The following is a 143,159-nucleotide window of genomic DNA, read 5'->3' as shown; positions in this document are numbered from 1 at the left end:
CTGAATACTCCTTGCTTTCCATCAAAAGAGATGCAAGCCTGGCCTCCACTCGCTGTCGAAGGAAAGTTCGCTTATCGACGGGTCCACTGCACCATTTCTTTGCAAAGGGAAATTGAAGATCAGATGTGCCTGATCCTCTGCTCGATTTTCTTGGCTAAGAAGATCCATCAGATTTGTGATAGCCTGTTCCTTTATCCGTAGAGCTTTAGAAGAAGAAGATGGGTTTTCAAGAATGCGATAAAGAATAGAAATGGTTTCAGATGGCCTCTAAAGCCTGAGCAATCGAATCAGTAGTTGCTGGGAGATATGATGAAGACATTGTCAATGCTTTGAACTATCCAAGTCCTGCAGAAAGAGAACAGACCAAACTATTAAAATTGAAACAACGACTGTTTTTTGTTTTGCCGTCATCTTTTTTGGTCGTCTTTTTTGTCGTCGTAGTATATTAAAGTAAGATGGCGGTAGGTTTATAATTACCGACGTAGATTATTTTTGTTAAGTGTCGTTAGTGTCATTAAGTGTAATATAATCGACGTGAATTTTATTTTTTAATTATAAATAGAGTTTTTTTCCCAAGTTCTTTCCGTTTTAGTTTTCAATTACAGTGCGTTATAAATAGAGTTTTTTTCCCAAGGAAATTTAAAATGACGGAAATTAATGTTCTAGAATTTGTAAAGTTTCTTGTTTGGGTGACTGATTTAAATCAAATATGAATATAAAAACAACGATGGTTTTTTGTTCTACCGTCGTCCTTTTTCACTAAGACAACGCAATATATTTGTTTCACGACGTGGATTCGTTTTGTTAAACGTCGTTAGGTGTAATATAACCGACGTTGATTTTATTTTTTAATTATAAATAGAGTTTTTTTTCACGAGTTCTTTCAGTTTTAGTTTTCAATTAGGGTTTCAACTTCTTCTTGCCCTTTTCTTTGTCTCACCTCACCTCTTAGGAGGCAATTGTTTGGATGTTGTGTGTGTGTGTATGTTTTGTGTATCTAATTCACAAACATACACACATCACCAATTTTCAAAAAATTGTCTATCTGATTGCAAATTTGTGGCTGCCGTTGTGAAATTTTAGGAGGCAATTGTTTGGATGTTAATGTGCGTGTCCACAAACGCACACACATCATCAACTTCCAAAAACTAATTGCAAATCTGAGGCTGCCGTCGTCAAATTAAGAGGCAATTTTTTGGATGTTAATGTGTATGTGCGTTTGTGTTTCTCAAAGACACAAATACACATACATCATTAACCTCTAAAATATTGTCTTTCTGGTAAGATTATGATGAGGAACAGAGTTCCATCTAGTAAGATTTCGCAACCCTTGGGATCTCAGAAAAATCTGATTATGTCGGCGGTTTTCTATATAAACTGTCGTGGTTATTTCAATTCTTATCATTTTGTTGATCTACCGACGTAGGATAACAAAATCCAAGAAATAAATTGTTAAAAAAAATTCTTATTAAGACAACGGTTTAAATATAAGGTATGACGTATAAAGTGAATAAATACGACGTTAAATTTTATAATACGTCGTTAAATGAAAAACCCCAACGTGGTGAGAGTTAAAGATACCGTCGTAGAACTATATGAGAAAGACGTCGATATATTTATCTTTACCGTAGTTGTACATTAATTTAATACGGCGGTATTTTGTATTATACAGCTGTGGATTTATTTGTAATTATATGGCGCCTTATACGAAAACTTGGTTGTGTTAATTTTGAGTAAAAACGGCGGCTTTTTTTGACATCGTCGTCTTTACTTTCTACGTCGGTCTATTCATAACTTTTGCCGTTCTTTGTTGGCTTAGATTTTACTCTGCGGAAATCCTATTTCAATAAGACGTCGGTTTTTTAATTAGGTGCGTCGTTTTTTAGGAACAACCATTGGAATCTCCATTTTTTAGGTGTCTAAGGTGTTATTACACGGCGGTTTTATAGAATCGTTGTTTTTAAAAAAAACAACGACGGTTTTCCCTTAGACCGTCGTTTTTTTCTGGTCTTCTTTGTCACTTTTTGTAGTAGTGAATGCTAACAATAAATTGAGGTTCAATTGCTATACCGGCCACACTTATGCAATTACCCACACTTATAGTGTGGTTCCATCCATATACTCAAGTTGTTTTTTTTTTTCATAGAAGTTCAAGATTCAAAGTTCATTAATGAATTTCTGTGTAACAATTATTGACATATAAACAAAGTATTTAATCTTTACATCCACCTATTCACGCAACCAAATTTGTCAAATGAAAACAATGAATAATGCTTTTTCTCATTTTCTGTAAAATACAAAATAGCTATTATTCAAATATATCAAGTCAGAGTGACATTGTTTTCATATAGTTGATGTGCTAGAAGATTCTCTCTCGCTCACGAGGAGAGACTGCATGTTCTCTAGGGTTAGGGTTAGGGTTAGGGTTTTGCTACCCTCGCTCTCCGCTTGTTGAAGCCCCAGTCGCATCTCCTTTCTTTAGGCATTAGTTGGCGACGTCCAGTTTAAAGGCCGCTTCTGTTGGTGTCAACTAGTCTTGGGTGGTTCTCCTATTGCTTGCTCATGTTCCTCTATGTCCGCCACTGGTGGTTGGGTTCTCTTCAGTGTTTACTGTTGGTTCTTCTTGGATCTTTGTTTGGCTAGTTGGTTTTTAGGGGTTCGTGTGCAGGGCTTTTTTGACAGGTTTTGATGCTTGGGGTTTTGGTCTTTTCTTTCTTCTTTGAAGGCAGCTCCGACTTTGTTTCCTTCGTCTTCTTGGCTTCTGTATCTTTTGGTTCCTTTGTCTCGGTTTTGCTTTGTGGGTTGGTTTTCTTGGCGGTAGTAGGAATCAAAGGCTAGGGTTTTGCTTTGCGGTTGTCGTCTTTTTCAATTGGTTACTGTTTGTGGTGCCCATATCCGCTATTCTATTATTGCTGCCATGTCCCTTCTGGTTAATGATCGGGATGTTGTTGTTGATAAGATTGAGTGCTCTTTCAGGAGTCGCTTGGTCCTCACCCTACGTGAACAGGTTGGTGTAGTTATTAGCCCCTCCCTCATTTTTGATAGTTTTATTGGATTTATCTATAGATTCTGGGTGCGTTTTGTTAGTGATCGAGATAAGAAACATGTTCTTGGCATGGAACCATGGGTGTATTGATGTTCCTTGGTCTTGTTGGTTGATCTCCAACATAATGGTAATATGCATTCGATGTCTCTGAAGCATAGTTCCCTTTTGGGTCTAGTTACATGGTGTCTTCATTTTCTATATGATAGTTGCAATTGCTCGGGTTATTGGTGCTATATTGTGGGAGGTTATTTGAGTGGATAATCGTGATGGTTCTAATTGTGTGGGTCACTTCATCTGTCTATGTATGCGTTTTGATGTCACTTTGCCTCTCATTTGTCAAACACTGGTCACTTTTCTGGAAGTTGGGGAAAATATGTTGGAGATCAAATATGAGTATCTCCTTGAGTACTCATGTGTGTATCAAGAAATATGAAGCTACGCATGGCCCTCTCACTCCATGTTTGTCTGCATATCAAACCTCTATTTTTGTGGACTTGGAATGCACTACCAATTTATGGGATAAACCTATTGGCTCTCTGGCTCGCTGGTCCTCGGCTATTTCCTTTTCTTCTTAGGGATATGGTACTTCTTCCTAGGCTGGCTCAACTAACCAGGGTAGTCATACTGATCGGCTATGGCGTTCTCATTCCCGTGATAGTGATGAGTTCGTGGGATTCTGTCTCACCTCTTACTTTATCATGTTGTCATAAGGTTTGGAGGCCATTGATTCTCTCCATTGACAGGCTAGTCTCAATAAGGATGACACTCGTTTCTTGGCACTACCTCCACCGATTCTCTATGGGTTGATGATGGGATCCCTTCCCATGGATATCCCCCTAGGTCGATTCTCTCCATGGATATCCCCCCTAGATTGGTCCCTTCTCCTATACATTCTACCCTTTTGTAAGATGTGCCTATTTTACAGGATCTTGATGTTCCGCCTGACTTAGTTGTCTCACCTGATTCGGGGCCTACCTATCGGGATTGTGTGAATTCAGATCTCTCTGACCCTTTTGCTATCATGCTTTATCATCTAGTTCTCTACTGTTTTATCAAGAAGAAAAGTCGGTTCGACCCAAAAAAGGTGAAGAGGGTCCTTAGAGTGTCTCTGGTAAAACTAGAGTCAAACATAAGCAACCTAAGGAGGAGGTTATTGGTGGTGCTCTCTTGCTGCATGTTGCGGGTTGTGCTAGTCCCAAATGTTTGTGCAGTACTAGTGTTGTTCAATCTAATAAGGCCCAAGAGAATGCTATGGTGGGGTCTCCTGGGAAAGCCCTTAGTCTGCCGCTGGAGTGTTCGTGAGCTTGGCAACCGACAAATGCTCTTTGCCCTAAATTCTTTATTCATGTTAAGTTGCTCGTGTGGGGTCCTAATTGTTTTATTGTTTGCAGTGGAGTTTTGTAGTCATTCTGTCTTTCCCTGGTTCTGTTGATCCCTTGCAACCATTCTTTGCTATACGCCAACCGAAGAACTATGTTTGACCATAAGAGGCTTTCTTTGTTGAGTTTCTGAGTTGAAGTGGGTTGCCTCTCAGGGGTTCTTCCTTATTGTCTTATGTGTTCTCCCTTTGTGCCCTCTCCTAGTTTCTATTGTTGGTTGTCTTGCCGTTTATGCGGGTGTTGAAGGACTAAGAGCTTCACTTCATAGAAGGCTTCTTTTGATAGGTTGAGATGTTTTGTGGCCCTCTCTTGTGGGCTGTTTTGCTGGTCTCTGTTCAGTGTTTTGTTTGTAACGGTCTTTATTGTTTTGTGTCAGACTCTCTTGTTAGTTCACAACATGTGTGACACTCTTTCCTATGTTAGAGTTTGTCCCATGTGATTTTCTTATGATGGTTTTAATGAGGCTACTAGTAGCATGTTGGTCTTTGTATGCCTTTTTTGGTTTATGAATGAAATCTTTTTCTTTAAAAAAATAGAAAAAAGTTCATTAATGAATATTACTTTACCAATCCTCATCCTTAACGAGGGCCGGCCTTACTTTGAATAGTCCTGGACTAGAAATTAAAGTGAGACCCTTAATTTCCTTATAATTTAATCATAGTCTAAAAAAATTAAATTATGCATATGTATTTTCTTTTTGGCTTAATCATACTTAATTTCCCCATCATATCGTTGACAACAAAAAAGCCATCAAACTAGAAGAACTACCTTATGTGGCAAATGAGATGGACAACAACATTAATTAAAATTATTTGATATTTTATTTTCTTTTATGATTTATTAACAATTTAAAAAACTGTTAATTAAACTTTCTTTATTAAAATACACTTTATTGATTTAATTGATGTGGCATATGATATAGGCATGACACATCATGTGGTATAAAAATATAGGATAAACGTGTGGTAAGTGTAGAATTACTCTGATTGTAATTGTTGCGTGTTGAATTTCATTGTGCTCTCAAACTTTCCCTTTGTTTTTTCTTCCCTTTTCCAATCCAAAAAGACATCAGAATTCCTTCTCGTTATTTTGACAGATAAGTTCTTGATGGAAAGGATTCTTTGATCTAATCTCAAGTTCAAGCTTTCATGATCCTTTGGTTTTGACTTGGGTGTTGAATTTTCATTATTTATATCGATAGCGATGTTAAATGCAGAGACTCCAAATTCATTGTGGAACTTCTTGCTGTCATGATCAAACAGTTAATTAGGAGAGCAAAAAATATGGGATACAATAAAGCAATCATGCACAAAAAAAAAACTATTAAAAAGCTTGTATCTCATTATCACCAATAGAAGTCCGTTTATTTTTGCCCACTATCCTGTTTCAATCGATACACTTACCAGTGCCTCTTCTTCTTCTTTGGACCTACACACCATGTATGCCTGTGACTTTCAGTTTCCTTGAAAGTTGCTTTTGATTCAAGTGTTACTTTCAATTTTTTTTTGTTCGTACAACAGGAGTTTTTATTTTATCGAAATAAGGATATCCTATCTGCACCCAGTGGTCCAATAACTTTCATTAATGTCCTTCTCTCCAACCCCTCTCGGTTCACTCCCTTCCCTCTTTCCTCACTCATATACACGATCATGCTTCCTGTCATTGCCAGATATTTTCTCATGACGATCATGCATGTGGTTGGTCTTAAAAATCTTTTGAAAAATAAAAAGGGTTGCCAAGATTAAAATACCTTTCCATAAAACCAATTACGTGCACGGGACAAAAATGGGAAAGAGAAGAAATTTAGACTATTGCTTTGAGAAGAAAATCCCATCTAATACTGCTTTAAAGAACTCTGGTGGGCTTGATTGAGCTTATGTCCTATGTGCATTTTTCTTACCAGCTAAGTGGCTGCAACAAAGTTCGATTTTTATATAATAATAAAAAGTACAACAATGGTGGCCTAAACCAACTTTAATTCTTTTCAATTTGATCCGCCTTTTTCAGGTAAATGTTCAAATTGAGCTTTACTTCCATCCAATCGTTTATCACTCACCACATACAAATATCTTGATCATATATAATCTGTCTATTTCAACCAATTACCCTTAATTATAATTACTCTTGGTATGTGATTATAGTCGTCGCGGTACGTAGGATAGACAGAGATATATTTTCAATCTACACGACGGTTTAAAAAAAAAAATCAGTGGTTTATGACCTTTTTGTAGTAGTGATGATTCATAACACTTCTAACTTTTTCATGGTAATCAAACTCATCTTAGCACCAGGCATGCCCTCAAATCAGTGTTATAATCAAAGTCCTCCTTGTACTCCAAAATGGACTCATCCAAGATCAAGCATATATAATCACTCCATGATTACAACAAAGTATTATAATTAAAACCATAAACGACATTCCACTGGCCAATCATTCATTTTCTTTCTATAGATTTATGGATTAAGTGGAGGGCTTTCCATCTCATTGTACTAGCTAGAGTAAAGCTTTCCAATCCAACAGACCCAATTTCTACATTTTTTAAATTGATGCACAAATTTCTTATTTTTTATTTCAGGACCTTTCCTATTAAGAGAGACGATAATATACTAAACTTGCGCACACTACACAGATGCTAGGACTCGAACCCAGAACATTACCTGGGAAGCAATTACTCCAAACCATTACACTAGTTGGTCCTTTTCAATGCACAAATTTTGTTGCCTACAATAGAAGCAAATTTACTGACGGTCCACCTACTCTTCCACCAAGTGATCATTTACTCAAAATTTAGAGAATAAATATATACCATATGGTGTCTTAGGTGACAAACTTTTAAGGCTTTAAGCAAAGGACAAACATTTTGTGTTGGCTCTTTTTGCAACTTTCATCACACCTATAGAAAAAGTTGCATAATTTCTTTGACCAAAAAGCCTTGTATTATTGAATCTATTGGATCATCATCATCGATTTGAAAAGTTTCTGGTCAAAAATTTCATATCTTTAATCACACATTTGACGAATATCTTTACATGAAACCAATTACGTGCATTGCTTTACAGCTTTCTCTGTTTTGGCTTATCGAACTGCTTGCAATCTTTTTGCACAAATGGCGTAGTAATCGAAAACGCACGCACCAAGGGAAAGAAAAGAGAAGCACTTAAGTTTAAAGCATTTGCCTTTTTTCGTTAAAGCTATTTCCTTGCTAGCCATTAGTAAATCATTGTTGATCCCATGCATATATAGTCCAGCAAGAAGAGGAGATCAAAATGGTCAGAAAGAGACCAATCAAATTTCATAAATTTAAAGGATAATTAATCAATTTATATGGTTGAAATTGAATTGCATGGTTTGTTTGTTTGTTTTTTTATAAAAATTCCATTTACTTTCAATAAAATCAAACAGATTGAACCGATTCATGTGAAGAAATGTCCCGCATTGAAAAGTTAAACCCTAGACCTAACAGGGCTTAAGATCTCATCGATCTTCCCCTCCACGACCCCAGATATAGTCAGCTATCACCAGCATCGAAGCTCATCTCGACAAACGGCAACAATGAACCAAGATCGGCTGTTTTTCTCCATATCCGAACAGGCATGGTGGTGAAGGTTGAGGCCCGAAGGTGGGCCAAAATGTCTGTCAATTGCTGCAATTGCTTTTGTGAAGTTGTAGTTGATGGAGTGTATCATTATTTTTTAAAGTTTTCGATGGCGACATTTTTGGTTCTCTACTGGCTAATTGACTGAAATATTTGCGATGAACTTCATAGCTTTTTTCTTGCTCTAAATCATTTAGAACTCTTCCTGACTATATTATTGCTTCTGAAGTTGTCTTTCCTAGTGCCACCCTGTGCTTTCTGATGATCGACAAATCAACTCAATCATCATCTCTATAATGAAGTAGATTTGAGTCTTCCATTGCTTTATAAAAGAAATTCCATAATAATAAAATATATATATATAATATATTAAAAAAAACCCTCATTCATATCGCAAAACTCTCTTTGCACCGTCCAAGTGAACTTTTTTTCATCACCAGCAATTTTAGCAAGGCATTAGTTAATCATTGTTGACTAGCCAGTTAAAGCAGCTATTTTCATCACCATCCTCTTCCTATTTTAGTTACAGCTTTGCTTTGCTAGCCATTTGTTAATCATGGTTCAACCCATGCATATATATTCCAGCACGAAGAAGGAGATCACACTTGTCAGCAAGAGACTGACCAACCAAATGTCATAAGAAAGGGTTATGAATATAGATGCACAGACATTTTTTTTATATAATTGAATTGCATGGTTTAAATGGAATTTTGAAAATAGTTGATAAAATTCTATGAAGTTGGAGCTTAAATTAGATAACGACTGTTTTGAGTTTACTCCCACAAATGAGGAGAAAGCTTTTGCAACTCAAAATGCGGCTCATATGTACAGTATTGTTATGTGAATATATTTTATATTCAGTGGCGGACCCAGACTTTCGCTCATCTGGGAGCTTAAAAAAAATCCAACCAATATATAGCCAAACAAAAAATATTTGAGCTTAAAGTGAACTTAGTGACCGAGTTTTCCACAAAATTATAGAATGAGTGAACTTGGTGGGATCTCTATTCTTCTTTCATAACATAGGATTTGTCTTTTTTAATATAAGCTTTGGGCTTAAAGTGTATGTATTGGATGGCCATGTGGGGGCTCCACCTAAGAAGGGCCCTGAAAAAAAAGAAAAAAAAAAGAGTTTGGGTGGGATTATGTGGCTGCAACTTTTTGTAAGCGTAGGCACTCACAGTAGTCCTTCATTGGGTCCGCCAATACTTATATTAGTTAAATTGGGAAAAAAGCAAAAGCCTTGTCACATCTCTCTCTCAGTTTCGAAGGAAAAACCCAATAGAGAGGGATGAGGGAAAAGCGTCACCACCCCTCCTCCCTTTTCTTATATCAAAGCTAATCTTCGCTCAAAAACTTTTCATCTTCTCTAAATTTATTTCTACCTCGCATTTTAAGGAGTCTATTGCAATCTACCCAATTGTTTTTGCCATGATTGTTCGATTGGCATATATGTTCAATGTTATGTGCAGTTTAGATGGAAATCATGTTTTCTCAAATATGTCACATGTTTTGTAATTTACTTAAAGATTAGGTGTGGTTGGTTTAACGGGGCTTTTTCAGTTGTTGGCGATAGTTATTTAAGGTTATGGATTGTTTTAGGATTTTGGATATTTCAAATCCCTAAGTATCCCTCTCAATTGATATGTGTGTGTATATACATATATATGTTTTCAGAACTTCTCCTTGGAGCCCCAATTATTACATCTCCTTGGAAGACAAAGCTTCTTCTATCACCTTTTTGAAGACAACTAGCAGTGCCTACCACCCTTAATTGTTACTCTCTCTCTCTCTCCTTCCCCCTCTTCTCTTGTAAGTCCCAATACGATCTACATAAAACATAAGATACTAAATTATGGAGCAGTAACCGTCCTGAATAACCTGATACTACACCAGTAAAGTCTTCCTTGCAATTTAATATTCGCACGGCTACAATGGGGAGCATAAAACGGTAAGGCTGCTAATGAAGGAACCTTACTTATATACCAACGTACGGATAATTAGGTTTTCTCACCCATCAAGGAAAGCCCTTACTTCAGACACAAGTAGAAACTATGTCACGCTCAATAATTAAGCATCCACTATATAATAGATATTGGGTCTACCTTTATGAAGTTACTAGCCCAATATTATCATTCTCATTAATTATCACGGGTTTATCTAATGGGTAGCACACAACAAAGCCGTATGCTAATGATCGAGCCCGAAAACTCTTGCATCTCTCTCTGGCAATTAAAACATGTCACTAGTGCGAGGCACAAAAAATGGACACGTGATCAAATTAGGCCCAACCTACTTTTTTGGTTTGGTTTGGTTTTCTTTTTTTCGTTCTTCTTTTTATTTGAGTAAATCGGACTGAATCGGCTTGAACCATTTCAGCTGCGGTTTCAAGTATGCTAGGACCAACATAACAGAACCAAACTGGACATCTCTCATTGCATATAGAACTATATTACTTTTTGTACACAAACCCTAACAGTCACACCCTACTCTTGTTGTAGATGGGAAGCAGTGAATCAATGTCATAACCTGGGAAACAATCACACCCTACTCTTGTTGTTGTTGTCTCGCCGTTTCGGATAGAAGTTTGGAAGCAATGAAAGAATGCCATAACTTGGGTACTGATTGATCGCTAGTTGTGGTGATCGAGTATCCTATTATATATGTACGATCCACTTCAATTAAGGTGATCGAGATGGTGATCAAGATGGTGATGAACTATAGACTAGCTACCATTCATATGTATATATCTACAATATATATATATATAGGTACGATTCCCTTCAATTAAGAGATCTCTCAAATATTTTATTTGAATAACACCTTATTGTGGGGTCCACTACGAATTTTATTTGAACAAACTGAATCGTTCGCTTTTCAAGTTATCATTCATAGATCATCTTTGCAACAAATTAGACAAATTGAAAACCATCAAGATATCTAGTTGTGACTAACAAACAGACGAATACGGTGCTTCAAGAAAACACTAAAATTCCAACCATTAATTGAGTGGCAAAATGGTTTCAGTTTTAAATTCTTCTTCTTCTTCTTCTTCTTCCTTTTTTTTTTTTTTTTTTTTGTGTGAGGATGAGTTTTGAATGAATACTTAGAAAATAGACGGCTTATATCACTGAAATACAATGCAAAGTTAGCTCCCATAAGTATCCCTAAAATAAACTAGTTTGAGAGATCTCTCAACTGAACTGAAGTTCTATACATAAATGGCATTATATAGGCTTGTTTGAGTTTTTACATCTCTCCTGGTAGCTTTTTCGTTGAGAACTCGTTGACCATGGAGGTTTCACACTGTTCTTGTTGAGATGTTGATAGAGACCTTATCTCCAAGAATTTGATTAGCAGTCTTCCCCACATAAAAATGGTGAAGACATGGAGGGATAAAGTATTTAATTATGTGCATTTGATTGTTACATTGATTTTAGTTTTACACGTTGCAATTGAATAAGTGAAGAGAGCATTTTTTTGTTATGACTATTGTGTAAGGTCCACTTGTGACAGAATGGAAGGTAATGAAATGATAATACGATATTTTCCAAAATATGAAAACTAGTTGTGAACAATTGTAGCTTGTATTTTTTTTTTCCTATGAATCATGAATAATAGTATCGTTTAATTTTTATGGATAATTTTTTTTATTTTTTATTTTTTTTGGTTAAAACACAAAAATTGAGAACATTTGCACATCAACCCCCCTGGAGAAATATTCCTCAATTCACGACTGCCAGACATGTTCTTGTTCTTGAACTCTCTCTAAATGATGTGCAATTTATGGTTGAATGAGTCCAGACAACCGCTGGGCCTGCACCAGAATTTTATGAATGAAGCTTTCTCATATCTGAGCATGAAGGTTTTCATTGGTGGTACTATACATATATAGCAAGGAAAGATCAGATAACATATATAAATGGGATTAGCTATTGGGCCCGCAACCATAATTTTATGGCCTTTCTTGATGGTAAAATGTGAGGTGGAGTTTTAATGGTAAAATTTGACATCATATAATCCTCCATCGGAAGAGTTAATGCTGACTAGTATTTGAAGGCTGTCATCTCAATGTTATCTTTGTATTTAATTGAATATATTTACTCTTTTCACGTTGATGTGTATGTGTGGGTCCAATTACAATAAAATAATGAATAGAATTGACATATTGGGTCTGATGTCAAATGCCACATCAACCGTCAAAATCAAATTTAACCTTTTGAATTTAACATCTTCAAAACATATGCCTAATAGACTAAGAATTGTAACCCAAAACAAACGCAATAATAGACCATCCAATTGAGCAAAACAAAATTCTCAAAAAAACAAAAAATTAGGGCAAAAACGAAAACTATAATTAGTGTACCTAAATTATTTTGGCAATTTCACTATTATGTTTAATATAGGAGTCCAAATTTTATTTTTATTTTATAAAAAAAAATCTTATATAAAATGAACTTTGGAAACAAACTCAAAGTTTACTTATAATATAACAACGGGACTTTGAACTTCTTATAATTTACAAAATTACCATCGATTTTCTTAAAAAATTGGACAGTTGGCCAGAGGTTTTTTTTGGGTTTGCTTATAGAAGTTAAATGGTATAGTGTTTATTTATAACATTAGTGCTAAAATGGGTATATAACTAAATATCTCAATTATTTTCAGGTAACTTGTCACAATCATTGTTCATTAAAGGCAAGGGATATTATGTGATCAGGAGTCCTCTCTCCAATCGCAAGTTACTTGTAGCCTCTACGTGCACGCTAATAGATTTTATGATTGTAGTTAGTGTTGGCGTGATTTGTGGATATTGACTTACTTTCCTTACACACCAAGGATTCCTATTATAATTGTAATTGATTTACTTTAATTCCTGATTTCCTACTGTAAATAGATTTAGGAATCTATTATTTACTTGCCCATTCAGGTTTTGTTGTATTATAAATATGACCTCCTACAAGGAGAAGAATACACAGAAAATTCCCACAAATAAATATTCTATCATAGTTCTCATATTTTATCATGGTATCAGAGCGGCGATCTTGGGATTGCTGACTCTAGTTTCTAAACCCTAGCCGCTACCATGGGGGAGGATGATTCTTCTAATCCTCATGGCGGTAGCACCACTGCTTCCTCCTTTCCTTCTCAACCAACCATAGCCGAGTTGAGTGCCCAGGTGGCTCAACTAATGCAGATGCAAACTCAGACCTCGAACTTGATCCTAACTCAGATCCTACCAAGACGACCCGACCTCGACTCGACCCTCGAATCGACGGCGATCTTCAACCCGAATCGACAACGATTCCGACGACGATTACCTATGAAGCTTCCGCTGCACAGATTGGCATAAAGTTGGATGGCACCAACTATGCCCTATGGTCCCAAGTTGTAGAGTTGTATATCTCCGGCAAAGACAAATTGGGATATATTAATGGTGATCTTCCACAACCTCCTTTGACCGCTCCAACGTTTCCTTGGCGCAGAGAACTCTATTATAAAGGGATGGCTCATCAATTCTCTAGAGCAGAGCTTGATTGGCAATTTCATTCGTTTTCCGACGGCAAAAGCAGTGTGGGATGCAATTGCCACAACTTACTATGATGGGACACCTCTCGGTTTATGATCAAAACGAGTCTCCCGTATGCGATCAAGCGGCTCTATTGAAACCTATTACAATACTCTTCAAAGCTTATGGAGAGAAATTGATTTCCGTCGTCCAAATATGATGGAGTATGAAATGATATCAAGCGGTATAATGATATTCTACAGAAGATCGAGTTTACATATTTTGGATGGCCTTGATGATCGCCTTGATAAGGCCCGGTGATGTTCTTCACATGACTCCATTCCCACTGTGGACCAAGCTTATGCCTATGTTCGCCGTGAAGATGTTCGACAAGCAGTGATGATGGGTTCATCGCACCCCCGCTGGCTTAGCGGCAAAGAGTGCGCCCGCTCAGTCCCCTACTCGTGCGGACAGCCCCATAATTCCTCTACCCCAGCCCACCTTCAGATCCAATCATATGCTACTGCTGGTGCGCCACCTCCTAAAACTATCCCACCTTCCCGCCCCAAGGCTCCGATCGATGGAAGTGGTTGCACGACTGGCAATCCCAAACATACTCGTGACACTGTTTTAAGCTGAATGGTTATCTTGATTGGTGGGAGGACCTCCGCCCTTCAAGCTCGTGAGAAACCTGCTAATAATTCGGCCGTGCTGCTCTTGTCTCTACCGAACCCCAATTAGCCTTGTTCCGCGAGTAGACCCTATGATAGTCCTGCGCTTCCGGATGTCTCGTAATGCGGGTTATGCATTTCATACTGATATACGAGATACTACTGGTTGGATAATTGATTCTGGAGCCACTGATCATATGACCTTTGATCCGAATGATTTTTTGCACACCACTACACCCACCGCACAAGTATTGCCAATGCAAATGGAGTTACCTATCCTGTAACAGGGGCTGCACACGCTCTTTCACCTTCTCTGTCCCTTTCTAATACTCTCCTCGTTCCATCTTTGTCCAATAAATTACTGTCTGTGAGCAGGCAACTGAACAACTCAATTGTTGTGCACTAATTTATCCAAATTTTTGTTTGCTACAGGATATTCTCACCAAGGAGATCATTGGGCGTGGTACTAAAAGAGGGGGGTTGTACTATGTGGAGGACTTCAGTATGGGACGTGCCAATAGTGTAAAGCATCCGTCTGATGACAAGCACCGCAGATTTGGCTCGCATCGACGTTTGGGGCATCCATCTTTTGGTTATATGAGACACTTATTGCCCGAGTTGTTTTCTGTATTTAAAGACTCAGATTTTAAATGTGACACTTGCATTTTAGCCAAGAGTCAGAGCATCCTATCCTTTAAGTATGAATAAAAGTAATATTCCTTTGCTTTAATTCATTCTGATGTTTGGGGACCCTCACCTATTTCTACTCATTCCGGTATTCGTTGGTTTGTCACATTCGTAGATGATTGTACACGGATGACATGACTTTATTTGATGAAAATAAGAATGAAGTGTTTTCCCTGTTTCAACTTTTCATAAACAGATGGAAACACTCAATGCTCGAATACAGATTCTTCGCTCGACAACGGTGGAGAATTTGTCAATCATGATTTTCAGACTTATTTCGACACATGGCATTATTCATGAGACAACTTGTCCCCGACACCACAACAAAATGGTGTTGTCGAACGGAAGAATCGTCATCTCCTTGAAACCGCCCGTGCTCTTCTCATTGGTGGCCATGTTCTCGTCATCACCGGGATGATGTCATCATCGCTATCCACCTTATCAACCGCATGCCATCTGGGGTCTTGAACTTCAAAACTCCATTACAAGTGCTGGCGCAACATGGCCTCTACCTCTGCTTTGGTGCTTACCCTCGATTTTTGGCTGTGTGGCCTTCGCTCATCTCCACAAAAATCAACGAAGCAAACTTGATCCATGTGCGCTTGGGGAGATACCGAGTGAAGAGCTCAATTGGAGCACTTGGAAAATGAAGATATTCATCTATGCACAAAGATTGCTCTCGGCCAAGAAACAATAACAATCGATTGTCCCGAAGTCGCACGTGCAATGCCCTCTGCCAAACAACGATCAATCGCCTACCCTTGCAAAGCTGTTTTTGATTCGAGTCATACTCCTACAGCATAACCTGAACAACAAGATGAAGACCCCCCTCTCACTCAACAGTACTAACGGACCAATCTCCGAGAATATCTTTGAGGTAAATACTCCTACTAGACTTGTGCATTTAGAGGATAAAACTATTAGATATCAATTACCTTTCAGGCAAAATCGTAGAAGCCACCAAACCGTTATTCACCGATATTGACAAGGCATCCAAGTATCCAATTGCAAATCATGTATCTATGAGAAGCTATCTGAACCACTCAAGGCTTTTGTGCATCGGTTGTCGCTATCCAGATTCCAACCAAGGTCTCCGAAGCATTGAAAGATCCTAAGTGGGTCCAAGCTATAAAAGAGGAGATGAAAGCTCTTGAGAAAAATCAGACTTGGACATTGCACTATACCACGAGGAAAAAGACTATCGGATGTAGGTGGGTGTTTACTATAAAACACAATGCAGATGGATCTATCGAGCGATACAAGGCAAAACTTGTGGCAAAAGGGTACACACAGACCTATGGTATAGACTATGAAGAAACCTTTGCACCAGCTTGCAAAGTTAAATACGTCGAGTCTTATTGTCCCTTGCAGCTAATTTGATTAGCCACTACACCGCTTGATGTAAAGAATGCTTTTCTACATGGCTTAACTACGCGGAGGAGGTGTACATGGACATTCCTCCGGATATAATACTACTCTGACTGGAACATTTTGCAAGTTACTAAAAAGCATTGTATGGATTGAAACAGTACCACGCGCATGGTTTGGACGGTTCACCATGGCAATGAAGAATAATGGTTTCAAATGCAATTCAGATCATACTGTTCTTGAAACATCTAAAGGGAAGGTAATATTAATAATCTATGTTGATGATATGATTATTACCGGAATGATAAACAGAAATATCACGGCTACAAGACTATTTAGCTACGAGTTTGAGATGAAGGATCTAGGTGGACTCAAGTATTTCTTGGGAATTGAGGTTGCTCGATCGCAGCAAGGCATATTTCTATCTCAAAGGAAATATGTCTTGGACTTGTTGATGCATTACAGAATGCTAGATTGCAAACTGCGGACACTTCTATTATTCAAAATCATCATCTTGAGAATATCCGGATCAAGTTCCAACTAACAAAGAAAGATACCAAAGGTTAGTGGGAAGATTGATCTATTTGTCACATACTCGACCGGACATTGCTTATGCGGTGAGCGCTGTCATCAATTTATGCACTCTCCAAGTGAAGACCACATGAATGCGATTCTTGGATACTTAGATATTTGAAGTCTGCACTGAAAAGGACTTATGTTCTCAAAGCATGGTCATCTAAATATTGATGGTTATTGATGCAGTTAAAGGTAATGTAAAGATAGAAAATCCACATCGGGTTATTTCACATTCGTGGAGGTAATTTGGTGACATGGAGAAGCAAGAAAAGAATGTAGTAGCTTTATCCAAAGCCGAGTTCAGAGGTATGACTAAAGGGATTTGTGAACTTCTTTGGTTAAGAAAGTTGCTTCAACTTGGGTATAAACCTACATCCACAATTAATCTCTTTTGTGACAACAAGGTTGCTATAGCCATTGCACGTAATCCGAGATGATCGTATTTAAACATGTTGAGGTGGATCGACACTTCATCAAACGAAGCTTGAGGCTAAAGTGTTTCGCTTTCCTTTGTGAAATCGAGGATCAATTGGCGGATATTTTGACAAAGCGATTTCAAGAAAGCATTCCACACCATTCGGATCGCTGGGCATTGGCGACATCTATGCACCAACGTGAGGGAGTGTTGGCGTGATTTGTGGATATTGACTTACTTTCCTTACACACCAAGGATTCCTATTATAATTGTAATTGATTTACTTTAATTCCTGATTTCCTACTGTAAATAGATTTAGGAATCTATTATTTACTTGCCCATTCAGGTTTTGTTGTATTATAAATATGACCTCCTACAAGGAGAAGAATACACAGAAAATTCCCACAAACAAATATTCTATCATAGTTGCTCATATTTTATGATTGTCAGTTAGCACCTTCGTTATAGAAGATATTTGTTTTGCAGTGACCTCATGATCGAGATCGTTTATTTTTTCTATCTTCTTTCAAGGATTGGCACTCAAAATCAAATTAAAAGTTATTCGATAATCTAGTTATCATCAAGTAAATAGATGGATACAACATTTTAGATATAACATTGAAAGAATAGGGTAGGGTTGATTTTCGGATGGATCATATCAGAATCAGGGGATTACAATTCCAATCCAAAAAAATTCAGAATGAAAATTCTATTCCAATTCCGTTCCAAAAAAATTTGGAAATTCAATATCCATTCCAATTCAGAAAACTCAAAATTTTTGGAACATTTTAGAACTTATATATTTCAAATTTTTTTTGAAAAATTTCATAAACTAGTTTGAAAATTTTATCATGAATCATTTGAATGATTAAAATTGTCTCAAAATTTAAAACTCATATTGAACGCTTGGAAAACCATTATATTCTATTATTTAGATGTTGTTATCATGTATGGAATAACTCGTCTAATTATTCTTAGTTGACTTAACTCTATTTTTGTCAATTTCATTTTTGGCCTAATAAAAGTTTTAACCGCTTGGACCCTCTAATTACTATTTGATTGTATTTGCTTGAATTGTGCTTTTCCTACCAAAATTCTTGCCACTACTAGAAAAAATTACCATAATTTCTAAAAAAAGAAAAGAAAAAAAATTACCATAAAAACATCACCAAACACAAGTAAAAATACATTAGAATTTAATTTATTCCTAAATCAATATTATAAACAAGTAAAAACAAAACTCGGAGCCAAGGAGGGAAGAAATTAACAAAGAAAGAACAAGAATATTTTTTTGACAATATCTTAATAAAGATTTCTTTTTTTTTTCCCCTAACTTATTTTTTACACGTTGGATTATAGTGCACCGCTCGGGTCCCGAACTGACTCAGTAGACGTGACGTGACTTGCCCACTATTACATACTAAATAGTGATCTGATGACATGCACCATCTCGTCGTCTTCTGTAGTGGGCAAGTGTAAGAAAAAAATATCCAAATCCCAAAACTTGATTGCGAAAGCTCGTTGTGGATTACTTGATTTTGAGTAGCAAGTACTGCGAAAGTTGAGTCCCAATTCGCCTTAGCTTCCACACAAAGCAATGGAAGTTCACATGTGAGCCTGTGGTTCCCACGGCTGCTTTCAACTCATGTGATTTGATCATCTAGTCAAACCTTATTTCACTTTTCTTTGAGTTTACTGGTAAATTCTCTGAAAGTATGTTACACTGGTCAAAATCTCTCTGATTAAAAATATATTTATTCTTCTTCTGTTTTTCCATTCATTCCTGGTGATGAAAGTGGTAAAAGTGTGGTTCCAAATTCAACCACCATGGTTTTATTTGTGTCTGCTTGTCTCTCTACTAAATTTTAGATGGGAGCATCCAAGATGTTTCTCATTGTCTTCTCAGAAAAATTTAAATGGAGAGACTTTGTGGTCCTAGGAGAAGAAAACTCAAATTAGGACTTTAAATGGAGACACATTGTCTTCTAAATATTGTTGCAAGACAATCTATTCACTCTCTGTCAATTTGTTTTGGTGGAATGAAAATGTGAGGGTCACATTTTACATGTTTTCATCCCCACTGCCTTGGAAAATAGAGGCGGCGTGCTAAAGTGAAACTAGCCCAATTTAAATAAGAGGACAGAAATCATCGTTTTCCAGAGGAAAAAAACAAAATCTAGTCCTATTTTCAAAGTTGTACACAAACTATTGATAATTTAAAAATGCATACGTAAATCCGAATACAAATTTGTCACTTTGTCAGTCAAATTGTTAGTAAATCTGTTAAATACCTACGTGAAAAATTGCCAGTATTATAAAGGCAACAGGCTCACACATATTTGAACTTTGACACACACACACGAAAGGAAACAACAATATGCCTAAACCTTTCGGTAGTAAAATGCTAAAAGACACCGACAATTTGTAAAACACGTTCTTTTGTCTCTGGTTCTTCTTCTCCTTTCCATTTCATCTTCTATAAAGAAAGCACAACCTCAATCTCTTTTTGTGGTGCTTCTCTTGGCCTTTGTGGCTTTACTACTGTTCATTTTGTTTTTGTTTTCCTTTCTTTTTTAGCTGTTTTTCTATGTTAAAGTTTGTGTTATTTATGATAAATTTTTGTTATTTAATTTTTTTGGTTAGATAACATTAAAAATAGCGTCATATTTTATTTTCGTAATGTCCTTAAAATCTCAGAGTCGGCCTCATTTAACTGTTTATGATTTCAAAAGTCGGCTATAATTATCTGTTCACACGGATGCAATATGGTCGGTCCACAACGAATAGAAGCAGCAGCCCACTATGCTGTTGAATGTCATGGCCCTCGACATCAGAAGACTCTCAACGCAACTCGTGGCTACCTACACCAACCCTTCAACTCACTGAAACTCTGGAAAGTCTAATAATATTATTTGATTAATGTTGACCAATGACCAGTATATTCCTAAACTTTTTTGGTGATTACTCTGTGGTTGGTGTTGCCCGGCCTACAAAAGTCGACATTATTGTACGTTCTCTCTCTCCAGCAAGTAACACATGAGTTGAAACTCTTGCTCACTAAGCCTACAATTACATTGATGAACTTATTACCTGGGACACTGCCTGGCCCTAATGAGCATTTTTTCGTTAACTAAAAGAAAAAAAAAGAGGAAGAATTTATTCTATATGTTATGGTTGGTTACTTAATAAAGTAGGTTGTCAATGAGGTTGGTTCAGTTGGTAAGATTTATGCACTATTTGCAGTCTCATCAGTGTTCGAATCCTGCTGTCAGCAATCCTCGTTGGTATGCTGATTTGTAATTTTCTACATATATCTATATCGGTGGCAGCTGTCAATTGGACGCCACATATAAGTCTTTTCGGCTATAGGTTGTGCTCTGTCGCTGGTTGTGAGAGTAGCCAATCTCCCTGCTAAACTTTTTTCATAAAAAAAACATAATAAAGTAGGTAGAAGATATCTCAAAGTCGAATTCAACCTCCCACTAAAAAAAAATTTAAAACAAAATATGGTTAGCCTTTTTCTTTTTTCATTTTTGGTCAGTTAAACCAATTAATTTAGTCTCTTTAGACTCAGACTCCTCCTATATAAGTGGATGGCTTAGCACAAACGCTCTTACATCCCAACCTCTTTGTGAAGTAAATTAAACCAGAAAAACCTAGCCCATATTACCACCACCATGGTCCGTGAAAATAAGAAGCTAGTGGAAGAGGTGTCAGGTTGGCTAAGAGTCTTCGACGACGGCTCAGTCGACCGGACATGGACTGGACCTCCTGAGGTCAAGTTTATGGTGGAGCCAGTGGCACCGCACAATGAATTCATCGACGGAGTTGCCACTAAAGATGTGATCGTTGATGAACCCTCTGGCCTTCGCGTACGGATATATCTACCTGAGCAAAAGCCGGAGGGTCACGAAGACACCAAGCTTCCCATAATCCTCCACTTCCATGGGGGTGGCTTTTGCATAAGCCAAGCTGACTGGTACATGTACTACCACATATACACCAAGCTTGCTCGCGCCACAAACGCCATTGTTGTCTCTGTCTATCAAAGGCTAGCACCTGAGCACCGACTCCCTGCCGCCATCGACGACGGCTACACCGCTCTCCTCTGGCTCCGGAAGTTGGCTCGGGGTGAGCAAAACGAGCCGTGGCTTCTGAGCTACGCAGACTTCAGCAGTGTGTTTCTTATTGGAGATAGCTCAGGAGGGAACATAGTGCACCACGTCGCTGCTCGAGCGGGCACGGTGGATTTGAGTCCCTTGAGGCTTGCCGGAGGGATCCCGATCCACCCGGGTTTCGTTCGAGCCGAGAGGAGCAAGTCTGAATTGGAGCAGCCTGAGTCACCGTTTCTTACACTGGACATGGTGGACAAGTTTTTGGGGTTGGCTATTCCAGTGGGGTCCACCAAAGACCACCCCGTAACGTGTCCGATGGGCCCCGGCGCCCCGCGGTTGGATGGCCTGAAGCTGCCGCCGTTCCTTCTTTGCATTGCTTCCAAGGACTTGATCATAGACACTGAAATGGAGTACTTTGAGGCCATGAAGAAGGCCAACAAGGATGTGGAACTTCTGATTAACAAGGGGATGACTCACAGCTTCTATCTTAACAAGATTGCAGTAGACATGGACCCTGCAACAGCTTCCGAAACTGAGGTTCTGATTACAAGGATCAATGAGTTCATCAAGAACCACTAGAATATTATGGGACTTTGCGCGGAAATTAATAATTGTATTTTTAGACTTTTGCTTGTAGTATTTTATTTTATTATTATTATTTTCCTGTATTGGGATATTTGTAATTATATGTTTTTCAGGTTGATGTAAGTTGTAACTGGTGGTGTGGATTATGGATAGGATGAGATGAGATTTTGTCGACCTTTTTGGAACTTTATTAGCTTCTTGAGTATAATAACTTTTGGGGCTTTTATTTTAATCACAAAACCGAAACACATAATTTTAATTAGTCCGTAATCCTTCAATCGATCAATGTTGAATAGGCTCATGATCATTAGCATATTCAATCACATCATAACCAAGATGCTATAGGAAATAGTGTTGTGATGTCATGAAAGTGATGCTAGGAAATAGTGTCTGAATCACATTGGATTCAGACATCAGTTATGTAAGATTCCGAACTTTGAAAATGAGTCAGGTGGAAAAACACATAAAATTAGTCAAAATAATTCAGTTATGTCATGATCGATCATTGCCACGAGACATTAATGATCAACTAAACAAGTCTAAAACACAAAATATGATATATAGCAAGAGCTTGTAGTTTAGAGAATCTATCAAAAATTGTAAAAATGGTGAATGAAGAAAACAGTTTGGTAGAGAAGATCTCTGTATATTATTATTAATGAATATACAATATAACTACAGCTTTATATAAACTGAGAGAGTCTTATTCTAGGAAGGAAATAAAACAATTGAATGACATATATACAAGGAATCAATCAACGACCCTATAATATGGGCATATCAAATATGACTTGATTCTTTCCTTTAACACTTCCCCTCAAGTTGGAGTGTGGATATCCAAAACACCCAACTTGCTGAGATGTGAATGGAAAACAGCTTGTCCCAATGGCTTTGTGAAAATGTCAGCAATCTATTTTCCAGTTTGTACGTATGTCGTCTTGATTTCTCCTCTTTGAATTCTTTCTCGTACAGTGTGGCAATCACGTTCAATATGTTTGGTACGTTCATGGTAAACTGGATTGGCTGCAATATGTATTGCCGCTTGGTTGTCACAGTGCAACGTTGCCGGCTCGAATGATCAATGCACAGGTCGCGTAGTAGATATCTTAGCCAAGTGAGCTCGCATGTGATTCCTGCCATTGAGCGATACTCAGCTTCAGCTGATGATCTGGAAACAGTAGTTTGTTTCTTCGTCTTCCCTATAAGAGCATTACCAAGAAAAACACAGTAACTCGAGATGGACCTTCACGTGGTGGGACACCCTGCCTAATCGGCATCACAATAACCCCGTAATATTAAACTGCCTTGTGAGGGAAAGAGCAACCCTTGACCCGGAGCTATCTTTAAGTATCAAAGAAGGCGATGCACTGCATCTAGGTGAGGCTTTCTTGGCTGTTGCATGAATTGGCTAAGAATGTGGACAAAATATGCAATTTCTGGTCTTGTGATTGTCAAATGGATTAATCTTCCAACCAATCTACGATAATGCGTAGGATCCTTGAGACCATCTGTAGGCGTCAATTTCAAGTGTTGCTCCATAGGAAACATTACGGGTTTTGCACCAAGTAATCCGGCCTCTTCAAGTATGTCCAGGGCATATTTGCGTTGACAAATAGAAAAATCCCATCTTTGGAGCGTGCAACTTCAACACCAAGGAAATATTTGAGTGGTCCAAGATCCTTGATGCGAAATTTAAGGAATCGTTTGAGACAAACAATGGCATCTTGATTATTCCCTGTGATGATCATATCATCAACATAAAGGAGTATAGCAGTAAAATAATTATCATACACCTTGGTGAATAAAGAATAATCAGCTCTGGATTGGTGAAAGCCAATTTCTTGAATGACATGAGAAAACTTGTGGAACCAGCTGCGAGATGCTTGTTTAAGCCCATACAAGGACTTGTTGAGTCGGCATACAACTCTCTCCCCCTGTCGATGAAACCCGGGAGGTGGCTGCATGTAGATTTCTTCCTGGAGATCACCATGAAGAAAGGCATTTTGCACATCAAGTTGATGCAAAGACCAATTGCGAATGGCAGCAACAAACAAAGGACATCGCAGAGTAATGAGTTTGGCAACAAGAGCAAAAGTCTCCTTGTAATCAATTCCTTCACGTTGGGTAAATCCTTTGGCCACAAGACACGCCTTATAGCTTTCAACTGTACCATCGGAGTTATACTTGATTTTGAATACCCACCGACATCCAATGGCTCGGTGACCAGCAGGTAATGACATTATGGTCCAAGTATTATTTGCAGCAAGAGCGTCAAGTTCAGTCTGCATAGCCTCAACCCATTTCGGATCCGCACTAGCCTGTTCATAAGAAACTGGTTCTACCAAGTGAGATATGTTGGTCACAAAAGAACGATGAGCATCAGACAAGTGGGCGTAAGAAACATACCGAGTCAATGGATAACGGGTGCTTGACGTGGCAGAGGTGGCACTGGGATCAAGCAAACTGGCGTGATAAACATGATAATCACGAAGCTTGATGTTGGGCTGAGGAACACGGTCAACGACGAAGCTGCGGCTTAGAAAGAGGGGTTGGGACAACAGGGATTTGGTTGGAGAGGTCTCGGTGGTTTTCACGAACATGGAGAATATGAGGTGGAGTTAGGGAGGGGTTAGGAGACAATGGGGGATTGTCGTGAATGTTTATATATGGGTTGGAGAGATTTGAGTTACCAACTGGAGAAGAGGGTGAGGTGTTATCTGGTCCAATAAGGTCATCTGGGCTATGAGAGATGTCTTGAGGTAGTGGTAAGACCGGACTAGTTATATCATTATCATAATCGACGGTTTGAGTCGAGAATGGAAAAAAATGTTCATAAAATTTGACATCCCTAGAGGTGGAAAATTTCTTGGTTTCAAGATCAAAGACGCGATAACCTTTTTGGCCAAGGGGATAACCAACAAAAATACAACGCCAAGCTGATTTATCAAATTTGTGAATGGGGTGAATATTTGTTGCATAGCAAAGGCAACCAAAAACACGCATGTGCGTATAAGTAGGAGGGTTGTGATGAAGCATGACATATGGGGATGTGTGAGAGAGGAGAGGTGTAGGTAATATGTTTATGAGATAACATGATGTTTGGATACTTTCTCCCCAAAAAGACAATGGTAAGTGAGCTCGGAATCTAAGAGCCCTCCCCACATTTAAAAGATGATGATGTTTGCGCTCAACAACCCCATTTTGTTGAGGCATTGAGGGACAATAATGTTAGAAAAATACGCCATTGTCATCAAAAAAATTTCGCATGGATATGAATTCTGCCCCATTGTCAGCACGCAAAGACTTAATGCCACAATTAAATTGGGTTTGCACCCAAGAAAAGAAAGATTTCAACAATGACTGGATTTCTAATTTAAAGCTCATAAGATGGATCCAAGTAAAACAAGAATAATCGTCTACAATAGTTAAAAAATAACGCCCCCCAGAGTGTGAAGTAACTTTGTGAGGCCTCCAAATGTCACAGTGGATCAAATCAAAAGGAGCTACGGATTTAATCAAACTAGAAGAAAAAGGTAAACGAGTTTGTTTGGCTAAGGGACAGACATCACAATTATTGGAAAAATAAAAAACAACTTCAGAGATGCTTTTGGATAGAGCTTGGAGAAGGGCAGCAGATGGGTGTTCAAGACGTTGGTGCCAGAGGCTGGAATGGCGGTTGACATGGTGTACTAGGTGTGGGTTCTGTTGGCGGGTGATGTAGTAGAGCCCTTTATGTTGCTTGCCCAGGCCAATCATCCTCTTTGTAGCCACGTCCTGCACAATACAAAAATTAGGGAAGAATGTCACTATGCATTCCAAAGCTTGAGTGAGTTTGCTAACAGACAAAAGATTGACTCGGAATTTTGGTACATGTAGAACACCATCAAGAACTAAATCCTTGGTCAATTGAACAGAACCAACCGATGTGATTTCAGCATGCCCACCATCAGGTAATTCAACAAAGTCATTTTGTGACGGAGTCATGTGATTTGAGGCCAAGGAATGGGACATGTGATATGTTGCCCCACTGTCTACTATCCAATACAGATTAGAGTGAGATGCATGTACTGTGTTATAGCATGTGGGGGTAACAATACCTGTGGCATTAGCAAAAGGTGGTGTATTACCATTCTCTTTTTGAAGCAGCGCCATAAGTTTAGTGTATTTGTCGATGGTGAATGTGGCCTTCTCATTAGGAGTGGTAGTTGGTGCCTGAGTTGACTCCATAGAGCTTGCTTGAGTATTATGTGCAGCTGATTTCCTTCGGTTGGGTGGCTTCACATTTTTGCCATGTAGCTTATGGCCCAAGGGAAAATCATGGAGAAAATAACAGCGATCGACGCTGTGTCGTTCTTGGTCATAGTAACTACACTTTAAGGGAGTCAGATTCCCTTGAGCTGCAGGTGAACGGCTGGGTTGAGCAACCTTCATCGCATGATGACTGGTATTGCTGTCATGTCGTGCAGCTACTTCAACCTGTCATTCTTGCTAGAGTATCAAGGCATGGACCTTGCGTGTATAGGGAAGGGGTTGCATCATCAAAATCTGTCCCCGGACAACGGTGTAAGTCTCATTTAGTCCCATAAGAAACTGCATAACTCTTTCTTTCTCTTGTTGTGCAGCAACTTCCTTCAATCCTCCACACGTGCATGATAAAATGTCATGGTAGGAAGACAACTCGTCCCAAAGTGCCTTCATCTTGGTGTAATAAGCCGAGACAGATTGATGTCCCTATCGATGTTCAAAAATTTATTGTTGGATTTGGTAAATTCTAGAATCATTGCCTTGCGAAAACCTCTCTTTAAGGTTATTCCAAACTTCAGCCGCTGTTTCGGCATAAATCACGCTGCCTGCAATGTCCGGATGAACTGAATTCAAGATCCACGACAATACCATGTCGTTGCATCTTTGCCAAATAGAGTGTTTCGCATCTGTAAAAATGGTGAATGAAGAAAACAGTTTGGTAGAGAAGATATCTGTATATTATTATTAATGAATATACAATATAGCTACAGCTTTATACAAACTGAGAGAGTCTTATTCTAGGAAGGAAATAAAACAATTGAATGACATATATACAAGGAATCAATCAACGACCCTATAATATGGGCATATCAAATATGACTTGATTCTTTCCTTTAACAAAAATAGCCAAAACTTGATCCTTAATTTCAAAAATGTCAGTTTTTATAAAAAATTTCAAATATAGCAAAAAACTCATCTAAATAGACACAAATCTCATCAAATTTAAAACCCACATAAACCTATAAAAAAACCTTATTAAATAAAACTTTGGAATATTTCCTTCAAACACTTTTCCAATCACCACTCTATTTCTGTTTCATATCTTTTTTCTTTCTTCTTCCGTTTGTTTCCAACATCACTCCTCTCTTTTTCTTTCTTCTTCTCTCCATCTCTCTTTCCCTTTTCTTCTTCTTCCGTCTGCATGTCTCTTTTCTTCTTCTTCTCATCTTCTTCTCTCCCATTTGTCTCCAAATAAAATGTATGTATTTATTTGGCCAAAAAAAAAAAAGTATTTAGAACCAAAAATTTAGAAAATGATTGAATGAATGCACAAGTATAATTTCCTTCTCTCACTAAAAAATGAAACAGAAAAAATTACAAAACTTAATGGATACCAAATAAACCTTACACACATCCAAGTTAGTCGAAGGTCCATACTGATGAACTAATAACATCAGCATGTGATTACATCTTCTGCTACACATATGTCAGAATCATCATATTACCAGACTTAATAATTTTCCAAGCCTATCTGCACTAACCTTTGACGTAGGCTCAAAGTGAATTGACAATATTAAATCATAGCACTTTGGATAGGGCTCAAGAGTTAAGTAAGCAAAACCAGAATTGAAATTTTATAAATATAGATGAAGAATAAACAAAGAAACGAAGAAGAAATTGAACAAAGAACCAAGGAAGAACTGCACTCACCGTTTGACTACAATAGCAAACGTTTGCGATGAACTCTACGTACAAAGATTCCCAATCCAATAGGGTTTTCTTTTTTAGGTTTATGTGGGTTTAAATTTGAGGGTATTTGTGTCTATTTAGGTGAGTTTTCTGCTATATTTGAAATTTTTTACAAAAACTAACATTTTTGAAATTAGTGAAATTGGTACATAGGTGACGAGGGGTAAATTTTACGACACAAACAAGACGCAACAACCTTCACACACTTGACCTTGACCAAAAACACTTATGACTAGTCAACTGCTAGTCATGAACAACCACAATCAAGAATACACACAAGAGCATGCCACAATGTATCTGCAACCCTAGAAGATTACTAGTGACAACCTAGGGACTCAAAAGGACTCATCAATCTAGGCATCCCCTGTGCTAGCAACAACTATGGTGAAAGTGTGTGAAATCATCATAATCAAGTAAACACCAAACATCAGATAAAGATGACTAGTCAACTACAAAGAACACAAACACAGAATTCATACAATGACTAGTCAACCACCAAGAACACAAACCCAGAAAAATTTCAGAGATGCAAATCAGAAATTGTTCACTCAGAAACCCACCATTGGGAAAAACTGGGGGTCATCAACCGACCAGGCAATCCACTAAGTAGAAAAAGATTCTTACAAAGGAAAATAAGCAAGCTCAAGAAAAACCTAGATCTATTTAGGAAGATGAGCTATACCTTCTTTGTGCAATCCTCTTCTCCAACTTAGCAAAACTTGAAGCTCAGTTCTTCATGGCAATGGCAGCTCCTTCTCCAGCTGGTTCATCCCATGGCACTAGCTTGCAAGCTCTAACTCGGACAGAAACCAAAATTTGGATTCGAAGGAGAATGACCAATTTCTTCAAGAAACCATACTCTTGAAGAAATCAGTCTTGAATCTGACCTAAATATAAATGAGAGAGAGTTTTAAATAGCTAGATGCAAATTCGTATTTCAAATGCAGTTTTTCAAAAAGAAATCAATTTGGAAAAACTCATAGATGAAAAAATTGTTCTCTCTTGAGGAAGAAGAAGAGAAAGATGGCAAGCAAAACTTTCCAAAACTTCCACACAAAAGAGACGGCAGCCAAAAGAGGAATTCTTTGGCATTTACACACAAAAATCCCCTTAGGTCAGAATGACACATGGCAGCAGAGAGAGAAAGGAGAATAGGATAAAAAAGTTGGTTATCCAGCTGGAAATCCTAGCAAGGATGACTAGTCATACAAGAAACAGATGATTAGTCATCATTTTATGAAAACAGTTTTATGCAATGTTATGCAATGCACAATTTACCTTTGTCAATTTGCTTGAACCTCTATAGGATAGTTGTTAGCTAAGAACACCTAGAGAAGCTATTCTTAATCTAAACTTGGGCTTGATAAAAAACAATAAAAATCCTGTTACAAAGTTGTCTGGGGAAGCCCAAAGAAAATTACAAAATCCATACATTTACAATCTCCCCCTTTTTGGCTTTCCTTGACAACACGCTCTCTAAAATCACTCAACCCTTACCCAATCTCATAGAGATGATGAATGAAAGTACCTGCAAGAACAATCAAACTCCTAGGCACAAAAAACAAGCATATTATATCACAGAATTTTGAAACAATATGCAATATTGGGGGGTTGAGATTGTTCTCCCCTTTTTTGATAAGGAAAGTGCAAAAAGGCAAAGAAAGAGAATCAGCACACAGTGGGATTAAACACAAAGCAGATAATCTGATTTGAACAAAGTGAAAAGCACCTAGCATAGGTTAATTACGAAGCAAACATCACTTGTCCAAAACAATACAAAGCAACTCCCCCTATCAAGTTGCACAAACTACCCAAGCAAAAAGAAAGATCCCCACAGTGTGATTACAAAAATATACCACCCAACCTGTCCAAAAATACTCCCTATCTAGGACACGCCTATAATATAATCAGTAGCTAAAAACAAGAGAACCAGCAAACTCATCAATCAACAGAAGATCGAGTCCTCAGTGGCAAGAGCCGATGAGTACCTACTTCAGAAGCAGCAGGAGTCGAAGAGGATGGAATAAGGCTTAAAAGATGCTGAATATGTTTCTCCTTGGCAGCAAGCTGAGATCTAAGAGAGGTAGTTTCAGAGGTAGATGACACAGAGGTGAGAAAGGGTTTTGAAACCTTCTGGCTAAGGGAGACAGAGGCCTTGCCATATGGAGCAATGGGTGGATTCCACTTATCACCTTGTTTCTCTCACAGAGACGCTGGATAAGACAGGGGAAGACAAGAGTCCCTTTGTGCTTGGTACCATGACCTATGTTTTGCCAAGAATTGCATGATAGAGAATGTCTCCACAGGGAATTTTATCATGATTGACCATTGAGATCATGATTTGACAGCCAGCCAGAGTGGGATTTGAATTATTTCAGTGGGGAGAACATTGTGACGGACAAAATCCCATAAAAACTTGTAAAATGGTGACAAATAGGACTTTATAGGGAGCCCTTTAGGAATCAGGGGCAGAGTTTGATCAGTATACCTCATGGATTTAAACAGATCAATAGTGTACTGAGAAGAAGCATGACCAAACGCCTCAAAATCAAAACTAGGGCAAGACCTAAAACCAAAAACCCGATTGATGACATAGGGTCGCACAGTAATGGGCACAGACGAACAACAATCTTATAGTTAGATCCCTTAGGATCAGTAGGAAAATTCGAGTAAAATTCTTTGATGACAAACACATTGAACTTACCAGACAGAGTGTTGAGAGAATTAAGATGGTAGTGCTCAAAAATCCGAGTTGCATAACCCTGAGCTGCTGAGGGGAGAGCTTCAATTTGGTATGATCTCTCAGGCACAAACTTCCTTTTAGGACAACATCATCAAAGAACGAGGCTGCCTCAGGTGACACAAACAGGGAGGAGTCTCCAGTGGGAATAGAGTGAGAGGAACGAGTCCTAGGTGCCTTAGGAATGGTGGGTATGAAATCCACTATGTCACAAGATTTGAATTTTGAGCGACGCTGGTAAGTGAGAAGTGGCTTTGAAGACGACATGGCACATGGAGGGAAGGAATTGCAAAACAGAGAGGGAAGAAGGTGCGAAGAGACAAAAAACATAGAGAGAAGGGGGAATAGATTTGTGGACCCAAAGAAGGTTCTTTTTTGGTTTTGTATCTGAAAGGGACAAACGGAAGGAAGAAATAGAAGAAGACGACAAAAGAGAGGGAAAACAGACCTAAATAGAAAAACGCAAAACTGACCCAAAAAAAAACCGCTCAAAAAAAAACCACCAAAACGAAAGGACGTGTAGGTCAGGAGAAAAAACTGATGACTAGTCAACCGTAGCAAGATAAAAAAGAAAGATAGAACCGGATGACTAGTGAACCACAATCAGCGTGAGCAGATGATGACTAGTCAACCAAAGCAAGATCATGACAGGCATCAAATTTAGTATCGAACCTGTGGAAGACATGGTTTTGGTTTTAAAAACGCAAGCATGAACTAGCAAATATATCAAGTGAACAAAGATGCAGAAGCTACTATAGCCTAGACCAAGTCTTCAAGCACATGAAAGACAAAGAATTAAAAGGAAAAAGAAGAAAGTACAGAATAAATCCATATGTAGTGTACATTGACAATCAACTCTGAGAGATAGAATATGAGGTGCATTTCATGCTCAAAGACAAGGCATATTCAAGACTAAGGAGGTTTAGAGCCAAGGGACACAAGAGATGACATCTTATCTTTCTAAGAGAGACACTTATACAATGCAATTTTATGACATGATCAGAGTATGGGCTCAAAGTTAAGGTATCATCACTCTCATTTGACAAAATATTTGATGATTTATTTTATGTCACTTGCACATCCCAGACATAAGTACTTGAATGGCCCAATTTTACGGCTCTTTACTCTAGATGCTTCAATCATATCACCTTATACCTTCCTAGAGCCGTGACTACATTGGTCACACTTCCTCTTTTTTTTTTTTTTTTTTTTTTGAAATAGTAGTGAATAGATTGGCTAAGAGAGTGAGATAAGCTAATAGACAATAACAATGACAGTCCAAAATGAAGCATAGACACTTGGCTCACAAAGAGGAAAAGATAGCACGATTTAAGTCTCATCTAATATCTCTTAAAAAAGAAAGGGGATTATGCACAAGTCAGACAAAGCACAAAAGCATTCAATCTTCACACCATCTGAGATGAGAGATGTGAAACAGTGGCATATCAATTTAAATTTTTTTTTATATATTAAATTTTTTTAAAAAATTGGACTTGACTAGTCAACTACATGCAAGATGACTAGTTAACTGTTTTTGGAATGTGTTGAAGACAAGGAACAGACAAGCTAATCAATCAATTGAGTAAAGACCAATGAACTGCCTAAGTGTGACATGTTTATGAAAGTCCAAGGCCTTGGTGAGTATATCTGCTAGCTGTTTTTCAGAGGGAACAAATTCCAAAGATAAAATTTTGTCCTCCACAAGATCTCTAATAAAATGGTGCCTAATGTCTATATGCTTAGTCCTAGAGTGTTGAACAGGATTTTTAGAACTATCTATGGCACTCATGTTGTCACAATAGATTAGAAAGCATGATTAAGCAAGACCATAGTCTTCCAACATTTGTGAAACCTCATCCAACCTATAAGAAATGTCTGGGAGTTGAGTGCAGCAACTCCCAGCTGCAACATACTCTACTTTGATTGAGATACAAAGATCCCATCATGGCTTTGTTTTATTTGAAGACCTATGAAATAGTTAAGCTCACCTACAAGCTCATTTCAAATTCACTAGTCATGACATGAATAAACTCTTGAACATGCAAGTCAGAGGTAGAACCAACCATAATATCATCAACATACACTTCAGCAATCAAAACATCTCCTTTGAACCTTTTTACAAATAAAGTTTTGTCAACCGACCCTCTAACATAGCCATTTCCTAGAAGATGAGAGGATAATCTCTCATACCATGCTCTAGGAGCTTGTTTCAAACCATAGAGAGTTTTTTTTTTTATAACCGAAACACATCTTTTGGATGATGTGGATCTTCAAAACCCTTTGATTGCTCAACATAGACCTCTTCATTTAAAATACCATTCAAAAAGGCAGTTTTGACATCCATTTGATAAAGTTTGAATTTCAAGTGACAAGCAATAGCAGGGAGTATCTAACTGATTCTAATCTTGCAACAGGGGCAAAAGTTTCATCAAAGTCAATGCCCTCCATTTGAGTGTATCCTTGAGCAACCAATCTAGCCTTGTTTCTTACCACATTACCTTGTTCATTGGTTTTATTTTTGAAAATCCACTAAGTGCCTATGACATTAGTGTTGACTGGTCTAGGAATAAGGTACCAAGCATCATTTCTCACAAATTGATTTAATTCCTCCTGCATTGCAAGAAACCATTCACCATGGTGCAAGGCTTCTTTCACATTTTTAGGCTCTTCCTTTGAGACATAACACACATGGTTAATTTCTTGAGCTATTTGTTTCATAGTTCTCACTCCTTGATTAAGAGGGCCAATAATGACACTCTCAGTTTGAGTGAGAGGACTATGATCAGTATGGGAGCTGGCAACCTGGACAGATGAGATGGAACTAGACGTTGAAGGAGTTGATAGGTCAACCGGGACAGAATTTCCAAAAGTTGATAGGTCAACCATAAGATCCAGACCTGGAGATTCTTGCTCGAGAAGAGGAGGAAAAAGGCCATCCTCATCTAATGTCATCTCAGTAAAGGCAGCAAAATCATCAATATTGACATTTATGGACTTAATGAAGGTTTTGGTCCTATAGTTGTACACTCTATAGCCTCAACTTGAAGTGGAATACCCTAGAAATATTTCCTTATCACACTTAGAATCGAACTTAGCAAGATACTCCATATCTCTCAGAATATAGCATGTGCTACTAAAGACTCTAAAATATGACACATTAGGCTTCTTTCCTTTCCAAATCTCATAGGGAGTTTGTTTGGTACCAGACCTCAAAAATACCCTGTTTGAGATATAACAAGCCGTATTTACAGCTTCAGCCCAAAAATGTTTAGCAAGATTTTTGCTATTTAGCATCACCCTAGCCATCTCAACCAGAACTCTATTCTTTCTCTCTACAACACCATTTTGCTGAGGTGTAATAGGTGCAAAGAACTCATGCTTAATTCCCATCTCTTCACAAAATTTTAGAAACTGAGAATTCTCAAACTCAGAACCATGATGAACTCTTTTCTTTCTCTCTACAACACCATTTTGCTAAGGTGTAATAGGTGCAGAGAACTCATGCTTAATTCCCATCTCTTCACAAAATTTTAGAAACTGAGAATTCTCACAAGAGGTAGATGACTAGTCATCTTCTTTTTTTGCAAGATTCACAAATAGACTTAAACCTTTGAAAAGTTTCAGATTTCTCACATAAGAATGAGACCCAAGTGAACCTAGAGAAATCATCAACCATGACAAGAATATATTTTTTTCCACCAAGGGACAAGGTTTGGATAGGACCAACAAGGTCCATGTGAACAAGTTCTAAGCTTACTTTTGTTTGAATGTGTTTGACCCTCTTATGTGACACTCTAACTTGCTTGCCCAATTGACCACTCACTAACTCTCTCTTGGACAATTTATGCAAGTCTCTAAAGTTCACATGTCCAAGTCTTTGATGCCACAAGACACTTGTTTCATTCACAACCTTATTGCAAACTACTTCTTTTGCATCATTAACATCATCAATGCAATAACAATTATCCCTAGATCTTGCCACGCTCACAATCTCATTGCCATCTTTTCCAATGATTTTGTAGCCATGCTTGGAGAACCTAACTTCTACTACTCCATCATCACACAACTGACTCACACTAATGAGATTGGATGTGAGACCCTCAACAAATCTAACATTCTTAAGCTCGGGTAATCCAGGGATACAAACAGTACCTTTTCCAACAACTTGAGACTTGTGACCTCTACCAAAAGCCACAGTGCCTCCATCAAAAGGGTTGAGAGATGAGAAAACACTCTTATGGACATATGTTTGGAACAGCCACTATCAAAGTACCAAGAGTTGGTGTTTGAAGCAGCAAAAGCATTTAGCACAACAAGACCTTTGGTATGACTTCTTGCAATCCAAGTTGACTTAGGCACAATGGGTGAACTCATTTTAAGGGAGACAAGTTTGGCAATCTTAGTTACTTAATTTAGCAAATGATCAACCTGATCTTGCAAAAATCTGGGATTCCTTTTAGATTTTGAAGACAATTTTCTGGTCTTATCCTTTTTGTACAAATGACAGACTGGTCGAATATAACCAGTCAACCCACACCTGTGACAAGTTGGAACAAACTTAGGTTTCTTGATTACCTGCTGAACATCAAGAGGCACGACGGCTAGAGTTCTTGACTTGACAAACTTAGTGGTAGAGCTAGACGAACTAGAAACGAAGTGATTAAATCCAAGACCACCCTTGTCCCCATGAAGTTTTCCCATATTCAACATTTTGTCAATTTTTGAGGCACCAATGGTCATAGATATAACCTTACTTTTTGCTTCATTCAATTCACCTAGGAGCTGTTTGTTTGAGTTCTGGAAACCAATGTTACTTTCCTTGAGCACATTAACTTGATTTTCAAGATTACTCTTAATTGTCACAAGAGCAACAATTTATTTTTCTAGAGACTCAAATTTGTCACTCAACTCCTTTTTGGTTTCTTTTAAGATGAGAATTTCATGTTGAAGATCTTGGTTATTGGCCTCAAGTTTGAGGCTCTCTTCTTTCAAGGACAATGTCTCCTTGAACAAGCAATCATATTTTCTTCCTAATGACTCATATGACAGGTCATCTGACTCAGAATCATTTTCATCAGACACTGGCTGCACAGAGGCAACAAAGGCAACTTATTGGTCATCATCATCAGAGGAAGATGAATCCTCTTGAGACACTTCACTTTTACTCTTATTCTAGCTCACTTTCATGGCTTTGTCCTATCATTTGGAGTATTTTTTTCTGATTGTTTGCACAGTCGGTAGCATAGTGCCCAATGCCTCCACATGTGAAGCACTTGACTGATTTTCTAAAATCTTTAGTGAAAGGTTTGACATCCTTGTTCCTATCATTAGATCGATCAGTTGATGGTCTAAATTGTCTCTCACTACCAGAGCTACCATCTCTAGCAAACTTTCCCTTATCCTTAAGAATTCTCCTAAATTTTTTGACAAACAAGGCCATCTCATCCTTAAAACCTGAGGATTTTTCACCACCTTTCAGAGAGGAATCATACATTCCTTGAAGTGCAACATTTTTTGATTTTTTTTGTGTCATTTTTTTCCATATTCAACTCCATCTCATAGGTTTTCAATTTTCCTACAAGCTTGCTAAGCTTAATTTCATTTAAGTTTTGGACCTCCATGATTGCGGTTTTCTTTGCTCTAAACCTAGATGGTAGAACACAAAGGATTTTTTGAACAACAAGAAGCTCTTCAATAGGTTGACCAAGACTCGTGGATTCATTTGTGATCATCTCAACTATCCCATAAAACTCATAAATAGAATCAGTTTCAGACATCCTAAGTTCTTCAAATTGTGCAAGCACCATCTAAAGTTTTAGGGTTCTAACTTGGTCATCCCCTTCATGAACCACCCTTAGTTTATCCCAAGCCTATTTAGCATTTGGGATGTGTTGTATATGTGAAAACTGTGTGCTAGACAAGGCTATAACTAAGGCATTTCTGGCCTTCTTGTTTGAGTGTGCAGCAAACACCTCAGCTTCAGTCCATTCCGACCTAGGCTTGGGCACAACTTTACTCTCAACAGTTTTGACTGGAGCAACCCACTCTTTTGTGAGATACTCACTCGCATCTCATCAAGAGCATCAAGAAATATCTCAAATTTTTCTCTCCATGCAGCGTAGTTGTTTCCGTCAAAATAAGGAGGGGAGTTGCAAGATACAGCAACTTGATCCCTTTCCATGGTGAGCACACCTAAACACCAAAACAAATCCTTGGATCTCTCCATTTATGTTAAGAGCTGACACTCTGATACCAATTGAAATTGGTACTTAGGTGACGAGGGGTAAATTTTACGATACAAATAAGACGCAACAACCTTCACACACTTGACCTTGACCAAAAACACTTATGACCAGTTAACTGCTAGTCATGAACAACCACAATCAAGAATACATACAGAGCATGCCACAATGTACCTACAACCCTAGAAGATTACTAGTGACAACCTAGGCACTTAGAAGGACCCGTCAATCTAGGCATACCCTGTGCTAGCAATAACTATGGTGAAAGTGTGTGAAATCATCATAATCAAGTAAACACCAAATAGCAGATAAAGATGACTAGCCAACTACAAAGAATACAAACACATAATTCATATGATGACTAGTCAATCACCAAGAACACAAACCCAGAAAAATTTCAGAGATGCAAATTAGAAATTGTTCACTCAGAAACCTACCATTGGGAAAAACTAGGGTCATAAACCGACCAGGCAATCCACTAAGTAGAAAAAGATTCTTACAAAGGAACACAAGCAAGCTCAGGAAAAACCTAGATCTATTTAGGAAGATGAGCTATACCTCCTTTGTGCAATCTTCTTCTCTGACTTAGCAAAACATGAAACTCAGTTCTTCATGGCAATGGTAGCTTCTTCTCTAGCTCGTTCATCCCATGGCACTAGCTTGCAAGCTCTAACTCGGACAGAAACCAAAATTTGGATTCAAAGGAGAATGACCAATTTCTTCAAGAGACCATACTTTTGAAGAAATCAGTATTGAATCTGACCTAGATATAAATGAGAGAGAGTTTTAAATAGCTAGATGCATATTCGTATTTCAAATGCAGTTTTTCAAAAAGAAATCAATTTGGAAAAACTCATAGATGAAAAAATGGTTCTCTCTTGAGGAAGAAGAAGAGAAAGACGGCAAACAAAACTTCCCAAAACTTCCACACAAAGGATTTGGCAACCAAAAAAGGAATTCTTTGGCCTTTACACATAAAAATTCCCTTAGGTCAAAATGACACATGGCAGCAGAGAGAGAAAGGAGAATATGACAAAAAAGTTGGATATCCAGCTAGAAATCCTACAGAGCAAGGATGACTAGTCATACGAGAAACAAATGATTAGTCATCATTTTATGAAAACAGTTTAATGCAATGTTATGCAATGCACAATTTACCTTTGTCAATTTGCTTGAACCTCCATAGGATAGTTGTTAGCTAAGAACACCTAGAAAGCTATTCTTAATCTCAACTTGAGCTTGATAAAAAATAATAAAAATCTTGTTACAAAGTTGTCAAGGGAAGCCAAAAGAGAATTACAAAATCCATACATTTACAATTAGGGGTCAAGTTTTGGCTATTTTTGATAAATTCTCTGTAGTTTAAGAGTTTAAGAACATTTATTTCTAAATCATAGGTCCTGTGTTCGAATCTCACTCCCTAATATATGATCATTTGGATAAAATAAAAATAAAAACAATAAAATATGATATGTATATGCAATGCAATGCATGATTTATACGTAGATTTCATATGTTTTCAAAATTTGATAGTCTAATAACAAGTCCTAGATTTCAGTTCGTCCACTTAATAGTGTGCCAGCCCAATTGAAGTCAAGACTATCTGTAAGGATTGTAATTGTTGCTGTGTTTGGCTCTTCTCTTTTTTGGAACAAAACCATTTACCTCGGTTACTTGATCACCACAAGCAGTATCTGTGTTTACTGTCATTTGTCACTAAGTAATAATTTTAAATTGGTGAGTTTTTATCCTAAAGCCTATTTCACAACACACCCCTACTCTTCTCTTTTCTGGAACAAAACGATTTACCTTGTTTACTTGATCACCACAAGCAGTATTTGTGTTTACTGTCATTTGTCATTATGTAATAATTTTAAATTGGTGAGTTTTTATCCTAAAGCCTATTTCACAAACACACCCCAACCCACACCACCCCCAAACGGCAGTTTTATAAGAGCTAAGCCCCCTAAAATCATCAAACACGTCAAAACGACACATATGACATATTTTTTTGGGTTTTTTTAGGAGCTATGATCCTTGAATTTATAACCGAGTGACATTTTGGTCCCTCAATTTAAAAAATGGTTGTGGTAGTCCCTCAACTCTACTTTCGAAGTAAGGGTTATTTACTCAAATGGTCCTCAAACTTATAACCGATTTACGTTTTAGTCCCTCAATTAAATTATTTGTTCAAATGGTCCATCAACTCCATATTATTCGGTCCATTGGTCCTACCGTTACATTTTTTCAACATTTCCATTAACTATGAGGGCAAATCGATCATTTCGTACGTTAAAAATAAATAAATACTAGAAAATGAAATAAAAAAACTCTCTCTATCATCCATATATACACGGAAAAGAACAAAGTAGCAGACGCTATAGCTAACTAGAGCTACAACATAGACCTTGTATTTGCATCCTTGAATCTGCTCCTCCTTGGATTAGTTCAAAGCTTGTTGATGATTTGCTAGGAATTGCTCACACTCGGTTGGTTTCTTTGAACCTTCCTGAGGAGTTAGTTTCTGGAGCTTGGCGCCCCCACCTCACCAAAAAAGAAAAAGAAAAAAACGAAGCTCTCTCTCTCTCTCTAAACAAATACAAACCCAATTGAATTATACATATTTGAAAAAAACCAAAAACCCAATTTTGTGGCTAACCCTTTTTTCCTTCTTCCTTTTGGTTAACATTTGACCTAGTGGAGCTTTAGCTCTTCCCATCAGGTGTTGTATTAGAATACTGGGTGGCGATACACAATTATAAATACCATCTCTCTCTCTCTCTCTCTCTCTCTCTCTCCCCAATATAATTATGGGTTATGGGTTTTGTGGGTGTGGGGGGAGGAGGAGGGGTTTGTTGCCAAGAAGGAGGCGAATGGGAGAGAGAGAAAGAGGGGGAAAACAGAAAGGAGGAGGGGTCTGTGGGGGAATGGGGGAGAAGGAATTAGAGGGAGGAGGGGCTGGGTTTGGGTCTCATGATTTTTTTTATGTTTTTCTTCCATTTCTTCTAATTTTGTATTTATTTTAATCCTATTTTTATTTGTTAATTATGAAAAGTCATATTTATCCTAAAATTTAGTTAAATCTAACAGAAAATTAGACAGTGGGACCAATTTGACTAATAATATAGAGTTGATAGACCATTTGAACAAATAATTTAATTGAGAGACCAAAATGTAAATCGGGTATAAGTTTGAGGACCATTTGAGTAAATAACCATTCCAAGTAATTTTTAGATATTCTGGGTACACCACGTGATTGGTGTACCATCCAATAGACCTATGACATAAGGAATATTTCCAATGCAACCAGCCACATATCATAAAAAGAAATGAAATAAGTTGGAGATTAATTCCACATGTCATACGTCTATTGGATGGTACACCAGTGCATCTTAACATATAAAAATTTCTTCAATTTTCGTTAACAAAAATAATCACACCATCTATTCTCTTAGATTTCTCATTAAATTTAGGTGGGTTTTAGTTCCCACCATTCTGAAAAACACTAGATAGCAATTTCCATCTTTATAAGCTTGTGCGCCAAAATTGAATTGAGTGAAAATTCAATTGCTCAATTGTGGAAGGTTGGTGGACAGACAAAGTGGTACAATGAAGGTGAGATGTCACAGCGTTCATCAATTGAGTTGGCCCACAAAAAGGCCTAAAATTGTAAATATACATAAATTCCGAAAATATAAAAAGAAGACGAGCAGAATGATTAACTGGGCAACAATGGTTTCCATCCCGTCATGCTTCACCAATGACACATGCTAAAAATGACGAAAAAAGCAAACAAAACTAATGGTGGGTCGAATAGTGCTAACGAAAGTAGAGCTGAGGGACCAATACAACCATTTTTGAAATTAAAGGACCAAATTCCGGTATAAGTTCAGAGGCCAGTCTCCTAATAAGCATATTTTGTGGTTATTTTTTTTTTCTAGGCTGAAAGATATTACACAATGTAATTTCCTTTAAATTTATGTTATTTTATTATTTTATATAATTTTTTTTAAGAATTGGTTGATTAGTAGGTGGGTCCCACAATAGAAACGTCAGTATTTAACGATTGACCACATAATCAACTTAACGGAAAGATGAAATTGGACGATGTTGCAAATATAAGGATGTAGATTGATAAAATTGATACTTATTGAGAGCCACCCCAAACCTGTAGGGTGTCTTTTGTCATTAGCCCTATTTAGTCATATTCATTTTTAGCACTAATGATATAAATAAATTCTACAACATTTAATTTTTACAAACAAACCCAAAAAAAGCCCAAAAAATGACAGTCCCTTTGAATTTAATTTTGATTATTAAATTAATATGATATCCTATTGAGTGTTTTGGGTTTTTTTATGAGATTTTTGGGGTTGGGCTTATTTTAAGAAATTGATGGTAGTTTTGTAATTTATAAGAAGTTAAAAGCCTCTTTGTTATGTAGTAAAATGGGTCTTATGTGTGTTTTTAAAGTCCATTTCATATATTTTTGTTATAAGTTGGGCCCCAATATAAGGTATAATAGTGAATCTCCTTAAAAAAATCATTGGGGGCATCTCCAAACAACAAATTAAGAGTAAAAAGTTCAACGACATACTTGAAAAAAAATCAATGAGGGCATCTCTGAACAACAAAGTAAGAGTAAAAAGTTCAACGACATACTTAAATACAAAGTTCATATATTAATGCAAAATGTTTTCCATGAAATATATTACAATCTTCCTCGACACGTAAGCATAATAGCTTCATTACCAATGCCATCAAATATATATACAGGGAGCTTCAGTTGAGGGATCTCTCAAATAAGTTTATTTGAGGGATACCCTTATAGGGCCTACTTTGTATTGTATTGCACTAATCCAAACTGTCTATTTTGTAGATACTTATTCAAAGATAATCTATACAAAAAAATTACTTGAATCAGAAGAAATTCAAAGATAATTTATTTTTAAAGGGATTGGTCGGTAAGATAAAGGGATTGGGAGGGGCTGCTAGGTTTTTAAGTTTTTTTTTTTTTAAATAAAGATAATTTATTTTTAAACATTTAAAATAATTTCTCCAAAGAAAAAACATTTATTTTAAAACTACCTCTCCCACATCACATGATTTAACGATTTTTATATGAAAAATAATGGAATGGGGGAGATTGAGTCATAGAATAGATGTTCAGGGGGAGATTGAGTCATTTAAAACATCAGGGGGCAAACTAAGACCATTTCGAAACCACATGGGACATTTTAATAAATAAGCGTTTTTTTATAACAACAACGACGACAACTACCAAAAAAAAAAATGTATATCAATAGTTTTATTTGTTAGAAGTATGCCCTGAAAGCCAATCATTAGATGAAATCTTTCATGGAAACTTTACTTAAACAAATTATTTAGGTTTACACAAAAGGACAATTATGTCAACAGAGGTGACGGTCCATGCTTGACCATTGACCTATTTGACAAGTCCATGGATTTATGAGATAAGGAAAGTGAGATCTAATGAGGTTAGATGCAAAGTGACCTTTCCCTATAACTCAAACAAAAAATGTTCCCTATCATATGAGCGTTCAATTGGACATTGACGAATCACAAATTTCGGTATGCACTCTATGTGCTCAAACATGAGGATGACTAGTCTCGAGTCATTCATGTATGGATACTGAGATAAGTGCGTAAGTGCTTGCTAGCAAGTGAGTTCACTGAACGCAATCAAACTAAGAAATATTGTATGGAAGTTTTACTTGTATGTCAAACAAGATTTCTTCGGTTGCAATGATGCGAGGTTAATCCTTAAACCTGAGGCACCATGGTTGTCTTATTGAAGAGTAATCGATCTCTGATTATATCATAATTTGAGCTCATCATTGGGCTCAATTGAACTTAACATCGAGATTATCGACAAGTCCATAGAGGTAAGTGAGTGTACGACAAGGGATCTCGACTTCCAGTAAGAGTAAGAGAATGTTCTAAGATATGATTCAAGAATCTTCGCCCGGAGTTGGAGTGCAATTGAGAAAGAGTGTTCCAATTGTGCTCATATTGAATCATATAGAAAATAGAGATCACGTTAGGGATTTGACATGAATTTCATATCCTACTAACGAGATCAATAACATTGTGAAATAGAGAAGGATCGATTTACGTTGTAATTTCAACTAACTGGGTTCTCCTAATATATTATATATTAACTTGAGTAACTGTGATATGTTGCTAGAGGTCACTCACAGTTTGTTGAAGTCTTGAGGATATTCCGTAATTAGGTCCTCATAAAAGGAGGAGTAAAAGGGAGTTTTAATTCACAATCGATAAAAGAACAAGTTCATAATCGCCCAGGGCCTTGCTATAATTAAAACCTAATGGATCGCACACCCATAAGTTTATAATTTGGACAGATAATGGAAGATGACAAGATCAACAAGTAATTCAATTAATTAGATTAATTGATTAGAGAGAGAATTAATTAAAGAAGTTAATTAATTACGTTGAAATAGAATGAGCTTTAAAATAGTTTGAGAAATTAAAGGTCCATGGGATTTTAGTAAAAGAGTCTTTAAGAAGAGATAAGTGGGATAAGTTGGACTAAGACGCCCAAGAAATGGGCCACCTCCCTTAGTGCTCAAATGTTGAAGAGAGAGGGTTCTCCCATGTGTTCTATATATTCATCATGTAGCTCATCTTTTCTCCTTAGGGTTTTGAGTCTTGCAAAGATGAAGAGGAAGTGGGAAAGCATAAAATCTCTCTTCCTTAGGCAGGCTAATCGGTCACAAGAGAAGTGTTGCTAGCACTACAAACTTCTCGTGTAGTCATCTTCATTCCAAAGGAAAGCTTGGTGTGGAGACTTTGGAGGTCACTACTTTGTGGCTTGGAGGAGAAGTACAAAATGGATCCTACCACAAACACTTGGTGGAATACTTGGGTTGGACTCAAGTTGTGCTCTAAATTTAAGTTTCTATCTATCTCCTCTTTTTAAATTCAAGTATAGTAGTTTGCAATGCACATCAACCCCTTGAACTTTAAGATCCTTTAAAAGGTTTTATTTTTAGGCTCTACGATTTTGCTTAAAGTCTTCCGTTGCCTATCAAATGAATTTTTGATAATCTAAATGTCTAAATGAACTTCGTTTTTTTTAGAAAAATACAATACTTCCTTCATTATTTTTACCTTGGTTTTTTTTGGGGTAACAACAACGACAAAAGCAAAAGGAGCAAGAAACACGTTCTTATCAAAATACACAACTTTTTGGTCAATAAGGGTAAAATTGTCCATTCACCTATCAATTTAAACATGCCCAACAACTTTGGGCTTCCTAATTGAGCTTTTCCAAATCAAAATTTAAAACTCACTTACCAATGACCAAACCCAAAATAAAAATACTCCATTTATCATATCCTTATTAGTAAACATTTTTATCAATAACAACTAAGTTTTCTATTATTATTATTATTATTATTAGGGAAGGGGTTTACAAAAATATGCATTGAGTGTGTGAGTATTTCGAACCTCTACTCATATGAGTGGAAGTAGAAGAACTCAACCAATTGAGTTATACTCTACGAGCAATAATGTAATTATTTTATGGGCCATGTAGCTGTAAATAATTCATAGCACTCATAGTGGTCTAAATTTATGTTACAAGGTTAAAAAAAAAAATGTAAAAAAAATTTATTATAAAAAAAAAAAGGCCCAGCTGAGAGTGTGAGACTGATCACGTATATGTAGCACAGCAACTGCTGGGGGCAAAAGGGAAAATTACAGGTTTAAACAAAAACCATAAATAATAAGCATAATATAGTAACCCGGTAACTAAGCATCTTCAGTGCTTATTGACGAACTCTATGATCCCAGAAATGAGCCCCTCAGTTTGGGCAGCTGTTTGTGGGTCCATATCCACAGCAATCTTGTTAAGATAAAAGCTATGAGACATCCCAGGACTGATCAAAAGCTCCACTTCCTTCCTAGCTTTCTTCATAGCCTCATAGTACTCCATCTCTGTGTCAATAATCATGTCCCTCTCTGCAATACAAAGAAGAAACGGAGGCAGCTTCAGGCTATCCAAATCCGGTGCTCCATAACCCATTGGACAAGTTATCGGATGGTCCTTTGTGGACCCCACCGGCAATGCCAAGCTCAGAAACTTGTCCACCATGTCAATGGTAAGCATAGGCGACTCTGGCTGCTCCAACTCCGACCGGCTCCTCACTGCCCGAACAAAACCCGGGTGGATTGGGATCCCGCCCGCTAGCCTTAGCGGACTCAAATCCGCCTTCCCAGCTCGGGCGGCAACTTCATGGACGAGGTTACCACCTGAGCTGTCTCCTATAAGAAAAACACGGTCAAAGTCGCCGTGATTGATCAGCCACGGCTCGTATGACTCGCCTTTGGCTAGGGAACGGAGCCAGAGAAGAGCAGAGAAGCCATCGTTCACGGGAGCAGGGAGGCGGTGCTCGGGCGCCAGCCTTAGGTAGACGGAGACACAGATGGCTTTGGCGGAGCGAGCAAGCCTGGTGTACATGTGGTAGTACATGTACCAGTCAGCTTGGCTTATGCAAAAGCCTCCTCCGTGGAGGTGAAGTATTATGGGCAGCTTGCTCTCGTCCTCGGGGTTTGTTTCCGGCAGATAAATTCGTAGGCGGAGGTTTTTGTTGACGAAAACATCACGGGTTGCAACTCCGTCAATGAAGTCGTCATGGGGTGGGACGGGCTCAGTCATGAACTCGACCTGAGGAGGTCCAGTCCATGTTCGGTCGACTGAGCCGTCGTCGAAGACTCTAAGCCAACCGGACACTTCATTGACAACTACTTTCTGGCAGACCATGGTCGATAGCTAGTCAAGAAGGCTTTGAGTGTGATAAGAGTATTATGGTAATGCGGTGGATGTGGAATTGAGAGACGACCCTTTATATAGGAGTTGGAAGTGTGTGAGAACTGAGAAGGTTGTCAGAAACTAAGCAGAAGCTTCAACGCGGTTCAACGCGGTTCACATTTTCAAAGATGGAATAGTGATGAAATTGTCTCTTCTTTTTTTTCTAGTGGCCAATCGTCAAACTAAACTAATACAAAACAATAGTCATCACCAACTCGATGAAAATAACAGTTGAATTAAGCGACACCAACTTGTTTGCATTTGATGACAAAGTTATGAAATAGATAAACTTATTTATATTTTCTGTGTTTATATTTTCATGACCTTTGCAACAGAATTGTGTGGAAATTTCAGTAAGAATATATGTATTACATGCTTGACATTTAGTCTTCAATTACTGCAATATATTCGTCTTCGCGATCCGTAGATGAGCCGTTAATTAATGTAGAGGAAATAGATTTTACTCTAGTCTTTTGCACGATAGGATACACGTGTGAGGTAGAGGGAGGACTAATTTGTTTATTGTAACTTTAAATAATTACCACCAATCACGATATTAGAAATTAAAAATTTACTAAACACTTGTGATAGCAAATAATTTATGTAACATATAGGTCATATCATATGGGCTACAGAGAATATTTTAAAAATACTCTTACATATAATCATGCAAGTGTTAGATTTTACATCTCAACAAAAAATAAATAAATTGGATTTTGTACTTGGGAAATATTGGCCGAGTCTTAATGGTGTGACGTGTCATGAATATATAGCCATAATTGAGTTTGTTAAGGGCCTGGTGTTAAGATTTAGGCTTGAATAAACAAAACCAATTATTAATTAAAATAAGGGTTGACTTGATTACCAAACAAAACCTTATACGTACGTACTTTCTGTGTTGACATTGTAGTTGTGTTTAGACGACGTGGTTGGGCTTAGGATTAAGGGTTAATGTGTTGAGTAATGTGATAGTGATTTTAACTGTATTACTATCCAAGTACTTCAAGCTTCTCCTCTTTCTGTTTATTTTCTCTCTTGACAATTTTTGGTAGGTTGGTTTGTTGTAAGTAGCGTCTTTCAATATGGTAGAAACAACCCACTGCTTTACTCACTATAAAATATGACATAAAAATAAAATCTTCTTCTCATCCTCATGAAATTAGTGACGATTAAATGTGAAGTTAAAGGAATGATAATATTTTTTTTTGGGTAAATACCACGAGGTGTCCTCATACCTGAAGAGTGGGATTAATCCCCCCTCGGGATTCGCTTGCCCCTGGCCACAAAGTGCTTCCAACGGGTTTCGAATCCTTGTCATTGAGGCACTAGGTAGCTCGCCAATTGGAGGTGGCAGTTTGCCAACAGCACCACACCTTATGGTTAGGAAGGATAATATTTTGAATGAGCTTGGAGGCGGGCATATTCTCTCACACAAGTACTCTCGGAGGATTAATCTAATTGAGAATAACAAGACTATGAGAACTGAATTGTTCTCTAATAACTCACATGAGAATCAAAATTTGCATAGCCATTAATAGCATCAATCCACTTCAAGTCTATATCAGAACCACTGTACAATTTAGTCAATAAAAGTCATCATTAAAAGTGTAGATTCAAGTTCAAAAGATACCTACACCCATTATATGGTTAAATTTTCCAAATCCTCTTTTCTTTCATTTGATTCTCATCTCGGTTGCACCTGTCACTTTAATTTGTGGAAATTTAAAATTTGTGAATGCAGCCAAGACAGCCACCACCCACCCTTTCCAACATATCAAATCCTTAGGAGCTCATGAGAATTTGAGAAGAAATTCAGAGCATGACTAACATCCATATGTTGAACAGAGTCATCTTGACTTGGCGTTAGAGCAACTCCATCCATTTGTCCTTAGCCATGACAAAGGGGAGGTAGGGCAGCCATTATTCACGTGAATAGTAGTTGCTCTTGCAAATAGTATTTTCCGTTTCCACCCGTTGCCATGGCAAATGGCAATTACTATTCATTTTTTTATTTTTTTCACAACTTTTTTTACCTCAATAATTAATTTGGATAATATTTTCGGGTTCCTACGTGTCAATACTATTCATATCTCATAATCGGATAAAATTTTCAATTTCAAATTTCATATAACTCACATTAGTCTAATTGAGAATAACGAGACTATGAGAATTGACTTGTTCTCTAATAACTCACATTAGAATCAAAATTTGCATAGCCATTAATAGAATCAATCCACTTCAAGTCTATATCAGAACCACTGTATAATTTAGTCAATAAAAGTCGTCATTAGAAGTGTAGATTCAAGTTCGAAAGACACCTACACCCATTATATGGTTAAATTTCCCAAATGCTCTTTTCTTTCATTTGATTCTCATCTCGGTTGCACCTGTCACTTTAATTTGTGGAAATTTAAAATTTGTGAATGCAGCCAAGACAGCCACCACCCACCCTTTCCAACATATCAAATCCTTAGGAGCTCATGAGAATTTGAGAAGAAATTCAGAGCATGACTAACATCCATATGTTGAACAGAGTCATCTTGACTTGGCGTTAGAGCAACTCCACCCATTTGCCCTTAGCCATGACAAATGGGAGCTAGGGCAGCCACTATTCACGTGAATAGTAGTTGCCCTTGCAAATAGTATTTTCCGTTTCCACCCGTTGTCATGGCAAATGGCAATTACTATTCATTTTTTTATTTTTTCACAACTTTTTTTACCTCAATAATTAATTTGGATAATATTTTCGGGTTCCTACGTGTCAATACTATTCATATCTCATAATCGGATAAAATTTTCAATTTCAAATTTCATATAAATTAAAAAAAAATTGGCTGGTATTTATAGAAAAAAATTCATTAATTTTTGGGTATTTTTTAAAAAAATTTCTGAATTTTTTCCAGTATTTTATTGCAAAAAAATTGGCTGCCGTTGGATTGCAGAAAAAATCGATCGGAGAGCCCAGACGACACCATGTGGCAACAGAAAAAAATCAAATGAGTGGTGACACCACCTGCGTTTTGACCTCGGCTGAACTGGCCTTCGGGCCAGCCAAGTTGTGTGGGACCCACTCCAGCCCGTGCTTGGGCTCACCGCTGGAAACCAATTTTTGCAAAAAACTCCCCCAACCCGAGACAAGGGGCCTCGGTGGAACTGCTCTTAGACCAGAAGAAAGAACAGACCAAACAGAGTCATGTTGAGCGAGTGCAAGTGCTGACAAAATAATGAAAAGAAAAGGACGTTATTGCAATAAGGCTTTGCCTTCAAATATGGTGGTGTTGCTTTCACTTTATATTTTAGCTCTCAACTACTTTATCTGTTCTTTAATGTTTCAATTTATCTTAACCACTACCACCTCCACCCACCTCACTCCCTCCGCCACCATCACTACCATTCTCACCTCCTCATCACCACCGTCATCACTCTTAAACTCTCTGTTTTTTTTATTGCTATAAACTCCATTAAAATCAATAACAAAACCTAACAAACTTAGTTCAAATCTATACACGAATTCAATCGAAATCTATGTGGAGTTTGTAGAATTCAGTCAAACTCAATCAAATTCAATTAAACTCCATCAACTTTATAACTCTTTTAAAATAAATTAAAAGAATAATTTGTTACAAAAAAATTAAAAGAATATTACTTCGATAATTATACATAGATAGCACTGCTGCACGTTATTAGGAGATATGGTGAGTTTAAGCACTAGCCATTGGAAATTTCCATGCATCTTTTGTGTAGCTTCTGCTTAGTCTTCATAGCCTTTTGATTTTCCATTTCCTTTTTCCGTTTTCTTTTCGCTTCTTTAGTCAACACCATTCAAAATGTCACATAACATAAAGTAATACTTCTCAAACACGTGTCCCAAATTACAAATTTCGATTTAATTGTTGTAAATTTAAACAACTAGCTAGACTGCTATAGAAGGTCAACAGTCAACAAATCTACCGTGTACGACGTGTAGTCCATACTTGCTCTCAAATATATTATTGGACCAAAGTTTGCCCTCTCACTCTGCTTCAACACGTTCCCCTTGGTAAAAGTCTTCTGCTTCCGTTTTAGTCCAAGGGCAAACAACATTTTGCCCATTCATTCAGAAAAATATACCTTCAGGTGTTCAGATTGTATTGTTTCTTAGGAGGCATATAATAAATTGCATGTGCATGCAGCATGACAATGTCCCAAGTTTAGGAGTGAAATATGTTTCTTTCTTGATTTGGTGTGCCTTATTGCTTTGAGTAAGTCTATATATAGTTATTCTCTCATTCAGATATTCACACATTATTATCATGTTGATGTTATTGTAAGCAGAAAAGAAAGCATGGAGGGATAGTAGAAAATACGTAACGTCTGCACGATAATAACGCCCGGACGTCCCGCATAGAAGAATTTCTATATATATATATATAAATATATCAATTCATATTATGATGAATTTTATTTGCTTCTAACAATAGAAATCTCATATTTTACTTGAATGTTGGTAATAAAGTGATTTAAAATATTGGTAATATAAAAAAGAAATTTGCAAGTCTTTTGGTGCTTCATGTTATCGTATTGTATTTTATTACTTAAAGAGAAGTATTAATCTTAATCAAAAAAAAAAAAAAAAGGAGAAGTATTAATCTTTTAAGACACATATATGTTGTGTGCGTGCGGAGTGTCAATTTCATATTTTAAGTGAGATTTTTGTTGTTTAAATCAATGTTTCAAAATGATAGTTTGATAATATAGTACGTTAGACAATAAATAAGAGCAGCTTTGGCCCACTCTCAAGGTTTGAGATCCCCAGCAGCGACTCCTCCGGCTTTATCACCAGCTGTTTAGCAAGTTGATCCCTCATCAAGTAACGAGGCACCCAAATGATTGCTGACAGATATTTAGAAGGATTTTGGAATATTACGCCTGGACCACTCTATCTAAACACCAGATTGCTCTGTGAATTTTTTTGCCAGTAGACCACTATCTTCACCGGTGGGCTCTAAGAGAATAAGAAGTGTTTGTTGTCTTGTTGAAAGCTATTACTCCACCCTTTGTACCAGGGTTGTGTACCCAGATTTTCACCCAATGGAGCCAATTCATTACTCAAAGCAATTGGTTGGCCCTCATAACTCTGACCAACCAACAACAATTGACTTGCCATAAGACCTTTATCAGACCTTAGTTGAACCACATTAACTTCTCTAAGATTCATTTGAGTTATTACGTAAGATTCAAATCTTATAGCAGTCCCATCTCCCCTAAACACAGCTTGTATGTCTATGTTATGTTAGCTTTTTTTAATGAACATTTATACCCAAAAAAATCAAAATATGGAGTAATAATTATGAAGGTAAATTATAATTAAAAAAATCAAAAATCAACATTTCTACCCAATTTATAATTTAAACAAAATTGAAAGAAACATAAAAAAATTGAAGTAGTGATTATAAAGGTAAATTATGACAATTGAAAGCAAAAAGAAAGAAAGAAGAAAAGAGAGAAGGATATATGAAACCGAAAAATCAAAAACGAAAAAAGAAGAAAATAGAAAACAAAAAACAAAAGGGGTAGTAAAACATTAAACAGAGAAAAGTTGCTGTTAGAAAAAAAGAAAAAAACTATTTTTTATCTAGTTCAAACGTGAACTGTTGGATGACCAACAATTAGGTCCAGATGGAATACGGGCACGAGTACAAGGCCCAGCTTCGGTGGGCGCGCTACTCTATGCTGATGTATGCTGCAGCTTTTCAAAATGTGGGATCCGTTTGGATTATAGAGGGCTCTATCAGAGTCCATATATTTTAGAGATTTCTCCGATGGGGCTTTATGATATCGAAAAGGCTATAGTGCAGGGGAAGTTACAAGGGATTCATTTTATAGTTATCAGATCAATCAAAAGGCTAGGGACAATTGAGATAAAGTTTTACAATCGGGTAGGTGAGGAATCCAAACCCGAATTTAATACCCAGCATTGAAGTTGGTCCAAAAAAAAAAAAATTTGAGATTTGAATAGAAAAAACCCATAGCTCTAATAACCGAAACCCATAGCTCTGAGACACCACTAAGCTCTGAGAAACCCATAGCTTTGAACAAATGACGGTTGAAGGCAACTCTTAACAACAGTTGAGCGCCACTCCATTCTCTAAACCCTGAAAAAGTATTTACTTTGAATGGAGTAGGCAAATGAGTGGATTCCGAAACCGTGAAAGGGGCGAAGCAATGGAAGGGCAAGGAGCGAAGCCGTATTCGTTGGAAGTGATAGGCTCCATTTGTGGAGTAAAGCCGCACAAATACCCCACACAGACACCCTACGATTGTTCAAGAACCAACATTTGGTGAGTAATTTATGGAATTTGAGTTCATGGTTAGAGTAACGGTTTTCCCCAATTTGTACCATCAATGTTGTTAGATTTGGCATTTCTTGTTTGTGCTTCACTTGCATGTTAGTTTTTGCTTAGGTATATGTAAAAAAATCGAATGAAAATCATGTCAATAACATATCAATAATGAAATGAATAAGATAATGGTGGTATTGAATTGAAGGAGGCCCTCGAAACCTTCCACATTTGAAGCAGTGCAGAGTGTAGATTATCTCTCTAGCGCTAGAATATATATTTTAAATAAATATTATTTCCTTTGTTAGTAAATTTGCCTCTGAAAAATGAGAACAAATAATAATAATAAACTCGTGAATAAAAATGCAAAGCATTTGAAATAAAGGTTGGTCCATGACCATAATGGCTGATTGAAGGAAAAGCTAAAAAGAAAGAAGGATGTGGTAATGACGTAGCAAGCAGATAGCAGAGCATATGCTTTGCTTTGCTTCCTTCCACCATCTTTCTTGTTTATTTATTTATTTTGTTTTGTATATGAGATGACAATAATTGTCATGTGTATGAAGTGCAGAACTTGCCCAAATTGCACTTACACTCACTCATGCTTCAACCATTGATTGGAGTATGAGAATGAAAGGAGATTGATGAAATTGACAAAGGAAAAATAAATTGATAAATAGAAAAAATATTTTTGGTAGATTAATTGAGAAATGGGTGAGTATTTATAGAGTTTGGAGTGATTTTTGGAGTTGGATATAATTTAGATTAATTTGAAATATTATTTTGACCGTTGGATTTAAATTTGAACCGTTGGATCTTTTTTTTGCCATTAAAATAGCTTAGATATAATCTAGATGGTTGATTTAAGTTACTATTAGAATATAAAAATAAAAATAAAAATAAAAAAACGAAACCAAAATGCGACACTTGGTCAACTATTGCGTCAGGTAGCAGACAACCACTGCAGCACGAGCCCAATCTGATTATTTACACATGGGTTACGCCAGTAGCAGGTGGGCTCGATTGAAATTTTTTGGGGTCTAGGCAATAGATGGACTACTATTTGGCCCCAAGTTTGGGTTTTCCTAAATTTTGGCATCTTCATTTTCTTGAGTTGGGAGAGTTTTTGTATTTGGCCTCATGGGTTGAAGATGGCCTTAGAGCATCCACAATGGGAGGGTGTATAAGGGGGTGTATGTTAAATATACACCTATTGTCACCGGAATTATCTCCAATGGGGAGATGTAAAGGGTTGTAAACATACATCACTACCATGGAGATGTAAAATAAAATGCACATTTGCATCTATTTTTACATCTTTTGTAAGCGGGACTCACCTGAGAAAAGAGTGGAAAAATGAAGAAAATGAGATGTAAAAGTGGCTTTACATCGTTTTTATTGGAGCAAAAAATGTATTTACACCTTTCGGAGGTGTAAAGGGAATGTAAAAGTGGCTTTACATCCCCAAAAATACACTCCCCTATTGTGGATACTCTTAGTAAACAAGAAATATATATATATATATATATATATATATTGGCTCATGCTGTTAATAATAACAACCTTCACTACATATATCATTCTTTTTCACTCAAAACAACGTTTTTAGTTATAAAAAAAACATTATGTATTTCCAAATTTACCTTGGCAGAAACTAAAGAGTCAAAACTCATTTGAGTTTTCCACTTTCTTGCTGCTGCACGTGCCATTTTTTGTTTATTTAATTCTTGCACCACCTACTTGTGGCAGCAAACACTGCCCGCTGCCAAAGCCACCCATTTCCCACCCCCTCCCCTCCCAAAGAACCACCCACCCACGACACAGCCCAATCTCTGCCTCTCCCTATCTCCCTCTTTCTCTCTACCTCTGTCTCTCGCATATTGGGATGGTGAAGAAAAAACATCCATGACTTTTTCTCTACCTGATTGTCGCATATTTGTCTTCTCTACCTCTGCAGACCTTTTTTTTTTGGGGTCAAAATCTCTACACTAGTTTCCCAAATCATGAAGGGTTAAACAATTTTTATTTATTTTTAACAAAACCAAGAGGGAACAAGAGAGAAATAAGAAAGAAAGTGGAAGGGGAAAGAGAGACAGAGAGAAATAAGAGAGAACAAGAGAAGAAAAAATAAAGAGGAAAAAGACGGAAAGAATCGGAGAGGGAAGAGGATAAAGAAAATCAGTGACAGAAAAAGGGAGGAGGGAAGAAGAAAGATAAATGAGAAACATAAAAAAAAGTTTTGGGCGGCAAGCATGGAGATGTGATGGGCAAAATGCTTTGGGTAGAGCAAATGGCAAAAACAAAGAAGTAAAATAATCATGCTAACCCACCAAACCCACGTGACCACTTCGGGAGCAAATGACAAAAACAAAGAAGTCAAATACATATATATAAAATTTTGGGGCCCCTTTAATTGGATGCCCATGGCCGTCGCCCTCCGTGCCCATGGGCCGGCCTTCTGTCTAAGTCCAAGTCGTTGCAATGAATAGACCAGCAAAAACAGACAAATGAATAGACCACTTGCAAGTAAGTTCCTTTCGTTAAATCCATTTGTCCGTTCTTCCTTTCTTGCAAGTCTAAGTCATTGCATTTGGCTACTCGCGAATTTCCTCCCCCAGGGTGCAATCCCAGTCTTTGTCAACTTGTTCAGCCTTCATAAATTGGCACTGCAACAAATTATTCAATCATTTCAGGTTTTCAATCTAGGGGGAAAAAAGAAAACGAAAAACACTTTGTAGATGAAAGGAACTTGTCTGTTTTCTGTGCTCATGGAGAGAAGTCGTTTCCTCTTGTCAATAACGTTGTTGCTGGTACACCACAGTTCTATATGTACAGTAGGTGCAACACAAATCAACATCACCACAGACCAGTCTGCTCTTCTTGCACTGAAATCTCATATCACTGGTGATCCTCACAGCATCTTGGTCAACTGGTCAACCACCACCTCCTTCTGCAACTGGGTTGGCATCACTTGTGGTGCTCGCCACCTCAGAGTAGCATCATTGAATCTCTCATATATGAGTTTCACAGGCATCATTCCACCACACTTAGGCAACCTCTCATTCCTTGTTGCACTAACCTTAAAAAATAACAGCTTCCATGGTACTTTGCCCCATGAATTGTCCTATTTGCGTCGCCTGAAGTTGATTAGCTTTGGATTCAACAATTTTATGGGATCCCTTCCATCGTGGTTTGGGTCCTTCCCCAAACTTCAAAGCTTCAATTTGTATGGCAATCAGTTTTCAGGCTCCATACCTGTGACTAACTTCAACTTGTCTACATTGCAAGACATAGATCTAGGCATTAACAAACTATTAGGTACCCATGTTATGTGTCAACAAGCTATTTAGACTCTATTGTTGATCTATCATTATGTTTTAACATCTTGTTATTAATCTAGAAGCCCGATGTGTTCCTTTTTCTTTAGAAAATTAGGCTAATTTTTTCTTACTTGCAGGTCATCTAATACTAAAAAACTCACACTTGAATAGATTTATGTATTAATTTGATTTTTAATACTATTCATGTTTATTTTTTGCTATACTCCGATAGTTTTTACAAAACTTGCATTTATGAAACTAGGGACTACCTGTTGTAGGCTACAAACGATAAAAACTTGTTGGGCGTTGGGGAATAATGGCATAATAGATTGTAAATAATGAATAATATATATTCTAAGTCTTTGTTTGGAAAACATAGCAGGTGCAATACGAAGGGAAATAGGGAACTTAACAATGCTGAAGGAGATATACCTTGACTCCAACAATTTCAACGGTATATTTGTTGCATTGCCTTGCCTTGATGTGATCCGGTTATATTGACTCAACTATTGTTAACATATACATGTACATATATCTTAATGATTTTTCAGAAATTCCAAAAGAGATAGGCCATTTAGATCATGTTGTGGGGTTGTCTGTGGAGTTGAATGCCCTCAAAGGCCCTGTTCCTGTGGCTATTTTCAACATGTCTTCTTTGATTGTGTTGACTCTAGATGGAAACAGCTTGAGTGGTGGTCTTCCAAACAATATATGCCAACATCTTCCTAGTCTTCAAATCTTGTGTTAGTACGAAATTTGTATTGTCATTTCCTAGACTTGTTTACTGGATGTTTTGGCACAACTCATTCAACCCCATACATCCGAGGCATGACTTGACCGATATGAGAAACTTGACTTCAGGTAAATCATGACATAATCATGCATTCATTATAGGATTCCTAGTTGGAGTTTTTTTCACTCAAAGTATTTTTATCTTAGTCTTATTTTTAATAGGATTAGATTTTATCTCTTGAGATTACTTTCCTAGTTGGACTCTATTTTGATTTAAGTTAAAATACTATTTTTCATCCTTGACTTGAAAAGGACATTTCATTGATACCTATTTGATCTCTTTGATAAAGATTGTTATCTTGAATAACAATCCTTGCATAAGTTGACGAATTATATAGTATTAGTGGTCTCAATGGTTTTTGACGTTCTTCATTTTGTGCCCATATTGATTCACAACAAATAGTCATAGTTGAATAGCTTAATTGGGTGTTCATATTGCATCAGGTTAGAAGTCTTAGTTGAATGGGTCTTATAGTTGCATTGGAAGTGTAGTGACGTGGGGTTTCTCTGTGCTTTGAATAAAAGGATTGTTGTTCCTTTTCATGATGAGCTTTTTCAACGCATGAGTTTTTGAATATATTGAATCTGTTTTTGTGAAAGCTGGAGTTCTTATTTTTCTTAGATAAATCATCAAGTGTTCCTTGTCTACTTGGTGATTTATCAAATCCTTTCATCATTCATATTGCATTCATATGCACGTCGGTGACTCATACGGTTGAGGGCACCAAGACCGTGGTGGCGGTTTTCCTCCGGTGAGCTTGAAGCAATCGTGGCCGATTGCGTTCAACATAAGGAGTGTCGAAGATCATCCCGTGACAGAAGTTGAGTTACGAAGAAGTCGGTAAACATTATCTAGAATGTGTCTAGGATAAGTGTGTGAGTACTTCTTGTAATCATCGTTCTATAGTGGATTTGTGTTGGGTGATGAGTCCCGTGGATTTTCCCAGGTGGGGTTTTACCACGTAAAATAATTCTCTGCGTGTTCTTTTATTTTATGTCCAGTACGTTACAGGATTGATAAGCCATATCAATCCTGCTACCGAAGTTTATTTTTATTTATTTGATTAGAATCTTAAATTGGCCTATTCACCCTCCTCTAGGCATTTTGAGTCATTCTGCAGGTATTTTCTGGGTCACAACCAGTTTGATGGTCCACTTCCATCCAAATTATGGCAATGCAGAGAGTTTCTTAAACTTAATTTGGAGGAAAACAATTTCAGTGGAAGCATACCAAAAAATATTGGGAACTTAACAATGATGAAGGAGATATACCTTGGCAAAAACACTTTGACGGGTAATTGATATTTTATTATGTTGATCCAATTATGATTTATCTTTTTTATTTTGGTTGCATAATTTATGGTTAATTATTTAACTGTACTTCATATTTTAGTAAATGAGTGAGATAGTTAACCATGAATATAACAATTTTTTTTGTCAAAATCGCTGGAAAATTCATTAAAATGAGTGAGATAGCAAGGTTTACAATCATGAATATAACATATTGACTTGCCTAATGAACGTTCTATCTAAGTCAATATGTTCAAATCTAAGGTTAACCAAAGTAAGAAGAAAAAGAAGAAGAAGAAGAGGTATAAACACATGCAAACAAAAACGTGTTTTACAAGGGAATATGACATTTTGTAAACCATATATTTTCATCCCCAAATTATGGTCCGATTTCTTAATTTGTTTCAAACACAAAACTTTTTAGATATTTCCGTGTAAATATTGTTGTATTAATTAATATTATGAGTGTGACATTTTATACTAAAGGTTATGAATGAGTAGATAGCATTAGATTAGATTACATAAATCCATACGAAGTTAAACATGCAACGGTTGTGACATTGGGGCAGGAACTATGCCAAATGAGATGGGTGATCTTTAAAATTTAGAGTCTTTTGCAATCGGTGGTAATAATCTAAATGGCCAAGATAGATTAAAATAGGTTGAATTGTCGTTTCTATCCAAGTCAATATTCTTTTCAACTAATGCTAATGCTACAACGTTTGTGAAATTGTGGCAGGCACTATACCAGACGAGATCAGTCATCTTCTAAATTTAGAAGGTTTGTCAATCGAACAAAATAATCTCAATGGCCTCTTCCCATCTTCAATCTTCAATATCTCCACAATGAGAACACTGTCGCTTTCTTCTAATCAGCTATGGGGTAGCCTCCCAGCAAACATAGGCCTTGGGCTTCCAAACCTACAACACCTTTATGTAGCAGCAAATGGCCTCAGCGGAGAAATCCCTAACCTCTCCAATGCTTCTACGCTCATCGAGATAGATTTGAACCAAAACTCATTTACAGGGTTTATTACGAGGACACTCTGCGCCTTAACAAACCTTCAGTGGCTTAACTTAGGAAGGAATAATTTGACGATTGATACTTCCACTCCAGAAGCAAACATTTTCTCTTGTTTGTCTAATCTTAGAAGTTTGACAACACTAAGCTTGTCCATTAATCCGTTAAATGCCAGACTTGATGATTCCTTTTCGAATTTCTCTACATCGACGCTTCAATATATTTATTTAAGAAATTGCAGCATGAGAGGTAACATTCCCATTGGTATTGGCAACATTAGCAGCATGGTATCCTTAGACCTCGGAAACAATCAATTGAGTGGATCAATTCCACCTTCATTAGGAAGTCTTGGAAATCTCCAAGGTATGAACTTGAATTACAACCAATTGCAAGGTTACATCCCATATCAACTTTGTCAACTATATAAACTAGTTTACTCACAGTTGGCTAGTAATCAGCTCTCTGGTTCTATACCTTCCTGCTTGGGTAATTTAGCCACATTTCTAAGATATTTGTCACTAGAGTCCAATTTGTTGAGTTCCACAATACCATCTACTTTTTGGAGACTTGCCTATATCTTACATGTAACCTTATCATCCAATTCTCTAATTGGACCCCTCTCACAAGATATTGCAAAGTTGAAAGTTGTGGTAAACCTAGATTTATCAAATAACCATTTATCTGGCGCTATACCAAGCACCATTGGGGTCTTTTGGATTTGAAGTTTCTATCCTTGGCAAATAATAATTTGGAAGGCCCTATTCCAAGTTCATTTCACGACTTACTAAGCCTGCAATTCTTGAATTTATCCAGAAACAATCTCTCTGGAGCGATTCCCAAGTCTTTAGAAGCTCTGTCACTTCTCAAGTATCTGGATTTGTCTTTCAACAGGCTCCAAGGAGAAATCCCAACAAGTGGACCATTCCAAAACTTCTCTGCTCAATCATTTGTGTCAAACATTGCATTATGTGGTGCACCCCGACTTCATGTTCCACCATGCAAAAAAGGTACACTTGAACCAAGTTGGAGGAAAGCTAAATATATCATCCCAGAGATCATATCAGTAATTCTCCTAGTGGCCTTCGTATCTATATTTGTACTACGCAGGAAAAGAAATGTGGAAGTTGCAGGAGAGGCTACCTCGTTGCCTCAACTTCTTTGGAGAAGAATTTCACACCTAGAACTTCTAAGGGCCACGAACGGATTTAACGAAAACAACTTACTTGGAAGTGGGGGTTTTGGCTCAGTATATAAAGGGACGCTTTCAGATGGATTAGATATTGTAGTAAAGGTTTTCAGTTTAAAGCTAGAAGGGGCTTTCAAGAGTTTTGATAGGGAATGTGAAATGCTAAGTAATATTCTTCATAGAAACCTTATCAAAATCATCAGTTGTTGCAGTGAACTTGATTTCAAAGCCTTGGTATTGAATTACATGCCAAATGGGAGCCTCGAGAAGTGGTTGTACTCTCAAGACTATTCTTTGAATATCTTACAGAGGATGAACATAATGATAGATGTTGCGGCGGCAGTGGAATGTCTACACCATGGTTATTCAATACCTATTGTGCACTGTGATATGAAGTCCAGCAATATACTACTAGATGATGATATGGTTGCACACGTTACTGATTTTGGAATTGCAAAACTCTTGGGTGGAGGAGATTCTAGTACCCAAACCATTACCCTAGCCACAATTGGGTATATGGCTCCAAGTATGTACTTGCTAATTTAATATCTTTCAATTACGAACAAAATAACTTAAAATGGTCTTTTCATCAAATATCATTTAGATATATAAGTACAACTCAAATATAATTCATATTGCAGAGTATGGAATGGAAGGAATAGTTTCAACAAGAGGGGATGTGTATAGTTTTGGTATTGTGCTCATGGAAACATTCACAAGAAGGAAGCCAACGGATGAGATGTTTGTTGGGGAAATGAATTTAAAGCAATGGATTGCAGACTCACTGGTATTACCAGATGGGAAGATAGATGAAGTTGTGGATGCCAATTTGCTTGGGATTGGAATAGAGCAGGAAGACGATGATCATGTGAGGAAGAAGGATTTATTATCATCCATTATGAGATTAGCTCTTACTTGCTATGCAGAATCACCAGAAGAGAGGATAAATATGAAAGAAGTTGTAGCCACACTCAACAAAATCAAGATAAAGTTTTTGAAGGACGTTGCTGCAGGAAGAGGTGTGCTATTAAAACGTCCTCTTGTTCAGCAACACTTCAATTAATGGGTCACTTTGATTCAATTTGAGTCTTTAATTCATGTGGTCGTTGACAATGTAGAGGAAGCCATGCCGTTATGTTTTGGTATATTTAATTCATGTGCACTTATTCTGTTTAAAATACAATAATATATAGATATGGAACAAGAAGTCATGATAAAGAAATTCAAAGCTTCTTACTTATTTGGTTATTAACAATTATATATTTATCTATTTATTTTCCTTTTAAGTTATTAAAAATTAGTTTCAAATGAACAGGGTATTAGCTAGTTTGGACTGGAGCTGAGTGGAAGCGTTTCCTTTTAAGTCAAGTCCTTGCTCCATTCTTCTCCATTGTTCCTTTATCACAAGTCAAGTCCGGGCAGTGCCCTGCACTGACTGCATTTAAGTGCTTGCCAATTTAGTCCACGAGCTTGCTATCATGTGCCCCACTCTTCTTTTGTTTTGTATTGATGTATAATTGATGCAACAATTCCACAATTTCAGAGTATGGCATAGAATGGAAGGAATAGTTTCAACAAGAGGAGATGAGTACAGTTTTTGTATTATAGTCATGAAAACATGTACATTCACAAAAAGAAAGCCAACATATGAGATGTGTTATTGGGCATATGAATTTAAAGCAATGGGTTATGAACTCAAAATAACCTGTCCCGTTGTGCCTAAATAATTACATATTTCAAAAAATAAAATAAAATAAAAGGGCCCTTATTATGCGAAGGAGACTGGACTGACCATATCCCAGTAACGGAATATGCATAGCAAGTTGTTGTACATTTGTGAAGATGTGTGGAAATAGATGCTCAATTGTCCATTCTTCATTTCTTACAAGTCTAAGTCGTTGCATTTGGCAACTTGTTCTATCTTCATAGACTGGCACTGGCACTGCAATAAATTATTCAATCATTTCAAGTTTGCAATCGGAAAGGGGAAAAAAAAAAACACTTTGATGTTGGAAGGAACTTGTCTGTTTCTGGTGCTCATGGAGTAATAATCTTGAGGTCTGCAAAACTACTTTGGATGTTAATAATCTTGATTTGATCGTCAACAACAACGTAATTCTCCATTTTGTTCAAACCCATATGAAAAAGCTTATGAGAATGTATATGTTTTATCGTTCGTAAAAGATTCTTGCACAGATAGATTAAAAAAAAAATAATGTCAGTATTAATTAGTATACAATATATATTTGAAATCAATGGATTAAAAACAATATGTTGGGTTTTATTTGAAAAGAGATACATAATTGAGAAAAAAATAAAAATAAAAGAAATCAATATAATATTTTGCCCCACCAAAAAGACAGAATATCGGAATCCTCACTGCGCGCTTCTTTCTTAGGATCATTATCATCTTGCATTTCGTCTAGAAGATAATCGAACCAATCATAACACAAAATCCATAATTCTTGTGGTTCATAGTAAGTTGCAAAGTAAGCTCTCAAGACTCTCCCATTAATTATCTTGGAAGTCTGGAAAAATATTTTCTTGGCTAAGCGTTCTTCCGATTTTTTTAACTTAAAAAATCGAACATGCTTTTCTTTACCATATTTAAAGTATATTTTTCCGGTAAAATAGAATTGAGATTGATGGTTGTTTAACTCAGATTCTACCATGTGTGAGACGCTCTATTAAATTGTTGAAACAAAAATTATTTAGTATATATGCATGCTTTAACTTTATCATGTCTCTCCATCTATCATTGATTTTGTGACCAACTTGTCATATCAAAATTTTCATGCACAATGTAGGTAGCCATCTTCTACAACTTTCATGTGGCATTGAACTGTGGATTCGTCTTTTCGACGCAACTATGATTCTTTCTTCTTTTATCTTAAAATAGGCTAAAGTTATGTGGTAGAAGAACACAGAGGTGGTGGGGTGGGGGCCAGTCTGAGACAAGGGCTGCTAAATGAATCGACTTTTGGGCTGGTTTGGTTTTTAGAAAATCTTTGCTTTCTCTTTTATATGCGATTTGTCGGATCATATTTGAGGTGGATTTGTAATGTCTTTGAAGCTGCACATATAATTGAAATTGCAATTCATCTCCACCTTCCTCTCTTTAAGAATGCAATTGAACCGTAGTCGTTCTCATAACCCTAAACCTATTTAAAAAGAACTGGACAGCTTTGTTTTTGCTTTCGTTTTTTGGGAAATAGCCTAAAATGCCACCCATTTCATAATTTTAACTAAAAATACCACCCCTTCCTAGTTTTTGTACATCTACTACCTATAAATATAAAATTATTGTCCACTTATTGTACCCATATCAGTTTTTCAGAAATTGGCTTCTCTCTCTAAGTCTCTTCGCTCTATCTCTTCGGCCCGTCTCTCTCCCTCGTGTACCTCTCTATCTTCGATGCAATCATCTTTCTCTCTCAACGGTGGCTGTTCATCCAAGCGTGACTCCATCGTTGACATCCACGAGGTACTGTTCATAAACCTTTTCTTTGAAATTTGGGGTTTTTGCGAATTTGGTTTATGGTGTATGGATTTGTAAGAAATTGGTTTAGGGTTTTAGTATTAGGGGTTGCTTAGAAATTGGGTTTGGGTTTATGGGTTTCTATGAATTGAGTAATAACTCACACCCACTCTCACTCGCTCACAGGCACTGTTCAGAGAAGGAAAACTCTCCATTTTGTCACAGAATGTTTGGGCTTAAGAGGAATTGACATATTGATGGGTTGCAATGTCATGATTCGTTTATCAACTGTTGTGTTAAGAGGATATTTACAACAGTGTGTCTCGCAGGTGTAGGAACAGGTAGCAAATTAGTTTTTCTTTCCTTGTTACACGACTAATTGACTAAGTTTTGGACTTTTAGTGTATTGCAGTATGGTTATCTTTGGAGAACTCAGAAGTGGGCTTTTAATGGTCTTTGAATAAGGTGTAAGATTTAGCTGATTCAGACGAACTAATAGCATATATACACATGTTCAGGTTTTGCTGCTGGTTAGTGGTTTCTCATCTGTATCTGACTATCTTGCTTTAATTTTTTCAGGAAGGGTTTGCATTTGCTCATTGCACAACCTGCAAGGCTCCTTACCATTTGAGAGTTCATGTTATTGCTGATAGAAAATGGCGAACCTTGAAATTCCGATTCTTTGTCACTAGAGACATTATTTTTATATTTCTGGCTGTTCAGCTTGCAGGTCATTAGTAATTACTTTAGTTGCTTTCTTCACTTCGATAGCTGGCATTGGATGTGCATTTTGAAACATTTCTATTAATTTATGTAGGTGATTGCTTCATTGGCATATTTGGTGTATCTAATAGATGGTTTCCAGCAATTCTGGCTTCGTCTTGCATGGTGTATCTAAACATTTGGGCTTCGTTCACCTTTGTCTGGGTAAGTCCCAACTACCTATACTGTTTGATGAGATTTTAACAATTGAAATGACTGTATTAAACATTCTTATGTTGGACAGAACACAAAGAAGCACCTGACACAGAGAGTCCAGAATTTGGACGATAAATTGCTGGAGCAGAAAGAGATCTCAAAGTCGATTCTGGAGAATGTATGTCATTTTCTGCATATTATGAGCTTTTAGTTCTTAATTCATAAATTCAAATTAAAAAACTTCTAGTTTGATGAGGCTTAAGCAAAAACTTCTGACATTATCAATATGGATTTACTCAATTCTTACATTTTTGGAATACTGTGAGATCCTTACACGTAATAATAATATTTTTTCTGATTGTGTAGAAGGCTATTGGGTAAGGACTTGACTGGTTTGAGCTTGAAAGAATTGCAGCAACTAGAACATCAATTAAATGAAGGATTATTGTCAGTGAAGGAGAGGAAGGTTCTATTATATTTTCCTTTTTCATTTTTTTTCCTTTCAGTTATTCAGTAGAGATGTCAGATTATGTTGCAGATTGTAACATGTACTAATTCCTGCAATCTGAAAGGCCTGAATATATATTCTACTATTTCAAGAGCAATTACTAGTGGAGCAACTAGAGCAATCAAGAGTACAGGTACGTGGAAGCACAACCCAATTTTTTAGTCTTTTTTAAAGTTAAAGCTGTAGTAGTAGCACTGCATAGTTTATGCTGAAGTATCACTTTCCACCGAACTAAAGAAGAAAATTCATTTCTCCAAACATATGAAAGCTGCAGTTTTTCTTGAAGTTTACTAAAGATACTATTTTGTTTCGATTAAGCTACTGTTACTTTGAAGTATGGATAATCACAATGATTTAGAGCAAAAGAAAAGAAAAATAAAAAGAGGAAGGGATATGACAATGGAAAGTGACAGGAAAAGGAAGAAAGTAACTAATCTATAATGTAAAGTTTTTCCTTATGTTCTGGTTTTTAAAAGCTTGGCTTTAGGGTATAAGTTGCACAATGACCTTTCATCTATGCTGGTATGTATATATAGAAAAGACTAAGTTTATTTATTTATTATCAACAAAACGGACAATTTTACCCGGTATTTAATTTTCAGCTATTTGTTTCCTCCAAGAACAGCGTGCTATACTTGAGAATGAAACATTGCGCAGACAGGTAAACAACATTCTTCTTCCTAATGAAAATTTGATCAATTTCTGACATTTACTTCTCTGTGAGTGATTTGTATATTATGTAAAGTATCTGTTATGGCCTATACTTATATTGTAGGTTGAGGAGCTTCGATGTTTATTTCCACAAACTGACCGTGCAGTCCCATCCTATCTGGAATATTATCCGGTGGAAAAAGAGAAATCCTTTGTAAACCATGGTGTCACAAGCCCAGCTTTGGTCAGCAATTTTGCATTTGAGAATGGAGATTCTGACATCACCCTGCATTTACAGTACTATTCTGTCCTTATTAACCAAATAACCTTCAAATAAACTGCAAAACTGTTGTTGCCTATTGTTTCTTGTGCATCCTAGGCTAATTAACAGATTTAGATAATATTTCCGAGTTGCCTAGCCCATTGCTCAGCGGTGGCAGAGCATGGAAAATTTTAGGGAGAGGTAGAAGGAAGCAAAGTAAAGTGTTAAAATTTTATTACTGGTGAAATAAGTATATAGTACTTATCCATACTGAGAGTAAAATTGATTACTACTAGAAAACTAATGTAAACAACGCAAATGTTAATTTCAATATGGTCAAACTATAGTATCTTTTAGATGTGCTTGATATTCTTTCAAAGAGTAGAACTCATCTATGATAAACAGTCATATTGTTTGGCTGATTACAAGGGGGACTAATCTGGCTCCTACAGGAGGGATTCTGTTCCTTCTTTTGCAACTACTGCCTTTTCACAGGACCTTACAGGGCTCCCTAACTATAGGTTAACTTGATTTTGTAGCCTTTTATTTTGCTATGATCTTATTTAGCTTCTCTTAGAGGGGTTTTGTCCTTTTGTTCCTCTTTTTTCATGTATCCTTTATCTATTTCAACAAATTTCTTCGCATCATCAAGGTTTTATATAAATAAAAAATATAAGTAAATAAATATGCCCAACTGTACAATCTAGACTAAAAGGCCTCAATTAAATTTTGGGGATGGATTGTGGTTAGGATGGGCGGGCCAAAATATACCCTGGCCCTGTTAAGGAAACTTTAAATTTATTTGCACCTATGATTTCTTGTTTTACAGTTGACGCAAAACAAGTTTCTCAAGTGAAAATTAACATTGTTATCTAAGTGGCGGAGCCATAGCCAGGCCTGCCATGGCCTTGGCCCCACCATTTAATTTTTAATCTATTGTAATATATTATAAAATATATGTTATAGCAATACAATTACTGTAATTAGATTAGTGATGGCCCTCCCAGTTGAAGATGAAAAATCTATGTGGAAGTGATTTTGAAATTTTGGCCCCTCAATGCTAAGAATCCTAGTTCCGCCACTTATCTTATTCTGTTGGTTGTACATCTACTGTCTTTTTGCCAGGTTGCCAAGTGATGTTTATGGGAAGAGGAAGGCTCCAGAAAGAGAAGCTCACTCCAATGACTCAGGGAGCCAATTAGCCCTATAATTGTTTCTGAGGTTCTCTTTGAATTAAAATCAACAGATGCTATAGATGAATTTCATACAGTTGAGAGTGTAGCTTATTAGCTTTCATCGAAAGGTCAGTAACTTGTAAAAGAGAAGGTAGAATCCGTAGGTGACCTGAAAATCATCAATGTGGAGACATAGAAGTTCCTTTCTTGGCTTATGGAGAGGAAGCTGCTCTAGTTAGTTATACTTGTTTCCTTTGTAATTTGCTTTGAGGCCAGAAAATTATTATAAAAAAAAGAAGAAGATAAAAATGTAATCTGTTTTGGATATTTACACCATGAGATTGGGGGAAGGGAAAAAGGTCAAATAGGGATTCCTTTACACCATGAGTTTGCATTCTTGAACATTGTAATGGAGCCAATCTGCTTGTATGCATATCTGATGCTTTCTGCTGAGGTTCCCATTTATGTCATGCCTTTTTTTTCTTTTTTACTTTGCTTTTTTTCTTTTGGCTTGTCATATCTGTGTGCCAGATAGCTGCATTTGGCACTATGAATCTGACTCGGTGGCGTTACAAATTAACATAGGTCTTAATTCTGGAACTGCCATTCATAAACTCTATCTCTGTACTTAACCTAGTTGTTTTTGTAGGTCGGTTCAACCAAGTGTTGATTGCAATATTCTAAAGAAGATGACCATACTGTTATTTTATGTAGGTGTACGTACGAGATGGCTTAGCTTTAATTGGTTTGGTTGTTCCAAGTTTTATGTACACAATCTCATAGTAACTGCCGAGTTGTTTTTCATTTCATGTATTTCTCCGTGGTTTTTTTTCCCCAATAAGCTTGAATGGATTTTCTTTTCTATTGTATTTGGTCATTCTCTTTCCAAGCATGCCAAAAGAGAGCGAATAGGGGGAGAAAGAGATAGAACGAAGCTAGAGAGAGAGAGAGAGAGAGAGAGAGACAGAGAGAGAGCCAAGAGAGACAGAGAGCTGCAATAGACAGATACCAAAGAGAGAGAGATGTGCCAGAGAGAGAGAGCTGAGTGAGCTAAGAAAGAATAAAATTTCTGAACATGTCAAAAATCAGCAATAAGTGGACAATAATTATATTTTTATAGGTGATATTGTAATACTATTGCTATTGTATTGTGGTTATATTGCTCTAATATTGCCTCTATAGTGTACATATATTGGCCTAATATTGCTATTATATCGTATGTCAATGGCCATTTGGACTAATAACAGAGTCTCCACTTCATTGAAAGTAATCCAAAATTCAAATCTCATAGACATGACAATTGTTATCCGTCATTATATTAACATGAATTGATGTTGACCTTTGAAATGATAGTTGGAGTTGCACAAAATCTGAAGAATATAACCATGAAATGGTTGAATGTTTCAACAACGGCTTCGAAATGTTCCGAGATTATGCTTTGGTCATCTCACTAGACTACATTTGGAGTGAAATTGATGTAGCTAGTGTCTGGGAGGTGCTGAATATGGGTGCTGAGGAAATGGCTCATCATAGCCTCGTGCATGCAGCGAGGAGAAAGGACAAAGACATGGATCTTTTGATGGACCTGTAGTAAGGGTGAGTGATGCTTCAGTTCATCTCACCCAAGTACATGGATCTTTTGTTGCCTTCGTTTAACCTTCGCGGGATAGTATTGTTAAGGTTCGGTGGCGATTTCTTTTGCATGTGTAAAATGTAGTCTGTAATGGATGTGTGTGTTGTATGTAGATTCACTTAATATTGCTGTTCTATTGCATTTATATTGCCTTAATATTGCCTTTGTATTGCATAGATAGTGTATGCATATTGCCACCCTATTGGATGTATATTGTAATACTATTGCTATCGTATTGTCCTTATATTGCTCTAATATTGCCTCTGTAGTGCACGTATATTGGCCTAATATTGCTATTATATCATATGTCAATGACATTTGGTCTAATAACAGTCTCCACTTCGTTGAAAGTAATCATGAATTCAAATATCATAGACATGACAATTGTTATGCATCCTTATATTACCATGAATTGATGATGACCTTTCAAATACATCGATTCATATTCAAAAGGAAAGTAATTCTCTCCCTCAATGAATTGTTCGTTCAAAAGAAGGCAGCTATCAAATATTGGGTACAAAAATGCAAGATCCACGGTAAATTAATTGGGCACAAACCACATATTACAAAACCAGGATGATTTTTGGCATGCTTGAAAAGAGAAGGGCCAAAGTTGGATAAAATATTTTGGGATGGTTGAAGATTCTTGGACACCTTTTTTCTTTTCAAGTAGTTTTGTAGAAACAAGTTCTACACATGGGCTTTTATCAGTTATATTTTAAGGCAAGTTCTACACGCAAGCTTGTATTGATTATATTTTGTTATGAAAAAAGTAAAATTACTCTCTACAATTGTAAGATGGTGCAAGATCGGTGTCCTTGTCATAAATTTGACAACATTAAATTGGAAAATATGACCTTTTTCACGCTGTGATCAATTGCAACTAATTTTGATATTGTAGTACACAACAGGGTTACCTTGTGAAAGAGTGGAAATATCCCTATATATTTGAATTTCACCCTCACGCTATAGATTTTTTTATATGGTTTATTGGCAACAATCAGATAAGATTTTCCGTTGTGGAAGACAAGTTTTCTGATTGTATAGGGAAGCATTGCACAAGTTCTCTTTCATTGTTTTTTTTGTGTGGATAAAGTCTGGCTTGTACTTGATGAAGTGCGAGAAATGATGCAAAAATTTGCACAAAGCAACCGCTAAATGTAATTCAAACCAGCACCTTTGTTGTATACTACCAAACATCAAATGCAAATTAACATCTATCTCATGGTTTGGCTACAAATGCCACCAAGCATAAGCTCAACTTATAAGTTTGTAACCCTAATTTCATCGATTGAATCTTCACCTACATTCATAACACTTTTTACCATACATAACCAGCACTGTTTTACAAACAACCCTAAAACCTTCATCCTGAAGCCTGATAACTAGCGGCAGATGCAAGATCCATAGGATCGAGGAACACAACTACAGCTACAAGCATACAACATAGCCCGGTAACTCAACTACAGCTACAAGCGTACAACAAAGCCGTCAGGTGGGAAGTTCCAGTAGTCCACAGCATGACAGACAACGTACTCGTTTACAAAGACAATAACGAAGACAAGATGATAACCCAGGGCATCAGATAGCATCATACAACCCCAAAACCCCCTCTATAAAAAACGTACATCAAAACCTAAGTTTTCTCTTACTCATCAAGATCCTAGAACCTTGACAAAACTGGCAACCTGAAACATAACTTCTAATCAATCACTACCACTAAAAGGCCTTGATGTTTCTAATCTAATGTTCTAAAACTGATCTCTCTGAGGTATTTAGGAATTATTTGGATTCGACACCCACACCAAATTTCCGTACTTGCTAGCAACATAATGCATTCATCCCTCTAATACTCTTTCCCCATTGTTAATTGTGAATCAACAGCTGAGAAGTAACAAGATGATAAACAATTATACACATGTTCATTTGCTAACAATGAAACAAGTAAATAACATACTCCAACGCAGTAGCACCTATTTAGATGACAGAAGACACTCCAATCCAATACATATGTGAAAAACACAGCTCTTCTGCAGGGCAGTAAGAAACAAACCTTTTTTTTTTCCTAGCAGTGATGAAAAGTAAATACAGTTAAGACAAAGAAACAACAATGGTAAAAGTGCGATAAATCAACCCAATGAGACAAACCAGATACAACTTTTTCTCACCAAATTCCACAATGATTTTCAGTTATTGAAATAGAGAGAGAACTGCCAACACATTTTAAAGACGAGAAATTTATCAATGCCATTGCGAAACATTGTAACATTAGACTCAGCAAATTGTTTTGATAGGAAACATTAGATCTGAATCATAATTCCAAAATCATTAAACTCTACACATTCAAGAGAAACCCTACTCAAGTATCTCAAATTCCAAAACCAAAAACTGCCCGTATCCTCTGGAAAATAAGATCCTGCCATCCTCTCTCCGTATTCTCCACCACAGTTGCATTCCCATATCTGCATTACCAAAGGCACCAAACCAAAGCAATCAACATTTGATAGAAGAAAAGAAAACAATATAACTCACATACTCCCAATCAATCAAACTAAAACTGAAAATAACCCATTAATTAAAAGTTCAAACCAAAACCAACCTGTCTTCCTCAGGAATATCCGAATGTGTTAGCTTGACAACAGTGAGCTCGGGTTCAGGCTCTTCAAGTGTAAGCCTCACCTGGAAAAATTCAAACAAAACACACTCAACCCACAAATCACAAAACCATTTAAAACCAACCAAGAATTCATTCCAACCAGAAAGAAAAACACTTGACATGCTGTTGAATCAATGCCATCAGGCCAACTCCCAAATCTCCATTTCTGCACAATCAAACTCCCATTTTGCAACTCCAAATTGGTACCCGTCACCGACCCATCGAAAATGCTAATCTACCCACCAACCTCCTTGCTTATCTTGGCATTGCTCTGACTAAAAACCTTCCATCTATTCTCATCCATCAAAATCTCAAACAAATCTTTCGCTCTGCAACTAAACTTCTCAGTCATACTAATCATCTTGAACCCTTTTTTGCTCTCCTTCTTCTTCTTCACCTCCTTATGTGAAGGGTGCCTGTGAGCGAGTGAGAGTGGGTGTGAGTTATTACCCAGTTCATAGAAACCCATAAACCCAAACCCAATTTCTGAGCAACCCCTAAACACTAAAACCCTAAACCAATTTCTTACAAATCCATACACTATAAACCAAATTCACAAAAACCCCAAATTTCAAAGAAAAGGGTTATGAACAGTACCTCGTGGATGTCAATGATGAAGTTACGATTGGATGAACAACCACCGTTGAGGGAGAAGGACGATTGTGTCGAAGAAAGAGAGGGCCGAAGAGATAAAGCGAAGAGAGTTAGAAAGAGAAGCCAATTTCTGAAAAACAGATATGGGTACAATAAGTGGATGATAATTTTATATTTATAGCTGGTAGTTGTACAAAAATTAGGAAGGGTTGGTATTTTTAGTTAAAATTATGAAATGGGTGGCATTTTAGGCTATTTCCCTTGTTTTTTTCATTTGGGTAAATTTGCAAGCTATGGATACATCTGATTTGGGCTGCTGAAATCCTAATGTCCCAAAAGATGTAGTGGGCTTATATTCTTGAAAATTTAGATGAACATATAAAATCAAAATTCATTCTTCGTTTCGTTTTTTGAAATAGAATCATAAGCAACTTTTGAAGAAACTAGTCATAAAACATGTGCTTATATTATCCAAAAGCTTTCAAGTTTTACAGTAAACTAAGACCATATATCCAAAAGGTTCACACTTCTATTTTGCAAGTCAATGCGTACTTCAATCTAGATTCATAATTTTTTTTTTAATAGAGACAATTCAGATCAATAGTTTAAAACTACTAAAAACTTACTCTTCTTCCGAGATCCAACTCTCAAATTCTTATTGTTCTCCTTAGTGAGACTAGCTTGCCTTCCACGTTACTGCTAAACAGTCCTAACTCATTTACATGATATTATAGTATTTATTTGTGTATAGGTTTATTATCGTGTACTATGTTAATATCTCCTATACTTTATTGGACTCCTGTCTTGTACATAATATATAAAGTGAATACAAGAGCTACCAAGTACTTCTCCTCAGAATGATCCCTTATGCTATAATGAGAGAGAGAGAGAGAGAGAGTGAGAGAGAAGAGAGGGATTACGCTGTGGTTATTGGTGGAGAAGTGGTGTGGAGCTACGAGCCATGGTGGGCGAAAGTGAGTTTAAATGAGGCCACTTCTTCTCTGGCTGGTCAGAGTCAGAGTTTTCCATTAATCGTTGTTATGGTGCTCTTTATGGAGCCCACCGCACCATTACAGCTCTCGGGTTATGAGCTTTTTGTCAAAAGAAAAATCCTAGGACTGCGTTTCCCAGTGCGACTGGTCGGAGAGTGAGCTTGTTGTCGACACGAAGTCATTGAGAGATCACGAGGAATTCATTTACTATCGTCAAAATCAAATCTTTAGTACATTTCGACCCAAAAATGAAAGAGTCTATCCAAGCGGCTATACTCTTTTTATAAAAAAATATATCAAGTACAGCCGTGCAAGAAAAAGTAGTATAGCCGCTGCTATACTATATAAAGTATAAAAAGGAGGACCCGCCTGGCGCTAGCGCCACGTGTTAAACACTTATAGCCTATTATAAAAACCGAAGTATAGCCGACCGGCTATACTATTTTTATAAAATTAAAACCTAACTATAGCCACCCGGCAACAAAGGCAGACATAAAAAGCTTGCTAGCTGCATCCGTGGATTCAATTCAACTTAAAAGCTCCAAAGTTTGAGCTAGCTTTTGGAGTTTGGATCAAAACAAAGTTCCTTCATGCGCCACAGAATCCACTATCTGCAGATTAATGGCAACAAGTGATATTCCGAAGCTATATTTGTCACGGTAGGGTATTCTAGAATCTTGATCACTCTAACTCAAATAGCTTACTCTGTTTTTCTGTCATCTCATGATCTTATTATATCTTATAATTATGTGTTATAGTATAATTGTTCTCGTTGATGAAAAATCAATCACAATCATATGTAGGCAAGATCATGTATTGCTAGTTACTACAAAAGGAGTATCTTAACTTCAACACTTCTTTTTCCAGCAAAAAAAATCTTCAACACTTTTTTTTAGCCAGAAACCAATGAGCAGGTATCTTAACTTCAACACTTCTTTTTGCAAGGTGCATGGTGTGGCGGCATTGCATCTATATGCTCCCTGTCTATAATTTTCTCTCTCATGCAATGCAAGATGAGAGACTCCATGTCAAGAAGGGTGTTGTTGTTAGAGTTTGAGTGTTTAGCTGGGTTTATATTGAAGATTAGATTAGAGGAAGAAACTGAGAGAATAGAGAAAGATTCAAAACTGCAGAAAAAATGCTCTGCTCACTCTCAAAGTCTGAGAGTGAGTGTATATTCAGTATATCCAAAAACACGCACTGAAGGCATGAGTACATAACCGTTAGCCTTAGCTGGATGCACACAACCAACAATACAATCTCAGCCTTACACTTGTCATAATCTAAGACTAAGTGAATACACAATTTAAAACAAGGCTTATTTACTTTAACTTTACTTAGCTCACAGCTTATACACTAATACTCCCCTTTAAGCTTTGAGCTGATACAACTCCAAGCTTATCTCTGAGATAGTTGAATCTCTCTTTTGGTAAGGCCTTGGTAAAAATGTCTGCAACTTGTTCTTTGGTTGGACAGTATACCAAATCAACAATTCCCTGCTGCAAGGCATCCTTTATGAAGTGATATCTTCTATCAATGTGCTTAGTCCTTTGGTGAAACACAGGATTTTTAGTTATTGAGATTGCAGATGTATTGTCACACTGCAAAGGAGTTGCTTCAGCTTGTAACTCTCCAAAATCTTCAAGAACAAACCTGAGCCATATAGCTTGAGTTGTTGCTTCAGCAGCACTTATATACTCAGCCTCTGCAGTGGAAAGTGCAACACAATTTTGTTTCACAGAGGCCCATGAGAACACTCCACTGCCAAAGGAAAAAGCATAGCCTGAGGTACTCTTGCTGTCATCTAGTGATCCTCCCCAGTCACTATCACAAAAACCAACTAAAACAGCCTTCTTGCCTTTCATATAATGCAAACCGTAGTCCAATGTTCCTTTGATATATCTGAGCACTCTTTTAGCTATCCCATAGTGCTTGTTAGAAGGACCATGCATATATCTAGCTAATAAGCTAGCTGCATACATCACATCTGGCCTTGTAGCAGTGAGATACAATAAACTGCCTACAAGCTTTCTGTATTTCTCTTCATCCGCAGCACCACTTCCATCTTCTTTACTTAACTTTTCAGTAGCCACAAGAGGAATAGAAACAGATTTGCATTCTTTCAATCCAAACTTATCCAACAGGGAAGAAGCATACTTCTTTTGATGAATGAAAATGCTAGATTCTGTTTGAATCACCCCCATTCCCAGAAAATGATGAAGAAGACCCAAGTCTGACATCTCATACTTCTCCTTCATATCTTCTTTGAACTCATCCAGCATGTCTTGGTTGTTTCCAGTATACACTATGTCATCCACATAGATGGAGACTATTAGTATATCATTTTCTCCTCTTGTCTTAGTGTAGAGGGTTGCTTCACTTAAGCTTTTCTCAAACCCACACTTAGCAAAATAGCTGTCAATCTCTCCATACCAGGCCCTAGGCGCCTGTTTCAAGCCATAAAGAGCCTTGTACAATTTGTAGACCTTATCTTCCTTGCCATTAATCACAAACCCTTCAGGTTGATCAACATACACTTCTTCCTGCAATATTCCATTTAAGAAAGCAGACTTAACATCTAATTGAAATAGCTTCCAGCTTTTTGTGCAGCAAGAGCAATCAGAGTTCTGATTGTATCCAGTCTAGCAACTGGAGCAAATGTTTCATTATAGTCAACACCTGGTTTCTGCACATACCCTTTAGCAACCAGCCTTGCCTTGTTCTTTTGTACAGAGCCGTCTAAATTCAACTTGGTTTTGAACACCCATTTCACACCAATAACCTGCTTATCACTTGGTCTGTCTACAAGCTCCCAAGTTTCATTTTTCTCAATCATGGACAGCTCTTCTTCCATTGCTTTTATCCAAGCTTTATCCTGTGCAGCCTCTTCATATTTTTCAGGTTCCACAATGCAGAGATTGCATTGTGCTAGAATGTCATTTATGTTTCTCCACTTCAATGGAGTATGATCATAGGGCTGAGAGATATCTGCATGCTCATGAATGACATTCTCTTGTTCTTCAGCATGAGAGAAAATGCAAGGACTAGAAGGACTTCTCTCAACTTCAATCAACTCATGTGAAGTCACTTCAATTCCATTTACAGGTTGATTTGGAATATAAGTCACAGCAACAGAATTTTCTGAAGTTTCCTTCCAGTTCCAGGACTTGGTTTCATCAAAAATCACATCCCTTGACAAAATCAGCTTCTTAGTGCTTGGATCAAATACTCTGTACCCTTTCTCACAGGTTGCATACCCCACAAACACACCTTTGACAGACTTTGCATCAAGCTTTTGTCTTCTTTCAGTTGGTACATGCACATAACAGAGTGATCCAAACACCTTTAAGTGACCAATTCCTGGTTTTCTCCCACTATAGGCTTCAAAAGGAGTTATGTTATGAAGAACTTTTGTAGGTGATCTGTTTAGAATATAAACAGCTGTATGTACAGCTTCTGCCCACAGAAAGTATGGCATGCTTTTATCATGAAGCATTGCCTTAGCCATCTCTACAACTGTTCTATTCTTTCTCTCCACTACTCCATTTTGCTGTGGAGTATAAGCAATGGATAACTGTCTTTGTATGCCTTCAGATTCCAATAACTTGCTGAATTCAGTTGAGAGAAATTCTCCCCCTCTGTCACTCCTTAGGCATTTCACTTTGAATTCACATTGTAACTCCACCATTGCTTTGAACTTTCTGAAACAGATTAGTGCCTCAGATTTATGTCTTAGGAAATAAACCCATGACATTCTTGTGTGATCATCAATAAGCAACATGAAGTATTTATTCCCAGCAATTGATTCATTTTGCATGGGACCACACAAATCTGTGTGTACCAATTCTAGAGGATTCTTAGCTCTCCAAGCTTGTCCTTTTGGAAACCAATCTCTGTGTTGTTTTCCCATTTGACAGCCTGCACACACACCATTAACATCTTCAAGGTGTGGAAGACCATGCACCATTTCGTTTTCTCTAAGCTGCTTGAGGCTTCTAAGATTTAGGTGTCCTAGTCTCTTGTGCCAAATCCAGGTACATTCAGTCACACTAGCCTTCAATGCAATTTGATCAGTTTGCATTAAAGACAGAGGGTAGCACCTATTATTTTTCATTTTAACCTTGATAATCAGACAATCAAGTGAAGGACCATCAAAGATACAACACTCTCTTCCACCAAATAGCAAATAATATCCATGTTCATCCATCTGTCCCACACTCAACAGATTTTCTTTCAAACCAGGTAGAAACATGACTTCCTTGATGCATTTTCTGCCAGAATTTGTATCAATCATAAGTGAACCTATTCCAGCAACATCTACCAGATTTCCAGTGGGCATTTGTACTTTTCCAGTGACATTTGTCCTTACATCAATAAGAAGCTCAGCATTTCCAGTCATGTGGTTGCTACAACCACTATCAATGTACCAGTTCCCATTCACCTTGACCTCAGTAATTGCATTAGCATAGAACAGATTACTGTCACTTCGCTTGATTAGCATAGTTTGCCTTCTGAACAACCTTGCCTGCTGTGCATTCTCTAGCCCAATGCCCAAACCTATCACAGTTATGACATTTGGATTGCCCCTTGTATCGACATTCTCCAAAGTGAAACTTAGAGCACACCTTGCACTGTGGCTTGACTGCATCTTGTTTCATGGATCCTGCAGAAGTTGAATTCTGTGCAGGATTAGCAAATGACCTTTGTTGGGACTGAGGCTTTGAATCCCACTTCTTGCCTTTTCCATTCCAGTTTTTCTTAGATTCACTTGACTGAGAATTACCCCGCTGTTGCTGACCTTTTGGATTTATAGAAAAAGAGCCAAAGCCTTATCGATAGCATCAGCAGTGTGCATATCAAAGCGTTGTTCCTGGCTCTTAAGAATTGCCAAAACCTCCTGCAAATCAACCTTGTCTATACACTTCGTATTCTCAATCACAAGACAGATGGGATCATAAGGTTTGCTAAGACTTATTAAAACCTTTTGCACAAGCCTTTCATTAGATAATACCTCACCAAACGTCTTCATTTGGTTAATCAGTTCATTCAACCGTGTAAGATACCCAGATAACGTTTCATCATCACGCATTCTAGTATACTCGAATTCACGTCGAAGATTTTGGAGTTTAACTGATCGTACCTGATCACCACCGTGATATTCACCATATAGCAGATCCCATGCCATCTTCGCTGTATCAGCATTGGCAATTCGAGGGAATATTTGATCCGAGACTGCGTTACGATAATACCCGAGCTTTCGCATCTCGCATATATTCTGCCACAGCTTTCTCATCGTCTTCCTCTTCTGCGCTTCCTTCAGCCGTCTTCTTCTTTGAATCAGAGATAGTAACCCCATTTTCAACTAATTTCCATAACCCATGAGATTTAAAGATTGTCACCATCTTGATTCTCCAGAACTCGTAGTTCTCACCGGAGAAGATCGGAGTTCTCACCTCAGAACTTCCAGATCCAGCCATCTCTTAGCTTAGATGATACGAATCTCAAATCGAAATCGAAATCGGAATCGATGGGGTTCAGCGATTTCACCTGAACAGAACGAGCTTGAGTGCGGCTCGATTGCAGCAACGTCGCACAGTCTACGCCAGATTTCAGATCGAACCTGGCTCTGAGGCCATGTTAGAGTTTGAGTGTTTAGCTGGGTTTATATTGAAGATTAGATTAGAGGAAGAAACTGAGAGAATAGAGAAAGATTCAAAACTGCAGAAAAAATGCTCTGCTCACTCTCAAAGTCTGAGAGTGAGTGTATATTCGAGTATATCCAAAAACACGCACTGAAGGCATGAGTACATAACCGTTAGCCTTAGCTGGATGCACACAACCAACAATACAATCTCAGCCTTACACTTGTCATAATCTAAGACTAAGTAAATACACAATTTAAAACAAGGCTTATTTACTTTAACTTTACTTAGCTCACAGCTTATACACTAATAGTTGTTAGCTTGATGCCTCATTATCTTTCACTTGTCTTCACTTCACTCCCTTTTTACTATAATTTTGGCCAACTGATGTGTTTTTCCTTTGAAGCCATTCTTTCTAGATTCAGTATAACACTCTTGGTGTGATTAGGGCTGATACATAGTACATCAGATGTATAGAAGAGAGTGGTGAGAGTGTTACCACTCTCTCTCTCTCTCTCTCTCTCTCTCTCTCTCTCTTTGTGGACAATGGATGCTATGATAATTGTTGACTTGTTGAGAGTGATCTAATTGTATTGTTCTGATTTACTCTTGCAATTGTTAGTTGTTGTGAGTTGGCTTTATGTTAGAAATATGCAGAAAACTCAAGACCCACCAGCTTAGTTCTGCCTTGGCTTTATGTCTCTTCCATATTAAGAACAGAAACAATTCCGTTCTACTCTTATTATCACAAGTGCTTTCCTGCATTAGGCCAATGCCAGTAAAAAATCCGATGATTCATATGACGTTTAAGGGCAGGTAAGGACAAATTAATATCAAATGATTGTTGAGTAAAATTAAAAATAATTTTTTGTTTTTATTTTATATTATTATTTTTTTGGTCAAAGGTTTTTATTTTATTAATTTTTCTTCATCTTTCATGCTCTGTTTACATGTTTTCTTATCTCTTCAACCCCCCAAACCACAAAAGAACAAGAACAAGAAGAAGAAGAAGAAAATCTGAAATTTCGACCTAGGCGGTGCTTAGGCGCTCTGGCGGTAGGCGGGAGAACACCCTGCGAGTTCACCCTAAACATTAGGGGTAGGCACCAGGAGTTAGGCGGCGCTGGGCGCCCGCCTAGGCCGTCTGGGCTGGGTAGGGTGGCTGCTTCTCTATTCTTCTCGACTCAACCAGTGGCGGCAACGACTTCTTCTCTACTCATCAGAGGTATCTTTGAATTTTTATTCTTTTCTTCGTAGCTGCTGTTGGGCTCACCTTATTTCAAGGGTGCGCAAGAGGAGATGATGGAGGCAGAGAAATGAAGGCTGAGAGATGGGAGGTGATGGAGGCGGAGAGATGAGAGATAATTGAGGGTAGGGTTCATCCAAAAAAAGGTGAAGATAGGGTTAGTGAAACGTTGTGTTTCACCTATGGGCTTTGGTATCTAATAAGTATTGGTCGGATTTATTGTTGGCTTGGCTTAGCATAGATTGATACACGGAGGCGTTATTCACCTAACAAGTCAGAAAGGCTGCTCATTTTATTATATTATTGTGCAGGGTTGGCGGCTAAATCTATGCAACAAACTAACAAAGGTCTGAGTCAAGCATCACTTTTCGTTATACAAGTAAACGACCCACTAATCACTCACGGGGAATTCTAATATGGTTGTGTGCTTTCATTATTATATTAAATTGCACCATTTAGTGTTGAGATGGTGGATCTCTTGTTTGTCAAGTTTCCATCGATAGTCCTTGCACTGCGTGTTTGACATCAAGTTCTAGGAACTACAGCAACTAGCGCGTAAGGGTTCCTTGACTTGGATTTTGTCTGTTTGGCATGGCATTGAAGCTACTGTTGGATTTTGGAGGCTGTTAACGTTTTTAACTTGTTTGATAGGGTTTTTATAGTTATGTTGTTAGTCTCGACAATGACTCTGTTTTGAAGTGGTGTTAGTTTCTTTTACATATATTTTTCTCTTCTGAAACCTTCTATGTGATTCAGTCCTTTGAGGAAAAATACAGATTGCATTTAACTTAGAAGATCAAAGTAGAACGTTGTTTGGTCTTGGTTTGGCTTTCAAACTCATTCTACGTACGAAGTTGTGAATTAAGTTAACTAACCTTGTTTGCTTCACCAGAAACAAACTTTGTAACTTATTTGATTGGAACCATGCCTTTCTTTAAACTGAAACTCCTTGTGCCAGTAGGATGACCTGGATTTATCTTTGTATGGCAGAGGGGTGTCGTCATGCAGAAAAAGGAAATGAAGGTGAATTTTGCCCGGTTCCATTCTCAAAAGAAGATATTATGATGAGATGTGTTAACGCAGAAAAATGATTCGGTACTTTCCCCCGCAACTTAGTGATGTTGGACCTTCGGTATACTATGGGTCTCGGTAGGGCGTTCAATCTGCAAGATAACAAACGCTCGTAAGACTGGGCACCGGTGTGGTACCGGCCGAAGGCTCTCCAATGCTTAAGTAAGTGCACGGATTTAGTAATGTTGAACTACAGATCAATAGGCAGTATGCCGTAAGTTCTGATTGATTACCCCCTTGTTGGGATAGTTGTCCTCTTTTGTAGGCCTTGGGAGGTGTGCAAGTTGTTTAGAATTTCGATGTGGAACTGTGGACTCCAATTATGGGACTGCCACGTGCCCCTGGGGGTGGAGTTGCCCTAATCGTACAATCGGTAGGAATGGAACTATAGCTAGGTGTCGAAGGCTTCCATAGCTCCAATTTGGTCCACGTGTTCGATGCTTATTGGCTGTTCATTTTGGTATAAACAGGAGTCCCCCAAGTTCTCTTTCGAGAGTTCTCGGAAGGGGACTTGAAATTGTCTTCGGCAGGAAATGTTGTCCTACCATTCGATAATCCAGCTGGTGGAGGGGCTCAATTTTGGCCCTTCCATTCATGTTCATTCGTGAGGTTGACGTCGGGGAAGTCGAAGGTCGCGTCGAGTTGATGTGTGAAGAGACGTCTGGCGCCGTCTTGATGCCTCGCGTGCCGTCAGCCCCCATAGGATGAGCAACACGTGGCGAGTAATCATGATGCACGGCGCACGCGCCGCTTGGTTTTTCGAGGTGTACGCACTATAAATAAGGGTGACCTCGGAGAGGAATTCACTTTGCATTTTGTGAGAAGCGAGAGCTCTGTTGAGACGATTTCCGAGAGCTTCCGGCATTCAAGCGATTTCCGACATCGCTAACGGTAACCCGGAGATTTCGGCATTGCGAACGGCAAGAAAAGCGATTTTCGTTAAGGCGATCGGCATAATAGTTCGTGGTCCTCGTCTAGAGCTTGATTTAAGGTACCGTTTGGCACTCTCAATTTGCTCTCTTCCTTAACTATTTTTGCGTCCTTCCTTGGTTCGAACTAGAGTGACCATAGGGTTCCGTTCGGTAGTCTAGTCGCCATAGGTAGTGATGTAAGGATCGGTAGGCTAGTATCAGGCATGAGCCTTAGTTTCCTTATTTTTGTAGATGTCCGATGGCGAGTCATTTTCGGCGTGAACTGATCGCTTGGTGGGAGTCTTGGATGGTCTCTTTGACTCGACAACGAGGCGGAGGCCTCGATGCCGGGACGGAGCGACACCAATGTTGAGATACTCGGTGAAGGCCCCAGCTCGTTCCTTCACATGGCGGGGTTGATGACCGCACGGTACCGTTGTCTATTGTCTATAGCGATGGTCGCCACGTTGGTCTAGCCATGCCTAGGGAGATGAGCACTGGTCGCCGATGAGACCTCCACTTCCGCCGTGGAGAGTCAACCGCCGAACCATCTTCTCGGCCAAGGGTATCGGTAGTCTTTCCCAATCCTATGGTGCTTGATGGGAGTTCCAAAGGAGCACCTATTGGCGTGAGACTATCTGGAGCCCAACAGGATTACCGGCGGGAGATCGCTAAATATCGCGTAGAGTATTTCATACCAAATTAGGTAGGGATGAGGATCCCAACGACAACTGAATCTCTAAGCAAGCCGAAGGATGGCGAAGTCGTCTTTTCACGCACGTATCGCAAGGAGTGAGGTCTCCGTTGCACTGCCGTTCGGAGAATCTTGGTACAGATAGGCTATGCTCCCGGCCAATTCAACCCCAACTTCTAAGTGGTGTTAATGGGAGTGGTCACGGCCTTGGTATGGCTGGTGAGGGTGCGCCTTAGTAAGAACAGTTCTTCCACCATGCAGCGTCACGAAGTCCAAGTCTGCCGACCACTGGGTTGGGTTCAGCTAATCGCTTGAAGGCTACCGCGCGGACATTTTGTTAGTACGTGCCAACATCCCAAAAGACGTGGAGGAAACGGCGGGTGCTTTTGTCCGGTGATTGGGAATCGCCATCGGGACATCCCGTCCGTTTCACATTCCTACCACCTTCCAAATAATCGGTAGGCCATCATACAGTTCGGTAGGTCTTCTAGTGTGTAGGAGCCTATTTGGAGTTTTAATTCCGTTTCCTTTTTGTGCAGGCAAGTTGAAGCAATCGAGCACCACGCAAGCGGAGATCCGGCAGATCGACAAGGTAAAACTAAAGGTCCCTGTCGTGGAGAGAGTGTATCCAAAGTTCCTATTCACCGCAAATCTCATCAAGGCTCAACTTGTCAACCCTGCCGAGAGTAAGTGTACTTGTCCATTATGACTCAACTTATTACCATAATGAGAATTCTCACCGATCTTGATTTTGTAGTGACGGAAGAGAGGAGGGATGCCGAAGCGAAGAGGATGAACAAGTCCTCTAAGCGGCGCCTTATGCTTGGGCTCTAAGGAAGAAAAGAAGAGCCGGCGGAAGCGGTACCGGCGTCCTCGGGAGGAGTCGACCAAGACTGCGGACCATCGCCGAGCGTCTTCGTCAACTCAACTCGGCTCGCCAGGCGGAGCGGTAGCGGCCGGTCCGCCTCCTAGCCGAGATGTACCTGCCGAGGGAACCTCCTCCAAAGCAGCCGGCAAGCGCCCAATCACGCCGATATGGATGTCGGTCCGATACCGATCCGCCTAAAGCGCAGCCGGCGTGCTAAGCTGCTCGGCTGTCTTTGCTACCGAAGACGACTTAGGCGCCGAACTGTCACTTTGGCTTGTCCATCGAAGACGGTCCAATTTGTGAACCACATGATCCTCGGTTCGCAAATGGAGTTGTCCGAGATTGAGGACCTGCCAAGAAGCTCCTTTGGGAGGAGGTGGCGTGCCTTCCGTCTTCAAGCTTCGATAAGCGCAAACCATTCTCGCTTATTTTTCCGCTTGCTTCCGTCCTTGTCGAACATTTTCCTTTGTTTCCCAGTGCTTCAATGGACATGTGGTGTGCGTCAGCGAGCCATCAATGCCGCCAAAAGGCGAAGATGGCTTATGAAGACAGAGGGCTAGGGTTGCCGAGGTTGGCAAGGCTATCCGTGCTCATGCGAATTTGGCGAAGGGCGTGCAGGCGCCTAACGGCAGGTCAAGGTTTATGAAGCCAAGTTTGCGAGATGTCGGCATCCACGAGTCGGGCGGCTAACGGCAAAGAAGGCTCGAGGCGGTCCAGTGGCTTTTGAGGAGTCGGAGGAGCCAAGACTTCGAGATCGAGGCTGCTATCCGTAAGGTTACCCAATCCGAGGTTACCGCCACTCGACCGAGTTCTCTACCCTTGCCGACAAGGAGATGGGCTCGAAATGGTGGACCTGGCCCACCGCTTGAAGCGTACAACCACGCGTGGAACTTGAATTTTATTGCCGATCCTCCTCCCTTCTTGAAGGAATCACGGAAGGGATGATAGAAGACTACGAAGGGGAGGACGCTCAAGAGCCCGATGCCGAGGAGGCCACTGCCGATGCCGTGGAGGTTGCCGATTTTGAGGAGGCCGCCGCTTGACAGAAAGTTTCGTACATTCTGCAATGAGCTCTTCTCCAAAAGCTTCTTCTCATTTTCAACTAAAGCTAGTTGAGCTCTAAGGGATGATAGTAGAGTACGAAGGGGAGGATGCTCCAGAAGAACCCGTTGCCCCTGGTGCCGAGGAGGAGACTGCCGCTTGAGCCTTATTTAAGTTTTATTTCATGTAATTGCTATCGGGCAATATTTTCTGAACACCTTGATGCTGAGGGAATCTTTTAATATAAGCGGTTCTAATTTTCTAAATTGATTGTTAAGTAGTTTCACTTTCGGCATGTTTCTGCTTTAACTTGTCCTGGGAACTTTTTAAATGCTGAGGGCTAGATAAAAGTTCATCAGCCGTAGGCCAATAACAAGGTAACTTCCAAAGTTGAAAACTAATCATTGTAAATGCCGAAGGCAAAGTGATTGATTTAACTGCCGAAGGCTAGTATAAGTTCAAATTTTGTGTGAACCTTGAATCGGTAAGCAACTTAGGGCTTAACACTTTATCGCCGAGGGCCAGTAATGTAATAACTCAACTCTAAAGTGAACCTTTAAAGTGCCGAGGGCTCCATAAGGTGATCTTCCAATCGTTAACAGGCTTAGTAAAAGACACAAGTTAACCTTTGATCGGTAGGAAAGAATACCGTGGTACCTTATTTGCCGAAGGCTAAATAAAAGGATTTAAAAATGTAGTATACTGCGACCGATGGCCTCTACCGCATCTTTTAAATTAACACACCGAAGGTTGTGAATATATGGCCGAAGGCCTTTTCATTAATGATTGCCAAAGGCAAAGATACATTTGGAGTTCATTTTACAATTGAAAACTTATCATAGGCTAGGGAACTCGATACTGCCGAAAGTTGTGAGTAAGAATAAGCCGTAGGCTAGGTGACTTCATTTAAAATAATATTTTAAATGCTCTACGTTCCAAGGATGACCGAGGGTCTTTCCGTTGGAGTCTCTGAGCCGATAAGTCCCCGATCGCTGGATGCCGATGATCTCGTAAGGTCCTTCCCAGGAAGGTCCGAGGGTTCCTTCCGTGGGATTCTTAGTTGCTAGAGAGACTTTTCGCATGACCCATCTCCGACTCGGAAGAGCGGATCTGACCTTGGAGTCGAAAAGTACCGAGAGACGCGCTGCTTGTAAGCTTCATTCCGAAGGTTAGCTTGCGCGGCGTTCTTCGATCAGTCGAGGCTTAAGGCGAGTGGCTCCTCATTCGCCTTTGGGGTGAAAGTTTCCGTTCAGTAGGAAGGTTCTCCGATTTTTTCGGATTGGCCTCGATGCCTCTTTGGTAGATCATGAATTTGAGAAATTTCCAAGATACACCGAAGGAGCACTTCGTTGGGTTCAACCGTATTCGGTAGTCCTTGAGTATACCAAACATAAGGGCTAAGTTTTCCAAATGCCCCTCTGCCGTTCGACTTTTCACCAACATGTCGTCGACATACACCTCCATAATGCCGATGTGTTCAGCAAAAATCCGCTGACGAGTCGTTGATACGTTGCTCCCGCATTTTCTAGCCAAAAGGCATGACATTGTAACAGACAACCCTCCGGTGATGAATGTCGATGCTCGCCATCGGCAAGGTCCATGAAAATCTGGTTGTACCTGAATAGGCGCCCATGAAGCCGAGTAGCTTGTGTCCAGCGGTTGCGCTAACGAGCCGGGTCGATCCTGGCAATGGAAGTCGTCTTTCGGACAGACAGCCTTATTCAGTCGGTATAGTCTTGACACATTCGACATCCCCATTGGCCTTCCGACCATGATCGAGTTGGCAAGCGAGGTACGTAGCCTCCTTGATAAAGCCAATGGCTTTAAGCTTGTCAACTTTGCACGCATAGCCTCGCATGCTTGGCATCATACGACGGCGCTCGCTAACCGGTTTATAGACGGGGAGATGCCGAGCTTGTGGCTAATGACGCGTCGTGATATGGCGAAGACCTCGCGTGATGCCGCAAGAAGTCAATGAAGCGCCTCCGTAAGTCGGGATCTAGGTGGTGCCGATCTTCACACATCGGTCGAGATATTCCTTATTCGTGGTTACCGCTTTGATTTCGAGGCAGGCTGCGCACGGTGTTGGCGTTTCCTCTCTTGGGTCGTTTATAGGCCCATTATCGCTCGGTAGTCCTCGCACTGCTGACATGGCCTCCATTGGTGATTTGCAAGCTATCGATTTCAGAGCGATAGCACGTCCGCATGCGCTGAATCGTCTCCTTGGATAACGCCGATGTTGCGGGTAGGGAATTTCATCAACAACATGTGAAGGGACAAGTGGGCTTTGACTCGTGAGTGTCGCCCATCCTACGATGACGTTGTATGCGCGTTAGGCGGTCGGCGATGAGGAATTGGTCGTAGGTCATCGTTATTCGGGGGCAACGCCAAGGCGGCGGGCAACCGACATCGCTGATTGCCGGACCGGATCCCAAAAAAATTGAGTAGAGGCATTATCGCCAATTGACCATCTTGTCGGTAATTCCCAATCCTCCAAGGCATCGGTAAAATCACATTTACCAAACTTCAAGTGTCGATCAAGATGCCGACCTACATCGTAATTGGTGATTTCGCCCCAATGATCATTGGGTCATCGTGGGGTAAATGATCCCTTCCTCCTCTTCTTCGCAAAATGTGATGGGCTCCCAACCCACCTTCGGAACCTTGTGGTGCCGATCGGTTTCTATGCCAAAGACTTGAGGGTGGTGAGCGGCACGCACATATTGCTTCATCGATCGGTTAGAGTGTCCCACAGAGTGGGGCCTCCGCTGATGGTGCTGTTCATGTTGATTTGCCGATTCGCGTTTGGGGCTAGTGCCTGCAGTGGTCTAGCAATGTATTGATCCAGCTTTCCCTCCCGAATCAGGCGTTCAACAATCTTCCTCGGTGATGCAGCCTTCGTGTTGTGGTTGTTCTTTGGTGATATCGGCAGAATTTGCGTATCCCGATTGTCCTGGCGATTGGGCTTCGGATTGGTTTCGGATTTGGCCATGCTCGTTCATCGGGATGACCTCATAAGTAGTATTCAACAGTGAAGACTTACTGAGCGATCGTGATTAGGTAGCGGCGCTCGTGATTGTTGCGACCGTATTTACCACGCCTTCTTTGAGCTTCCTTGCCGATTATCACGGTCGTCCTTCGCTTATGACCTGCCGAAGAGTCGTCTCGCCAGATAGCTCTTCGTTGTCAATTCCTCCTGCCGTGAAGGCTTGGGCTTGGAGTTGAAATATTCAGCCTTGGCGTGGATGCCGCCGCTTCATTAGCTCGTCATATGTGCGCCATTGCTCACGGCACGAGATATCAAAGTGAGAGGACCGAAGGCCACTCTTGAAGGCGCCATAAGCGCCGATCATCCGCTTCGGATACCTTGAGTATTCATGGTGGCGCGCAGCGTATTCCGTAGGGGTTCATCTTCTCTCTACCGAACCATGTGCACGGATCATCGGCAGAGTGCACGATCCTTCCGGATCATGAAGTGATTGAGAAAATCGCTTGACTCGTCAACGAGTCTACCTTCTGGTTCAAGACAGTAGAATCCAGAGCGGCCCGTAAGGGAGGATGGGAACAAGAGCATTGCCCTCATCGCTGAGGCCCTTACATCCGATCGCCGATTAGAAAGAGTGAAGGTGCGTCAAAGGGTCTTCCACGCCGGTATAAACAAGATGAGCAATGGCTGTACCTCCTGTCCTGTCTGGACTTCTTGATGCGCTCGGTAAATGGTCCCTGAAGTTTCCCCATCGAGTTCTTGGGACGGGTTGGCGTCTTTCATCTTCTGGATTCTCTGGAAGAGCAGACGGATAAGCGGGTCTCGGCAGGACCTCCTCGAAATGTAGTCTTGGAAGTTCTCCTCGGACTTGGTGGTCTTGCCTTGAATACTCCGTGGGAGTTTTCAACAAGAGCTTGATTCGGTGCCCTTGGAGGGCATACTCATCGTCGATTCTACTTCGACTCCAACCCTCGGACCTTTCTAAGGGATGACTTGTTTCCAGGACCCCATCCGTGAGTCCCGCAGCGAGCATTGATCCCGATTGGGGACCTCGCCATTCGGCATCCTTGTCGTTGATCCGATGGCGACAATCGGTGTAGACCTTCTTCGCGTGAGGCTGGTCCGTGGAGCCGGGACTACTAGCTCTTTGGAAGGCGCAGCGCTGCCGTTGCCCCTTCTTCCGTTTCTTTTGCCGACCGGGTGCAAACTCGGGAAGATTCCGTACTCGAATATTCTGCGTTCCGCCGATTAAGCGGCATTTACCGGGTTTCTTTTAGTTTGGACGAGAGGAGATTGTTATGTTCTTGGAGCTTGGCCATTTCCTTCCGAAGGGAAATCATTTGAGCGAAGCTCGCCGACCATAGTCTGGATCAGGAGGATTACCAAGGGAGTACTAGGGTGCAGCGGGCTTGCTCGCTTGGTATTCCGCACGGTAGTCCATCCTCCGATAAGAACGTTGGTCCTGAAGTGGTTCCCATGTGTTTTTTTAGGAATTGTAGGTCGATTCTTATCGTTTCCCACAGACGACGCCTTAAGCGTTGACGCAGAAAAATGATTCGGCACTTTCCCGCTCAACTTAGTGATGTTGGGCCTTCGGTATGCTATGAGTCTCGGTAGGGTGTTCAATCTGCAAGATAACAAACGCTCGGTAAGACCTGGGGCACCGGTGTGGTACCGACCGAAGGCTCTCCGATGCTTAAGTAAGTACGGATTTAGTAAGGTTGAACTACAAATCAATAGGCGGTATGCCGTAAGTTCTGATTGATTATCCCCTTGTTGGGATAGTTGTCCTCTTTTATAGGCCTTGGGAGGTGTGCAAGTTGTTTAGAATTTCGATGTGGGACTGTGGACTCTAATTGTGGGACTCCACGTGCCCTTGAGGGTGGAGTTGCCCTAATCGTGCGATCGGTAGGAACAGAACTGTAGCTAGGTGCCGAAGGCTTCCATAGCTCCAATTTGGTCCACGTGTCCGATGCTTATTGGCTGTTCATTTTGGTATAAACAAGATGCTTTTTTTTTCACTGAGAATTTATGTATCATCAGGTATTGGGATTATAATTTTTCATCGCAGCCATTCTGGTGGCCATTCTTCCCTCCTACTTCTCTTCTTTCCTAAGCTTTATGTGCAAGCGCAAGCAAGCATATGTGTGATTTAGTTTTCTTAACAATCTTGCTTGCTGTTTTTTGCATTTACTTTTTTTGGAAGTGTTTTTGTTACGTATTTGTATAGAACAAGAGAGGTTTACTGTAGGCACGTTGAACTGAAGAGAAGTTTGCTACGGTGGTGGTTCTTGCAAAAAAAAAAAACATTGTTCTTTTTGGCTTTGTCTTCATGTGGTCTTGTCAAGGTAGTTAGGCAAGAAGCCAATTGCGTTTTAGAAATTCAGCTTCTCAATGTGGGGACTTTAAGTTAAGAGAGTCAAGACAAATAGATTGGCTTAGCAGTCGTTGTAATTGTGGAGTTTTAGCTTAGTATTCTCCGTAATAACGTCTTTTAACTAATCTTGTTACCAATTATATCGTGACAACATAATTTTGGTTTTAGTAGTGTCCTCTCTCTCTCTCTCTCTCTTTGTTTTTGGTGAAGATCATTCTGTTACTTAATTTGAGTGGAAGACCCCACTGGTCATTTTAGGAGAACATAGAAAATGGAGTATAACTTCGGCTTTTTCACAAGAAGAATCATGCTGTTGAGTAGAAGGCCCTCTTGTCTCTTCGGGACATTTCTAATGGTTTTTATAAATAAATTTTACTGTTTTTTTGGGGCTTAAAAATGAGAAAAGAAAAAACACAGAGAAATACAAGGTCATGCTTTCGTAGCAGCAAGGTCGTACCAGAATTCTGATTAGTAGCAATAACCTTGTAGTTTTCTGAGCTCGTGAACAAGCAGCTTCTGTTTATTCTGAGAATCAATGTTATGATATGATATTTGTGTTCGAGACGCCAAATGTTATGTTGCTTTGTACAATGAAATTGAATATTTTTGTGTCTCTGTACTTTGAGATCAGTAAGTGCACCTCTCACAAATAATTCTCTGAATTAAGGTAAATACTTTGAACCTATTTAAAAATTCAACTCAAGGTTGGAATATACTAAATTACGCATTTAGTTGGCATATGAAGCAAGCAGGGCTGTCATGTATTTTGTATTTTGAACAGATTTAGGTTGTATAGCCGCTCGGCTATAAGCTTTTTTAATGAGCACCTAAGGAGCCAGGCGGGTCTGTTTTCTATTTTAATAAATAGTATAGCCAACCGGCTATACCTGTATTTTTTTTACAACAAAAAAGGTATAGCGGCACGGCGATACTATTTTTTTCTTCCCTATTTTGGTTTATCGATAAGAGTACTTTAGAGCATTATTCATTACTATTAGGCTATTACCCGAGTATAAATAATACAACTCATCAACCTCATTATCTATTGAGGCTTATCAAAACTGTTCGCTCCTATGTTGCGACTTTTGAATATAAATAAATATTCTCACATGAGTTTATATATTTAAACCTCACACCTTCTTTTTTTCACTATAATACTTAAATCATTAAGTTCTTAAGTTTTATTATTGTGTAAAAAAATAAAAAGGTCATCCAACTTAATACTCAACTCTAGTTTATCTATACACACACCCAACACTCTTCATATTAAGTTTTAGAAAAACACAAACTCCTCTACACCATATTGTCAGATTACTTTTCTCTTTCAATCAAGGAAATGTACTACACTCTCATTTACTCTTCACAAACCCTAAATACGGTATGCAAATAGTGGCTTGTGCGTCGTCAATTGAGGTATGTAATGTGATATTATTTCTTGGTTTAGTTATATAGTGGTGAGGGGCAAGATAGCATGGTGTGGGGCGTGAGGTTGTTGATTTTTTTTTTCCTTGATGGGTGTATTTAGGGATAGTTTCGGAAGATAGTGAGATTTTCTTAGAAATTGTGAAAATTTAAATTAGAACAAAGAGAAGTGCGGGGTTTAAATAGAAAAATATTCTCACATGGCCTCTTTAGAAGGGTGTTTTGGAAGGTTAAAACACAAACAATAAAATTGAAATTTATTGTAGGTAACTTGAGTTGTCGATATATAATTTTAATCGAGAATTGGAAAAAGAGCAACAAGCTTCATAGATTGACAGCAGACAAAACTGATCAACAAGGAGAACCAGGAGGTATATCAAAAGGTAGCCCACAGAACTAAGGCTAAACTATACGATAAAAAATTTCTCAATTCCTAAAATTTATTTTCTTCAAATTTCTTAGCCTATACTAGTTATCTCCCTCCATAGCGCCAGTGCATTGGTAAGATGGTTCAACATAATTCTCCCACATCTACAACAAAATGAATAAATATTATTAACACAGTTAGTTAAAAGGAAGACAATTGTCTTAATGCATATATATGCTGCTTCACATACTTTCAGTTTCTTCGTTCTTGCAGACTTCTGAGCTTTATCAAGTTCATCGTGGTAAGCGCCTTTAGGATACTCTCCTTCCATTTTTGCAAGTTTTGCAAGGCCAGCTTGAAGGAGGGGGATTGCCGCATGGGTATTTGACTCCAACAATAAAGTTCCCACGAAATATCCATCATAATCAATAGGATGCTTAGTGCTCAGTTCAACCTGTACAAGAGACAATTTTATCGAAGCACAAAAAAATCCCAAGGGGAAATCAAGGGTACCAAATAAATATTGCTAAATGCTTCACCTCCACCCTTCTTTGGAGTATGGTTCGCCTCAGAAGTCGGAATGCTTCAGCTGCATAAGGCTCCTCATCTCTGGGCCATATGACACCATAAAGTGAGAAGGCAATCCTCCATGTTTCCCCATATTGTTGAATGAATAGTATAATTTTATTCCTATTGTTAGCATGGACTACAGATTCCACGACAGCAGGAACTTTGTTGTATTTACCATATAAGTAAAAAAATATATGATTACTGGCATTACCAGCTTCCTGCCACGTTGCCTGAAATAAACACATCAAATGAAACAATGCATGAAAAAACGCTTAGAGAAAACACATTAATCCCTTGTAATAATAATTACTATAAATTATGGGGTAATTCTCACATCTGACACGTCTTTTATGTCCATGACTAGGGGATCCACGCCAGAATGCATTCCTTTCTTATTAAGAATAGCCGATGATTCTGCGTTACAAAGGGCATCATAATAGTTTGATACTACCTCAATATCATCACGTTTCAAAACAGTGGCAAGGCCTTCTGCGACGACCAACTCAGAAACATTCTGGCCATCAAGAGCATTTACAAGGAAAACTGATCCGTGGTGATATGTTTTTATATTTTCTATATCGTGTTTCCTTGAATACTCCAATTCAACATGCACCTGCATGCAAGTGTTTGTTCATTAATGTTTCGTGGTATATACACTTCAATGGCAAAAAAATGAGATTTTTATAATTAAGATAACAACACATATAAAAAATAGTTCTCATGCATACTTGACGACCAATAAGGAGTGCTCTCACAAACTCCTTCGCTTCATAGGCATACACCTCCCGTTCTACTCCACTACCGTCCGATTTCGGACATGAAATACTTGAAAGAAGAACTTCATACTCGTGTTCACTGCTATCTTTAAAAGAATCATCAGCCACAATGATGATGTGATCCCCACTTACAATTTCCACAACCTGGAAGAAAAAAAAATCAATTACACATATGCAGACAGATGACAAAGAATATATAACGGCCAGGTAAATTGGAATAGGCATACAAACTATAATTTTCATAATAATCAAGAATTTATCAAATACTACGTACCGTTCCTATGAAATTCTGGTGTGGAATCCTTTCCAAAGCTCTGGGTCGGGGTACGTAGTCTTCCCTAACTCTTGATCTTCCTTCGTTAGCCTCATAATCTGCATTTTTTAGCTCCATCATATATACTCCTCCAATATGAAATATTTAAAACTGACTTTGCTCTCCTTTCTCTAAACTCTCTCCTCGGTTGATCAGTTGATCGATTGAATGAATAACCCATGTGCCAAAGATCCTGTTCTTTTTATAGGAGAATATATGAGAATAACCTAAGATTAATTAGGGATCCTGTGTACTGCAAAATCAGAAACTGGAAACAAAGTTTCCTACTCCTACAATAGAAAAAGGGGCATGTTGCACCCGAAAAAAGAAAGAAAGTTTGCACGTAACGAATATCCTAAAACTTACCTAATAAGAAAATTAAAATCCCAAATTATTAAAAAGGTAAAACTATATCAGGAATAAAATATCCTGATTGACTGTTTTACGATTAACAGCAAAATAAGAAATTAATAAATCAATATTTTCTTTTATCTAGCTCAAGCAACCCAGAAAATTCCAGAAATACGTCATTCTTCCTTTTTTTAAGCGTTATCCTTGACTTCTAAGTGTGATTTTCCATCTTGATTTTCAATATTTTTTATTTTATTTAAATTTTTTAAAAGTTCTCCACTGAATATGACCCCATATGTCATTTGACATCATAATTTTGAAGGCATAGGGTGACCAGCCATTAAGTAAAATAAAAAAATAAAAATCAGGGTGCATGTCATTATATTAATTTGATTGCAATTTAATTGTCGATCCATTATCACCCCAACATAGCATAAGTTCCTTTCTTATATAATTTATCGAAAAGTTGATATAGATTCAAATTCCCATTGAGAACTTAGGCCCTATTTAGTTCATGGAAAAGGAGACTTAGGGATAGGAAATCAGTTGCGTTCCCACGTTTGGTAAAGTCCAGGCATGGAAAATCGTTGTCTGGCTCATGGGAAAGTTGGGGGGAAAGAGAAGTCATTCTCCAAACTTGGATTTTGTTTTCCCTCCTCATGAAAAAGTTTGGGAAAATGAGCCAATATTAAATAAACATTTTCCATGACCATTTTGTCCCCATTAGCAATTTAGAATTACAATATATCATTAAATGCATTCTTTTTTCATTTGATTTAATATGGGTATAATTGAAAATTTATACTAACTTTATTTTCCATTCATACTCAAAACAAACATGGGAAAGGAAGTGATATCTCCCGGTTACTTTCCCAGCATTACTAAGGCCTAGTTTGGGATTGTTGTCACTTTTAAAAAAAGTTACTTTCGCTGTGCTTTGAAAATAATTAGCTGTAAAGTAAAGCATCTCAAAGTTTAGTAAACAATATTTTTAAAGTGCTGTTAGTATAAAAAGCAGTGTCAAAACTGTTTGGTAAATTTTAATATAAAAATATTATAACTGTAAATAATGACTAAAATAGACATGATGTTGAAAGTGTTATATACTAATCATGTGGTAGTAGTAGTAGCGATGGAGTGATGGGCTTTCTTATAATTTGGATATGCTATTTTGGGGTTAATCTATTAGGAATAGGGTTGCATAGTTATGGTTCATTTACATCTAATTGAATTAAATAAAGGTGATGAAGGTGGGTTGGTGGTTGTGGTAGTGGTGGTGGTGGGGATAGCGATTATGGAGGTGGTGATGGTGGTGATGGTGATAGTAGTGGTAGTGGTGGTGGTAGTGCTGGTGGTGGTGGAGGAGGTAGAGGTGGAGGTGGAGGTGGTGGTGGTGTGGTGGTGGTGGTGGTGGTGGTGGTGGCGGTGGTTGTGGAGGTAGTGAATGTGGTAGTGCAAATGGTGGAGTTGGATGTGGAAGTGGAGGTGGTGTCATTTTTTAAAATGAATGATGGTATTTTGGAATTAAAAAAATTCCTTAAATGTTCATCTCTACTTCTTTTGAAAGCAGCTTTGAAAAGCAACCAAGAGCTGCTTTTAAAAAGTCAAACTGCCACTGCTTTTAAAATAATCATGATATTTTATTTTTACTAAACACCTTAAACTGCTTAACTTTAAAGTGAAGCAGATTTTTGGCCAAAAAAAGCAATCCCAAACGGGGCCTAAACGTGGGAAAGAAATCTTTCATTTCCCATCCTTTGGGAAATGACATGGGAAATGATTTCCTCTCATATTCGTTCCGTGAACCAAACGGGGCCTTGGTTTTAATCCTCGGAGTTGGTGACTTTGATACAAGTCCTTTGACTTTTTTGCCATAAAAGATTACATTCATTTTTTAATATTTTATGATGTAATATTTTTATTTGTATTTTAAATTATTTTTTTATTCCAATGTTGCCCCGTATGCCTTGAAAAGGGTAATTGTAATTTATGTGCTAATTACGGGAAATAATTGTTTATGACCATAATTAATTAGCAAATTAAGTGCTTTGACCATAATGATTTTGGTATATTAATTAGGAAAAACTACATAAAACCCCCCAAACTATAGGGTCATTTTTAAGTTCATACCCAACTTTAGAGACATTTATGAGTACATAATCAACTTTGTCTCTAAAGTTGAGTATGAACTTGAAAATGACACTATAGTTCGGGGGGTTTTATGTAGTTTTTCCTATTAATTATGTTGCCTTTTTTTTCTTCTTCTTTTAATTGCATCCATGATTTTGTATATTAACATTGCCTTTTTTTTTTCTTTTAACCCAAAAAATCATTGGCTTTCTTTCTTACTGTTTGCGACCTCTTTATTAGGTAAATTGAAGAAACAAAAAAAAAAAGGTATATTGAAAATAACAAATACCTATATACCCGGTAGATTATATATTATCTCATACTTCCCCCAATAATAGGGTACAATCCTGTATTTACCTAGTAAGTTATGTAAATAATCTCACATTTACCTAGTAATTAGACACATAAGCTTATATTTACCTAGTAACCAGGTACATTAGAAAATTCTACCTATATATATATACATATAGTAATATAAAGCACATTATAGCTGATAGTACCTATATATTAGGTACATAAAAACATCATCAATAGTTCTCTTGTTTTTCTCAAGTTTTTTATTTGTTGTTATCAACTTGATAAGTATTAAACATATTGTGTTTTCAATATTGGTGTTTACCTGATGCATAGGTACATAATTTCATGCCGGTACTTGCCTTCATCGATTAGTATAATATATATGTTGGTCTTTACTTTTATTGATTAAATTGTAGTTTATCCATATATTAGGTAAATGTTCACAAGGAAAGAATTCAAATATGAAATTATAAATTCAATTACAATGAAATAATGCATTAAATTTGGATTTTCAATGGGTTTCCTTATTTACCTCAAAGGGTAAAATTAACATAACAAAAAAGGTAATAAAAGTCGATGGACTTGGATCTAAAACCAAAACTGCGAGGACTTAGCCTAATGCCAATTAATCATTTTGGACCTAGATCTAAGAAACCCAAAAATAAAAGAAAAAACAACAAAACAAAGTTCTGAAGAGTAATTGAAAGAGTTTTGGCATTTTGAATTGTTGAAAGAGTTTTGGTGGTGGTGATGTATGGATATTTTGATCTTGGTTTTAGGTTTTTGTTTTGATTGATCTTGATTCTTGCTAGAAAGTGATCAAATTAAGGCAGGGGAAGATCACAAAGCTTCTGAAAAAGAAAAATGCTTGGAAATTTGGTGGTGAGGATTTTGTCCGAGTCAGTAAACAAGTGGGAGAGGAGAGCATCTTTGACTCCATCTCACTGTGCTAGGCTGCTCCACAGTGGCAGAGACAAAACTGGGGTTGCCCGCATCATAGTGCAGCCCTCCACAAAGCGCATCCATCATGATGCAATGTATGAGGATGTTGGGTAATCTCTCAGGATTTATCCCAAGGTACTACTTTTTCCACTCTTTTTTTTTTCTGCTTTGCTTTCAACATAATATAGCATCAAGTTTGTCAATGGATCACCAATTTATTAACACAATTGTTTGGCTTTGGACTTGTGGTGCAGCTGGAGATGGTTCTTCCTGATAGAGCCTATGCATTTTTCTCTCATACTCACAAGGCTCAGAAGGAAAACATGCCACTCTTAGACAAGGTCAGGTCATGTTTGCATTTGCACTTATTAAGAGCAGGGCAGTGATTTATAATACTATGTTTTGCTTCATTACCAGTTTATCACTGTTTCTGTGGTGTGCAGATCCTAGCTGAAAGGGTGTCCCTCTATGATTACGAGCTTATTGTGGGGGATCACGGGAAAAGACCACTTGCATTGGGAAAGTATGCTGGTAGAGCTGGATTTATCGACTTCCTGTGTGGGTTAGGACAGAGTATGTTCTGTTTCCTGCAATATCAATTTTCGACTACTTACTGGATTCATATGCTCTGGCTGAATTTGTTGTTCAAGGAAAAGTTTTTGCAGCTTAGTTTACTTTTCAGTGCATGCAACTTTAGAGCTTGGGATAGTCCATGAGATGGACTTTCCTATGTGGTTTCTTTAGCTGTATTGATGCTTGAGAGTTGGTACTTTGGATGTGAGGTATTGCATCCATTTTTTAAACCTTTTTTCTGTTTTTCTCATTCTTTCTTTTCTTTTTCAAGGGTACTTAAGTCTTGGATATTCAACACCGTTCCTCTCGTTGGGTGCATCTTATATGTATACATCCTTGGCTGCTGCCAAGGCTGCAGTGATTTCCGTGGGTGAAGATATAGCACCTCTGGGACTACCATCATGAATCTGCCCTTTGGTCTTTGTCTTCACCGGTTCAGGAAACGGTACATTACATATAAATCTCCGCTCATAAACATTAACAATATTGTCAACATTCTGCTACCAGGCCACTTTCTGCAAAAGCAACTCGAGAACTAAAATTTTGACATTGCATAGGTGAATTGCAGATTCTTGTGTCTCACTTATTTACATTTTTAATTTGATATTTTTTCAAGTTCTTATGCAGAGCACCATTTTTAGTATAAGTCAGTTCACATGATGCAGGATTTTACTAATTCTTATGAAACAAAAAATCTAGTATCATAATAGCTCTGATGTAACTATATTTCCTGTAGTTTCTTCTGGCACGCAAGAGATATTTAAGCTTCTTCCTCATACTTTTGTGGATCCTAGCAGACTTCCAGAGCTATCTGGGACGGTAAGTCGTCAAACCAGCACATAAATTGTGGATTTACTATTGATGATTCCAACTGGATCCAGTAAGATAAGAATAATAAGAGAAGAAGAAGGCACACTTCTAACCAGGTTCTCGGTGACTTCAGACTTGAGAGGGATAAAATGTTAGGTGCTAACACCCCTGCACAGACATATGGCATGCCTTCTTGGTATTAGCTTTCTAACTTTTCATTTTTATTAAGCCGAGGATGCTTCTCAACCTACAAGATCATCAAAAAGGGTCTTCCACTTAGGGTTTATGATTTTTGAGTTAGAAGGGCCTATTTCAGTATGGGAAATAGTTTTGCCGACCCCTTTAACCCAAGGTGTATGCTAACCACCTTTCCTAATACTTGACATGTGTCCATAGGCATAACTATGGTTGACTTTTTACTTTGATTTATGGATACGGGCCACGTGTTGAGAAAGATGGTGAGCACACACCTTGGGTTAAAGTGGTGAGCAAAAATACTCTCTTTCGGTGTGACCCTAATTTTAATTAAGATGATCAGTAAGATAAAAACATATACTGGGAATCAGTCCTGCTGACCTAAATACCTAAAAATGAGGTCTCGTGAGGACCTTTTTAATAAAGGCCCTTGGATTAATCTAAGGACACATATAATTAGTAAACTCTCCTCCTAATCCACCAAAAGAAAAAAAAAATCTAGCTAATAAAGTGAGAGTATGATTATACTTGATTTCGTTCCTTAGAAATTGATCATTAAGCAGCAGTTATCTTTAACTGGGTAATCAATTTGATCACTTTCTTGGAGGGAAATACAGTTTTGAATTGATCTTATACTTGATTCATATAACAAAAACTTTCAAAGTAAATATATAAAAAAACAGCGAAAGAAAAGAAGAAAGACTTAACCACCACTACCCGAAGGCAAATAGATTTGAAAAGTTGAAAGACAGACCAAACTTATTCAAGCACGCTGGAAAATGATGAAGATGACAATCAGGGTGGTCAATCGCCACTTCTTCTTTACCAATCATGATGCATGAAATTTTAAAATTGGTTCTTTGTTAGCTATATTAGAAAAACAATAAAAAATAATTGAAGAATCAAGTTTAGAATCAGTTTGTGCCTTGAAACAGAAAAAAATCAGACAGAAAAGCAAAGAGGGGAAGGAATCACTCTGGAGAAAGAACGTGAACCCTTAATTTTATTTTATTTTATTTTTTTGGGTTTTATTATTAGAATAATTGGGGTTTGTTTGGGTAAACATAATGCGGATACTGCATGCCATGTGGTAGACAATGTGCATGCTGTCATGGACAATACACACAGCAAGTCATTTGCAAAGTCCAGCAACAAATGTATTTTTTTCAGTCAACAACTGCTCATGACTTACTTCTTTTTATTTATTTATTTATTTATTTATTTATAGTTTAGTTTCATCGTGGCTATTAAAAAAAGACGTATAATTTGGCTTTCACATTTATGAATTGGTCGTACATGATTAGAAGCTTCTTCTTAATTAGTTTCACACACACTCACAACTTCTACATATAGAGAGAGAGAGACACAGCGGGTCGTCCCCAAGGTCACGCGCACTTCTTCCTATTAACTAGACTATCAACCATGATCTCCCAGAAGAAGCTGCTCCATGAAGTGTCCGGTTGGCTTAAAGTCTTCGAAGATGGTTCCACTGACCGCACATGGACTGGACCCTCTGAGGTACAGTTCATGGTCGAGCCGGTCCAACCCCATGAAGAATTCATCAATGGAGTTGCTACACGTGATGTGGTGGTCGACAAAGACTCAGGCCTTCAGCTACGAATCTATCTACCAGAGATCAAACCCAGGGACGAGACAAAGCTGCCCATAATCCTCCATTTCCATGGAGGTGGCTTTTGCATAAGCCGAGCTGATTGGTACATGTACTACCACATGTACACCAACCTTGCACGGTCAGCCAAGGCCATTTTTGTCTCTGTCTATCTAAGGCTCGCACCCGAGCACCGTCTGCCCGCTGCTATAGACGACGGCTGGTCTGCTCTCTTCTGGCTTCAATCCCTTGCTCAAGGTGACTCGTACGAGCCATGGCTCGTGGACCATGCGGACTTCAACCGCGTGATCCTTCTAGGAGATAGCACAGGAGGAAACATTGTGCATGAGCTGGCCGCTCGAGCGGGGAAGGTGGATTTGAACCACATAAGGCTAACAGGTGGGATTCTTATCCATCCCGGTTTCGTTCGATCCACGAGGAGCAGGTCGGAGTTGGACCAGCCAGAGTCTCCTATGCTTACACTTGACATGGTGGACAAGTTTTTGAGCTTGGCACTTCCAGTGGGGTCCACCAAGGACCATCCTATAACTTGTCCGATGGGTTCCGGAGCACCGGATTTAGATACCCTGAAGCTTCCCCCATTTCTTCTATGTGTTGCTGAAATGGACATGATTGTAGATACTGAGATTGAATACTACGAAGCCATGAAGAAGGCTGAGAAGGATGTGGAGCTCTTGATTAGCCCTGGTGTGGCTCATAGCTTTTATCTTAACAAGATTGCCATTGAAATGGATCCACACACGGCTTCCCAAACTGAGATTCTGATTTCAAGGATCACAGAGTTCATCAATAAGCACTAAAATGTTATAGTCGATCTCCATTAGTATGCTTTTTTTCTTTCTCGTTTTTGGTTGGATAATTGTATTTCTTATCTTTCTAATGGAGACATAAAGATCCAAAAATACAAACTGATTTCTATGTCCACTAGAGGTCCACAATTTATTATGAATTATGAACACAAACAAGGATGATCTCGATCATGATTATTTCTGAATTTGTGTGTGTGATTAAAATACAGCAATTAGACACCTTTTTCCTAAAGCTCAACACAATTAGCGCAACAAAAAACACAGTGAAGAGGCCCATCAGAAACCCATAAAGCCGAGTTCACACCCGAGAGCCATCACAGATGTCATCGTCAAAAGGACACGGCCCGCACTACCGTTGCCAAAGTCAAAAGTCAATTGAGCTTTGGTGTTGGTTAATAATATAGTGGTTAATTAGTGTTGTCGTTAAGTAGCCTAGTTAGTATTTTTTACGTTTAATATTCATATTATAAATCAATGTTTTCAAAGGCATGCGTAGGCATGCGTCAGAGTGCACATCGAAGCGAGGCAGTAGCAAATCGCCTCATGTGTCTACTTGTTTAGTTGTCTGCACGCTTAGCATGCGTCGACGCAAAGCGTATAGAGGCGTTGTGAAGTGCCGCTTTGTGGGTCGGCAAAGCGCATCTGCCCAAGGAAGAAGATGACCGCGTGTATCTTTTTTAGGTTTTTTTCCAATGAGACTGCGTCGTTGCATAGTCCAAAACTAAGTTGAACGCCACGTTTTGATTTTAACGCACCCCCTTTAAAAGGAGCATGCGTTTGATAAGCATCCAAATCATTTTTAAGTTTTTATTATTTTTAATAATATATTTAAAAATATGTATATCCCATATTTTTTGGGCCTATATCTAGCTCTCTTTTTTTTGGGCCTGACCTATATGTATATCTCATCCCCTAATGCGATACTTCCCTGCTCAGACTATAATGAGGGGTAAGTTATAAGGGGTTCACTTTATAATCATTAGATCAATCCAAGGGCTGGGGAAAATTTGGATAAAGTTGTGCAATCGGGTAGGTGAGGAACCCAAACCCGAATTTAATATCCAGCAATGAAGTTGGTCCCAAAAAAAAAAAAAAAAAGAAAAAAGAGGCAAGTTCGAAGTTTGAACAGAAAAAACCCATTGATCTAAAACCCATAGCTCGGAGAAACCGCTAAGCTCTGAGAAACGGTTGAAGGCAACGGGCAACGACGGTTGAAGGCAAGGGTTGAACGCAACTCCATTATCTAAACCGTGAAAAAGTATTTACTTTGAGTGGAAGGAGCAAAGGCGTGGATTCTGAAACAGTGAAAGACGAAGCAGTGGAAGGAGAAGGAGAGTAGCCGTATTCATTGGAAGTGATAGGTTCCATTTGTGGAGCAAAGCCGCACAAAGACCCAGCACAGACACCTTGCGATTGTTCAATACCCAGCATTTGGTGAGTAATTTATGGAATTTGAGTTGAGGGTTAGAGTAACCGTTTTCCCCAATTTGTACCATGAATGTTGTTGGATTTGGCATCTCTTCATTGTGCTTCACTTGCATGTTAATTTTTGTTTGGGTATATGTTAAAAACGAATGAAAATCAAGTGAATAACATGTCAATAACATGTCAACAATGATATGAATAAGGTAATGGTGTTGAATTGGAGGCCCTCAAAACCTTCCACATTTGAAGCAGTGCAGAGTGCAGATTATCTCTCTGGTGCTAGAATATATATAATTTTTGGAACAAATATTATTTCCGTTGTTACTAAATTTGCCTGTGAAAAATGAGAACAGATAATAATAAACTCATGAATAAAAGTGCAAAGCATTTGAAAAAAGGTTGATCTATGACGATTATGGTGAACTGAAAGCTAGAAAGAAATAAGGATATGGCAATGGCTTTGGAAGCAGATGCTTTGCTTTGCTTCCTTCCACCATCTTTCTTATTTATTTATTCATTTTGTGTTGTGTATGAGATGACAATAATTGTCATGTGTGTGAAGTGCAGAACTTGCCTAGATTGCACTCACACTCACTCATGCATCAACCATTGATTGGAGTTTGGATCCATAAATAAAACACATGCTATTGCTTGTAATTCACAGAATCATTGCATTAACAAGTATTTGCACAAAATTTTCATATTGCTTTGATGATGTTAAAGCCTGTGATCAGTAATCCCTATGCGCATGTACTTTGTCAAATTTGTAATGTGCTGGTTGACTGGTTGTGTAAATACCAATGTGATTGTGCAAATACGTGGTAGTATATGTGTTCACGTTATTTCATCTTGTATTTCACGAAATGGGATCCAACGTGAAGTGGTATGGCCAGAGTCAGAGGCATATTCCTCATGGGTGAACAACTGCTCACATGCAAATTCATCCCTAGCAGCAATTCGAGCGAAGTTGAGTGCCGAACAATTAGAACAATTCAAGACATCATGCTTTGGCCATCTTCTGAATATAGATAAGATTCAATTTAGCGGGCAGATTGTGCATGGGGTTGTGTTGCGTAGAGTAGCGGGGCAGGGTGTGAAAGACTTGGATGGACTGAGTTTCTTAATAGGGTGCGACGTTGCTCAGTTCACTCGTCAAGATTTCTGTTTGATCACAGGGCTTCGTTTTGGGGAAGTGCCTGAAGTTTCCAGTGGAGAAAGTGATGAAATTAGACTTCAGAAAAGATATTTTATAAGACGAAGGAATTACATGTAATGCTTTAGAAGAAGCATTTCTAAGGTGCATAGAGGAAGATGACATCTACAAGCTAGCTCTTGTTTACTTTGCTGAGTTAGTGGTTTTGGGAAAGGACAAGCATTTGAACATCAATCTAAATTACCTGACCCTTGTAGAGGACTTGGATGCGTTCAACAGGTATCCGTGGGGTTCAGTGTTCTTTGACAAAACCCAAGACAGTTTGTTTTCTGCACCAACAAAGTATGTGAAAAGTTTTTCAAATGAAGAGGGAAGAGGGAAGGGGAAAAGTAAGGTGACGAGAACAAGCTGGAGAAACGAGAAGGGCAAGAAGGATAAGCATGGTGAAGTGCAAAGGGGTGGCTGGAGTTTTAAAGGTTTCACGTATGCTTTCTAGGTACATGGTAATAATGTTCATGTCAATTATGTTTTGTGGACTTTTAAAACTTAAATACTAACTTTTGTCCTGTGGATTGTGTAGATTTTGGTATATGAATTAATTCCTAGAATGGCGGACCTGAATTACTGCAAGGTTGTTGATCCGACAACTCTCCCGCATATTTTGCGATAGAGAACTACTACGACTGTTCCCGAGATGAGAAAGTTGAACAATTATTTTTTCTAGAACAAAGAGGTTTGGTTTGTAGTCCTTGGAACTATTTATAAGATTCAATGAAATTATGAAGTAGAATGATTGCATATGACTCTTGTTTGTATTCAAACAGTCAGTTCAGTTGGCGCTATGTCCGAGTGAAGAGGAAATGAGACAACCATATTGGAGTTGGCCACAGGATCGCCCTGTTGTTGTCTCGGCAAAGTCAATTCATTCTTCATGTGTTGACCTTGATGAGTTGAACAAGGCGGTAAGCTTGTTGAGGTCCAAGTTGTTTCAAGTAAAGCGGGAAAAGGACGTCCTTGAGTTAAAGGTCATACGGATGGAAAAAATGTTGGACCAATGTTTAGGTCCTCATTTTGAGCAGGAAGTGAGAAGGGACATAGCTTTACTGAAAGAGAGGACGAATCGTTGTGTCGTGTCACATCTATTTAAGGGATATGAGAAAGTGGATGGCATGCAATGGGATGAAGGGCCAAGTAACAGAAATGAGGGAGAGGAAAATGAAGAGGAGGACATTAAAGGGGGTGAAGGGCCAAATAACAAAAATGAGATAGAGGAAAAGGAAGAGGAAGGGATTGAAAGGGGTGAAGGGGCAAGTAAGAGAAATGAGGGAGAAGAAAAGGAAGAGGAGGGGATTGAAGGGGGTGAAGGGGCAAGTAAGAGAAATGAGAGAGAGGAAAAGGAAGAGGAAGGGATTGAAGGGGGTGAAGTGCAAAGAAAACCAAGTGAGGTAAAGGAAGCTCAAAGGAAAAGAAGTGAGGGAGAGCAAGTGAAAATAAGAATCAGCAAGGGAGAGGAAGCGCAAAGAAAGAGCATTGAAGGAGAGGAAGTGAAAAGAAAAAGCAATAGGAGAGAGGAACTGCAAAGAAAAAGCGTGAGGGAGAGGATCCAAAAAAAAAAAGAATGAATGGCAAGGAAATGAAAAGACAGAGCAGTGAGGAAAAGGAAGTGCAAAAAAACCAATGTGAGGAAGCGGATGATTAAGTTATATTACTTGGCGATGACATTGGCGAGAACACGGAGGGGACAAAGGTTGAGTTTACTCTCGGGGCCATTGATTTGGATCAACCTACAGCTGTGCTATCTCAATTGAACGTTTGGTTGAATGATGAAGGTAAAGCAATGGAACGAGGGGTCCAATTACGGAAGAGGAAGAGGATTATTTCTATGTGGAAGATCTTTGAAGCTAGGGAATTGGTTAAAAAAATTGCCAGAGACAACCCGACTTCGGACGTTAGACCCAATGAAGGCAATTTCGCATGATGATATGGTGAAATTGTTGAACCTTTGTTAGGAATGGCGCCATAACCCAAAGTAAGTCCCTTGTCTTTTGAGATAGAAGGCATGAGTGTATATATTTTTTAATTGTTATGTTCTAAAACTTTTTTTGTATATTTGGTGATGCAATTTGGCAACGTGGAAGCTAAGATTGAATTCTTCGCTTCCCTCGTCAAAGCTGACGATTGGCTAAAAGGAGATGTAAGTTTAATTGATTATGCAATTGTTTGAATGTACATAGATTATGAGATTGACAAGAAAAACATGTGCAGCACATTGATTTGGGGTTGTATCTCATCCGGAAGCGACAATAGGAGTTGGAGGAAGTAGAAATATTTGTCTGGACAACGACCGATGTATTTTTTATGGTATGTGATGCAGGATGCATAGGACCTAAATTGTTTAGTTTCCTAATTTATTTGTTAGTTTCCTATATTCTTTAGTTTTCCAAATCCTAGTAGGATTTCTAAGTTAGTTTTCCAAATCCTAGTAGGATTTCTAAGTTTCCTATCTTTTTAGGAATAGGATTTCTGTTTTAGCTGGGGATTTAAATTCTATTGTCTCTAGGTTTTAGTTTGCTATAAATACCCCTATGTAGTTCTTTACAATTCACATTTGAATATTGATTAAACATTCCTTTAAACTCTCTGATTTCTGCATGTCTTCTACCTTTTCTTCCTTTCAGCTTTTCTTATCTTTTCTGTCCTATTGCTCTGAGTGTTTAAACTAACACACCTAGGGCTGTGCTACATCAGTATGTCATAGGCCTTGACCAAGTGAAGTTAATAATTACAAATTATCCATACTTGCTTTGTAAAGGTGTTTAACTTATTGATTGTTTTCTATTTCACAGAATCACATCCATACTTGCTTTGCGGATAATAAAAGAAAAAAGAGCAAGTTGGGTGGAAAATTAGAACCAGTTTACTGAACGTTGTAAATGGCAAGGTTCGGGCATGTGGAATGGATTGGCAGAACGCATATAAGGTGTATGCCCCTTGTATGTTGCCAAAGTATAAGCATTGGGTGGCTCTAGAGATTGATCTAGTTAACTGTGAAATCAAAGTCTACAATTCAATGGTTTCACTCAATCCAGATTAGAGCTTAAAGAAAGAACTCGCCCCCCTATCAATTACGATGCCAAATCTTCTGAACACCCTCGACTTTTATGAAGAAGGTGTTTACGCGAACGAGTGCACCCGAGATTGGTGGTGTCCATGACCAATACAACGTGTGGATGTTCCACAACAGGCTAATCAGTGAGCACAACTTTTTATTTAATTTTATTACTTTAATTTTCAATTACGTTGGAATGTCATTAGTTGAATTGATCGAGTTCTTGTTTTGCTTCAAAGGCGATTGTGGTATGTTCGTGTTGAAGTACATTGAGCTGTTGAGCTGAGATTCCCTTAGCTACTTGCACCTTGCAGAACATGCCCTTTTTTGGTTGAAGTTGGTTGCAGAGATTGTACGGGGAGATGCTTACATGCCATGATATCGGTTGAACTTGGTTCAGGCATATGATGATTAAATAGGTTTTGGGAATGTCCAATTTCAAAGTCATGTAAATACACAATAGAGACCCACGGGTCCTTTTCGAATTCTACCTCTGCTCCTCAATTCTTCTTCGTCTTTCTCAATCTTAGTGTATTTGTGTATAGAAATTTAGATTTAAGTAATTGGACAATAACAATTAGAACCAAAATAGTGGCAAATATTATAGCGGATGCATGCTTTCATTTCGATTAGTGTGATATTACGCTATGTTTATTCTCATATTGTGCTAAATGTATATGGTTTTTGGATTTAATCAAACAAACATCCGTGTAATATTGGCCTAACTCCTTCATGACATTTACCTAACCTTAACCAAACTACATTGAATTGGATTTGAAGACTGCATATGTGAATTGGGATTTGAAGAATGCAAATGTGAATGGGGGCTGATGGCTTTTTAAGTGTATTACATCATTGCAAAGTGATATGTCATCATTTATCCAAGCCACCATTCCAAATATAAGATCTCAATCTTTAAGCCCTTCAACATGCCTTGACGTAATCGCAATGGGTTGCATCTTAATAAGGTAATTCTGTAAGAGGAATAGGCAGCTATGGCCTCGCCTCCAGTGTTTTATTCAACCATGCCCTCTTTATAGAAACACATGAAAAAATGCCCCAGGTGCAATGCTATAAAAACTCCCTATTGGTTCCGTACTGCCCCTCGGGTTTGAATCCCTCTCTCCTTTATAATCGGTTAATAAATTGGTTGATTTTTTTTTTTATTGGTTTTGGGCAACTGAGTAGCATAAAAGTAATGTATATTGGTGTGTCTATATTGTTTGTCTATTGCATGCATATCTTACATTTATTACGTGTGTATTAATTTTTATTGCTTACGAAGGAAGTAAATAACAATACACATGCAACAGACAAGCAATATACACACAACAGACAAGCAATATACACGCAATAGGCATGCAATATACATCAGTCCCCAATTACATCAACCATAAGGAAGTCGTATTGAATAGGAAATTCTACTTAACAGTTGTTCTTCCTACTAAAAGAAAGAATAAGGACCGTTTCTCCCTTTAAATCTAACTCCTTAAATCTTACTTGAGTCGTACTTTTGCCCCCAATAAACATGCAATATTGTAGCAATAACATGCGATATACATGCAGTAAACACTCAATCAACCTTCAATAAACATTCAATATCGGTTCAATAACATGCGAAATACATGCAGTTAACAATCATTAAACCTTCACTAAACATGTCAACAATCAATAAACCTTCAATAAACATTCAATATCGGAGTAATAACATGCGAAATACATGCAGTTAATAAACCTTCAATAAACATTCAATATCGGAGTAATAACATGCGAAATACATGCAGTTAATAAACCTTCAATAAACATTCAATATCATGCGATTTACATGCAGTAAACAATCAATAAACAATCTATATACACTAAATAACTATGCAATCTTAAAAAAAAGTATTGTCTTATTATTGCATCGTATTGGCCATGTATTGTCATTTTATCGTCTTCGTATGACTTTATTTTTTTAAAGTAAGTGTAGGAAAGTTTTTACTGGGTTTCAGACAAATAAATGCTTTTGTTTCAAACAATAATTTAAACTCAATGCCTATCCACCTATTTGAAGAACAAAAATTACAAAATGGGTTTGAAAAATCATTGGTGGTGCGTGCAACATGTGTTTTTGGGGAGAACTTTTACAATCCTTGAAACCGTGCACTTAATTGGTCATTAAAAGAACAAATAATATGACAATTGATATAACTAATAAAACTAATACCAAGTCCTTAATGGACATCAGCATATTCAGCAATGTAGCATCATACGTGTCATCTTGCTGATCCGCTTCAGCGGAGGTTACATCAACCCATTCGAATCCATTGCAACTGGTGGCTCCCTAATTGCAGGCATCATATATGCAAAATAATTCTGTCAGAGTTAGACCTAGGTTTTTTTTCACCCACATACATATTCTGGAAATGAAAACTTACATAGGAGGTTAGACACTCCCAAAATGGCTTCCCTCGATTTTTATCTGATTTTGAAACCCGAAGCACCATTGCAGCTCCACAATACTGACACCTCTTTGTTTGAGCGGGAGATGAAGATGAAGACATGTTGAATCTTATCACTTGTACCTCTTCTCACTCATATCTTCTCACTGAAACCTCTTCGGACTCATACCTTCTCACTCATAGTTCTCAGTCATACCCCTTCACTCATAACCCTAAACTTCTCACTCAGCTCTCTCTCATCTCTGCCCAAATCGAATTATATCCTTCTTTTCTGTGTGTGGGTGGGTTGGTCACGATCCTGGACACTGCATCTGTTAGAATTGTGACACCTTTTACCCCGAAAAGTAATATAATATTTCACTACCAAATATTAATATAAAAATTGAGGGGACACTGCTTTAAATATATTATTTTCTTTATATTTCATTAAGGTAACTAGTTGGATAAGAATCTGTCATTTACTAGGGGTAGTGTGGTGTGGGAAAATGAAAAAGTATCTGATGGGACCTTCTGTCACTAGTCAGTAATCCATCACATTTGTGTCAATGAATTTGATGGCGGGAAAAGCCTAAAAATAGCATGGAAATAGGTTATTAATTGACTTTTGGACTGTCTGACTCCCTTTGCATTTCGATGACGTTTTCCCTTCTCTTGTCTTGAGTTTTGGGTGTTGGGTTTAGTTTCTTTAAAAAGGGTCAATTTGGAAAAACCCCAAGGAAACACCTTTTCAAAACACTACAAACAAAGGCTAAAACAAAACCAGAACCCCATATATTCTCATTTCTCCCCTCTTCCACTCCTCAAATCATTCCATTCCAAAAATATTTCAATGAATTCGAAATATTTCACTACACTCGGAGGAAAGAGAAGGAAGCATCTCCATTTGGATATGCCCCAAGCCTTCATCCCGGAGTTAGCTTGGTTTAAAGTGATGTTATACGTGGCAACCCAATCATCGGAAGATCTCTTTCGTATGGCATCTGTGTGCAAACACTCCACAAGTGTGGAACACCATTTCAATGGAAAAGTACCAAGACCATCCTAACTGGTACTATGCCACAACGCAGGTCCGGCATTTCTTGCAACAATGCAGGGCTTGTGAGAACCCTGAGGCGATATTTAGAGAAGCGTTGAAGTATTTTTCATGCAGGGTAATGTGGAAGCATTGTCTGGGATGCGCATTGCAGCCACAGAGGCCATATGAAAGTGGCATATCTAGTTGGACTACTTGGCATGTCCGGAATTGGTCAGTCAAAAGAGGATGCATTAGAATTCTTGTGTTCTTTGAATCAACGTAACAACATTGATATGAAAGGAACCAGGGATGCTTTGAGACGAAGATTAAGCCGAGTTTTCTCTGTTGGAAGACATATCGTAGATATGTTTCACTATGGGAAGATTAAGTTCAATCACTGCAGCACTTGTAACAACAACGAATGATGTTTTGTTATTCAAGGTTGGCCTACTGAAGAAAAGATAAATCCTTCCTTCCGGACTTGTTGCAATCGATGCAAATGGCACCATGGGAGTGTTTTTTGGTTCAAGGTGATGCGTGTTTATGTTGTGCCAGGGAATCCATACCCTTATAATTAGTTGTAGTATTTTGTACGGTTTTTATGCATTGTCTTGCTTCTGTTCAGGTCTAGGTTGGCTGGCTACGTTGTACAAATATTGTTTTCTATTTCATGTTTTAATCTATCTTGTCTGGTGTTTATCCTGTCCTAAACCATTTTATATATAAATGTATAATATATGTTATATGGTGGAATTATTACTGACATTTTACTGACACAGATATTTTGCACAACTGCAATCTTAATATTTGGTAAACGAAAACGCATGCATGGAGTGAGTATGTGTCTTTTTACCGGTGCTTGGGAATGACATTTTCCCACTTAGCATATCCCAAATGATTTGGTTACACGTTTCTTAAGCAAAACTTGAACAGTGAATGACTTTGAATAATTATTTCCTGATGTTGTAGAATGGATGGCTTGTATATTTCCATTTTATTTTTGAAAACATCCCTTAAACCTAAAAAAGAAAAACATTAACAAATTGAAGAAGAGAAAAACTGATTAGCACCAGAAATGGTCTATTCGCACGGAAAATAAAAATAAAAATAAAAATTTGGAGTAAATATAATTAACAAATGTACAAGCTAAAAAGTAATATAACAATAATAATAATAATAATAATTTAGGATAAATAATAATAAAATACTAATGTAGCATAACCATGAAATAGGGAATTCAGGAGGAAGATAAAGTCTCAATGAGTTCGTAGCAATTTTCGGAACATTATTGTGATTTTTGTGTATTTAGTTATGAATTTTCTAAGAAAAAGTAATAAAATAATAATTTAGGATAAAAGGTAAGGATGTGGCCATGTTGACTAGCGTACATTTGTGAATGAGTGAAAGGTGAGGGGCTGAGATCGCGCCAGGTGGCCATTTGGCAATTATTTTGACTTTTTTAGTGCAAAAATCTTTGAAAAAAGGTAATAAATAGTAGAAAAATCCTAAAAATAGCCCGAAACATACTCTGCCCTCCTTGTGATGTTATGAAACGAGGGGAACCCATAAATAATCCATTTCGCAGTGAAAACATCCAAATTTGTTTACACAACTCACTTTCCTCTTAACCCTAAGTATATATGTTTGTTAACTTTAACTTCAATAACCTACTTCAACAAGCATCTCCCGTTAATGTTCTGAATTGTTTTTTAAAATGAGTAACCACGATTCGGGGAATTCAGCAAGGGAGATGGAGTCTCAATGAGTTCGTAGCAATTTTCGGATCATTTTTCTGATTTTTGTGTATTTAGTTATGAATTTTCTAAGAAAAAGTAATAAAATAATAATTTTGGGTAAAAGGTAAGGATGTGGCCATGTTGACTGACGCACACTTGTCAAGTGGTGAAAAGTGAGGGCTGAGATCGCACCAGATGTCCATTTGGCAATTATTTTGACTTTTTTAGTGCAAAAATCTTTGAAAAAAGGTAATAAATAGTAGAAAAATTCTAAAAATGCCCCGAAAAATACTCCGGCCTCCTTGTGACGTTATAAAACGAGGGGAACCCATAAATCATCTATTTCGCAATGAAAACATCCAAATTGGTTTACATAACTCATTTTCCTCTTAACCCTAAGTATATATGTTTGTTAACTTTAACTTTAATAACCTACTTCAACAAGCATCTCCCGTTAATGTTCGGAATTGTTTTTTAAAATGCGTAACCATGAATTGGGGAATTCAGCAAGGGAGATGGAGTCTCAATGAGTTCGTAGCAATTTTCGGATCATTTTTCTGATTTTTGTGTATTTAGTTATGAATTTTCTAAGAAAAAGTAATAAAATAATATTTTAGGGTAAAAGGTAAGGATGTGGCCATGTTGACTGACGTACACTTGTCAAGAGGTGAAAGGTGAGGGGCTGAGATCGCACCAGGTGTCCATTTGGCAATTATTTTGGCTTTTTTAGTTCAAAAATCTTTGAAAAAATGTAATAAATAGTAGAAAAATCCTAAAAATACCCCGAAAAATACTCCGGCCTCCTTGTGACGTTATAAAATGAGGAGAACCCATAAATCATCCATTTCACAATGAAAACATCCAAATTTGTTTACATAACTCACTTTCCTCTTAACCCTAAGTATATATGTTTGTTAATTTTAACTTCAATAACCTACTTCAACAAGCATCTCCCGTTAATATTCGGAATTGTTTTTTAAAATGCATAACCATGAATCGGGGAATTCAGCAAGGGAGATGGAGTCTCAATGAGTTCGCAGCAATTTTCGGATCATTTTTCTGATTTTTGTGTATTTAGTTATGAATTTTCTAAGAAAAAGTAATAAAATAATAATTTATGGTAAAAGGTAAGGATGTGGCCATATTGACTGACGTACACTTGTCAAGGGGTGAAAGGTGAGGGGCTGAGATCGCACCAGGTGTCCATTTGGCAATTATTTTGGCTTTTTTAGTGCAAAAATCTTTGAAAAATATAATAAATAGTAGAAAAATCCTAAAAATGGCCCGAAAAATACTCCGGCCTCCTTGTGACGTTATAAAACTATGGAACCCATAAATCATCCATTTCGCAATTAAAAATTCTAAAATTGTTTACATAACTCACTTTCCTCTTAACCCTAAGTATATATGTTTGTCACTTTAACAAGTATATTTCCTTAATATTCGTTATATAATTTGTAATAATGCAAGAATTAGTTTCCTTTCATATATAAGGATGTAAAATTATCTATTTTGGTTATAATAATGTACATATATAATAAATGTACCACTACTTCGAATCTATCATTGGAACTGTGCATGAGCCTAGAGCTTTGAAGACGTCAGATATATTCACTAAGTTGTCCATATGCATCTGCACCTAGACTTTTGAACACGTCGGCGGTATTCAATAAGTTGTCCATATGACGCCGCATTGGGAATCAGTAATATATTTTCTATCATGTACAATCGCATAAACATATAATATAAAGAAATAAAGCAATAGTAGGAGATGAACCAGTACAAAAAACAATATATAACTGGTACAAAATAATGCCATAACCTAGTCACAAAAGCAGTAACACATGCTTTTCCATAAACCTTGCCCTAACATATAATACATAAAGGAAACATTGCATATGATGCAACCATGTCCAAATCTAATACATGATCACAAAAAAATGGACATGGCAGCAATATATGACTGAAGTAGATGGGCACTTTGCATCGTGTTATCGTAATTAAAGACATCAAAATATTAAGGTTGAAATCTTCTATAGTAGTAAGCATCAAAATAGGTTTGAAGCAGAGTTTAACGAAAATTCCAATTCCTCTTATTTGCCTCTACTCAAACACGATAACCAAAATAGTTACTTCCCTTGCTGAGTATATTTGTTAACGTCGGAAACGGTAATAGATGACCAATCAAACCCGGGTACGACGAGTTTTGCATAGGACCGGAAGTAGTCGAATCCAGCTTGCATCACACGCTTCTTTGACTCCATTGCATTAGATTCTTGTATTTTTGAACAGCTACACTCCGAAGTCATTTGTCATCTTCAATTTGGCCTTCAACAAATTCCAAACATGCCCTTGCCCTTTGGATTTCATCACCAAGTTGAAGATGCCTCTCCTTCCAAAAAGCAAGAACTCTTTCAGACTCAAAACTTCCAACAAAATGGTCATTCTGTCTAGGAATGTGACATTGCTTATCTGGTGACTCACTTGGGTTTCGAATGCGGTCTTTGTTTGAAGGGGTGTTTATTATGCTCACATCAAACTTGGTTAGTAAATCCATTCAATAAGGGGAGAGAGTTTCTGTGGAGGAGAGAGTTTCAGTAGATGTAGACAGATTTGGTGGAGGAGTGAGTTTTTTGTGGAGGGAGAATTTCTATGAAGGAGGTGATAGTAATACCAATATAAAAGGGTTCCCGCCAAAAAAAACATTTGGTTGACAATGTATAAATTAAAAAAGGTCTCATACAATCTAAGTTTAATCCTAACTAGTTTGGTTGGGTTCACTAACTAGATGTCACTTCCATTGAGTTTCTTTCAACCACTAATAGTGGTGTAAGGAGAGTGTGAGGTTGACATGCTTGAAAAGCAAAACCTGACACCTCTTTTTTTAAAATTGAAATAAAGTACATATGTTGGCTACACGCAAGCTTTGGTATGTTGGTCTATAAAGCTATGTTCCATTTCTCAAACAAAATTGCATATGCAATCCTTATACTCTAAAACAAATAGGATTATTCAAGCATGTCAACCTCTTCAGGACAATCGAAGATGAAAAATTGGAGTCGCAGGTTCCATTTCCATGTTGTACACGCCGACCCCTTCCATTTTCAACATCATTTGGGAGTGAGGGGGACTCCGATGATCCATTAGAGGCAATAGATGCAGTCAATACCAAGCTGGATTATAATTTCATACTGATCAATTCATGGCACAAGAAATGTGTTGAAGACGAGGCCATTTTGGCTGATCTTAACATTAGAGTGAACAAAGCGTTCTCCCAAAAGAACAAGTACTTAAAGCTGAGTCATAAAAGGAAGCTGAAAGCTGAGGAGTTGGATACAGTAATGAATGATGAAATTAAAGGTTGTTTGATGAACCATATGCGATGCGAAGAGCACCACAGTGAACTGGAGTTGGCATTCAATGAAGGATTAGAAAAATTCCGAGCATTCGCGGCAACTACTCATACAAGTTATAATTGGGACTATGTGTCCCCTGATGCTGTGAGAGAGATACTAGACGATGGTGGTGACATGAATGAGCATAGGCACGTCAAAGCTGCTCGAAAGAAGCCAACCGATACGACTAAGTGATTGCAACTATAGCTATTCTGTTGGTTGGGGGTGATCGTGGTATTGCACAAATTAGAACTATATTCCCTTAATGTCATTATCTAATATAAAATAATACAAATATCAGTTTCATTTTCTTCATGTATAATTATTGGGACTATGTCTTGCAAGTCATCATGTGTTCCTTCTGTCCAACATTATATTTTGCAAATATGGAAATATTATTCAATAAGCAATCAATATCACAGTACGTTGGGAATCAGTAAAGCCCCATTATCATGACACGTGAGTCCTAAGTAAAATACCATGTGCTATACATTGTTTAGTGAATGGTTTATGGTTTATTTATATATAATAAAATTCCAAATATTGCTGAATATTTATTTTGTCTATATCACTGGGGACATGAGTGACCATAAGCACGTGAGACCTGCTAAGAAGAAGCTGACCAATACGACCTAGTGATTGCGGCTACCGTTGTTCAGTTGATTGGGGAGATCGTGGTATTGCTAAGAGGGAGCACATAAAATGCTTTGCAATCAAATTTTCTTTTGTGTGTGGAATTATGAGTAGTTCAAATGTTAGTGTACCCTTTAATATTCTCCAACCATTCGAAATGTGATTAGCTGCAATGTACTTTTTTACACGTTGCTTTCTAATCTTTCTGTTCCAACAAAGTGCTTCAAGTATCCTTCAAGTTACGAATGTTTGCAAAATCGTGCACCTAATAACCAGTCAAGCTTAGATCTTAATCACCAGTAAAACACTAGAACATAACATTCGCAAAAAGTGGGTGCTGCTAGAAATGATGAGTGCTGCTTGAAATCATTACTGGTAATGGAAACAACAGCTGGCTGCTAGAAATGCTTCATTAGCCTGTCATATAATCAATGAATCTCTGTTAAAACATAATTCACCATAAACTACCCATTTTACAAGGTAAAAGTCATTGCTTCTTCACATAAATCAAAATTTGATACTTTATCTAATGTCTATGAAAATTTCTAAATAGGGAGAAGACGTAAAATTAACATGTGTCCAAATTTCATGCAAGAATGAAACCAAGCAAATTTTCATTTCAATTATCAATGGACATAGTAAGAGCTCATCGGTGGAGATGAGCAAGAAAACTTCACCTAATCATTAGTCTTCATAATAACCAGGCTTCGTATAATAGAAACCTAACTCATTGAGTTGGTCCGTGCATCCTGTAAAATTCGTCGAATAATGGGTCACTAAGATCTATTGGAGTTGATTCGTCATTGTTCGACGGTGATGTCCTGCATAAACATCAAACAGAAGCACATAAAAACTTTACCTATTCAAATTTTAGGTCTTATTATAAATAGTGTTAACATCTTATGGTGTGTTCAAATTTCTTGGGCATTGTCTTCTATCATGACCAATGTGTCCACACTCCCGACAGTGTCTAATCCCTCGCTTCATTGCCTTCTCCTTTGCTCCCGTTACCCGTTTCGACCCTCTATTGCACCTTACTCTCTTAGAATCTTTCATATATTGTGTTTGAGAGCTGGACCCTCCAACTTCGTCATTACTTGGTCCATCCTTCAACAACTTCAACTTCACCCGCAAACTTTTTAGAGTCTCTGACAGTAGCTCACATCCTTCTTCACACATTAATACATCCTCAACCACATCTGAAGCAAGTCGGGACATTGTACTCCGCTTTATTAAAAGACCAGGATCTGCAGAATCTTTAATTTCGTTGCCATTTGCATCTGACACCAATCCAGATTTCGCAGTTTTCTTCCACCTCTTTAAAATGTATTTATCGGGCATATATTCAATCTGGTCCCTTCTGAACAATGCTAGGTTGTGCTTGCAAATAATTCCAACAAATTCAAATCTTTTGCAGCTACACGATGCGTGGTCAGAGTCTTTGACATATACGACTTCTGCCACTCTTGTTTCCCAATTTTTCCTTTCGCTCACATTAAAGACAACTTTAGAAGCATCCTTTGTTTTGAGCTCTAGGAAACATGCTGTACTTTGTATTAGTTCTTGCTCAAACTTTTGAAACATTGTCACTGTGTACAAGGTAGCCATTTGTTTGTTCATTGGCATCGATAGAATACATTGAGCCACTTCAAATGCATCTACGTGATCAGTAACTAACTCTTTTTGACGTTGATGAGAAAGTGCCCTCTCAAATCGTATTATGAAATCCATCAACGAATTTCTCCTTGATATGTATTGCTTGAAGAAACCATGAGAACATTCCGCTCTTTGGCTGCTTGACATTCCAGCGGCAAAAAAGTGTCGTGCGTAGGCTGAAACCCAAGATTCCCTTAAATCAAACATTGAACTTAGTCATGGATGGTCAGTCAAACCAGCCTTTGCAACCACAATATTCCATTTTGCATCAAACTCATCCTTATTGTCAGTATCCCATATGGCTTTCTGGAATTCACACCAATACTCCTTATAAGCAGAATGTGGTAACTTAACAGAGAACTTTGATGTGATGTGCCATATGCAAAGTCGATGAAATGTAGTCGGGAAGGCTATTGAAATCACTCTGCTCATTGCCGCATCTTGATCTATAATGATCATTTTAGGTTCGCCACCTGGCATAGCTTTCTTAAACTCCTCAAACATCCAAATAAACGACTCAGTCGTTTCTTTGCTAAAAATGCGCATGCTAGGACAATTGTCTGACCATGGTTATTAACTCCCAACATTGGTGCAAATGTCAAGTCATATCGATTCGTTTTGAATGTGGTATCGAATACAACAACATCCCTATAAAACCTGTACGCCCGTCTAGAAGTTGCATCTGCCCAAAAATATCGACTAAACCTGTTATCGCCATCTCCCTCAATCTTGAAATAAAAAGCCTCATTTTTTTTCTGTTCAGCCATAAAATACTCGGTCATTAGTTCAACATTGTGGTTCCTCAGCTTCTCATTCACACTACATTCAAGATTGTAGATATCCTTTTTGATAAAATCGATTTTATCCATTCCTCCGAATTGCACCTCGAAAATACTTACCTTCTGATGAATGGGAATATTAACTGAACCCAACTGTTTTGTGAGTACTTTTGTAGAATCTGAAATACGATGGTGTGATCTCAATAAATGCATTCTTTCTAAGGGTGTCATCTTATGATTGTGTCCCTCTGCAAAAAGAGAGATGGTATACTTCTTGCTCCCATTTGTCATTGCATTTACTTATTCCCCGCTGTCTTTTTCTCTCCCGAGTTTCATCATTCTGACATGCACCTTGTTTGCAACATACAAATTCTTTCCTCATAATCTCTTTCTTATTTTTCCCCCAAAAGCTGGAATGAAGTCGAATACCAAAGCCATCCAAGAATGCATATCTATTATAGAAATTATAAACGAGGTCAAGTGAGTCGAACTTCATCCCAACTGCTGGTGTTTCCTCATTTCTCACTTTAGGAATGTAAACCCTCCCATTAACTGTTACAGAGTCATCACTCTCTGAGCCCCCAGACATTTTATCCACATATATTATTGATCTACTTCTATATTACTGCATAGAAAATATTAATTCATTAATCAATCATTACTGCATCACAACATATCAATGCATTCCACTTACACAAAACATTGCCCAAATTGACACAAAACACGCATAGCCTAGCTTGTTGGATTCTGATTACACAAAACACAAGCAAAATTTAATAATAATTACGTCATCTCTTGTGAAATAATCTGAAAAAATAACATTAGAACCAACATGTTCAACTAAGAACTCAAATGTAATTCAAACCAGCAATTACAGAACTTCACCCAATATCCTCTCCAAATGCTTACTCCTAATGCCATTAAGCCTAAGTTTAGGATCTTTTACCTACATTTCATAATTTTCCAACCCCCCTCCAAAAAAAATAATCAACTAAGTATATTGAATATTCATAAGGAAATGACGCATTATTGATAGCAGAGCAAATGACGCATTATTGATGCCACAAATGACAAATTTCTCACCCTCACAAAAAACAAACCAAACCCAACAAAATCAATCGAGGAAGAGTGAACTTACCTCTCAAAGTCAATCGGGAGCTCTGAAGTCAGTCAGCTTGAGAGAATGTGGTGGACATTAGAGAAGATTCTTTCGTAGTGGAGACTCCATCTCTACCAAAATCGAGGAACAACTGCAGCAGCACGAAAAAGAGATATGCTACTTTGCTTTCATCTGGAATCTCTTCTGCTGAACGAAAAAGAGAAGGGGTTTTCACTTGAATCATAGAATCAAAACAGGGCAATAGCTAGGTAAAAGCCATTAATCGTCATACCGAGGATACCATAGATCGCAGGCCTCCCAATAAGTTGATGACAATGGAGCGATTATAGGGTTTGGGAGCTTTGGATCTTTCTAATTGAGGATTTGCATTACATTAAAAAAGAGAGGATTGTGTTCTTGAGAGAGAGGGAAAAATCTTCAGCTGAAGTTAGATTTCCAAACGGGTCAGATTTCAACCCGGTTCTACATGCACCCTCTTTCAAAAACTCACCGTTGGATGAAATCCAACGGCTCTTACATACCTCTCAAAAAAACCCCTTATAACTTGCCACTCACTATAGAAGCACTCATACTTCCCTCTCTTTTTTTCCTTCTAAATACATACATTAATGGACCTATGTATATCCCTAATGTGATAATCTGCATCAATTTTAATTCTCACCCTAAGTTGAATCCTCTCTCTCCTTCGGTATGAATTCTCTTTCTACTATATATATATATATATATATATATATAATATGTTTTTGTTTTTCAAACAACACAATATCCATAAAATCCACTAAAAATAACACTCAAGTCCACACATAAATGCTAAATATCATAGCATTAGATGTTTCGTGATGAGGAGTGGGATGCATGAATTTAGTCTTTCTTTTGATGTTGAATAAATATTTTATATTTTGGGATTGATTATCACGCTTGAATGACAATTAGTACTTATGTTATAATATTTTTGCTCAATAAGAATTATTAGTACAATTTATCTATATTGTATTATTTATATATATATTTTTGCTCACATAGCGGACTGAAAATGCCTCGTCTCTATGCCTCACCTTTTAAAACATTGTTATAAATGTATATATATATATATATATATATATATTTTAATAATACTTTCATTTTCAGTACACGTCTTAAAGACTAAAAAGTAAATGTCTTCAATAATACTTCCGTACACGTCTTCAATAATACTTCTATTTTCCGTACACGTGTCAAATACACATTTTTTAAAAAGAAAATGTACAATACACATATTATATATATACGTATATATTTTTCACATTTAATAGACATGTTTTTAACAAAATTTTGAATAATACATATAAAATTCATGTATTATTCCCGTATTTTTCACATATTATTTAATAAAAATAATATATATTAAAAAAGTATAAAATATATTTTTAAATTTTTTAGAGTGACCAAAATTTTGCCGAATAGAACACATACGTACTTTTCCGTTCCGTGTTTTACTAACTAGGTTAAGTAGTTTGTTAGAGTTAGTTTAGATTATGCCTTGCATTTTCGCTCTCTTTTTTTTTCTCACCCACATCCTTTTCTTTTCTTTTGCTTTTTAGGTAATGAAACACAACAACTACAGTTTATGTAAATATGATTTTCCTACGATAAATCAAACATGTACATATATATAATAATATTTGTATTGATTGAATTTGGGGGTGTTATAACCTCTGTGGGTATTCTTTACAAAAGAAAATCATTTGATTCGATCTCTAAGAGTGTATATGATTCAAGGTGGCCAACACTTGATCTTAAATTGGAATTTGAGGTTTGGTTGGAGGTCGTGGCAGCTTGATCTTGAACAAATTGGGACCATGAGTAGTGTCAAGTGGTACATAGTCTGCGACTGTGGTGGTGAAGTAATCGGCGACTTGTGTTTGTTGTGCTTGGTGATTCTCTATATGCTTGATGAAGAACTTTAGAGTCTTGGTGTTTACTTTGGCTAGACAGTCTGGACCTGAGAGTTTTATGGTTTCTTTTTCTGTGATTTATTTCGTTTTAGCATATGATTTGATTTCATCTCCAGCTTTCAGCTTTGTTTTGATGAGCCATGTTTTGATGAGCCATGTGCCACATGTACTTTGTGTGAGACTCACAGCCTGGGTGAGTCAGTTTTGACTACTCAAGTCTAAATTTCGACGGACGAAATTTGGATGTACCTACTTTTGAATTTGCGTCCCAAGCACTTCGGGTTATCTCTTCTACTACTCTGATCACTACAACCTTTCTAGCTTCTTTATTTCATGTAAATCATTTTTTTCTAAACAAAGAAGAAGAAGACAAACATAAAGTAGTAAAAGCTTATAGTTGCTTTCTTTTTTCCTTTGTGAGTCACCCTTTGGGAAAAACAAAAGTGATAAAGGTTTGAAACAAAAGAAAAGAAGCTTTGAAATCTGTATTCCAGAATCACTAGAATAAATTCGGACACCTAGTGACATGATATGTGGGCAAATGTTGCCTTTGAAATTATTTGATAACATAAGATGTTTATATTGCTAAAGTTTGAACTTTGATATCCAAGGGGTTTGGTCTAGTGGATACTGTCTAGTTCCTGCAGTTGGGAGAACAAAGTTCGAAATCCAACGTGTGAAAAACACCGCATGGAAAGAGCTTTACCGTAAACAGTCCTGATCCTGGCTCGGAGTGGTAGTACACTTTAGTTCACCAAAAACAAACAAAAAACAAAAAAATTTGAACTTTGATCATTGGTCATGTTAATTCATACCTGATTGGTGATCCAATTTCGCAATATAATCATCTATTCCGCATGAATGCAATCTTATTTGTTAAACATAAAAGAGGATGATAAATGAGGTTAGCTTAAATATGAAGAAACAAAATTAAACACAATATACCATTCATGATTTGAAGATTTGTTAGGGATTTGTCCTTTAAGTAGTTAGCTCTACCTACTGCTACTAGTGAAATTAAATATTTGGTAAATAAAGACTGTAAGTTGATAAGGGGTGTGGGCCAGATACATTGTTTTGAAAACATATTTAATTCGCCTCACGCGGCTATGTCTCAGAAATATCAACATAATTAAGATAAGAAAATAGGTACCAACTATAAATGTTGCCTTAGGTGATCCATACCTTCATTAGTTTGGACTATCTTCTTTTGGCCGATGGGCTCATATTTATCATAGTGGAAAAATATGTTTGGCTTAAAATCAATAATTTCAAGTTCGAAACACTTAGATATCATTGTGTATTAAATTCTGCTCCCTCTTCCTATCTTTGACCCGAAAAAAAAAAAAAAAAAACCTCCTTTTTGTATAATTTTTATTTTTGTTGGCAAAAAAACAGGTGTTTAACAATAAACACATGGGTAACCACTAAGAATAAAGTCAAATAAGAACAACAAAAGTAAAAAACCCGAATGCGCATGACTCGTGATATAATACTTTTATAGATCTCATGTTAGAATGTGAACATTCAATACAAAATTAATTGACAATTGGTGAAAATAGAGTCATAATCTTTTAAGCAATAATGCAAACTTTCCATTCTCCATTGTGGAATACTCAAAGAAAGAGATCTGAACTAACAAAAATAGTGTGGATGGTAGACGAAATAGTGTGTTGGAGTAAATATGCCCTAGCAGGTGTGGACAGTGGCCTTCTTCCCTACGACCACATGCCTTACGTACTTGATTACAAATTGTAACTTCGCATGTCGACCTGCTTTCTTTGATTTTCTACAGCAAAAAAGTTTGATTTTCATTAGCATGGCATTGACTACTATTTTGACTTATATGTCTTGTCATCTCCCATAATGAAGGGATGTATATATTGGGATGTTGACGGTACGTAATCCAGTCAAAGCTCAAGTATCAGCCTAGAAATTCATATAAAGAAATAGAGAGCTTACATCTTGAAAGGTGGTGTTATTTAGATCATATTTACTGGATTATATTATCTTTTTACGAATTATAGATTTAGCAATGTGAAGCATTATTGTATGTTGAATAATCGCATCCCAAATCAGTTCCAAATTGGAATGAGCCTTCATATATATTCCAAGTGGGGCATAAATAAAATTTAAAATAAATAAAATAAACCTTGCAATGGCATCATGGCCTTGTCGTTATGATCTCTCCAACATAATTGTTTGAAATTATACCAACCAACATCTCAATTTTCAACATGTTCCACCCCAAATTGCATCATCATCGGATCACTATGTTAGTTGAATTGACTCAGAATTTTAGTGTACTCTTAAACGGTGATGGATTCAATTCTCTACGGTACTGTTTGTGTGAATTTCCCTTCTTAAAAAATCACTATATATATTATTTTATTTAAATAAATAAAAAAAACAGCTATACCATTTCCAGTCACATCCTACTTTTTAATGCTCTTACATGTCATGCACAGGTAAGACTTTAAAATGCAGGCAGACCAAAGTATATAACCAGAAAGAGAAAGACTCATGAAACACCTGACATCAAATCTCTACGCATGCAATTCAACCGCAATCCACGGCAATCTCACCACTTTCTATTCAATGTCATCTCTCAAAGTCTCACCTCCAATATGAATTTAAATATACTCATGTGCTCCATCGCTCGAGGAGATAATAACTTGTAAAAAAACCCCAAACTAAAAGATAAAATAAAAAAAATTAGTGTAGCCATAATATTTTATTTTTTTGTTTATATAAAAAAAAAATAGCCAAAATTTTAATTAAGAAAATCACAATATCACCTGGCATGGAATGCCAGCGGCACCAAATCGGACAGAGGACTTGGACCCACCGAGGGAGCCGGAGAATTTCTACAGATGGGACACGTGGCGCTCATACGAAGCCACTCGTCAACACACTCAGCGTGAAAGCAATGGTGGCATTCCGGGATGCACCTCACTTGATCCCTGGGCTTGTACTCGGACAAGCAGATGCAGCAAACGGTGTAGTTGCGCTGGGGGAGGCGCCGGCTTTCGCCGAGCACCATCTTCGGGTAAGAGTTGATGGTGGGCCCGTCGAGGCCCATTACGACAGCGACGGGGTCATTTGAGTTTACGGCCTCGCTGCGGTTGCGGTGTTCGTAGACGTTATTATAAGCGACGTTGCGGTCTTCGTGGGGTCTGGTGGTGGCGGCGGCTCCTTTGACTTTGACGCATGCGTAGGAAGCGAGCATGATGGCTGAGATGAGGAAGAGGATGCTGACGGCAATGGCTATGCCGTAGCCGATGCCGACACCGGTGGCTGATACCGGTGGGTCTGCCGTGAACATGACAGAGAGAGAGAGAGAGTGAAGAGTCTAGTGAGGTGAGATGTGTAGAGAGAGGAGGGAGGATTGAAGGGGTTGAAGGGGAGAAAGAGAGAAGTAGTGTGTGAAAGGGCGCCGTGGTCCGTGGGAAGAATTAAATTGTATTCGTGCATTGTAGTTTGTGTATTAATTATTTGTGTAAAATTTATGGTGACACACCAAATTTATAATATTTTGGATTGGAAATTGGAAATTAGAATGCAGTCACGTGCTAGTAGCATGGTAGCTAGCTAGTGCTATGAGTTCTAGTTCAAATTAATATGTAGAGTTACGGGTTAAGTACAGAGCTACTGATATGGGTCCATTTCAAGTTGGTAAACGAATAAACTAATGTGCAAATTCAAGTAAAACATTTTCTTCGACGAATATGGGAGGTCAAAAATCTTGCCGGCTACTAGATCCAAAGTTGTCGACCTTTGATTTGGCGGCGAGGTTTTGGCCTCCCATTATCAGTTAAACACAGAGAGAGAGAGAGAGAGAGATGAATGGTGATCGACAATGGCGTTGTTGGTAGATGAGCACACCAATGAACATTCCTATAAAACCATTCATATACATAATGTAAGTAAAGTATATTTGAATTGGGATATAAATTGAATTTGAGTTTGAGTTCATGTCGGATTCACAAATGTAACGCCTCAACCTAGCCTTGATATTCGTAACTAATTAGGAAGTGCCTTCTGTGGGGGCTTTTTCGTTCCAACAGTTACTGATGGGCTTGGGCTGCTATAAAGAGCCAAATGTATGAAATTACCCTATGAGTCTAAGTTTAAAAATCAGACCCCAAGAGTGCTTCAAAAAGGTAGCTGAACCTTAGGAAACACTTTGGTCTCCAGTCACCAATGAAACCAACAATGGCTTATAGATAAATTCTTAGCTTGGCATGAGAAACTTGTGGCATGGAAGCAAAGTAGTCATGAGTTTAGCATTAAAAAGAGAGAGGGTTGTGAGTTCCTATGAGAAACAATGGTTTCAAAGTAGAGGAAAAGGAATTCTAAGAGGGTTCGTTGAAGAGAGAGATGTGGGGGAATAACAATGGGTGTATTGAGTAATTTCCGGCAGCTTGACGAAAGCTCAGTCAAGTTCTAGAATGATTTACCATAAGAGAAAATGGGAGGAATGGAGGAATGAGGCTCGAAATTGCAGAGATTTCAGGGATGAGAAATAAAGCTTGTTCTCTGGATCTGGTTATGTTGATGGGTAGGAAATGCCTCTTTTTATAGGCGCTAGAAACTCCTTCTTCCCAAGAAACCTTAGATGGCTCCTCCTCAATCTGCCAAGTCTCTTCCTCCCTTCCTATTCTCTTCCTTTGATTCATCCCTATTTTGTGAAATCTTCCTTAGTCCAAGCACTCAAAGACAAAAAATTTGGAGGCTCTAGAGCCCTTCCGGAGTTGTTCCAGTGGCTATCTCATATCTTTGGTTACCATCTTTCTTTCTTTCCTCCCCTATTCATGGCAAGAGTTGGTAGGAGAAAGAGATGGGTAACAACGTTGGTTTGAAGGGTGATGCGCGCACTAATATCCTTTGGTTCTTCGAGTGGTTTGCCTTGGGGTTTGTTTCTTGGCCATGTGCTGGAGACTCCCAACAGTCTGCATACATGAGTAACACTTGACTTTTGCCATGGTTGTCTCCAGCCATGTACTGGAGACGTTCATATTTTTTTGGTCATTTGGGGCTTCTTAAGGTGACAGGTTAGTCTACTAAGGGAATGGGCCAACTTCCTAAAGTGATGAGCTATTTTTATTAAGGTGATAGGCTATCTTTTCTAAGGTAATGGGCTATCTTTGCTCTTTTTCATGCTTACCCACATATTTAAGCTCAAGAAATGGGCTTGAGTTTTGGGCTCCCAAATAGCCCAAAACTTCCACTTCTTGGCTAATCAATGGGCATCGTGAATGCTTGAACTATCTGTACCACAACATGCTCAAGAAACCTCGGGCATTTGCGTGGCTTGGACCCACTTAAGCTTATATAGCGACATGTTGCTCATTTGTTTGGTGTGACACTCGTGCAAACACATATGATGAACTTTCGCTTGCCCAAATCGGTTTTTTTTTCTTAATAAGGTATCGCATTAGGCTAGAAATATTTTTGAGCCTAACCTTAAATTTTTTGGGCCTCAACATTAGCCTCCTTAATTATTAGGGCCATGAATGAGTGCTGGAATGGACCGAATAATTAAACTTGATCCAAAAATTAAATTTATAATTGGAAGGAGCCCCCGTAGTTTTTAGTTACAATGACAATTTGCACTTATTTGGTTTGAGGTCAATTTTTTTTTTTTTTTTTCCTGAGACTATAGGGGATATTCGTTAATGAACATGACAATTACACAAAATTGCTGATAAAGAAACCCCTCATTTTTATTTCATTGCTATCCCCTCTGACTTTTTCAAACGCTCTCAAACTTTCTGGCTTTTCTGCCGCTTAAATCCAACGGCCCAAATTCGTCCTCCCAACCCTTTACTTCCTCAATCCCCAAAATTACAAACAAACCGTCACCTCTATCTCCCGCCCCCTCCTTCGTCACCGTCCTTCGTCTCCAAACCGCACGACAGCGAGGCTCTCCTCCCTATCGCCGACCTTCCGAGCCCTCTTCTCGTGCGGTTCCTTTTCCTACGGTTCCATCCAGTTCCGTTTCCGGTCCCGTTCTCTTTTCCAGGTACCGTTAAGATTCGCACCATTTTGCCTTTTGCCTTTGGCTTTTCTGTGAAGAATAATTTTGAACTGTATGCAGAAATTAATCGTTTATTTTCTTTTAATATATTCTTCAGAATATCCAACCAAAAATTTTATATTTTTCAGAATAAATTGCATGCAAAAAAAAATTAAAAAATTAAAAAGAACCGCCTTATTTTCCCTTAATTTAGAGAATTGGTTTTGGATTCTCTTTCTCACCGATTCGTGTGATTTTTTTGTGTTTGGAAACCTTGAAATGGTGGGAAAGAGACTGAATTGTTCAATTGCGGTCGATGATTGTTCAGAAATGAATTAGGCAGTGGCTTTCGTTCAGCGCTCACATGGTTTGCATCTTGCATGCTGTAAAAATGGAATTATTTTATGTTTGTTTCTTAGAGGAAATGGAATTTGACCCCTTGATTATATCATAATCATTCTGCATGTTGTAGATCATTGGGAGCACTTGATGTGGTTGATGGTGGGTTCTTAAAATATCTGGGACAGCCTGGAATATCTTTTTTTCTTTAATTGTGTAATTATGGAATTGAAATCTTTGGAATTCATATACTGGGTGCGGTTTGACTCTTTTTTGTACAACTTAGGCTTTCTATTGCTTTGAATGACTTACCAGCGAGAGCCTGTGAGATAGACAAATTGTTGTATAACATGATGCTAAATTGTTTTCTGATAAATTCTTCGTACCATCTTGCTTATTAGTGAAGATTATGCGAACGTTTAGTTGCTGAGCTTTCTGACTTCAAGGTGGTTTAGCCATATTTGGTTGTGCTCTGAATTTAGCTTTTGTACAGCTATTATTCGCATATGTTTTCAGTTTGTTGGCTTTATGTCAGTTAGACAGTTAGATGATAAAGTTTTTAGGAAGTCAAAAAGTCATATTAATTCCTGTTATTTTGTTCTTGGATTACACATTGATATTAGGTTGCTTGGGTAGTTCTCGTCATCGTGGTGTGAAAGTGCAGTTTGATCATTTGTAATGGGTGCCATGGAAAATGTCATAGAAAACAGAGGAGATCGTTTACCAGCAGAAGCTAGGGAGATTCTTCAATCATTGGCTTCCCAGTGGGAAGATGTGGTTGATTCAAAGGCACTCCAGGTGATCCCTCTCAAGGGTGCAATGACTAATGAGGTTTTCGAAATAAAGTGGCCAGCAAAGACAGGGGAGCTCTCACGCAAAGTTGTGGTTAGGATTTATGGTGAGGGTGTCGATGTGTTCTTTGACAGGGATAATGAGATCCGAACATTTGAGTACATGTCAAAGAATGGTCAGGGACCTCGCTTGCTTGGGCGTTTTCCAAATGGCCGAATTGAAGAGTTCATCCATGCGCGGGTACTTTCATGTTTACTTATCATACTGTCGTTCTTTTTCAAACTCATAATAATGTGGCATGTTTTACAAAAAGAAAAAAGTTGTTTTCTAATTTTCTCTCTATATTGTAAGTGGATGTCACAATCAAATGTTACATTTGTATTGGTATAAAATTTTGAGGAACTTCAGGGAGTTCAATAATAATATTGACAGAAACATTTTTATGCTTGTGATTAAAATTTATGATGCTTCTCTTGATCCTTACTGTTGCAACTTTAAGACCACACAAATTTGTTCTGCCATTTCTACTTCGGTTGAGAAGTATATTATATGCCTAGGTTCTTTTTGCTATCAAGCTTAGTATATATTTCTTGTACATGAGATTAAATTTGTGGTGCCAAATTGTCAACTCGTAGTGTCAAGTTTTCAATTTGTATGACTACCTTCTATAGCTCTTTGGTATATGATAATTATTTTCTTAGGGAATTCTTAATCCCACTTGAGGTGCTATATTTCTTGTTATTGGAGTTCATATAAGCAAGATAAATGCATATCTATTTCATTTCTTGAGTTACATGGATAAATTGAATAGAGAAGTCATCTACAGACTTACATAACTCTTCGTAAAATACGAAAGCACTTTGTTCCTCTACTTAAAGTAACATTATATCTCTCTCTTTCACTTGTGAACTTTCAGACACTCTCAGCATCTGATCTACGTGATCCAGATATATCTGCTCTTATAGCTGCTAAATTAAAGGAGTTCCATGAACTTAATATGCCTGGCCCAAAGGATGTCACCCTGTGGGATAGATTGCGGTACATTTCTTTGTTTCGGCCTTTCTTTGCGATAATACTATGTCTCAGAATAAAATGAGATTAAATTGTCACCGACATAATTGTTTCTACTGTTGTTATAGCTGCAATGAATTCTTTGTAAATGTTCCAGAAATTGGCTCAGTACGGCTAAGAGATTGTCTACCCCAGAAGAAGCTAATGCCTTTCAGTTAGATTCCATTGAAAAGGAAATCTCTTTATTGGAGAAGGAACTCTCAGGACCTTCTCAAAGTATGGGTTTTTGCCACAATGATTTACAGTACGGTAACATCATGCTCGAGGAAGGGAGTAAATCAATAACCATAATTGTAAGTCTCTCATTATACCTTTCATTTTTGTTCGGATTTATTTATATTTCATTTACATGCAACAATGGAATACCTAGTTATAAGACAGTCACTTAATTAGCAGATGTCTAATCCTAGTTTGGTAAGTGTCACTGATAGAAAGAATAAAAAGTATTTCAAATAGCTTTAAGCATAAGAAATTTACAATATAATTCCTACTGATGAACAATACCCAGAAGAAAAGAAAACAAATTTAAGACTGAGGTCATCATTAATCATTTGGAGATAGTATTTCAGTTCCTAATATAGGCTTTTCCTTCATCCTATCTGAAGTTCCGATGGAAAGATTCCTTTACTAAGATAGTTTGAGTTCGACTGTGCTTCTAGGAAGAAGGTTTTGTTCTTTTCAACCTTTTGATTTTGAATTTTTTTTTTTAAAAAAAAAACTTATGATAGGCTTATAAAGTAGCCTTTAGGTTTAGGGTTTAAATTTAAGCTTACACTAGTTTTGATGCCTGACTTTGCTTAATTTCTGACTTAAGGCTAATTATTTGGTTCATTTCCTGGGAAGTAAAATGTTTATTGCATACATAGAATATCAAATTCTGTCTTCTTCAATGTGCACATGATAGGGCATGAACAGCATGGATGAAATTCTTTGGTTTGGCCTTCTGACATAATTATTTTTCCAGAATATTCAAAAGTTTTGATGATGTGTTAACCTTTCTTGCCAGGACTATGAGTATGCAAGTTATAATGCTGTTGCATTTGACATATCAAATCATTTCTGTGAGATGGTGGCTGACTATCACACCGATACACCTCATATTTTGGACTACAGCAAATATCCTGGTTTGTCATCTGTTGTGACACATTCTTTGATGTCTATCTTTTTTTTATTTCCTTCTGTTGCCATGCTATATTCTGACCTCCCTCTCACTACAGGTTTGGAGGAGCGCCAGCGGTTTGTTCGTTTGTACCTGAGTTCTTCAGGTAATATCTTATGCTTGATTATGTTCAAATATGAAATATCTCTTTTAGGAAGTTAGAATGATTTATTGCTTTTCTCTCAATTATGGGATCTGTACGCAGGCAGTCAACCTACTGAGAATGAAGTGGAGCAGCTGGTTCAAGACGTTGAGAAATATACTCTTGCAAGCCATCTGTTTTGGGGCTTATGGGGAATAATATCGGTACTCATCATTTCAATGTTGTTTTCATGGGTTTAACCTACCTCTTACATGATTAAAATATTGGGTAGCAGTACTTTTCTGTGGCAAGATTTAGGATACGTGGTAAAGAATTGGTAGGAAATAGTAATCATACTTTGTTTTTCTTGGACTCTACTAATTTTGTATCCACTATATTTTCTTTTCAATTTTTCAGGAACATGTGAATGATATTGACTTTGACTACATGGAATATGCAAGGCAAAGGTTTCAACAGTACTGGAAAACCAAGCCTAAGCTGTTGGGTTCTCTTGGATCGTCACCAGATGTTGCAACTGATGGTAATTTTACTGTTTAGTTCTTGAGTTCAATTCACACTTCTGTAGTCCTTTGATCGCATTATATTACAGGCTAGCAAGTGAATTTTGTTATCGGATAATGACTTTGTAGGAAAAAGCCCCGCGTGTTTTGGGAAAATCCTCCCTACAAGAGAGTTTTCACCTTCACTATATAAGAAAACAAAACTAAGTACAAGAATAGCATCTCCAGATTTAATCCCAAACTCAAGCACGTATCCAATAGGATGCCCCTTGTACACCCTCTTAAATCCATGAAGATTACTCTCAACCTTTTGGCTCCAGCTCTCAACTCCCTTGGGTGTTACAAAACACCAACCCTGGAGTTGAATTTATACGCACCCTCAAAAACCCCTAGTTCCACTGGGACAAGTCACCCTAATCCTATTTGAATAAGCAAAACCAAAACCTGCTATGATTGAGAAACAAATTTTAACAAGGATACCCAAAAGAAAACTTCCTGCACTAAGGATACCAAATTGAACACTTTACTGTTTCAATGATTTGATGAGTGGTGATGTATATTTTCAATGGGAGTTTTGTGCCTTGACTTGGTCTTAGTTGTTGATCCAACTGAAGATGGCCTAGGCTTGACATTGTGATCTTCACAATTCGGGTAGAAGTAGTTCTAGTTAGCTCAGATTGAGTTGGTTGGTTTAGGTTGGGTGAGCAAGAAAGGTAATTTGATGTGGATTGAAGCTAGGATTAAGTTCATTTTCTCAGAGCTATGAGATATCACTTCTAAAAGTAATTAATTTTATAATCATCCCAAGCTAGTTATAGATATAATTCTTGATCTTGAAAGGGAGCAGAGTTATCTGCCTAATACAGGAGATGTTCTTGGTTGCTATTTAATGTCCAGGGTGGTTGGGATAGATTGGTAATTATGTCAAGGGATTGCCATGAGAGTAATTGGGTAATTTACTGGGATGGTAACATCACGTTTTATATTTATTTTAGGGAGGCAGTAGTTTAAAACGGGACTAAAACTCAGGGCCTGTCTTTATTATGCAATAGGTGGTAAAGACATAGTTGATCAATGCAAAGTGGATATTTTTGTGGGGGAATCCGAACGAGCTTCATCTTCAGTGCCCTTAGTCGCTTTATTTTCTATTTCTTATGCTGCAATTTCATTGTTGTATTGTCTTGCTTCTGCTTCCCTTTTTTGGTTAATGCAACATATCCAGTTCATGAACTTGCTTTATAAATTATCTTTAATCTTTATATTTGAGAATTTTCCCACATTATGTAATGCTTATGTACAAAATAAATAAAAAGGCTGCAGTTAAATAACACATGCATGGAGCTGCTGCTTAACAGCACGAATGAGGCTGTGGAGACCCACTTCTTCTTTGAAATTCTTGTTCTGGTTGATGTGAATATGGTTTTGGATTTTTGGTTGTAAGCTATAATAGAAAAAGGATCACTGTTTGATCAGATCTCAAGAAAATGTAAATAAACCTGCATTGCAATCACATTAGCAGCATCCTTTGGATAGTTGTATGAATTTCATTTCTTGTATCATTCGGGCACATCCCGTCTGCTTGTAACGTTATCTTGTAGGATTTATGTCCATTCCTCAGCCCTTTTTTTTTTCCTTAAAAAAGTTTAAAGAACTCTTTACATTTATGTGAAAGTGAATTTTGGTTTGCAGGCGAACAAAAGGGCACTAAGAAAACATTATCTAAGCGGCCAAGTATGTTCAAGAAGCTTCAGAAATATTTCAGCTTGACAAAGACGAAAACTTAGTTTCGGAGATTTTCGCCAATTAAGGGTGACATCAGTGTAAGAGGGGAAAATATCGCCTGAGTGTGGATTGCATAATTGGGATGAAGTGGTGTAACATAAAACTGGTGTGGCGACTGCAGAGAAATGGCAAATATATGGCAAAAATGGTATTAAAAAAAAATTTAAGTTAAAAAAAAGGCGCTGACAGATTGATCTATCATAGAGGTCCTCGCATGTATAGGCATTAACCGCGGTGTGGATGCATTGGAGCCTCTGCAGTTGTTTGGGTGGCCCCTTATTAACAAGTGCGTTAAAGTTTAACACAGTGGAGTGTGGTCTTCTTGATGGAATGCAATGGTTTGTTATGCATTTTCTGTTTGTGTTATATAAGTTTAGTGGATGATTTTCTTTTTAGCTACTTTCCCTTCTCTATTGTTAACCAAAATGAAAACGAAAAAACAAAATTTTTATTACCTCTCTCGGTATAGTCTCTCTCTCTCTCTCTCTCTCTCTCTTCTTCCCACCCCACCGAAAAAAAAGCTTCAAACATGCGATGGTTAAGCTTCGAACACACACTTGGGCTCGAAAGCCACGAATTAAAGACTTCAAGCCGAAGAAAAAAACTTATTTTTCACGAATGGAACATCAAGTCCTACCTTTGGAGTCTTTCATCGATTTTTATGATTTTTATATTGTTCAGTCCGCCAATGTTTTGGATACGCCACAATATTTAGGCCTCGTTTAGTAGCTTAATCCAATACCTTGGTGCTAAAAACTAAATGTGAATAGTATAAAGGATAATTCCACTATAATCTTATTTTGTGTACTTTTTATAGGATAATTTATCCTATTAAAAAGGTGGGATATATAATTCCACTATTCCATATGCTTTGACCTTGGACTCCCAAACCACGCACATTAGTGCCAGTAAATGATATTTATCCTTTTCAATGCAATCCAATCTTATATAATCTAATTCAATCCTAGTCATCAAATATGATTTTATGGGTTTTAGTGGAGTGTCATTGGATGTTGAAAATTATTTTAGCAAAAACCAAGCGAATATGAGGAAAATAGACCTCACCAAATACGATTTGGGTACTCATTGATATATTCGGTAGCCAATATTAGAAAAAATGAACTTAAGGCCATCTCCAGCAGTGGAGGGCTAAATATAGCCCACCTATCAAATTTACCTCACTATATATATATATATATATATATATATATATATATATAGAGGTTAGTTTTCAGTATATTCTTTAAATGTATTGGTTAGTTTTTTTTTATGTAGAATGATGAAAAGAGTAAGGATGGTATGTAAAAGGAAGGATGAAAAGAATATGGGAAATTATGTAGAAATGAGGTTGGTTTTTAAATAATAATAATAATAATAATTTTTTGGAAAGAAAAAAAAAACATATTATTAACGACGGCTAACTAACATCAACATCCCTAAAATAGCCCACCCATGAATTGGCCAAGTTTTGCCCAACAGTTAGCCTTTTTGGCCTATTGACTAGGTTTGACTCAGTGACATAATAGGTTTAGCCCATTTACTAAAGATGGCTTTTGAGTATGAAAGAGCTAAATTTATGAGTTTAACCTACTGTTGGACATGCCCTAAGCATATATGATTTAGGTACTCGTCGTAAGTATATTTGGTAGCCTCTAGTTGAATACGGGAGTTTCTTGTTTTCCTTCACTAATAGATTGGGAGGACGCAACAAAATTTCCCTTTTATTTTTCAAAATGTAATAGTGGACAATTATCCCTAATTATAAAATTATCACATAGAGAATTAATTAACTTTCACTTCCCCTTGACAATTATCCCTAATGATTTAGGTACTCGTTGAATATCCACAAATATACCATTAAGAATTAATTAACTTTCACTTCCCCTTGATATCTAACTTTCAAATCTCTTCAATTACATAAAATCTACTTACATTGTAAATGAACAATGAAGAAATAAATCATTACATGCAAGGGATTTGTACTTCAAGTAATTAAGAGTAGAAGTATAACTCTTTGTGCAATGAATGAAATGAGAAATAATGTTGGATGAGAAGAAATGTTAGAGAAATATTATTTTATCTAATATTAACAGTAGCTAACAAGAGAAATATCGAAGAAAAAAACTCAAGGATTTTGTCAACATCAAATGTGATTTGTATCTATATATAAAGCAAAATGAAGAGAATGATGAAACATTCAAAATACCATAAAATATCATTAGTTAATTCAAACATTAAAAATTGAAATTATTAATTAAATGAGGATAATATAGTAAATTTATATTTTTTTCATATTAAAAAAAATTAAAACTACACACACAGAGCGACAATAATTTAATGTTGTAATTTTCAAAAGAAGAAGATTTCAAAGTTACATTTATTTTTCTTTTTTATATATTTAGAAATTATGGAATTTTAAAGTTTCATTTCTTACAAATAAATTACAGCTCTTATTGGTTTGAGGAACCTCCCGATTTTATTTCTAATGTCTTATTTGAGGATTGCAACAAGAATAATACTAGTCTTACCACATTTTTTATACTACAATTTTATACCACATGATGTGGCAACTGATGTGTACATACCACATCATGTAAAATACTAGTTTCTGTTTTTCTAATTTTATTTATTAAAATAGACTTCATTCATTTAATTGATGTGGCATATGATATGGACATGCCACATCATGTGGTATAGAAATGGGGAATAATAATATGGTAAGTGTAGCATTACTCTTGTAACAAGTAGTTTTTACGGGTATGTTTTTAGGGGGGACCGCCGCGGGGGTACTCTATCAGTGGCAGGGTTCCTGTTCCCTCTTGCGGTTAAGTGGGTAAGGCTACCCAGTTAAATCGATGACTGAGCTTCATATGTGTAGAGAAACTTGCCTAATCCCCGACGACATAACTCGATTTTTGTACTAATTGCTTGTCCACCTATTAATAAAATATTATCTCAATTCTCTTAAAAATAAAATAAAAATAAAAATCATGGCTCTTACTATAATGTATTGCCTAGAACATCAACATATATCTAGTGTGTTATATCAATAAGGAAAACATGTATACTATTACAATATAATGTATTGTACACATAATATAAGTAGTAGTAGGATAATCGTGATTTGTTTTGGCTTCATCTGGTGACAAACGAATCTACAGTGGTGTTCTTTCCGATGAGGTAAAGGAGATACTCCTTGAGTGGTCTCCCGGAATTCACCAGTAGGGTTCTGTTAGAACATTCGTGGACTTGGCATTTGATGAATATTTCATTACCTAAAGTTTCACCCCTTTAGGTTAAGTGGGCGAGGCTTGGGTGTAGTGTTTCACTTATTGTGTTTTGAAAAGTAGTTGTTAAAAATTTTCTTTGCTTTTATTGTGTTTGTTCGTTTTTTTCTTATTCTCCTGTTTTTGATTCTTTGCAAGCTGATTAATCCCTGCACCGTGTGGAGGACTATTGTTGTCATCATAAGAGGTTTTCTTTGACATGTTATGGGAGGAGTTGGTGTGCTCTTATGGGGTCCTTCTTTGTTGTCTCTTCTGTGTTTTCTTGGTGTGTTTCTTCTGTCTTTAATCCTTGGTGTGCCAAACAATTCTTGCGCTGAACAAAGGATTATGATTCTTCACATATAAGGCTTTCTCTGACAATTTAGGATGCGCTTGGTATGCTCTCATATGGGGTCTCCTGTGTTGGTCTTCTAGTAGCTTGGTAGTCTATGTTGAGTTTTTGTAATGGTTTGGTTGTTCTAGATTAGACTCTTCTATTAGCTCATAGCATGTGGTACTGTTTCTTATTATGGGGTTTCTACAGCGTGGTTTTCCTAAGAAGTTTTGAGCAGGCCAGTGGCGAAGCCAGGATTTCATGTGTCTGGGGGCCTTTCACAAAATATAAACAATAAAAACTTCGAACTCACAAGACATCAAAACATCAAAAATCATATTGTCTATTCATTATAATCATAATTGTCCTCAACGAGTTTTCATATTTTGAAATCGTTGCATAACAACCTCATCATCTATACTATTAAAAATGTCTTTCTCAATATATGCAACCAAGCAATCATTCATCCACAAATCCCCCATTCGATTGCGTAACCGATTATTCACAATATTCATAGCAGAAAATACTCGCTCTACACTTGCGGTCGCAACTGGTAGGATTAGTGCCAATGTCAGAAGCAAGTACACTAAAGGGTAGATCTGATCTTTTTTTGTCTCAACCATCTTTTGTGCAAGATCAGTAATCCCTTTCAATTCTGTAAATTCATCGTTAGAGCTCACGTCCCAAATGTAATTCTCAAGTTGTTCTTCAAGTAATTTGAGGTCATGCTCAGAAAAATCACTAGGATAAAATTGGGCAAGTCGCATCAAGTAGGAAATTCACTAAACCAACCAGGATTAAATCGTCTTTGTTTTGCTCCAAAATTTTTGTAAGGAAAATTATGCCCTCGAGGTTGACAAGGACCTTTTTGGAGATAAGCTCTTCGAACTTGGTCTCGAACATTTGGATGGTAACTCAATATTTGATTACGTAATCCGGGATCAGATGGCAGATTTTCCGAGTTAACTTCCGTAGTTTGGTTTGGACTACTTTCATTTTTCTTTTGACTCTTTGCAGGTGACGACTCCACTCACTCAGACTTTGATTTTCTTTTGAAAAATCTTTCCATAACTGAAACACATATATGAACTAAATTTAAATCGAAACAGTTATGAACATCTTCTCAAACTTATAAACCAAAGCAAATTGAGCAATTCAAAGCAATATATTAATCAAACCAATAGAGAATCATATATATATAAATTTATAAATTAAAATTAAAATTTCACCAACACAAGTTCACAATTGCATTAAAGGAATAAACAATTATATACTACGCAAGAAAAATTACAAGGGATAGACAAATACATACTTTGAGTTGAATAGTGATTTACCAAATATCTCCAACCAAAGCCTTTTTCCTTTGGTAATCTATACATAAATTGAAAGACCCATTAAAATCAATAGAAATAAAAAATAAATAAATAAAACTTGATAATTTAATTAGAATTTAAGAAGAAAAAAAACTCACAAGCAACTGGTTGGTCTGGTTTGGTTGTGTTTCTGACCTAAGAAAAGGGAAAAAGGCTTAGGTTTATTGATTTACACTAGAAGGTAATATATAATAATAATAATTCTAATCCTTTTAGGAATGGGTAGTATATAATTTTAGGATAGTTGAGTGGCCCACGTTGAAATCTATTGGACCACGCCACTTTGACTTAAACGCCACTATGACTTAACTTTTTGTTGAAATCTTCTTTCTTTGGCCCATATCCATATAGGCAGACTCCTAATACTAGTACTATTTTTTTAAAAAAATAAAATTTGAGTGGGAAGTGTTATGCTGTCAAGCCTCACTTGGGCAGCCACTATTCTCATGTTGTCCTATGTATGAAACTTTTGAATTATGAATGAAATTCTTTTTCCTCAAAAAAAAAAAAAAAGGACTTGTAACTCAACTAATTAAGAGTATTTTCCTCTTGTATCCAAGGTTTTAGGTTTGATTTCCCCTTCTTTTTAATATTGTTTGAATAAAAAAAATAATAGAAGGAAAAAAAATAAAAAGAAGGGAAATAACTCAAAATGCCACCCTTCTTATAATTTTAATTAAAAATACCACCTCTCCCCAATTTTTTTGCAACTATCACCTATAAATACATATTTAGTGTCCACTTATTGCACACATATCACTTTTTCAAAAAATTTCTCTCTTGGCTCCGTCTTTCTCTGCCGCTCAGCTCTCACTCTCTCTTCGCTCTGTCTCTCTGTCACTCAACTCTCACTCTCTCTTAGGTCTTTCTCAGTCTCCCTTGCGCAGCTCTCTCTCTCTCCTCTCTCTCTCTCTCTCTCTCTCTCTCTCTCTCTCTCTAACGCAGTGGTCTTCCTCCCTCAGAGGTGTCTATTCATTGAAAGGTACTGTTCATTGTCATTTTCTTGGGGTTTAGGGGTTTCTCTGAAATTGGTTTATGGTTTATGGGTTTCTATGAAATTGGTTTATGGGTTTCTTCGAAATTGGTTTAGTGTTTAGAGGTTTCTCTTAAATTGGTTTAGGGTATAGGGGTTTCTCTGAAATTGTTTGATTCTAATGATTCCTTGTTTGAAACAGTGAAGGAATGTGTTCTTTGTTCTTTGTTTGAAACTGCTGTTGTTTTACTGTTGTTATTGATATTGTATTGCTCTTTTATTGCATTTGGATTGCCATTTTAGTCGTGTTATATTGGCATCATAGTTCTGATTTATTGCTAGTTTGTGGTTTTATTCCACTTCCATTGTGGTTTTAATGGTTTTGGCGATTTATGCAATTGGATTCGATGTTTGTTTGTTGTTTTGTTTCATCCAAAGAAGGAAAATTGTAGGTGTTCATCTATAGTCTCTACATTAGTCACATGAATCTTTAAGGGGGGAGGCATATATATGAAGTAAATGTGATAATGTCTGTGAATTGAGTTCAGTCTTCACTTATCACTTGGGAATTTACCGTGCTTCTTAATTATGTCAGGAAATCCTTTATATGAAGATGTAGACATCGAAACTCCACTGGAGGTGCTTTATATGACCATCCATCCATTTTGATAGAGTTATTTGGTTTAGTTATTCTATGTAGCAAGGTGAAATCATTTCCAGGGTCTTTGGCCATGTTGTACATGGTGAAATGTAATATTGTACAGTCGGTGGCGGTGGCTAATTGCTTTGCATGGGACATAAACTGTTTCCATTTTGGGGTTTTGTTTTCGAGTTGCCGTCATAGTTAGCATACTTATTCTTTACATTTTGAAGTTGAACTATTTTGTACAGCTCGATATATAAACATACTTGCTCTTTACGGAGGTATAACAGTTTACTTGTTTGAAACGACGTATTCGTTTCCACTGAATTCTGCTCATTTTTGTATCCATTTTTGACATTTGGTCCATGTAGTTTTCTTCATTTTTCTGTGCTCAATCCAATTATATACAGAACACAGAATTTGCATAATGGGTTGAAAAGTTAAAGGTAAAAAAATGGACATATGTCAAAACTAAAAAACAGAGGAAGTGCATAATTCATTTCTGCTTAAAACACAATAAACTGGTGCTACCTTGGTGATACAATGGCGATATAATGATGATAAAAGGGTGCTAGAAATTGTTGTTTGTGTTTATTTTGGGTTTCTTGTTTTGTTTCATTTCATTTACTTATCTTTACTCATTACTACTTAATAATTGGATGATTACGAGATTGATTTGTGTCAATTATTAATACAACAATTACATATATGAAGATTAAAACGAACAACATATCATATCACCATTTCATACTATATTTTAAACATACAAAATAAATCGCCACCGAACCCTAAGAATACTATCCCGCGAAGGGAAAATCAAGGCAACACTTTCACATCGCATCACCCAGCACCACATGAACCGAACCAGCACTCACCAAATGCAAGCCATCAACAAAACAATAATTGTCTCCATTTCTGACCATGACAAAACAACATTTCATTAACACAATACAACAACAATAACCAGGTAATACAACAGCAATATAACAGCAACAAAACAACAATACGACCGCAAAATAACAGAAACACAACAGCAATACAACACTAACACAACAAGGATTCATCACAATCACATTATACAGATCTACTACGTCAAATGGAAAATCCCAAGTTTCAAGATTCATATATTCAGAGCAATCTAAATGCAATTGGTAAAAACCCAGATGGATGAGCAAGAAGATTCAAAAAACCTAACCGAAAGAAGTTAAAGCCAAAATCAATTTAACAAAAACCCAAGCAATCAAAATAAAACCTATTTCACAGAATCCCACAGATATTAAGAAAATAACCATCAACACTACCTATTCGAGGTCGACGATCCAATAGAGCTTCAAGGTTGCAAGAAGCTATTCAGAAGACAGACATAAAATATGGGGTCAAGGGAGGGGTTCGAGATTTAGAAGAGAGAGCGAGAGAGAGTTGCACGAGAGAGCGAATAGGCAGAGAGAGAGAGAGCAAAGAGAGAGACAGAGAGCTGCGCTAGAGAGAGAGCTGAGAGAGAACAAAATTTCTGAAAAAATGATATGTGTGCAATAAGTGGACACTAAATATGTATTTATAGGTTATAGTTGCAAAAAAATTGAGGAAATGTGGTATTTTCAGTTAAAATGATAAGAAATGTGGCATTTTGAGCTATTTCCCTAAAAATAATATTAAAAAAAACTAAAGAAAGACAGGTTAGGCTTCTATATAATAGCAACTCCAGCGGAGGCTGAGCCCAAGCGGGGAGAAAAAGTCGTTCGGAGGAGCCCAAGCCCGGGTTGGGAGTGGGACCCTGAGTCGGGTTGGCCCTCGGCTGTTCACTCGAGCTCAAGCCCGAGGGTGACGTCGACCTGCAAGCTCAATGGGGAGAAGACAGTGTCAAGTCCTAGGCGCTCTAATCTGCTTCTCCTCCTCCAATCCAACGGTGACATTTTTTTGGCAATAAAATTATGAAAAAAAATTACTAAAAGATTCTGATTTTTTTTCTCTCTATAAATACCTATCAATACCCTTCACTTTTAACACCAATCCTCATACATTTTCTTATACTTGTACTATTATTCACTCTTTATACTCAACATTTTCCTCTCTTTCACCTTGTATTTTTAGTTTTTATATTTATGGCTTCTTCTATCGAAACAGGAAGGGCGTGAAGCACTATGGAAGATGTTTCCTTGTCTGAGGATTGGCTCCAAGTTTTTCATTGTCCCGTGTCAGGCAATGAGGTGAAATTTTTTCATATGTGGAAAAAAATTCATGCTGAATTTTGTGAAAAAATTCCGGGGTCGACTCGTACGGAAATGGCATTGTCTAGTAGGTGGCAAATTCTCAATAAAAAGTTGGAAACATAGAGAGATGTCTTGGCAAAAGCGATGGACAACCATAGAAGCGGGGAAAATCTTAGTAACGAGGTAAGTATTTTGTAATTTTCGTGTTATTAAGTTTAATGTCCTAATATATATATATATTTTTAATATTTATTGCATTTTCAATATTTTGTTAATATTTCTTGCATTTTCAATATTTTGTTAATATTTCTTGCATTTTCAATTGTTTATTAATATTTCTTGCACTTCTAATTTATTTGTAAGGTTAATTGCATTTCCTTTTTTTTTTATTTGCATATCCAATATATTTTAAATATTTCTTGCATTTTCATTTTTTTCTAAAATAGATGTGGTTTGGTGCAACTAGGCAAGGCAAAAAAAGTTTCAACCATCACGAATGTTTAGAGGTGGTGAAATATTGCAAACGCTTCAGAATTATTTCCACGGGTCCCACCATTGTGTTAAACGAGACGCCACTCTGTGATTCAATGACATCGGATTCACCTGTCGATTCCCCTATGAGTCAAAACTCACCCATCGAAAAGGAGCCGAGGCCCATTGGCCGAAAGCCTGTAAAGGCAAATAAAGCGGGTAATTCGAGCAATAATAATTCAAAATTTTTGGAGGAAATTGCAAGGCAAAACACCATAAGAATTGAAATGGAGCAAAAACATCAAGATAACGAGATAGCAAGCCGAATATGCATGAGAAAGGGAGTATTTGCGCAAAAAAGATATGTACAAGATGGATCGGGAAACCATGGCGATAGATACAAGCCATATGTCCCTTGAAACAAAACAATTTTGGAAGCTAGAATGAAGGGATGTTATGAGAAGAAGACTTTTCCAGGATGATGGGCTTAGCAACACGGATTGGTTAAATGATGAAAACCATTAAATTAGTTGGCATACCTTTTATGTATTTGTATTTTTCATATTTTCTATTAAAGTTGTTGTAATTCATGTATTTTATTTTAGTAGTAATAATTCTTAATGACTTGTATTGGATTTCTTTATTTAATAAACAAAGCATTCAATAAAATACCTTTTTATTCAACATATTCCATACATCAAACAAAACATAATTAAAATTTTAAAAAAAACTACAAACAATGCACAATAATAATAAAAAACCACAACCAAACCATAATAAATAAAAAACAACACAATGAAACCATAACTAAATAAAACATAACCAAAGCATCTATGCTCCATCATTCATCTTCATTGCCTTTTACCGCTCATAGATGCTTCATTAAGTCAACTTGACACCTTTCATGAATATACGAAGATTGCATATCTGTATATCGATCTATCATCAGGGTCATGAAACGACCATCTCTCACCAACAGTTCCGGCTCAAACGGTTCTCCACTTGGCCCCATGGGCCTTTCATAAATCTGTGTCAAGGCCGTGTTCATTGGATCCAGTTCGTAAACCTCTAAAGCATCATAATCGTACTCATCCTTCACAATCATATTATGGAGGATGATGCAAGTCA

The 143,159-nt window shown here is 37.6% G+C and overlaps 14 protein-coding genes across 16 annotated transcripts; 7 read left to right on the top strand and 7 right to left on the bottom strand.

Moving 5' to 3' along the window:
* The first annotated feature begins 20,837 nt into the window (after positions 1-20,837).
* Positions 20,838-22,132, top strand: LOC103330885 (strigolactones hydrolase CXE15-like). Its single transcript, XM_008233497.3, has one exon. It carries the CDS (start codon positions 20,925-20,927, stop codon positions 21,939-21,941), a length of 1,017 nt encoding a protein of 338 aa, XP_008231719.2. The 5' UTR covers positions 20,838-20,924; the 3' UTR covers positions 21,942-22,132.
* Positions 22,133-25,677: 3,545 nt separating this feature from the next.
* LOC148916750 (uncharacterized) lies at positions 25,678-26,378 on the bottom strand. The gene is made up of 2 exons (XM_089051765.1): positions 26,045-26,378; positions 25,678-25,721 (listed from the first exon to the last, which is right to left on the bottom strand). Exons 1-2 carry the CDS (start codon positions 26,376-26,378, stop codon positions 25,678-25,680), a joined length of 378 nt encoding a protein of 125 aa, XP_088907891.1.
* An 18,110-nt stretch (positions 26,379-44,488) lies between these two features.
* LOC103330884 (strigolactones hydrolase CXE15-like) lies at positions 44,489-45,806 on the bottom strand. Its single transcript, XM_008233496.3, has one exon. The coding sequence runs from the start codon at positions 45,730-45,732 to the stop codon at positions 44,731-44,733; it is 1,002 nt and encodes a 333-aa protein (XP_008231718.2). The 5' UTR covers positions 45,733-45,806; the 3' UTR covers positions 44,489-44,730.
* Positions 45,807-54,731: 8,925 nt separating this feature from the next.
* On the top strand, positions 54,732-59,196 carry LOC148916749 (uncharacterized). The gene is given in 6 exon segments (XM_089052674.1): positions 54,732-55,418; positions 55,803-55,874; positions 55,972-56,161; positions 57,334-57,506; positions 58,242-59,146; positions 59,149-59,196. Coding segments are annotated over 6 exon segments (1,968 nt in total). The 5' UTR covers positions 54,732-54,838.
* Positions 59,197-59,853: 657 nt separating this feature from the next.
* On the top strand, positions 59,854-60,772 carry LOC103325196 (receptor kinase-like protein Xa21). The gene is made up of 2 exons (XM_089052673.1): positions 59,854-60,235; positions 60,351-60,772. The coding sequence occupies exons 1-2, from the start codon at positions 59,869-59,871 to the stop codon at positions 60,770-60,772; spliced, it is 789 nt and encodes a 262-aa protein (XP_088908799.1). The 5' UTR covers positions 59,854-59,868.
* A 2,971-nt stretch (positions 60,773-63,743) lies between these two features.
* On the top strand, positions 63,744-67,192 carry LOC103330887 (agamous-like MADS-box protein AGL15). Its single transcript, XM_089051605.1, has 7 exons — positions 63,744-63,917; positions 64,005-64,114; positions 64,194-64,283; positions 64,472-64,746; positions 65,216-65,274; positions 65,389-65,561; positions 66,652-67,192. The coding sequence occupies exons 4-7, from the start codon at positions 64,635-64,637 to the stop codon at positions 66,734-66,736; spliced, it is 429 nt and encodes a 142-aa protein (XP_088907731.1). The 5' UTR covers positions 63,744-63,917; positions 64,005-64,114; positions 64,194-64,283; positions 64,472-64,634; the 3' UTR covers positions 66,737-67,192.
* A 3,510-nt stretch (positions 67,193-70,702) lies between these two features.
* On the bottom strand, positions 70,703-71,459 carry LOC148916748 (uncharacterized). Its single transcript, XM_089052274.1, has 4 exons — positions 71,238-71,459; positions 71,106-71,156; positions 70,934-71,013; positions 70,703-70,796 (listed from the first exon to the last, which is right to left on the bottom strand). The coding sequence occupies exons 1-4, from the start codon at positions 71,457-71,459 to the stop codon at positions 70,703-70,705; spliced, it is 447 nt and encodes a 148-aa protein (XP_088908400.1).
* Positions 71,460-77,383: 5,924 nt separating this feature from the next.
* LOC148916747 (uncharacterized) lies at positions 77,384-78,053 on the bottom strand. Its single transcript, XM_089052273.1, has 2 exons — positions 77,826-78,053; positions 77,384-77,716 (listed from the first exon to the last, which is right to left on the bottom strand). The coding sequence occupies exons 1-2, from the start codon at positions 78,051-78,053 to the stop codon at positions 77,384-77,386; spliced, it is 561 nt and encodes a 186-aa protein (XP_088908399.1).
* Positions 78,054-91,302: 13,249 nt separating this feature from the next.
* LOC103343652 (ribonuclease TUDOR 1-like) lies at positions 91,303-92,938 on the bottom strand. Its single transcript, XM_089052272.1, has 6 exons — positions 92,822-92,938; positions 92,500-92,691; positions 92,106-92,384; positions 91,741-92,001; positions 91,452-91,655; positions 91,303-91,365 (listed from the first exon to the last, which is right to left on the bottom strand). Exons 1-6 carry the CDS (start codon positions 92,936-92,938, stop codon positions 91,303-91,305), a joined length of 1,116 nt encoding a protein of 371 aa, XP_088908398.1.
* A 3,900-nt stretch (positions 92,939-96,838) lies between these two features.
* LOC107881980 (alpha-aminoadipic semialdehyde synthase-like) lies at positions 96,839-97,588 on the top strand. The gene is made up of 3 exons (XM_016797130.2): positions 96,839-96,921; positions 97,024-97,153; positions 97,425-97,588. Exons 1-3 carry the CDS (start codon positions 96,841-96,843, stop codon positions 97,556-97,558), a joined length of 345 nt encoding a protein of 114 aa, XP_016652616.2. The 5' UTR covers positions 96,839-96,840; the 3' UTR covers positions 97,559-97,588.
* Positions 97,589-99,550: 1,962 nt separating this feature from the next.
* LOC103343651 (strigolactones hydrolase CXE15-like) lies at positions 99,551-100,750 on the top strand. The gene has a single exon (XM_008247297.2). It carries the CDS (start codon positions 99,581-99,583, stop codon positions 100,586-100,588), a length of 1,008 nt encoding a protein of 335 aa, XP_008245519.1. The 5' UTR covers positions 99,551-99,580; the 3' UTR covers positions 100,589-100,750.
* A 15,484-nt stretch (positions 100,751-116,234) lies between these two features.
* On the bottom strand, positions 116,235-117,133 carry LOC148916746 (protein FAR-RED IMPAIRED RESPONSE 1-like). The gene is made up of 2 exons (XM_089053414.1): positions 116,412-117,133; positions 116,235-116,328 (listed from the first exon to the last, which is right to left on the bottom strand). Exons 1-2 carry the CDS (start codon positions 117,131-117,133, stop codon positions 116,235-116,237), a joined length of 816 nt encoding a protein of 271 aa, XP_088909540.1.
* A 5,420-nt stretch (positions 117,134-122,553) lies between these two features.
* LOC103344455 (RING/U-box superfamily protein) lies at positions 122,554-124,473 on the bottom strand. The gene is made up of 2 exons (XM_089053022.1): positions 123,795-124,473; positions 122,554-122,785 (listed from the first exon to the last, which is right to left on the bottom strand). The coding sequence occupies exons 1-2, from the start codon at positions 124,319-124,321 to the stop codon at positions 122,686-122,688; spliced, it is 627 nt and encodes a 208-aa protein (XP_088909148.1). The 5' UTR covers positions 124,322-124,473; the 3' UTR covers positions 122,554-122,685.
* A 2,286-nt stretch (positions 124,474-126,759) lies between these two features.
* On the top strand, positions 126,760-133,215 carry LOC103344242 (putative choline kinase 2). Of its 3 annotated transcripts, none has more exons than XM_089053409.1 (9): positions 126,760-127,021; positions 127,978-128,386; positions 129,063-129,184; positions 129,315-129,510; positions 130,224-130,341; positions 130,435-130,482; positions 130,582-130,682; positions 130,876-130,999; positions 132,669-133,215. In XM_089053409.1, exons 2-9 carry the CDS (start codon positions 128,033-128,035, stop codon positions 132,761-132,763), a joined length of 1,158 nt encoding a protein of 385 aa, XP_088909535.1. In that variant the 5' UTR covers positions 126,760-127,021; positions 127,978-128,032; the 3' UTR covers positions 132,764-133,215. The 3 variants fall into 3 exon arrangements, with proteins under 3 accessions (XP_088909535.1, XP_088909537.1, XP_088909536.1); XM_089053411.1 differs by lacking the exon at positions 132,669-133,215 and adding an exon at positions 132,293-132,569; XM_089053410.1 differs by lacking the exon at positions 126,760-127,021 and adding an exon at positions 127,234-127,382.
* Positions 133,216-143,159: the final 9,944 nt, after the last annotated feature.

The sequence above is a fragment of the Prunus mume genome, linkage group LG5 (assembly GCF_029339155.1).
Source record: "Prunus mume cultivar Tortuosa linkage group LG5, ASM2933915v1, whole genome shotgun sequence".
NCBI lineage: Eukaryota > Viridiplantae > Streptophyta > Magnoliopsida > Rosales > Rosaceae > Prunus > Prunus mume.
Note: the sequence above shows the minus strand (reverse complement) of the source record. Positions and strands in the feature narration are given on the sequence as shown.

Coding starts and splice junctions, on each gene's coding strand:
- LOC103330884 (XM_008233496.3), bottom strand. CDS start 45,732: ATGGTCTGCCAGAAAGTAGTTGTCAATGAAGTGTCCGGTTGGCTTAGA.
- LOC103325196 (XM_089052673.1), top strand. CDS start 59,869: ATGCTAAGTAATATTCTTCATAGAAACCTTATCAAAATCATCAGTTGT. Junction 60,236..60,350: donor AATTGGGTATATGGCTCCAA/GTATGTACTTGC, acceptor TTCATATTGCAG/AGTATGGAATGGAAGGAATA.
- LOC103344242 (XM_089053409.1), top strand. CDS start 128,033: ATGGGTGCCATGGAAAATGTCATAGAAAACAGAGGAGATCGTTTACCA. Junction 129,511..130,223: donor GTAAATCAATAACCATAATT/GTAAGTCTCTCA, acceptor CTTTCTTGCCAG/GACTATGAGTATGCAAGTTA. Junction 131,000..132,668: donor ACCAGATGTTGCAACTGATG/GTAATTTTACTG, acceptor TTTGGTTTGCAG/GCGAACAAAAGGGCACTAAG.
- LOC148916746 (XM_089053414.1), bottom strand. CDS start 117,133: ATGCCAATGAACAAACAAATGGCTACCTTGTACACAGTGACAATGTTT. Junction 116,329..116,411: donor CCAAGAAATTTGAACACACC/ATAAGATGTTAA, acceptor ATGTTTATGCAG/GACATCACCGTCGAACAATG.
- LOC103330887 (XM_089051605.1), top strand. CDS start 64,635: ATGTTGCAGATTGTAACATGTACTAATTCCTGCAATCTGAAAGGCCTG. Junction 65,275..65,388: donor ATGAAACATTGCGCAGACAG/GTAAACAACATT, acceptor CTTATATTGTAG/GTTGAGGAGCTTCGATGTTT. Junction 65,562..66,651: donor GACATCACCCTGCATTTACA/GTACTATTCTGT, acceptor TCTTTTTGCCAG/GTTGCCAAGTGATGTTTATG.
- LOC148916750 (XM_089051765.1), bottom strand. CDS start 26,378: ATGAAGGTTGCTCAACCCAGCCGTTCACCTGCAGCTCAAGGGAATCTG. Junction 25,722..26,044: donor ACCTTTTGCTAATGCCACAG/GTATTGTTACCC, acceptor TGTATTGTGCAG/GACGTGGCTACAAAGAGGAT.
- LOC103330885 (XM_008233497.3), top strand. CDS start 20,925: ATGGTCCGTGAAAATAAGAAGCTAGTGGAAGAGGTGTCAGGTTGGCTA.
- LOC103344455 (XM_089053022.1), bottom strand. CDS start 124,321: ATGTTCACGGCAGACCCACCGGTATCAGCCACCGGTGTCGGCATCGGC. Junction 122,786..123,794: donor CCGCTGGCATTCCATGCCAG/GTGATATTGTGA, acceptor TTTTTGCTGTAG/AAAATCAAAGAAAGCAGGTC.
- LOC103343652 (XM_089052272.1), bottom strand. CDS start 92,938: ATGGAGCTAAAAAATGCAGATTATGAGGCTAACGAAGGAAGATCAAGA. Junction 92,692..92,821: donor ACCAGAATTTCATAGGAACG/GTACGTAGTATT, acceptor TTTTTCTTCCAG/GTTGTGGAAATTGTAAGTGG. Junction 91,656..91,740: donor TACTCCAAAGAAGGGTGGAG/GTGAAGCATTTA, acceptor TCTCTTGTACAG/GTTGAACTGAGCACTAAGCA.
- LOC107881980 (XM_016797130.2), top strand. CDS start 96,841: ATGGTTCTTCCTGATAGAGCCTATGCATTTTTCTCTCATACTCACAAG. Junction 96,922..97,023: donor ACATGCCACTCTTAGACAAG/GTCAGGTCATGT, acceptor TGTGGTGTGCAG/ATCCTAGCTGAAAGGGTGTC. Junction 97,154..97,424: donor CCTGTGTGGGTTAGGACAGA/GTATGTTCTGTT, acceptor TTCTTTTTCAAG/GGTACTTAAGTCTTGGATAT.
- LOC103343651 (XM_008247297.2), top strand. CDS start 99,581: ATGATCTCCCAGAAGAAGCTGCTCCATGAAGTGTCCGGTTGGCTTAAA.
- LOC148916748 (XM_089052274.1), bottom strand. CDS start 71,459: ATGGGTTTCTATGAACTGGGTAATAACTCACACCCACTCTCACTCGCT. Junction 71,014..71,105: donor TTGATTCAACAGCATGTCAA/GTGTTTTTCTTT, acceptor GAATTTTTCCAG/GTGAGGCTTACACTTGAAGA. Junction 70,797..70,933: donor GATATTCCTGAGGAAGACAG/GTTGGTTTTGGT, acceptor TTGGTAATGCAG/ATATGGGAATGCAACTGTGG.
- LOC148916747 (XM_089052273.1), bottom strand. CDS start 78,053: ATGGCTGGATCTGGAAGTTCTGAGGTGAGAACTCCGATCTTCTCCGGT. Junction 77,717..77,825: donor TGCGAGATGCGAAAGCTCGG/GTATTATCGTAA, acceptor GGTGGTGATCAG/GTACGATCAGTTAAACTCCA.